The sequence below is a fragment of the Anopheles ziemanni genome, chromosome 2, assembly GCF_943734765.1.
Source record: "Anopheles ziemanni chromosome 2, idAnoZiCoDA_A2_x.2, whole genome shotgun sequence".
NCBI classification, from domain to species: domain Eukaryota; kingdom Metazoa; phylum Arthropoda; class Insecta; order Diptera; family Culicidae; genus Anopheles; species Anopheles ziemanni.
Genome location: NC_080705.1, coordinates 20,689,239 through 20,829,488, shown reverse-complemented (window position 1 = coordinate 20,829,488; position 140,250 = coordinate 20,689,239). Strand labels below are relative to the sequence as shown.

The following is a 140,250-nucleotide window of genomic DNA, read 5'->3' as shown; positions in this document are numbered from 1 at the left end:
GGGACAACTAACAACACAATTTACACGCCTATATGTTTAAGCACCCTCCGACGATCCAAAATATTTCGCTTATTTAATGTTCACACGTAAAGACATTTCCATTGACTTACGCACAATTCTATGCTGTCCTACAAACCGCCAATCACTAACATTTATACACGGTCTTCTGTTACTCGAAAGTCTTGTTTTTATTCTAATCGGCAAATCACGATGGCATTCCTATTTGTTTTTGGTTCGTCCCTCGACTAAGTTCCACGACTTGTTATCTTATGCTCTGTCTATTGCACTTCTCCTGCTAAATTCCTCAGCACCAGAACTTTGCATTTTCGCAAAGATGGTCGAGGGAAAAGGTGACCTACGGCGACACGGTGGAAGCAACAGCCGTCACGGTGATCGCCGTCGCCGTCACTTGTGGCACTCCTTGCGGGAACCCGCCGAAGCTTGCGCCCGTCTGCTGGTAGTACTTCTGTCAGAACACCTTGCCGATGAAGGGACCATCGGGGACGGATCCACCGCCCGCCGTCAACCGTTGATGGCGTCCGGAGGGCATCAGGAAGGGACTCGAGTAGTCCCCGGTTCCTCCGTTGCGAATGGCTGCCGCCGCAACGGCTGTGTGGTGAAGGGCAGCGAGGGAGGAAGCACTGGACCAGGGCACGGGGGAGCTACGGTTGGACTGCACGGTTGGATGTGGATGGCCATGCCCGTGGGGACTACCGTGCAGGTGCGAACCACCATGAAGAGGGTGATGGAGATGGACCGGATGGTGAAGGGCAGCTGGTGAGGGACCGTTGGACGAACCCGTTGGACTTCCTAATCCTCCGGACGACGAAGTTGGTGGTGGTGGAGGTGGTGGAGGAAGCTGATGTCTGCCAGGAGACGAGGACGAAGTTCTGCCGTTCAGACTCCCACCTTCCGACGAAGTGAGTCTGTGATGGTGTTGTGAAGCTCCACCGACACCTCCACGCGATCGCTTGTGTCCACTCCCTCCAAGACTAACGTCGTGCAGCTTGCGCATATGCTTCTTCAGGTCAAAGTTCCTACAAAACCCCTTCGCGCAGATCTTGCACGTGAACGGTTTCTTATCGTTGTGCGTGTGCATGTGAAACGTCAGGTTGTAGATCTGATGGAACGCCTTGTTGCAGATGTTACACTTGTACGCCTTATCGCCGCTATGTGTCAGCTTGTGGTTCTTGTAGTTGCCCTTCTGATGGAAACCCTTGCCACAGTACTCGCAGATATACGGTTTGTAGCCGGCATGGATGCGCGTGTGCGTGTTCAACGTGGACGATCGGTTAAACGCTTTGCCACAAGTTTGACACTTGTGTGGTTTCTCCGACGTGTGGATGATCTTATGCCGGCAGAGAGTAGACGCCTGGCGGAAACCCTTGCCGCAGATTTTGCAGATAAACGGACGCGCTCCGGTGTGAACGGGCATGTGGCGCGTAAGGTTGTAGTGCGCATTGAACACCTTCCCGCACTCGGGGCAAGCGAAAGTTTTCTGCTTAGCAGCGAGAGCTGCCGCTGCCGCCGAACTTGGTGATCCATCACCACCGGGAACTAGCGGGGATTGCCCATGGTCAGCGCTTCCTCCTGGAGAACCTCCCATGGAGCTGGCACCACTCGAAGAACTCACCGACGAGCAGGTACTACTGGTGGAAAGATTCAAATTGGGTCGTTTTCCTGCCACTGACGGGTGTTTGCCTTGGCCGGAGGAGGCAGCAGCGGCTGCGGCTGCCGCTGCCGCTGCAGCTGCTGCCGAGAGTAGCTGATGATGTCCATGTGGGTGTGCGTGGAGGTGATGACCGTGCATGTGGGAAGCTGCTTGCGAAGGAACTGGTGCTTGCAGAACTCCCGTCGGTGGTGGAGACAACGTCGGACTTCCTAGCCTTCCTGCTCCCGAACCTCCGTACGGATGTAGAGCTGCCACAGCCGCCGCATGGTGATGGTGATGATGTTGGTGATGGTGCTGCTGTTGTTGAGTCAATGCGGCATACTGAGCCGCTGCGGCGGCACACATCAACTGACCCGGGTAGTACAGCAGCGGATACTGACTCAACAGTTCGTGATGTCTATTGTTGGCCACGAATTGGTGCATCGAGTTGGGAACGTACTTCTTGAAGGCGGAATCGTACGCCTCAGCCACCGAAACAGCCGACGGTGACTCATAGCAAGGACTAGACCCGGCCGCCGACAGTGGACTCATCGACTTCTCCTGACTATAACGTCGCTTCCGACTACTCACAGAGTTCAGCTCGATCGTGTCATCCTCGCTGGCGACGTCAACTACCGCGTCCTCATCATCATCCTCTTCGTCGATGTGCTCTTCCTCTTCCATCTCCTCCCGTTTCTGCATCTGATACGGTTGCTGATGAACCTGACGTCTCTCGTCACGATCCTCGTCCCGGCCCATAATGTTGGCGATGGAAAATTTCAATGTTCCCCCGTTGGTTGGCCGCTGGATTTTATTTGCCATGGCCGTTGTGGTTGCGGAGGTTGTGGTTGTGGCCTGGTGCGGGCTGGAAACGTTCCGCCTCTCCGTTTCGGTGGCCACCTCCACGTCCGAATGTGAAATCATATCAGAACGAACGGCTCCTTCCATCGTGGGACTCTTCGCTGCGAGCGGCATTCCTGGTGGGCTACACGGTTCCTGCATGCCGCGGGGACTCTATAACGAGAAGGAACGAAATAATTTTCCCATTAGATATGATTTTCTATGCTTAAAATTATATTTCAAAAACAACACCATTACGCTACAGGAGATCGACGAATGATTGACGGACAATCGAAAAATCAACCGCACGAAGTTAACCAGATCAAATGAGATCCTTATTAAGGCTGCATACAAACATTGTCCACCGACCGCATGGGGTGTTTGCAGGCGAGATTGTTTTAGACAGAACAATCCAACAGCAGACACACGCCCATCGGAATGAAAATTACGAGCCGCACGTGAAAGAAAAAACCCTGGTCCTTTCACCCCTTCCCCATCTTTCTTTTAACCACAAATTAATTTTGTTTTATCAACAACGGCACAAACAATGGGCAAAACTGTTTACCACAATTGCACAAACCGAAAAAAAAAATAATGCTGTAGTTATTTCAATTGTTTGAACATGCAAAAAACGAATGGGAAGGTAAGTTTAAACAGAGAACTTCACCACAAACAAATAATTATTAATTCTGTAAGGGTAAAACTGGAAAAAAATATCCATTGCATTCTATTATACATTGTTCTGTAGCAAATTTTAAAGTACCCAAAACAACGAAAAAGTTGTTGATGTTTTTTAAATAGTGCCATAAATTGTTGGACTAACATTCTCATGATAAATAACATTGAAAAATTGTTGTTGAAAACGATTTCAAAGTTGTATTACATAGCTTTCGAAGTTGATTGAAGGAAAAGTGTTTTTTCTTTGTTATCAATCCTTATTTTAGACAGATATGATTAATTTAGGAAAGGGAAAACTAAGTTGTATTACTTATGGTAAGTAAATCAATTAATTTTTGGATTCTCTGAGAAGTAAAAAGTTGAACAAAAAAGACTGTGACAAAAGGCAATCAAAGGTTTAAAAATCAATAGTATTGAGTGTACAGCTTATAGTTGTTAAATAAAAATTTTTTACTAATAATACGTACGAAATAAACCATGTTGCTGCGCGCGTAGAAAATGTTTGGCGAAAACCCGGCTGCTTCCGTTGTTCGCTTTCGTTCCACGGGTTCAATTTTCCTCACTTGATCGACACAATATCGCACATCCGGATCACTCCTTAATCCAGACAATTGTTTCCCACTCGCAGTAAGTGTTCGTTTAATACACTCCCTTCAACGAAATTAAATGATCAACCTACACAACGGTTGGCGATGGTAAGTTTACTATCCAGTACCAGCACACCAGCGTGTTCTTGCGCTTCCGACGATCGAAGTTGGCTGCGGGTTTTTAATTTTCTCTAGCCCACTCGACCGATTGTTTTCACTTAACCGCCCAACACCCCGCACACAAACACACACTTGACACTCGAACTACTTGAGCCCTTCTGCTTAGTGTTGCTCGCTCGACACCTTCATCCCTTTCGTCGGAGTTCGTTCTTCTTCCACAATCCAACGGCTATCTAGCAGAACGCACAAGATGTGCTCGTCACCACCACACGTGAGCACTCACGCAAGGGAAGTGAAAACTCAATTAAGGAAATTAATTCAATTGATCGAAGAAGTGGTCCTTGAAGGAGCTGGTTCCGTATTAGCGCAACGCCTTCGCAACGATGTGCTCCACATTCGATCTTAATTTATCCAAGCCACTTCTTATCACATGAGTGAGGTGAGTTTTCTTCGAACTTGAATGTTTTTTGAGAAAATTTTCTACACTGGTAGGCAATAGCTTTTGAAAGTACAGTTCACTGGAAAAGTGTTGTTAGAAGCTTGCCACTTGCAACAACTTGCTCGTCCTGCTACACACTTGCTCAATCAATGTCCAATTTCCAACGAGCGTATCCTTTTTCCTGTTCGCATCAAACGTTCAAATGCCACAAGAGAGCGCACCGATAACCGACCGGTTCGGCAGCTGAAACTGGTCTGCTTGGAAGCGACCCAACAAATCGCACCGCCAGCTCGCGGCTCAGAGTGCGAGGTCTTCCTCTGCGTCCTCAGGCAAGGACCGCCCGTCCAGCCGCTCGAAATCCCACCCCTCTCCCAGGGCCCAGGGAGACAAAGGACCCTTTTCCCTGCTCAAATCACAGCCAAATCAACCACTCGCAGACATTTGCAGCTTGCGCAGACGATCCATGTCGGTACATCCCTTCCGTACACACACACACAAATATACATTCAAAGCTGTGTGGAAGGATGCTCGCACACCATGAAAACGCTCGACCGGCAAACCGAGCAGCGAAAGCGCAGAGCGAGCTGCCAAAGGACACCAAAGGGTCGCCGGGAAAGCCAAAGCCTACGTATGTTGCTCTGCCCGCTGCCGTCAGGAGAAAAGGACAGTCAGCACATACACGCACACAAAGAAGGAGTAGGACTCCGGATGGAGTGAGTGAAGGAGAGGCATACTACGCGAGAAGGAGACGCACAGCCCACTCAAGGTATGTACAAAACCGTCATTTTTTCCACTTTCCTTTTCCCAGTTTACAGGAGAACTACCACCGATCACAGGAGGCTTTATGTTTCTAGGGAAAGGACATCCGTGGGTCTTCTGTGCTTTGGTTTCGTTTGGATGGGAGATTAGTTGATATATTTTTTTGCTCCTTCATCCCTGCTACTCCTACAACAAACTGTTGCCCTGCTTTTCCTCTCTTGCTGCTTCGTTCGTATTGAGTTGTCCTTTTTCATCCAATTTCCCTCGTTCACGGTTGCCTTTTCCGCCCTCGACTCATCATCTCATAATCATCATCATCATCGTCGTGGCGTCCGGGTGATGAGCAATCCGGTGGTGCTTTTTTCGATGCCACCGCGCACAGAAACGTCGAAGGACGACGTCAGCAAGGACCTCGTTTTCACTGGTGACGCCCCGTTATTTTGTCCAGCTCTGCTTTTCCAGGCACCGCGGAACGGTGGAAGAGCATTGGTTGGCCTCTTCTGACGGTGTGTAATTCAAGCGCACGCGCCCATCCGCCCATCCGCTCACCCAAAAAGGACACGCATACAACACACACACACATCCACGAAGGCGGTGTACAAAAAAGGGACATCAATCTCCTGTCGCTGGCGAAGCGCTGCGTGGTGAAAACAGGACAACCACGGGCAACGTCCCTGTCCCGATCTCTGAGTGGATGAGCAAACAGACGGCCGGGCAGCGAAAGATCCGCTCTTCGCGTTCGCCTCACAAAGGCCGTCAAGGAGGATCGAGGACGACGGTCTAGGTGGCGTGTAGCCGTACGTTTGCGACGGACTTTGTTGCCATATTCTTGTTAGCTCATTATCGTACACTTGAGCAGAGCGAAAGGACGGTTCCTGGTGCGGGCTGGTTGCAGTGGAATGGGCAGCGGGGGACTCTCCCCGGGGGCAGTGCCGAACGAAATGACAGCCGCCGCTGAACGAGCTTTATCCAGTGCAGCATTCCACGCTGAAAAGGGAGCAAATTTCGGTTTCACTGGAAAGCTGCCCCTTTGTGTTACTTTCTCGTTTTCTTTTCTCCCCTATGAAAAGACTCCCGGCAGGTTGACAAATCCGGGAAATGGCACCGTCTCCGTGCCTCACCTTACCTTACCATCCGCTCCGTAGGATAATTCATGCGGAGGAATGTGGTGGAATTACGGTAAATAGAATCAAACTAGTAAAGAACAAGTTTTAAGTGTTAAGCGGAAAACCCAACACACCCGGGTTTCGAAAAGTCTTTTTTCTGTTGAAATATACACATTTGAAAGGACTATCACTTTCCACTTGCAGTAAAACCAGGAAGAGAGACAGAAGAAAAATATTTTGTGAGGAATTATAAAAGTATTCCATGGACGTTGTGAGTCAACATTAATCTTTTTAGAAATTAAAGTAACAGTAAATACATGTTGTTGCATTTAATTAATGAAAACTATTATTATTTCAATGTAGAAAAAGTAAGTTGTTTGTTTTTCTTTTGTTTAACCGCCTTTCATAATATTAGGAAAGACAACATGTTGCATTTTTGTATTTGCATCTGTAGCAAATTGTTATTACTCGTAATAATTATGAAAAAAAAACTGTAAAAAAAGACTTAACCCAATTTAATTAGCTAATATTATACATACATTAATATTATGTACACTATACATAACATTTGAGAAAATAAGTATCTTATTTTCATAAATTTTAACAACTATATCTTTTTCCCTGATTGAAAAGCTCGAAACCATTAATTTTATCCGTTTTATAATTTCTTTTTCTTTTTCTTCTTATTTTCATAGATAGAAACACTTTATGTAATTGTGCGAATATTTCATTATTGTACGGAATATTTCATTATTTTGGAAACATCAAAAATAAATACAAAATGAAGCACAGCACAGTGCAAAGACCTCAAACAGTAAGAGGCGTTAGGAAAAGCATAAAATAGTCACACAATAAATTGATATGAATTTGACGATAACGATAAGAAACATAATTTGCTTAGATAACGGCTAGTAGATTAAATAAACCTCACACCCTTTATTATTGGCTTCGGTCACCTGATGCAATTGCAAACCAGACACCACTAGATCGTGATTCTTCTTCAACTATGTTTATGTAAACCACTTCATTGTAATGTAACTCTCCCTTCCCTTTTCCCATCTTCGCTTCTGTTGTTTACCATCACATATCTGTGCCATCCCCCACCAGCGGAGGCTGACCAGTTAATCCAAAAATAGTCACCGACCATACGGTTCGGCCGTCACTCAAGGGTGTCTTCCAGTTAGCAGTTCACAGCGAGCGCGGGCAAGAAATACGATAATTTCACAATCCCATGCAACGATGCGGTCTACGGTCGCGCGCGGTACGATGGGCTCGAATTGGATGTGCGAAATGCTGCTGCGCGGGAAGCAAAAATCACATACACACACACACACACACACGGGGTCGGATCGTGTGGATTGTTCTGGTTGGCAACTGTTCGTACAATAGTGTCTCTCTACCAACAACGGCCGTGTGGCCTAATGGAGAAGGCGTCGGACTTCGGATCCGAAGATTGCAGGTTCGAGTCCTGTCACGGTCGAGCACACTTTCTTTTTTAATTAGAGAAAGATATAGATTTATGTTAAACAACTATGCTTAGTAGATGAGTAATTTAACTAGAAATTAAAACATTACTCTTAATTGATGAGTAATAATAGGATTAGCAGTGGTTCAAAATTGCTTGGTGATTATTGAAAATTCATAAATACCCAGTTTTGAGAAGGGTAAACGACAAAATTTACGTTTGTTCGTAACAAGGAAAACTTTTTTTTTTAATAAAGGAAGCAATCAATTAAAGTAAAATAAACATAGCATGTAAAGTAACTGAGAGAGGAGAAAAAATTGTTTCTTGATTTTGTGTCATTTTTAAAACTAGTATTTTTAATAATGCAAATGACAAAATGGTTTCTGTCAGTCCTAGTTTCCTAACAGTTTGTTTAATACTATAAAATATAAAAATAGCTTTTCTTACTTCAAGGTTCAATTGAAATTGTTTTTCTACGTTACACAAACAACAAACATTTTTATGTTTAAAGTTTTCGGCAAAAGGTCCTACAATTAAAGGTTTGTTCCCTGACCCTGACCTCACCCTTGAGCATAAATAATGCAACGATCAATCTAACGATTGCTATCATCAACCCGTGGTTTCACTACGGAATAATAAGCAGAACGTAAACACCTGGCGTGTGCCACGCTTACTACCAAACAGTCCCCGGCTCGTGTGCTGTATGGGCGAGCGACCAAAGTCGGTAGCACCTGTCCTTTTATTGTTCCGTACCTTTTAATGAAGCAATCTTGAGGCCGCTCCGTTCCGGAACTTGATGCCCGAAAAACGGAAAAGACAGAGACGTTCCTTTGAGCAACAACAATGGTACACACGATTGCTCAATTCAAACTCTATCAACACACACACAACACACATAACAAGTCCTGTCACTTCATCGGTTTCACGTTCATGGCCCTCCGTCGTCCTTCGAACGCCCCCGAGCGAACATGCCCGGAAAAGGGAAGCCGCTGCGGCGGGGAAAAGGGAATAAAAGATCGCAAGGGCAATCGGTTGGATCGCATTGGAGGAAAAAAGGAAAAAAAATGGGATAGAATTACACGGCGTCTGGCGGAAGTCGGAACACACCGACCACCCGGTCACTCCCCCGTTCGAGCGCGTACAAAAGATGGATGGAAGGCTGCAGACACGCACTGAACAAGACGCCGCTTGGCGTAGGTCGACGCACACACCACACTCTTTCGGATGCACCGGGCCATCAACCGGGGCTGCAACCTTTGACATTCTTCCGAGAAAATGCCAGCCGGGGACACGGCACATGCACAAGGACATCTCCGTGGCTGCCAAAAGGGCTCAGCATCCCCGCGTGCAGACGAACGATGGAGCGAAGGACGGGGGCTGGGGAGTGAAGGTTTGTTGACCAGCTAAAACAATGGAGCATCGGTGCAAAATTAATGAAGAATTCACCGAAGACCATGGGGCACACCGTCTGAGGGAACACGCCACTTGTTGAAGTGGAAGTTTTCCTTTGCCTCCGGAAGAGAGTCTTGCTGGGGCACGGAAAAGGAGCGTAGTTGTTTCTCCGGTCGTTCGAAATGTCAGCGTCGAGATGTGTCGAGAATTGTGCATTTGTACGAAATTCTTCAACTTCAACTGCTCAAGTGTGCCTGCTAGAAACCGTACCACCAGGCGAGACACTGAGACGTGCCTAAGTTGTTGCCAACCATGCCGGTTCGGGGAACCCCGGGCACATTTCCAGAACCAGTCAACAGTTATACTCTTCTAGCGTCGGAAGTGTTTCTTGCCCTCGGGATGCAATTCAAACGACACAACAAAGGCCTTTTGGTCACAGACCAGGCGGGTGGACCAAAATTCAATTGCACTCTTGCACATCTGAATATGACCGTGTGTGTGTGTGTGTTGATGAGCTTTTGAACCACCACCCGATAAAGGCAAAAAGTGCAATTGTAGTTTGTTGTTGAGCTTCGTTCACCAAGCCACACCTCATCGAAGCCTAATCCTTCTTGCCAGACACCTAACGTCTGGAGCTGATGGCGTCATACGGGACAATCAGAATTGCAAACATAAATTCTGTGAAGCAGTGAAGGTTGCTCGTGTACGAACAGGATCTTGTCCTCTTGCAAGTTTAGTTCTTTGAAGAACTAAAATCACGACAATGAGATAGTGTGTTTTTCAATGAACAGTTCTTACGTTGCTATATATTAAAATTAATATCAAATTCAAATCAAATTATGCTATTATCTTTTTTGGAAAAATGGGGTTAGTTTTAGAAGAGATACGTAAGAGCTATACGGGTGCTAAATTTCTTTATTCGAACGAACTTCAATAAAACTGTAATGCATTTAATAGAATCTATTGTTGATGGTTAATCCCTAAATATCGAAACTAATTATAAAATAAGGAAAAACTATTATTAGAAAATAGACACATTACTTGATCCTTTAGGTATGAAAATCCATATCAGTCAGTTATACCTTTCAGCAAAGGCCTAAAGAAGTCTGTAAATCTCCTTCCAAACGGTTTCAAGATAAATAAAATAAAACATTGATTTTATGAATACTCAAAGGTGGTCGCTTTTCAAACAGCGTTTTTCAGACTGTGTATAAACTTTCATTGTAAAAATTTAGCACCATGATCATATATGTTATTTGATGATTTACTATGATCATATATGTTGTTTAATAGTTGTGAGTGAAGTCATAGAAACAGAAAAAGTTACTAAATCCTGAATGTATTTACTCCTAGAAAATATTCTATGTCAAAGCTGTTGGCCAAAATTTGAACTGACAGTTAGAATATGGCTGGTAGTCCGCTTTTCGTCTGAAAGTCAGTTATTTTCCGTCACGCGTCTCCTCCGACTTTCCCGAACGATCACTTAACGCTTGTCAACTTGCATCACTGTCAACTGCAGTGGCATTCTGATCGTCGCTCACTCCCGACAAAAGGCAGAAAATAAAAGAACCACCCCAACCCGCAAACGCGACGACAGCATGAAACGTGCCATACGTCTCGAGGAAACAATCATTTGATATTTTAATAAGAGAGTGTAGCGCTCGGAAATTCGCTCGCGCCAGGATAGCTTGAGTTTTGGTTGAGGCGAATTTGTCGGTTGCACTTTTTTTTTCGTCCCGTTTATTCCTTCTGCCATCCTCAACCCAACGTCATGCAGCATGACGCCGGCGCAACCGAATGCACCTTCGAGGGGTTTGTCCCTGGTGAGGACTCATTTTTCCTTCGAAATTCCAGTCCTCTATTCTCCCCGGTCTCCTGGTGGAACAAACCGAAGCTGGACGTGCTCGAGGTCCTTTTGTGAACGCGACGCGGTCGTACCGCTTCCACCGCACCGGAAGTAACCCGGCTCGTGTGTTCACCGGTCGCACCGCGCCCCTCAGGACAAAAAGTAGAACTTGCCCGCCCAACCCAGGTGCTATTGTGCCTTCCGCTCGGGGACCGCAGGGGCATGTGCTGGCGTGCAGCGGGCGAAACAGAAGCCGACCAGAGGAAGGTAATCGACGCAAGATCCTGGCTTCAAGAAAGCGCTCAAGAAAGAGGCGGACGGCGACGACTTTTCCTTCCTCAGACGGTTCGGGCAGCTGAAGCTGAAGCCGAAGCTCGAGCGGACGCGTGTTGTGATTTCCGGTTAATTATTCTCCTTGCTCTACAAAAGAATGTTACGGCTGCCGTACACGGTGCTGGTGTATTACTGGTTTATTTTTTGTTTCGCGCATGCCAATTCGACGACAGTTGGCTCGTGCCGATGACGTCTGTGGAAGGATGTAAAATGATCCACATCCACCCATGAGATGGTCGAGTGTATTTCCTAGACATGATTATCATTCTATGACACTGAACAAAACACACTCTCACTCTTAATCTGCCATCTTCACGAATATGAATTTATTCAAAAGGCAATGTACAAAATTTACCACGCATTTAAAATAAGTGGCACTGCAAACATGTGAACAATTTATTTCAGCATACATTAACGAAAAGGATTACTTATTTTACAGTAAAAAATGAACATTCCACCTATCACGCGCATATAAACATCTCATATATTTCTCCAACATTAACACATGTTCCGCCATTGAGATAAAGCATTCCAACACTTACTTTCAAGTACACTTTTATTACCCATTAACATTCGCTGTTCGAAGTTGTGTAATTTATGCCGCAAAAAAGAAGAGCTGATAAAAAAAAATCCAAGAAATATCCACCCGGAGAGGCACTTCCATAAATTGGTCCTCCCGGCGACAGCGATTCATCGAGTGTCATCTCACTGCGGGACAAGTTGGGACACGTGTTCCGTCGAAAGTCGCGTCCTGCCCACATGTGTCTGGGCTGGCGGGCCGAGTGTTTGACAGTCTTTCCCTATCGTTTCTTCAAATTATTTTCCTCCTGCAAAAAAAAAGAAAAGGAAAACGGGTTCGTCCTTTCGGAAGGATACCTTTCGTCGAAAGAAACAAAACCCCCCCAGTCTATGCTAATGTGGTGCTCGAAACGATGCGACGCTTGCCGAAACTTCCGGTCCGGGGTCCTTGTTGGGTGTGCGAGAAATTCCATCACCCCACCAGGGCGGAACCAGTTTTTGCCGAGCTGGACGCGATGCACGTGTGCGCCCGGCGTACATCTGGCCAGAAGATGGTCCTTCCGGCGGTCTCCACGCACAGCTGTGGTGGTGGAAAACTCGCACGTGTTCTTTTGAACTTTTCATACCAACGGAACAGGAACAAAAAAAGTTAAAACAAACGATGATCGGAATAATTCGACAACGCTTCAGTTCGCTGGCTGGAGGCGAGTTGATTAAGAAATTATACGCTCGTTATCGCTCGTAATCATTCTATTAAAATGTCACGACTTATCACCCGCATGGTAACGGCGCGACTCGAACCAACGCCAGTGTTCCAAATAACCTCGTTGTCTTTCTTCCAGCTCCCTATTCGAGTGTAGGTAGCAGAAGCGAAAAGTCCTCCCCCTTGGCCTGCCTAAACAACACACTGGAACCAGCAAAGCCAACCCCTACCAACCATAAACCCCGGCCAGATTCAGTTGTCCCGCGACGACGCACCAAACGGAACGCCAGCTAATCGCGTGATCCAATCTCCTATGCAAATTATCATCATCGGCGTGAGCATCGAGGAACAGATGCAGAGGCAAGGGCGATAGAAGGTGCCCCATCCACACCGCTTCCCGTTGGAAAACGAAAGGAGCCAATGGATGGAAAAGGGCATCACCAGCACCAGGACAGGATCTTCCCTCGGGCAGGATTCGCTTTGAAGCCTTTCAAGTGGCTGTAAGTAGGACGACGATATGCTCAGCTCAACTCGCACGATACGCCGGTATCATACACCCCCTTCGGTTTGCTAGTAGGGAAAATAATCTCCTGCCATCCCCGCCAAAAGCGGAGTGACAACCCCCCGTCTGATCGTTATGCAGAACGTCGCGATAAGAACGTGACAGTGCGCATTTCACGCGCGCGCATTTTCCGTTTCCACACATTTCAACGACTTACTGTGAAGCTCCGTGCTGGGGTCAGATCCTTGAAGGCCGATAAGCGACTGCAAGCTACGTGATCGGGACCCGGCTCGCGTGACTTATCTTTCGAGCCATCACCCACTTCTCCTGCTCCACCACGAGCTCGAACTGACAAACAAGTGCCTCCTTTGGCCATAAAACGGCGAACAATAAAGACAACAACCTCGGTGGAAAAAAGGGCGACCCATTTCCGGGGCCCCGATCCGATGGTTGGGAAATGGGAAACTCCACGCGCGGAGGCGGTGGTGAAAAATAGCCGTTGAAAGTCGACCGGACGTGCGCCCGATTGCGCCCCGCCTGAAGGAGGTTTCCGCGAGATAAGTCAGCCTTTCCGAAGCAGGATTTTGTGGGCTAAAATGGGCCGACAATGCACGGCACAATAAGCGACCTGGGGAAAGTGAGACGTCTTCGCCGACAAGAGAGATTGAGCGCAATTTGTTCTTTTCACTTTCCTGCCCGATTTGGGGAGCGATCTGTGAAGGGTACTAATTTTGTAATTTATCGCCCTCGACCACGGCATGCTGGCTCGGGGAGGTAGGGGGAGGAAATAAGATAAGCTGGACGGCGAGGAAAATAAACTTTTCCAACGAAACGGTCAGGTGCTGACAGTCGGTAGGGAAATGTTTAATTTTATTTTGCTTCCATGGAAGTATTACGTTTTTCTTTATTTTATTTTATTTAGTAATTTTAGGCTTTAGTTCGCAACTGTTTTCATCAGCTCTTGTACTATTCCTCTTTACGCTATCATAATAGAAATGTTTTCGAACAACGATCACCCCTTGGTAAACACCGCAGTTTTCCTCGTGTATTCATTCACAACTTTTACTTGTTTTGGAAACGAAGCCCTGTACAAACATATCATTCAACTTAATCTGCAATCCTTCAACCGACATACATTCCAGCACGCGCTTCATGAAACAATACAGAACCGTTTGTTTTTCGCATTTACCACGGAAAAACTGCTTCCTTACGCCGCTTGGCGGAGAATAAAAGATTTTCAATTGTTTTCCCACTCCGGCACGGCACAACAATAACCATCCGAGGGTCCGCTTCGTGCCATTGTTTCTGCTCAATGGTCCCGGAATGGGAAAGCCATCGTCGTGCGTTGAGGTTTTAGAACTTCAGAATGAAAGCACAGGCGGAGGCTCGAAGGATGAAGAAGGTGTGCGAGTGAGTGTGTGCATTGTCTTGAGCCGGGCATACGAGCATGTGCTCGAATGTAGCTGTTCGAAACACAACAGCGAACCGTCCCGGTAGCTCGCCACAATATTTGCCAATATTTACCATAAATTATCGGGCATTTGTCTTTCAGTAGTGGTAAATATTTTCACCACGACCGCATGCAGGGTGCATGCGGGAAAAAAGGGATCCTTTCTAGCGACTACTTTCTCCCGCGTGAGGGCTCGGGGGAGGAACGCTTTGCCAGACCTAATCCCGATGTTGGTGAAGCGTGCGAGATTCGACCTCCTATTAGGCCCGTTAATGAGTGCAACATCTGCGTGCATTATCCCTACGCGTTCGTTTGTCGGCATGCCACGCCAAGGATGGGTTCAACAATGAAACACGCTGCGGTACCTGTTCCCGTTGGTCAAGGATGCTTTCCAAGCGTGCCACGCCGAAGCGGGAAGCCGTCAAAACTGAACCGCTCGGATGCGAGCCGAGAACGCTCTCCCGGGAGTAATCCCGTAATGAGGTTATTATCCGATTGGTTTAGCCGCATCCATTGATGATCTTTGAGCAGCTCAGGCCAGCAGTTCTGGAGGATCAGCATCCCTTTCGGGGCCCCGTAGCATCGCTGGGAGGTCGATACTTGGTCCACTCTTCGACGCGATTTTTGATTGTGGGAGATTCGAGTCGACCAAAACGGTGGCGATCTTTGATAATTCTGTGGGAATATCGATTTCACAAAGTCAGACCGACTCCTGTGCGATATCGTTCATCGCATTAGCGAGACCTCAAAAAAAGCCGCACCAGATGAAAGTGCCGATAAAGATTTTGATTTTCATAACCAACTAAGGTATGGAAATTTATTTTAATAATTTAAAATGTTGATCTCTTGTATGATGGGGTTTACGGCTCAAGCTTGTTTGAATAATATTCAGTTCAACGTATGCTCTTAAAAATTAATAAAATTTATTAAAATTCGCGTAGAAATCAAGTAATTGTTGTGACAAGAACAATTTTGAAGGCATTTTCCCTTTAATAGAATCCACAATGACGAAAACCACAACCGATTGATGCTTCATATTTTGGATGTTGCTACAAACTTTGTCCTCATTTTATTTATACGATCTGGAATATACATACACTTATGACATCACTCTGCAAATCTGGTCCTAGAGGTCCGAAAGTGCTGTAAGGTTTGGAAAGTATATTATAAACTAATGCAAAATGCGTAATTAGCTTAATCCATTAACAAAGTCAAACAAATAATTTTGAAAACTTATTTAGTTGCGTAATGAAGAGATGACAAATATGAAAATCGTTAAGAAAACTTAACTAACTTAACTTATGCATCACTTCTTACTTCTCAATGTTAAATTTTCGCAAAAATAAAAATTTGTGTGACAATTTTGTCCTGTTCCGTATGTATTTTTTTTTTCATTTATTTAGATTCTGCAAAAGAGCAGAATGTTTTGAAAACCTACGCGGTTGAATGGTTGAACAATTTAAAAATTTCATAATGCAGTTATCTCGTCACAAAATCGCTAGTAAATTGAAAATCGCTGAATATTAATTTCTTTATAGACTATACTGCAATGAACAGATCGTCATATTTATGCTGATCATATGGATAATACATTGCGTGTTTATTCAGTCCATTAGAAAACTTATACAACCTGTAAACCATGAGGGTATGCTTAAAAAACATGGTGAGCCTTTCGAACGACACGTCTAATTGACTTCCAAAACGACTTTCCCCAAATGGGAACGTTTAATCGCTCCCAGGTGAGTAAAACTAACCCGTTGCACGATGAAAAGGCCCATCATCGTCCAAACCCGTCGTGGTTTGCCTTCCCGTTTACATTTTTCCACCATCGCTGCTGCATCGAGACCACACAAAGGCCCGTTGCAATTCCACCAAAATGCACGTACACCGCACGCGATGCACCGCTCGCTCACTCGTCGCTCGTTGCACACGGTCACCGAATTTTCCCGGGTTTTGATTACTCCTGGCTGCTGGCAGACGGACCACATCACGGTTTCGGGCCTGGGGTTTTCATTTTCTTTAAGCCCCCGAGGGTGGCCGCGCACGTTCCACGCGTCGAGTCGCGCTTTTCGTCACCATTGTTTCGCGCTCGGTGCAATTGTCGTCGGGCGTGTTCTTTCGGCGTGCACCGATGCACCGAGCCATTGTTCGCGAGGGTAAATTTGTTTTGTTTCTCATTAATTGTCGCGCTGGGACTGGCGCCGATGAATGAGCCTGCTGGAGCTTCACGATTCAGGCCCGGCGTGGGCCACCCAGCACGTGAGCCACACACAACGTGGCGTGGAAATAAATTTTAAAGACGCCTACCACGTGGGAAAGTGGAATATTTTTCCACTAGAAATATTACGCCAACCTGAGGCTGGCAGGAAGTCAGTTGTGTACGTGTCGTTCGGTTGATTCGTATAGTTCTTCAAAAAGGGGGAAATCGATGCATAAACCGTGCTTAATAAGGACAACTCGGAAGGTTTTTGTTTTGTTCTAATGTAAAAGATCTTGGTTTTTCGTTATGAGAGCGAATCAAACTGTCTGATAATAAAAAAGATGCCACTTTTAGAAATAAACTAGAAACCGCACATCCACGCAATATATTTCATGTCTTATTACTAGTAGTAATAGTATATGATTTATTTTGTATTAACGATTAAGCGACTTACTTCAATTATAACATGGGTTAACCATTTGTTTTCCTCATTATTTTAACATACTGTTGGCGTTGCCATTGTGAATATGTGAAGGGCATTGAAATTCTATTGTGGGAAATTTTTTTTTAAAAACCCTCTGCCAAAAAGCAAACATTTATTTCAGTTCCTAAACCTAGGACCTAACCTATTCTCACTTACCTAATAGTATAGCTCCTATGCAAGACACGTTGGTTTATAAAGTTCATGTTATTTATTTCACATTTGTTATAATAGTTGTATGTCTTTTCTTTACGCTGCATTTATTGCACATGAAGAACCATTTACCATTGTGTACGTTTCCCACGCAGGATCAGATCTGTTTGTGCCAAGGTAGTCCAAGGAAGAATGGCTCAGAAATCCTGGTTCAAACATCAACCAGTATCCTTTTACTTTATCTGCTTTCCTCCACTAAACTCATCCAACCCGTACGATCCGACCCAGCAAAATCATCCAATCCCATAATACTTCGTCGTCCTACTTCGTCAAGCTGGCTCGCAAACTTTTCTAATTGCTCTAATTACTTAAACTAACAATACCCAATTAAATAAGAAGATCCCGTCGAAGCGTCTTAGCCTTTCGAAAGGCTGTCCCACGTTCATCTCATTTTTCAATTTGCTTCAATTTGCCTCCACGACCACCACAGGGTTGCTTGTGTGCATGGTAAACCGAACAGGTAGCTGTATGATCCATTTGCCACTCTTGTCGGGAAACCACAAAGAAGGACCCGAGAAGGAACATCATGCATTGCACCCACCGTCCGCGCAGGCGGGCTCCCTGCTGCAAGGATTAAGGATGTTTTCCATCGGATTAGCCTAGTTTCGTCGATGTTCGACCAGGCCGTCGGTGCCTTTCTTTCTTCTCATCTCGTCCTCCTTCACCTCGTTTTGGCCGATGATCTCGAAACCGACCCGTATCCTCCTCCTTAAAAAGATTATCGTCCCACATCGATTTACTTTTGATTATTTCGTTATATGGTCGGTCCAGCATCATCTTCATCGCCCTTCGGACGCGCTCGGAAGGATAAGCCTTGGGAGCCGATGGAGGGTTTCTGTAGGACCGCACGGTCACCTTTGGTCGACCTAATGCCGCTAATGAAAAGTAATGGTCAGATTGTTTTATTCCCTTAAAAGTTTAGTAGAGAGCGGGGCCGGCCGAGAACGATCGAGCTCTCGGGTTCCACGCCTCGGGATTGTACGGCTCCGTGCACATGTATGGACGTGACACCCGAAGCCCGGGCGGAGTTTGCAAATATTGGCCCGTTTGTTGGGGGGCAAATATTTTCCAAACACCACCACCATGCATCCTTCTGCTTCCAGGGACGATCGGTGAACAATGTGGTCACCGTAAGTCGGATCAATCGGACATAATTCGTTGCCGTTTGAGGGTGCAAAACCAAACTAAAGGCGATTGCTGCCGGTGATAACAAGACAGAGCTGTCGTACTGTCGTCGTTAGGAAGGATCGACGGATGATCCCACTTAAATATCAACATGTTTTCCCGAACACATCATACCAACTGAGTGCTTTGCTTCGTCCCTCTGTTTTTGTCTTAAATGTGTATGGCTAAATCAAACGAAAGAAGAGACAAATATTCCCGCTAGATGCCGTCTCGCAATCTCAGCAGATTGATACCGCTCTTCCAACGGTCGATAAACTAAAACACAACTCCATCGGGAGTAGAGAACGAACATAAAACAACCTTAAAACACTTCGGGAGGGCGACGGCGGCTCCTTTATCACAGCCACACTCCATCCCTCGGGGATTTTCCGGCCAGATAATACTGAAATCGGTGTTTGGTTTTAATTTGGAACAACAAACATATTGCCTGCGCTCGAGCCCTCGAGTGACAAAGGGGACAAATCCACCCGCACGGGGGTGAGTTTTCCGCATTTCCGGCAGCGAGGAGAAACTGCCGAGGGATGTGTTTGTAATACACATCGCTTATGCTAATGGTTTACCACCGACAGGAACGATTATTTTCCTTGTGTAGGAGATTCCCGTTTATGCAAACGCACATTGTTGTGTTGCTTATTGTTTTATACGGTTTGTTCATACTCCTTTTTGATGAAAATGTCTTTTGTTCATATTTTGCTTAGAACCTTTCAACATACAAATCTTACTGTTGTATGGATGCCGAAATATTTTACTGAATATTATTTAATTCGTATAAAACCATTCTAACCAACATAGGTAATGGACATTATGCCTTATTTTATGTAATACAAAATAACATAAAACTTTCCAGCGTCTTAAGAACTTGTTTGGCACCGGAAAATCTTTTCTCTATTTCATTCCTACCCTACATTTCAATGTGTGATTTTCATCACTCCCCTCTAGTGAAGGCTCACCGGAAACCTCACCCCAACAATGACACTACGGAGTAAATTTCGCACAACAAACATTACCCGTACGTCGTCACGGTTTGTTTCCTTGTCTTCGGCTGCGGTTAAACAACGTTAGGGGGGGCGAACTTGCCACACCACACAAAAGGCGTCGACGTCAATGCCAACGAGTATTTCCCACCGCTCAGATCGGCATCTTCTCCCCGAGGAAAATGAGACGCCGTGCTGCGGGAAAGTGGGCAATCCAATCGTACACCCCCACCCACCTTTGAACCAACCATTTTCCGGCCCCTGGGGGAACACACAAACACACACACAGGAAGGCGAAAATTGGTGACAGGAAGCAAAATAATTACCAACCAACCCGACCACCATGGGAAAGTGCGTAGAAATAACAATCAACTCAATTCCCCGAACCGGGAAATATCTCACCAACGCCGCACAACTCCGAGAGTAAATCGTGGAAAATCGGAAGCCAAACGATTACGGAATCAGCACACCGGGAATGCTGGTCGTTTTTGATGTCATTTTCATTCGTAATCTATCCTCCCCCCATTCGAGAGCGGGAAAATTTGAACTCCTAGACGGGAGGAGGAAAAACAATCGGATTAGGAAGCTGTGGCGGAAAATCACCATTTCCGGTGCTGGTAATAGCATCCGTTGGGACCATATGAAAACATCCGTTCAGCTTATTTTTTTAATACTTTTGCATCTGATTTTATTTCCTTATTATTCCGTCTGATCAAGTTAATATTAAATGTTGCCAATATTGTTTCTTAGGATTTTTTCTAATCAAATCATTCTGTTGATTTCGATGAGCACAAATTTTTGAAAGTCAGGATAATATCATAAGTCGTTTTAAAATGTGTTCTAAATACTATTCTGAACTTTAGTTATTCATTACCATTCATGTGTTTATCAGTAAAATGTTATTCTTCCGTTTTCATTATCGTTATGCTCGTTAAATATAAGTAACCAAAATGTTATCTCATTTGAGTTATTCGAAAACGTTGAACCACAGCGAGCGTACACCAGGTTAACAACGGTTTTTATTAGATATGTATTTGGCGTACTTCATATATTGTTAATAAAGTTCTGTTGATTAAGGACCAAATATATTTATTTTTATTATTGCCAGCGGCCAGGATACAGTAAATATTCAACGAATCCACTCAAATTTTGATGAATTTGAACCGTCGGTAGCAACTCGAACATTAATCATCTCCAGCGATATTACATTCCTTTACCGGACCAACACACAGTAACAAACCCTCGCGATGGTTACGGACATCCAAATAACAAACCCTTGAACCCCATCAAAACACCGGAGCGAAGGGCTCGAAAGTCAAACGTTACAATTAACTCATCAGCTTTCCGGCTGCCGTTGCCGTAAGGAAAATAATAAACCAACTCACTCGAAGATACCGGAAACACGTGCCATCGATTCGCCCACCGCGTCGTCGTGGCGGAAACAATTTAAACTGTATTACAAACAAATCAATCGCCAATGATAATAAGCAGCGTGCGGGTAGTAGACTCTCTTCCGGGCGGCGAAGGGTTTTCCGCCCTGATTAGGTGGCGTACCGGCGACGCCTTTCCGGAAGCATCGATCAACCCCAACGAGAAGATACAAATGTACAACACCGGAAAAGGAAAAATATCGCCACCGTGGGTTGGCCGGGGCCGTGTGTGCGAACGTCGCTCCAGTTCAATCTTCCACTTGAGTGGGAAAGCGCAAAGGAAAAACGCAGGGCCCGGGAAACCCGTAGCCTCATTCGAGGGGTGCACGAAACGTGCACACGCCCGACATGTAGGATTATTAACTGCCGGACGGCTTGTAAAATTGGCTTGTAAAACTCAATCGGATGTTCCGACGATGGCTAACCGCCGGCGCACGCTTTGCCGGGCAGGGCTTGGCTTCCGGTGCGACCGAAACGTGCGCCACCGTTTGGTTTGGTTTTAGTTTCCGCCTCCGGGATTGCGGCTCTTTTCTGGGAGTCGTGTTTTCCCTCTTCCGGGGTCTGTTCTGAAGGAGAAGCTAATCGGTTCATACGTCCATACGTCCTGTACGATTTATGTCAAAATTGATGCCGGTCGGTGCTGCTGCTACCGACGGCCGAACAACGGAGGCGGTATTTTTCTTTCTATTGATGGCGATGGGAGCGTAGAAGTGTAGGTGACAATTACCATTAGGATGTATGAGGATGTTTTTCGCGCCTTCCGGTAGGTGTTGACCATGGTTGCCGGAGGACATTTGGACGGATAACGATCCTATTAGATCGAATGTTGGGAAGTGGATTGGTGAGTATGTGAAGAACACAGTTAAACTATATTTTAATGACATTTCTTACCAGTGTAAATAAATAAGTAGGAAAAAAGCCACATCAAGTCGTTTTGATTAACGTAAGAAATCAACCATCAGTATTTAATCACTCTAGAATTAAAACAAAACATTCTTTACTAGTTATAAAGTGAAGGATCCAAACCAACCCAAACAACTCTTCAACTGTTTTCTACGGATGGCGATGAACCCGTGAAAATCCTATCAGAAACTTCTCAACAATCATTCGTCACCAAGAACGATTCTAAAGAGAAATTTTGAGGTTCTAATTTGATCCTTTCCCCGCCCTCGCTATCAAGTTGTCAACCAAACCGAAAGGATTAGAAGCACGGGTTCCCACTTTCTGTCTAGTCTATCGCGCATCGTGTCCTGTTTTTGGCAACAAAGCCCAACCATTGGAGGTGGTGGAGAAGGAGACGGGTTGACCTGTGTGAGCATTTCAGCCTCTTCCCACAAGGACTTCGGAAACGCGAGGGAAGGGCATCTTTAAGTTCAATCCTATTAACAAAAGAACATTGGTGAGAAAGTGTGTCGCGGGAGGGAAAGGACCGGGTGGGTTTAAATCGGTCCCACAATTCATACATCCTTCCACCTAGTTGGAAGGTGGGGAGGTTTTTAATCCCTTTCCGGTCGCGTGATCTGGCTGCCAAAGTGTTGTCGTCATCGTCGCCACGGCTGTCAGTGGCACACAACCCTCCGTCACACTCGTGACGTAAAACTTCCCGCCGTCCTCCGGGGAAGAAAAACCGGGTATTGGAAAATGGTTGATTTTTTTAAACTGCTCGTACAAAACCTCCCCCGTTGCTGACCAGGTTGAGGCGAACTTCCACATATCACCATTTATAGGACACATTTAAATGGACGTGATGATTTAAAAACCCTGTGGGAGGTTTGGTGGTGTGAAAAATCACCCCGACTGTGTGTGAAAAGTGATTAAAGTAATGGGCCTTTCCGAGCACCGGACGGTTGACCATAATCACCTTCAAAATGGCTCAATCAAAGCTGACCTGGCCGAACCGAACGCTGGGGCCGTGGTATGGTGTATGAAAGGATGTTCATTGGAATGGGTCAGTCAGCTATCATCAAAGTAAGCTATTTAATGTTGCCGAGGTGATCATGGAAAGCGAGTACACCCCATGGAAACGGTCATTCGGTAATGTGTCCCTCCCTGGATATTCTGCTTATAAAATCTGATACTGGGACTTTTTTGAAGCGAAATCACATTGGGTTCGGTTACTTCGAACTACATTAAACTGATAAGCAAAACAAGCAGAGAATAATGAATGGGTTGATGTTATTTTACACCATCGCCGTAAAAACGGAAACCCAAGGGTGGAATTGGGTAACACCTTTCTGGTATGTTTCTTGTTAACGAAGGGGATCTTTTTTCCAGCTGCCTTTGTTGTGATTGCATGAAGTTTTACAATAGTTAATGGCACCATGCACTGTCGAGATAATTATCGTAAGCCAAATTCCACCTGTGTAAAAACCTATATTTAAATCAGGGTTTTCATAAGTTTTTGATTGTGTGATTTATACCTAACTAGCTGATTAACCCGATTTCATCCGGTTAGAAAGAAATTCCAAACGAAATTTTCATTCAGTATCTTGAGTTTTGAGGGGGTCAGGGTAGGAGGGCATTAGAAAGAACAAAAATTAGCTACACACCAGCCAAGTTTGGCACAGATACACTTAGTAGATTTTGCGTTGCATACATGTGATAAGAATTAACACTTTTCGTTTTGAGCTATGCTATTGATTTGCTGAAGATGAGGAGGGCAGAGGGAATCTGGGGTAATATTGAACATTAACAGTAAGGCCATTCGATTTAGAGACCACAAATACCTCGAAATTGATACCCATATTGTATTTTTACCATTTTTGAGGTATGGGGTAGTGTGAGAAGCCCCCTTCCCCTTTCCCTAGATGGATGAAATTTTAACCCATGCTATGTCCCTACGTAAGCAGCATGTGTATTAATTTTTGTGAAAATTCGATCAATAATGGTTGAGCTATAATTGTTTTTCATTAATTTTAGAGGGTAGGTGTTCGGGAGGGGTAGGGAGGTATGCGGATATCAACAAACGAAGTTCAGATTATTCAATCCTGGAAAATTAGCTACCTTCCTGCCAAGTTTGGTGTAAATCGGCCCGGTAGATTTTGCGTGATGCGATCACATACATATATATATAGGGTAAGTGCACCCATAGTGGAGCTAGTACCAATAGTGGTTGTAGTGGAATAAAATCCTAGCTCTACGCCGATATATATACAATGGAGTTATTTGTTCTTCTATGAAATGTTCTTTGATCTTCTGCGGAGTGTTAAAAAGATGAACCATCTCATTCCGTAATATAGAAGCTCCAAAATTCATGTTTTCAAAACAGGTTGTCCCAACATGCTGCATTCCTTAAGAATCTATAACAAATATCATGATATCCTTAAGACTATAAATCACTGCAAAATCATTAAAACTATATGATTTCGCTACTGACATACCCCAATATAATTGATTTATACGAACTTAGTGCAATTTAGCATAATTTTATTATATTTTCATAGTTTTTACTATAGTGCCACTATAGGCACAAAAACCCAAGTTGTTCCTATAGTAGCCATAGATTTTTTCACAAGTATATTTTAGTTTTATTCCGGTTTTGGCCAATATAATCAGGTAAATTTAGTGATTTTATTCTGTTTCTACAAAATAAACAAAGCGGAACTGGAGTGAAGGCTCAGCAGAAGAAGCAGAGGAAAGAAAACATAAAGCGGGCGAAGGATACGCTATAAAGCATATACTTTAGTTTTAGCTGTAATATTCAAAGGATTTTTTGAACTAAAATTGGACATATTTCGGTAAAACAATACAGTCTTTTCAATGACAACGCATTGGTCAAGAAGTATTTTACCGTTCTGTTTGAAATATGCTTCAAAAATAAGTAATAGTCAAAATATATTCAAGTTTTTCGTACTACCACCACTATAGGAACACGATACCACAACTATAGGAACCATACCACCATAATAGGAGCAACCGGCTAGGAAGAAAAATACGCTTTTTTTCGTGTATTTTGTATGGTTTCCGGTGAAAATAGATGTTTTTCAGAAGAAAAGTCATGTTTCGATAATAATCGATTCAAATATGTAGAATATTGTGTTCTTAACACTCATAAATTACACCTAATTGGTATTTACATTACTAAGTGCACCACTATTGGTACAGTTACCCTATATACAGACAACGGTGACTTTTATATATTAGATCATATTACAAGTTTTTTATAGCATCATAGAGTATATTACGGAGTTATGTAATTTGATTTACTTCTGGATGCACAGTTATCAAACAATTGTACGCTCTTATTTATATTGTGTCTTCAACAGAAATCATGATATTTTAAATATTTCCTCATTTATCGTTTCTAAAAAAACTCCAAAAACATCTCATTTGAAGTACAATTAGCTTCGTTTGTTAGAGTCCTTTAGTTGAAATACCCCGCTGCAAATGAGCATTGGTTTTCAATTGTTCCTTCAAGCATATGCCCTGAATCCATCGTATCTATATGCGCGTCTGACGTTCCTATACGATCGCCGATTTTCCCGGCACGATACCATCGTTTAGATGTTTTATTTCGCAGGGTACATTTTTTAACTTTGACAAAGGAAAAATCCGTTACCATGAGACTTTTAGAACACGCGAGACCTCCTGTGGTCATGAACATTCTCTCGAGGCTACTCGCGTGTGCGCGATTTTCCACTTTCCCTTCCGCTGCGGGTCTTTGTCCTGCAAAAGTGTCACACCAGCACTCTGGCCGAACAACAATTCTTTCCACCAAAATGCACAACGACCATTTTTTTTTCATGTTGTTCAGCCCTCTCCGGGCAGCAAACGGCGCGAAATGTTTTGTAGTTCCTCGTTGGTGGTACCGATTGGAAAATAGGACCCCCACAAGGCGGGCCCGAGAGTGTGGCGGTGAGCTTGACTGGCATCCCACCGGGAGCTCCTGCGATGGCCATTTGTGCCACCGAGGTTCCCATTTTCCGGCAAAGAACTCGATGCGACCCTAAACGACGCAACGTTCCGATATGAGGCTCACCGGAACCGCATCTTGTCGAATCCGGCCCACATATGGCGCCCTTCCCGGGCGTTGGCAGCTGCCGCCGGCAAATGTTTGTTCGTGTACAAAATTTTCCGTTCGCGCTCTTTTCCACTGTAAGATCCCGTTGGATTTCGGTTGTCTCTTTCGCTCACTAACGCCCGCTCGCCCAGAAAGTCCGTTGAAGGACCGCGCGGTGTAACTTGGTAAGCCCTCGAGCATATTTTTTGTCGTTGAGCGTCCTGTTTGCCTTTTTCCGGTTCTTTAGCGATCTCTAATTGTCGATAAAATAATTATAATGTGTAGAAAGTGTACACACGCAAGCAGACGTGAATACTTGCGAAGGGAGATGGAATTCTGTATGATGAGGAAACAGTATTCTGGCAGCACAATAATGGTGCAAACAAGTAACTTAGGAGGGCGGAACAAATACGGGATGATTGGGAAAGGTCAGGAAGCTGCCAAATTGGGAGGTGACGAGCGGCTCAAAACAAGAAGGAAGGTTGGAAGAGATTTTTCGAAATGTTTATTTTTGTTTAATCGGATCTCAAAAATGGCTTTCCACAAAATCACGAACGAGAACAAAACCAAGCTTAATATTTTCATAAACTAAAACAGGCTAACATAGGACTTATTTAAACAAATGGAGTCATCAGCATATTGGTTCCCTTCCCGGAATAAGATATTATACTACGCAGTTATAACTACAATATTCCAGACCCATTACGGGGCATCTTTTATGCAACACACACTCACCTATCATGATTGCTCAATTGCTGCACGCCGGGCAAGCAACGGGTAAAAAGCCAACGCTCCGTTTGCCATTTGCTGCAAACATCGCTTCGCCAGAAAGGCCGCAAAATGGCGGCCATTTTACCATCATTACATTGCTTAAACTATACGGCTCACAGCACACAGTACGAAAGTAAGTATATGGAAGAGGAAAAAAAAGGCAACAGTGTACACCACCATCGCAGCTGACTGACCCTAGTTCCACCTCTCGTTGTCCCTTCTCATCCTGGCATTCCTCCCTTTGCCGGGCCTCTCGACCAACGGCAGACAAACGGTGCAGGCAACGTGAGGTTCTTTTTAGCTGTTTTTGCCTTTCGCATTCTCGCGGAACTCCAATGGCGGAACAATGGGCAACTGTTACGCAGAGAGAGTCCCGACCATTCGGCCCAACGCAATAATAAGCGCAATAAGCTAAAATTGCAGAAGCAGCAATGCACACGAGGGAATGCAGCTGAAACCCGATTGATGCGCCGGCTTTGTGGCGCATCCAACATCCATTCACCCTCTTCGTTACCGGCTTTCTGTATTGGTTCGGGGTAGAATTTGTGAGAAAAAAATGTGTATTTTACATACAGCATACCATATGGTGGGGCACAAAAATCGTTCGAGCATATCAGATTTATTTGATGATTGATTGTTTAATACACACACTAGTTTGGGTATGTTAAAGATAGTCCGAAACTGTGAGTCCGGAGTCGCTTTAACAGTATCTTTTGTGAAAAAAAAAGTGAAAAAATGGACAAAATACTATAAAATGTATTACAATCTAATGCGACTGTCAAAAAGGTTTCCGTCGTTTAATGTTTGCCTGTTTTCAATCGTTAATCGTTAATTTTGGTTCTATGCATCATATCGGTTTAAGCTGAAAAATTGTTTCTAAAATCGCTATTCCCTATTTTATATCAACATTTGAAAATTCAAACTAGACAATTAACTTCGTTGATACTTACCATCGATTCGACACCGCTTGAATCCATGTCCATTCCTAAAGGTCCCAATTCACCGTCGGCATTAGTTTTTCTCTGCGCATTGACGTGAATGTGTGTGAATAAAGACTCGACGTTCATAAATCAAACCATGACGAGCTCCATCGCTTCAAAGTTGAAAAACTCATTGTTGTCTCATCAATAATTCACTACTTTCTGCTCGATTGGTGACGCACAGGATATCGATTATTACTTCTGGCGTGAAGGTACACCCTCGACGGTTTCTTTGTGAAAACCGATTGAATTGTAAATGCATCTCACTGTTATGCTAATGCTTGTACCGTTTCTATTTTAGAAAACTGTTTCGGACAATTTGATTCAACACTAAAGCATTCCATAATTTCTATTAACTTTTATTAAACACATTTCTGTACATCAATTCCTGCAGGACTCTGCTAGTTTTCATACTGTTGCACTGATCAAAATCACAATTACACGTTTCGCTTACTTCGATCCACTGAACGGTGCGTTTTCTTCCTTAATTTGCACCACACTGCACATCCTTCGATCGGTGCATGTTTTCTGTTCCTGAAACACACCGCCAACGCACACACTTTACCACAGAGCTGAAAGGCCAACAGGCAGCAGACGTACGAAACAAAAAACCACGTCCTCGACCGTCAAAAGCTAGCGCGCGAAAAAAGACGCGCATTCGTTGTGTGGCGTTTCTGCTCCGCGGATAGACGACTCGGCTCGTCGGACGTTACGGGGGGCGGTATGGCAACGGTATGGGGAAAGGGGACGGCCAATATCCCGGACCGATCGTCACAAGTACACACCGAGAGGGAGAGGGCTATTCGAACAACCTTAACCTCACATCTACCAAAAAGGACGCAAAAGGTTACGCTGCCACTGATCATCGATGGTGAAGCTGCGAGCTCATTTGAGCGTCCACCATCATGATTGAGGGACCGCGTGCGCAACTGTTTGCTGTTTTCGCTGGAAATCCACTTCTGGTCCCGGGGAAGAGTGCGAAGAGCAGCGACACCGATGGCGCAACGCAACGGGAGACAAGAAGGCGCACCAGGGGCCAGGGTCGAGGGACCTAGACGCACAGAGTTTGGTAGAAAAAGGAAAGGATCGAGGTTGACATAGAAAATACATACCACAATGATGGAGAGAAAGCAAGAGAGAGTGAGACAGGGTCCTTAAAAAGAGACAGACAGAATGTGAAAGTGAGATAGCCGATGGTAAGTTACTGTGTATTTATTAACACACTCCGTTGAATTGCACAGTCGGGACGATTGCAGCAGGAGGGAATGTAAAGGGTCGCTGTGTGGCATCGATCCACCACCAAATTTCCACCCCAATGTATGGGGGGACGTAGAGGGACGTTAATGAGCCGAACCAACCAACGCCGAACCAACGTTGTCCCGGAAATTCATTTGTGGAAGATCCAGTAATGTCTGGTGTACCGAGACGTTGTAGGTAAATAAAAGACCGACGTCGTCTTACATCTATTATATCAGGCAAAAAATAAATGGAAAATTTAAAAAACATCGTCTATCACGCTTTTGTGTGTGTGCGTCCTCCCATGGAATATCGATCGGATGGAGGCGGATGGTGATTTGTTTGCTCTAAATTTGTCGTTCGTAAAAGGCAAATGTATCAAATTATTGTTTTTCATCAATGTCGTATGGTAAAGTTTCAGGGTCATTTCGAAGCTGCTTATTATTTGATTACATTAACTAATGAAGTAAATGATAACACCAATTTATATTACTTCTTAGTGAATTTTTATTATGTCAAAGTCTTCTGCATACATATTTCATAAAACTTGTCTACATAAACGGTTTGTCGTAAGTCTTTCATTGCAAACATTGTCGCAAAATTTATACAATTTGCATTTTTGCAAAGTTACAGATAACCCAGAATCATCGAAGGTGTAAAACATACTGGTATGCACTGACAAAAAGCGCATACATTTTTATTTACCATCGGGGCAAAAACTTTAGCGAAATTTTGTCTAGCCATATGATTTTTGCTACTACCTTACATAAACACATATCATCGATCCGCCATTTACAAAATACAAAGAAAAACATCGCACTACAACAGGCCACGCCCCTAATATCATGGCGACTACGCTTTTCCCAAACATCGCAAAGTTTAAAACATCGCGAAACTTTTATTAGCTTTTTGAGCTTCCTTCGGCTGGAAGTAGTGATGGAGAAACTGAATCCCTACATGGATTCGAATCTTTCGATTCAAATCCATTCTGAGATTCGGATCTTCGAATCCGAATCCCAATCCGTCATATCATACATGCTCATCTAATGCCGATTTTATGTATAGTTGACATTTTCTTCTAATTGTATTCAAACAACACGAACAATCTAGTCCTTTTGGGAATATGCAGACTAAGCCAGCGCTCTGTGAACCGTCCAACAAACCAGACAAACACGACACTGTTCGAAGGGTGCTCTGCGAATTGTCGTGAAGAACTGTCAGCAAGGTAGCAGAATACACAAGGTATAACAGTTTCACAGTGGGATACAGCCCTGCACGACAAAATCAAACTGTTTTGTTCTGTGTCGTGTTTGTCCGACATGTTCGATGCAGGTTGACAGAGCACCTCCATATAATTGCATGAGTTTGATCGTTTTTTTGTCGTGTTTGTTGTGTTAGTCTTGTTCGATAGCTGACAGAGCGCTGCCTAACTGATTTACCCGAGTTTATTCCAAGAAGAGTAGCATTTATTATGTTTCAAAAACAATTACGACAGCGTTATCATTCAAATTGAATCCATCGTGGGTCACTGAAACAGTGAAGCAAGTCTTTTTGATATTTTTCCGCACATTCCCGGCGGGGACTTTATCGCGGAACGAACATGTTTGAGGTTCTGATAACATTCTTCGCGCCCCAGAGCGCCTCAGACATGGCTGATATAATGTTTTTAAAGCTAGATTGCAGCGACAGGTAAGTAAACTGGTGCTTTGCATCCATTACAATATATCTAACGTATTTGAGATATTTTTATTTAATTTTTATTTATTTCACTTTAAAATATCAACCAAGGTTCCTGTACATTTGTCCCATTCAAATATTTATTTCAATTTGAGAAAGACTGCAAACGTCAGTCTGACGTGTCATCGTAAACAATACTGTCGCGGCGAAAGAGGTTTGTTAATTGCTGGATATTTAAAATAATAATCGCTTTTTAGTATGTTGCTTAACATGTAGAAATACCTTTTTCTTGTAGAAAGCTGAATCCCTTTGCTGGAACAAGTTAGCTTCACCAATTTCTGGATAAATTGTTCTATCCTCAGGACCACGTCAGTGATAGCTTCTTTTGACACTGCGAAGATCAAAACAAAAGCAACACGGAGAAAAACGGAGTAGTCATTTCGATTCGTTATTTCTGATGAAACTATTGTAATTTGTGAGAGAAAACGTAAGTGCGCCTTTCCAAACTGTGTTTCTTAATTGAAAAGCTAACACTCTTCTCAAACTGACATTTCAGTGTGATCATACCGTCCTAGCAAAAGATTCCATCATGAGTGATATCCAAACATGGTACAAACAAGTACCACCTTTTACCAGAATTTGGCTTTCTGCGACTGTCGGCATTTCCTTGCTGGCCAAGATCGGTATCCTGCCTGTGGGATATCTCATCCTTCAACAATATCCCCTGTTCTACCAGTTTCAGGTAAGATTCGTTTACTCCGCTGTATCTTTCTAACAGTATTAGTAACATTTTATTTTCATTATCTTTCTAGTTATGGAGGCCGATGACTGCAGTACTATTTTATCCTTTGAATCCAGGAACAGGATTCCATTTTATGATGAACTGCTATTTCCTGTACACTTACTCATTGAGATTAGAGTCGGATCATTACAAGCAGAAGCCCGGTGATTATTTCTATATGCTCTTCTTCAACTGGTTCCTGTGTGTCATCATTGGGCTTGTGGTAGGTTTTGGTGATAGTAGTACCATCGATTTCCACTACTCATTATGATTTTTTTTTGTATACTCCAGATTGATCTCCCAATCTTGATGGACCCCATGGTTCTATCGGTACTGTATGTGTGGTGTAAACTAAACAAGGACGTTATCGTCAATTTCTGGTTTGGCACACGCTTCAAGGCAATGTACCTACCCTGGGTGCTGCTGGGAATGAATATGATTCTTTCTTCGGGGTATGTAGCTGGATCATATTGTTTCATTTTGAACACTCGAACCTAATAAGTTATTTCTCTGCTCTTACAGAAGCATATTTTCTCTTCTGGGCATCTTCGTCGGACACGCGTACTATTTCCTCAAGTTTATCTACCCCGGAGAGCTCGGTGGACCAAATCTCATCGAAACTCCATTCTTCATCAAACGCTACTTTCCGGATGTGCAAGGTGGTACCCATGGATTTGGCGTTCCTCCCATGGGACAGCGCCCAGTGCAGCAACCAGCACAAGGACAAATGCCCGGCTTCCGTCATGCATGGGGCCGCGGTCAGACATTGGGACGTGAATAATCAGAGGGGGCATTTAGTTTATTGTAAATAAGGCTACTAGACATCCATAAATGGTTGGATAAATTTAAACTCATGTTTGATGTTGCCTCATACAAAGAACAAGAAGGTTGTCGTCAGTGATAACATCTTCACACAATGCTGGTATTGTCGTTCCCACTGTCGGTCTACAATGTTTCCTCGTCATCTTTGTTTGCTGTTATGTGTGTATTGAAGGAATTCAAATGTAAACAACGAAAGTCGATAGGTTTTCAAATAAAATAAATATTTAACATCTTGGGTAAACGTGTTCACCTTTTGAAAAGCACAATTGATTATTTTATAATTTCAAACCTCAAATTCATAGTGCATTTTGTTGCACTAGAAGGATGCAGTTAACGTCAGCTGTCATGATAGAATCAAAACAAACCTGGAAGGAAGCAAGTGGCGGAAGATCTACTAAGTGAATAGTTTAGCTGAAACAATGTTTTCTAGTGTAATAAGACCCACGAGTAGAAGAATAAGTTATTCTCTACGCAATTTCCACATCAGCAATGTGCGGCAAACAAGACTTGTACCTGTACAGCTCGCTTTTACTCGATATGAAAACAACAGCACCACTGACGATGCCCCACCGGTACTTGTGTTACATGGTTTATTTGGATCGAAATCTAACTGGAACAGTTTAGCAAAAGCTTTCCACAAAAACACCAAACCCATTCGTAAGGTAACTGAGTGTATAAGAATGTATGATCATTTGTAAGTGAATTGCATTTTTAATTTGCTTCAGATTTACGCCATCGACGCCCGTAACCATGGTGATAGTCCGCACACCGGAGAACATTCTTACGAACACATGGTTGAGGATCTCGTAGCAGTTTACAAGACACTGGGAATTCAGCAAGCCTCTATAGTTGGACATAGCATGGGCGGTCGGGCAATGATGCTGTTGGCCTTGAAATATGTACGAAAATCGAATTTGTTTGAAAATCAAACCCTCAGTACTGAGACATAGCATTTTCGTTTTAGCCTCATTTGGTGGAAAAGGCAATCATCGTCGATATCTCGCCCTCTCCGGGACTAGGGACTAGCAATACCAATATACCGCTTTTCCTACAATCTATGAAAATGATTCAAATAACGCCGGATAAAACCATCCACCAAGCGCGCAAGATAGCAGACGACCAGTTGAGCCGTATTATTGCTGAAAAACCCCTTCGCGATTTCCTAATTACCAATCTCGTGAAAAACGACGAGGACAGTGGAAGATTTCAATGGCGAATCAATCTGGAATCTTTGGAAAGGAATTTCCATACCGGAGTAGCGCAGTTTCCCACACTCTCAGGTGTGAAGTTCGACGGACCGACGCTCTTTATCGCTGGAGGACGATCAGATTATGTGAAGTAAGGATAACGATCATATTTCTCCGTGTAAAGTAAATTTTAACTGTTGATTGATTCCTACTCTTCTTATCTGTTCTCTAGGCCTAAGGATGTACCATTGATAAAGACACTATTTCCAAACTCCGATATTAAGTACGTAAAGGACGCCGGACATTGGGTACACAGTGAAAAATCAGCAGAGTTTTCCAAATTAGTTTTGGATTTCCTGAATGGATAGCATGCGTACATCTCAGGTTCAACAGCAGCTGTGCCGACTTACGAATTTACATAGTATCCTTTGAAGGGTAATAAATGTTGTTATTGGTTTTTGACGATTATGCCTCAGCTTTACGTAAGAAAACTAATTAATGAGAAACCACCAACAATATTCTAACGGCAGCTTCATTCCAACGTTACCAAGGAGATGGTATTTCAGGTCGCTTTAGGATTGCTGTATTCGATTAGATTACGAACTAAGTTTTGCGATCGATGACTGAAACTGGTCACTATTTAAAAATCACAGCAATGAAGATTATAGTTTGATCACCAAACCCATATCTGAATACTAATTATAAGGCGATGAAGCTTTTATTTTTCAAAATCTTGCAGAACATTACATCACTGACATCACCTACTTTACATCTTTTTTGCCAATCTTTACCACGACTCATCCACTGAATGTTAAGCATTTAACCAACTAAAGCTGAGATATTCTACAGATGTGCATTAGTTAAGGTGTTTCAGAAAGATGTACTCCTAAACATTTCAATAATGAAAGTAAACGGTATGTGAAATGTAAAATGTGCAGTGGTAACGTGGAGCACTTGGAGTACCCACTGTAAACGAGTGTACAGATCCCAGGTCCTCCATCAACCGGAGTTTTAAAAAGAGTGATGACGCTCGTGTCTACACCAGGTGTGTGTGGTTGTGTGTGTTTTGAGCGTGTGTCTGTAGTTCGCCATTTTCCAAATTTCGAACTGAGAGAAGAATCACAAAAGAGTCTCGTTCGGAAAACGGGACACGGACGTCGAACTTTCCGCAAAAAACAGTGAAAAACGCTCGTGATCGTGGGAAATTTGTGATTCACGATGAAGCACAGCATCCATACTGGACCGAAGTGATGTTATGTTTCGTTCGCCGTAGCTTATTTGCGTGTATTTTCGCGTGTGCAGGAGCAGTATCATCATCATCGTCAGCCTCATAATCATCACTTTCATCATCGCCATCAGCAGCAGCAGCAGAGTCAGTGGCAGAAACAACGGTATCTAGTTATCGGTCAAAGCAAGCAACGCTTTGCGGGTCATCTCGCGTCTGGAAATACAGATTCTGGTGTAGATTTTCATCACACGCAGGTTGTGCCGTTCGCAACAAAGTAGCGAAGCGGGATGCTTTCCTGCCTCCGTAGCCAACGAGACGATTCTCATTTCCATGCGATTGACAGTTACCTCTGTGGAGTGTGGTAGACGACGCGCGTACCTCGAAGCGTCTACCTTTCGGAGCAAAAAAATGAATTAAAAACCCTTGCGGCTTATGAAACAGTAATATTTTCGAGATGCCAGATCGTAATCCGAATGGGGGAAAGTGAATGCCGGGGCGTTTAGTGTGCTTCCAACCCAAACCATCCCGTTACCGAAACCAATATTTTGGTTCACCGACCCCCTCGGGCAGAAGTACCCCAAAGTGTGTTGATCATTCAGTAACATTCAGTGGAAACAAAGCCACCCTTGGTGTAGCGTGAATGGTCAAGTTTATTATTTGAGATGCAGTGAAGATGCTTTACTGAATCCGGAAATCGGATCACCTGGTGCTGGTGGTCCCTTCAGCCTCCGAGCGAAACCACCGTCTCTGAGGTCACCGTCTTCGCGACAGCAACAAAAAAAAGTAGTGAAAAAGAATTCCCTGCCCAGTAATGACGGACGGAAAGCGCGAGGGTCGTGTTGGTGAAACGAAGTGTCCCGCTGGTGGTGGTGCGTGAGGTGCGTGGAAAGCTCAAATTCCGAGGACAGTTTTTTTTGTCCATTTCTCCTGTGCACTCTTCCTCCGCGCTTTCCCTGTGCACCACTTTCTTCGTCCGCGACAAGCGAATCCCGTGGTGTGCGTGTTTCGGTGCATTGTCGACGGTGATGTGGAGATTGTATCGTTTCGGTCGTTGTGTGGTTGTGTGACCGTTCCTCTGAACGACCGCGTCCGCTTTACACACGGGTAAATTACAACCGTGCGGGGACGACTTTGGCGGTGTAAGGTGAATTACAACAGTTTTCAATCGCATCGAAACAAACCCCTAAAGAAGCGCGCGTCTCCACGAGCGGCCGTGTTGTTTTGTGGAAAAAATGGGTGGGAAAGTGCTCATGATTGTGATAAGAGTGGGGTTTTTCTGTTGTTGAACGTTCCTTCAATATCTTCCAGCATACGACCATCATAGCATACTTTAATCTCCGCCGCTGGCGGATTTTCCCCGATACGTTCGATATAAACATTCGAAATCTGCTAACCACATCCGCACAATAATAGTATGCAGATCGGTAAGGTTCTTTCAGTGCGTGTATTATCTTATTAAAGTGCACATTCTTGGTTTTGTGTTCTTAGCTCCAAAGCCCCTCCGCCTTTCAACATTAGTTTATAGAGGAGACAGAAAAAATGTAGTGATTTTTCAAATAATTTTCCCATTTGCAAATTAAAATGCCTTTCATCTCTCGCAACAATCGATAATTGTGTAAAGTTTACTAGTTTACTTTTTTCGCGCGACTCCCCATTTTGACAGGTCGCTGGAAAGCCTGCGGAGTCGGAGTTTGGTCGAAGGTTTCTTTGTTTTGCCTTGGCGCTCGCGTCTGGTCAAATTTCTCCGATCTGGCGGGGAGAATTGTTCGATGAATGGAAAATTACTTTGGAGTGCACGACAAAAAAAACCGCGAAGGACTGAGAGTAAAGGATATTACTATTATGCTCCCCCATCGGGGTTGATGGTTTTGAGTTCACATTTAGTGAGACCACCGCCTCTCTCTCGTGTATGCTGTAACGCTTCCGTGATTAATTATTTGCCCTTCCACAAGCCCTGCCATGCACACGGAAAGTTACTGCAACTTGTTTGTGTCCTTTTTATTCGTCCTGAAAGCGCCAAACGATACGACGCCGAGAGCAGCGAACGGTGCGTCTCTTTCTCTAGTTTCGCCGCAGACACGAATCCGTCGTCGACACGCCGTTGCTACTGCGTACTGTAAACACACAGCCCACGGTGGTTCCCTTATGTTGTACGGCGGATGATCGGCCAAGCTGTTTCCCTTTTTTCACGGAGACTTTTAAATGCACTACCTCAGCAGCAGCAGCAGCAGCATCATCACTAACACACTTGGGCAGCCCTGTGCTCTCGTTTATTTGGCGCTGCCGCGACGCGGAATCTCTTCCGTTGTGTCTGGGTGTGCGTGAAACAAGACGTTCAAAACAAAACGCGAAGGAAAACAATTTCCCGCGATCCAGTTAGCCAGAAGATTTTCTTCTGTGTTGCCGGTTCTTTGAGACGTTGTTGAGGACAAGATTTTATTTTAGTAATTCCATCTGTAATACTTAAAATAAGATTTTAAAACTTGTGTGTTCCCAAATTCTGAATTTTTCATTAAGTTAACTCGTTCTGGGATGAGGGATTAATGCATTACCATGGTAACTAAAGACAATCGTGCCTAAGATTCTATGTTATGAAAAAGTTTCATTAGCTTTTTTTTTTAGCACAAAAATGAGGCCATTATTTAGAAAACCCATTGCTGCAATTGAATTAGTCCGCTTAGTAGGCCTAGCGTTTTTACTGCTGCAAACTTATTGCTGCATGCGGTGTCCAAATATGCTGAACTGTATCAAATTCAGCCTTCAATATCAAAGACAGTATATTTCAAAATTGCTATGTGTTTTTAAAAGGTTAATAATTTATGTTTTCTTTTCTTCATAGGTCCTATATATAGTTCTCATCATATACTTAGTGCACATTGAATTAAAGTTTTATAAAGAAAAATAATTCGGTAGTGGAAAAGAAGAAACATTTTCTTCCATTATTCCTACTGAAAGCAGTGTAGAAGTGTCAGGACTAGTGATGACCGGAATCATGACTGTAGTGTAACAGTAAATCACAGCTGGAGTACAGTCTAAATTTCAATTGGTTCAGTTGGTTGGTGGCTACGTTATTGTTGATGCTGTAATAGATTGTAGCAGAAATGAGCGATGTTCCAATAACTACACTCGCAGGTCTTACCAGCCTCTCGGATCGTGAGTATCAAAAAGTGCACCTTAACAAGTCGACAGGTTTACTAACAATGTATTATAATTTTCTATCCATCTTGTAGTGCTGAGTGAGCTTCCAATATCGGATTCACTGTCGGTGTCTGCATCACTAAACCGCTCGCTACTGTTCCATCCCCGAGTGGCCGAGGAAGCGAATAATTTACTCGCCACCCGCGACGACGCCCTGACGGCCCAGCTCGTTACCGCGATCGAGCAAACGAATTCCGATACGATCGAGCTGAAGGATCAGTATCCGCAACCGTCCGCTAATGGCCCCGCGAACGATGGACCTTCACTGTTACAGGCGATACATGCCTGCCGGCCGAACGTCTTCAAAAGTCCCTACAATTCGCAGTTACACCAAATGTTCAGCAGTGCCGTTGCGCTTGGTGCCGGGAATCAGCAGCAGCTGGTGGCGCAACAACAGAAACTAAGTAAGTATCGGAGCACTTGAAGCAAATAAGCAGCTAGAAATACTAGTTTATCGGTTAAATCCCTTCATCGATCCCAAACTAATCCTAGCGTTATCCTTCCAACTAACTACGGCGCGTTGTACATAATCGCATTTCGCATTAGGCGTTCTAACTTTCGCTGGTAATCTGTAATTTAAAGTGAATGTTTTTAAAACCGAAACGCTAACTACAGTTTAACTCTTTTGTATATAAAATCCATTCCATTTCGGCGATTCTTTTTCAGTAGCACGGAGTAGTAAAAGTCAAAGCATGAATCGGATGCAATACTGAATGTTAAACGTAGCATTGTGAAATAATTACAGCAAACGATGTGACAACAAATTCATAATTATGGTATAAGAATAAACGAACTAATACTTAGAACTAAGTTCATTGCACATAGCAAATTTCTTATGCATTGATTGCATAAAACAAAAGTATGAAATAGTTGTATATTAAAAGCTAGGAGGATTTTAATTTACTTGTTGCTCAATTCCACTTTTGGAGGAAGTTAATTTTATTGTTTGTTTTATTTCCTTTTTTGTCATGATTTCGTTACGCCTGCGTGCGCAGCTCCAACATCACAGACACAGTTTTACAACCTTCCCAATGAGAGTTACACCAATTCAGTTCAGCCACAACAGACGTATACGCAGCAACAACAAGCGCCAGTCGAGCAATTGCAATCCGTGTTTCAAAATCAACATGACATTCAGCATACGCAGTACCATGCTTCACAACAAGCGTTTCAACTAGTGCAGCAGCAACAACAGCAGCCCCAGTTGTTGCCACAGCAAACGCAGCTGATTCAGCAACAATTCCTCTTTACAACCGATCCAAATCAATCGATCCCTCCATCCTCCCAGCAAACCGTTATCCGGCAACAACAGCAACCGAACGTTGTAGCCGCCTTCTCCGCCTCCACCCTTCCCACACAAGATGGCTCCCAGACCCTAGTGATGGGACACCTACCGATCGCCGGCATCTCTCAGCAACAAGTCATTAATGTTCAAAATGTTCCGTACTCGTCCAATCCTGCAGAGCATAATCAACTGCAGCAACAACAGCAGCAACAGCTCTTCCAACAGCAGCAGCAGCAGCAGCAGCAGATACAACAGCAGCAGCAACAACAAAACAATCAAAATGTGATCGTTTCTCACTCGTCAGCAGTAGTGCAGAGTCAGCATGTTCAGTCCTTACCATCTTTGGTCGATTCGCAGCAAAGTGTGATCCAACAGTCGGCATCGTTTTCGTCGTTGAATGCTAGTGGAGGACCGTTGACGGTTTCAGCGAACAACAGCCAGGCAACGATGCTGCAGCAAAATCATTTAAACCCACAGCAACAGGTAGGACAACAGGAAATCATTTGTAACACAAATTGGTTTAATTTGTATATCCTATTTTAATCTTCTTCTCTTCGTCTTTGCAGCATCCAAATGTGATAAATCAAACGAATAATAATATACATAGTGCCTCAACCCAGCAGCACCAATATCAGCCAGAACAGCAGCATCTGTCTAATCACACTTTGATCGCGCAAGTCCAGCAAACATCGCAATCTCAGCAGCAGCAGCAGCAGGTTCAGCAATCTCATCTAAATAATGGTAATCCGGTCGTCCCTCTCAGTATGAACCATCAGTCGTACCAACAACCAGCCCTGCAGCAGCAACAACAACAATCGCAGCAGCAGCAGCAGTTTAACATGGCTAGCAATCTTGCCAAACTCCCCGAAACCGCGCCGCGGAACAACGAGTATTTACAGCAGCAACAAAGCAAGAATTTGGATGCACGGGGGCGACCATCACCGGCTCAGGGCAGTACCGCACCCGAAACGGTCCCGGTGGCACCGCAGCAGTCGCCAACGTCGACTTCGATCAACTTGCATCACCAGGCGGGCACCACCGCCATGAAAGGTCCACCGCAGCAGGCGCAGACGGCTGGCGGGCATCGTTATCCGATGCCACTGCTAACGCCGAACAAACCGCGTCCACCCGGACCTGGTGGTGGAGGAGGAGTAAATGTCGGTCAAGCAGCGAGCACCAGTCCCGCCGTCATTCGTCCCATCGGCGTCAGTGGAGCGTTAATTAGTAGTGCCGTCGTAGCTGCACCGAACCGGCCGATGGGAGCAGCACAAACCACGATGGGGCCTGCGGTCAGTGCAATCAAAGCACCACCAACGCCGCCGATCGATCCGAAGGTCCTGTTCCGGATGGTACCGATCAGCGAAGTGAACAGCGTCAAGTTGTGCAAACTGAACGTCTGCCTCGATCGGTTGACCGACAAGCAGCTCAGTTTGCTGCAGACCGATTTGAAGCAGTTCGTGAACGATGAGCCCAAGCTAGCCGTGCGGATGGGGCTTGTGAAGAAATCGTATGATCAAATCTTCACGAAGATGAAGGAGGAAACACGCGGCACCGGCTGGTGGTCGAACAAGCGGAAGGCCCTGGATCGGGCCGAGGAAAATCCGGAGGACTACCTGAGCAAACCGAAGGTGCGGCGTGTGGAGCGACCGATGATGGCGCCGGTCGTGAAAAAGCTCAGCAAAGAGGAATTGATGGCCACCAGCACCTACCAGCGGTTCGTGGCGTTGATGAACAAAATTTTCGATCAGCTCGATGAAACCGAAGCCCCGTCGGCGGACGATGGCGATGGGGAGCAGTACGAATGTATCCCGACCGGGCTGCTAAACAGCGTGAGCAGTGAGGCGGCCAAGCTGAAAGTTCGTAATGCGATCGACGCGATACCGGAGAACAAACTTACCCTACTCATTTCGTACGCGATGCGATCGGTCCATTCGGCCAAGAACCTCAACGGGTGCGAGCTGCAGGACGACATGGTCGGCGATGAGTGCTTCGAAAAGATCCTGAACGCGGTCGAAGCGTCGCTGCTGATCTGCTGTCTGTACACGAGCAAGAGCACAAAATTTCTGCAGGAGGACAACATTGACGCCATTATCAAATTTGTGCAGTTTCAGCTTCGCGAAACCCTCTTTCCCTCCTACGATCCGGTGTACTCGGTGGAAACGAAGCGGAAGGGCGGTGGTGATGGAAAGCGGAAGAAGGCGGTTACGTACCAGCAGAAAGGAATCTCCACGCTCTACTCGAAGATCGTTGAGCTGTCGAAGCAGCTGGTGACGATGTTCGAGCAGTTCCACTTCGTCGATACGATCGTGATCCACGCGTCCTCACTCGGCGTGGAACCGTTCTTCGTGGACAACATCGAGACACTGCAGTTCGTGTGTCTCGATCTGGTGACGACGATCTTCCAGAACGAAAAGTATGCACACCACCGGCGAAATATCGTGTCGGACATACTGACGTCGTTCGATCGGTTACCGCACTCCAAGCGAAATCTGCGCCCGTACAAGCTGGTGAACAATGGAGGCAACATTCAGATGATGACGGCGCTCGTGCTGCAGTTGATTCAATCTTCCGTGATTCTTCCGGATACGCTCGGTGTCGATGGCAGTGCCGGAGGGAAGCAGCGAGCAAACAACAACTCGGCAAACCCGGCCGATCCATCGCAACAGCCTGGAGGCGGTGGAGGCGGTGCAAAAAGTACTGATCTTTTCATCTTCGGCAAGTATAACACGGCGCTGAGCATAGGGGGGAACTTCCTGACGACGTTCCTGGACAAATGCAAGAGTCGATCGAACGAAACCGACTTCCGTCCACTGTTTGAAAATTTCATTCACGATCTACTGACGACCGTGAACAAACCGGAGTGGCCGGCGGCCGAGCTACTGCTCAGCCTGCTCGGCACGATGCTAGTGAAGAAGATGTCGGACAAGAGCGTGGAGCAGTCGATACGGGTTGTTTCGCTCGAGTATCTCGGCATCGTGGCGGCCCGGTTGCGCAAGGACACGGTCGAGTCGCGCTGCAAGGTGAAGACGATGGACACGCTGATCCGGTACATCAAAATCGAACAGGAGAAGGAGGGCGACGAACCGCTGAGCAACAGTAAGTTTCAGCTCGACGAGGAGGAAGAGCGGACCGAGTTCCTGCAGAAGATTCTGCTGGACTTTCTCGCGGTGAACGCGCATGAGGGCAACGTGGTGTGGAACCACGCGCGCCATTTCTACATCACCCAGTGGTACCGTGACCTGATGCAGCGCAAGAAAAAGATCGCCGAAGGTGAGAAGGGTTACGCGTCGCGTAAAAAGGCGGCCTCGCTGAAGAAGCGGAAAAAGTACGCAAGCGACTCGGAAGGCTCGGATGGCGGCGGGGACGATTCGGACGGCGGTGGTGACGACACGAACCGCGAGCTGCGCGAGGGCCAGGTGGACCAGGAGCTGAACAGTGAAATATTCCGGATGCTGGACACCCGGAAGCAGTACTATCTCAGCCAGGTCGCACCGTTCCAGCGGCACGGCGGCGGCGCTCGAATGGGTGCTGGTGGGGCTGGAAGCTACGAAATAAAAACCTACATCGACTATAGCAACGCGAACCTGATAGCGCAGTACTTAGCGAGTAAGCGGTCTTTCTCGCAGAGCTACGACAAGTATTTGCAGAAGATCATTCTGGTGGTACGGGAGCCGGTCGTTGCGATACGGACGCGAGCGATGAAGTGTCTGGCCAACATCGTCGAGGTCGACCAGCTTGTGCTGGCGCGCAAGGACATGCAGATGGGCGTACAACAGAAGCTGCTGGATACGGCCATCTCGGTGCGGGAAGCGGCCGTCGATCTGGTGGGAAAGTACATCCTTTCCGATCCGGATCTTATCGATCAGTATTACGAAATGATATCGCAGCGGATACTGGTGAGTAGAATGGACCCCACATTTTTTATATCGAATATACAAGATTAAATAGGGATGCTAAGATACTCTATTTCTCTAGAAGATTTCAAAATGTAGTAATTAAATTTTAAGAATCCCGCGATCCTAAAAGTCAACAGTTTGATCAATCGTCGAACTATTCAGCTTTTTACATCTCAGTTATGTGTTCCAAGTGTTGAGACTATCTGTATAAATTCCCCAACCACACTTTATACACAACTTACTCACTTTAATTGTACTCTCACACTTTTTTACAGGATACTGGTGTTTCGGTGCGCAAACGGGTAATAAAAATCCTCCGGGACATCTGCATGGAATATCCGGCCCACGAAAAGATACCGGACATTTGCGTGAAGATGATAAGGCGCGTGAACGACGAAGAAGGTATCCAGAAGCTGGTGATGGATGTGTTTATGACGATGTGGTTCACGCCGTGCAATGATAATGATAAGGTATTCCGTGGCGAAACAATCTTCGAGGGAGTGTGTGTTGCTAATGATTGTTATCTATTTCGCAGGCTGCAATGCTTAGGAAAATTACTCAAATTATAGATGTCGTTTGTTCGTCGCACGAAACTGGAACACAAGGATTCGATGCTCTGTTGAAAACGGTACTTGTTAATCTATCCTAGCTTGGCATACGACCCGATGATTACTAATCCGTTATTTTTCGAACAGATTTTCGAACCAAAAGAAAACAAAGAGGATTCGAAGATGAAAAAAGAAATTCCGAAAACGCTCATCAAGGCGTGCCAGCAAATTGTTGACGGGCTGGTCGAGGCAACCTTGCGCCTGGAGGGTGCCGAGAATCCGCGACTCGTCGGCTGCATAACCGCGCTGCATCTGTTCGCCAAAATACAGCCCCAGCTGCTAGTGAACCATGCCATCACGTTGGAACCATATCTCAATATGCGTTGTCAGAATTCCATCATTTCGAAATTCATCAGCTCGATAGCGGAAATTCTGGAACAGGTATGGAGGAGTGAACAGCAAGTGCACGATGAACGATGACACTTGATTTTAATGTTGCATTATGCTTCTTTCCAGGTCGTTCCACTGATGGACCATCCCAGTGAAGTATTTCTGGCAGATCTCGAATCCCATCTAATGATGCTCATCGTGACACAAAGTCGTACGATTGTGCTCAGCTGCGTTTCCTGCTTGTCGACGGTTGTAAACAAAATTACGAAGAATTACAAACTGATCCGGGATTGTTTTTCAAAGTAAGTTCAAAGGGAACGGTACAGTTGACGTATTGAGTAAACATTAATCATTTCCCTCCGCAACTTCCGCAGACTGTACTACAAAGGTTTGGTGTGCATCAAGGAAAAGCTCACATCGTCCAAAAACTCTATACCAATCGAACAATTCTTTCGACCACAGTTCCGGCGTAGTATATTCACGGTGGGTTTGATCATGCGATACTTTGATTTCAAACTGCCGGAAGTGTACGGCGCACAGGATAGCAGTCAAGACGCTGGCAGTCAAGGTAGGTCATTTTTCTTGTCTAGGTAAATTCTAGCTCTCTAGGTAATATTTACTAATCGTTTCATAATTTGTGTCTTTCAACTAGGTTCGACACTACCAGCCAACATTTGCGAGGATGTGTTCGATACGCTGGCCTTTTTTCTCTCCTGTGCCCATAGCGAAATCTGCAAGGAAGCTCTCACGTCCATGGGGAACTTTTGTGTTAAGAACTACGAGTATCTCATGAAGGCGGAGCTGCGGGACTATTACAACTACTTGCTGACGCAGGATACCGTCTTGACGAACATGAAAATCACAGTACTGAAAAACATTCTGATGTATCTAACGGAGGAGGAGAACAAAATGGTGCGAAATGATAAAGAATGTAAGTATAGGACTTTAGCAAAATGAGGTATAAAATCTGAATGAAAAACTAACGTCTTTGTTTCCCTTTATATTCGTCGCGCAGGGTCGAAGCAGTCGCAAACGGAAGATCTGAAGGAAATGGGCGACGTATCGTCCGGCATGGCAAGTCGTGTGATACAGATTTACCTGAAGGAGATCTTGCGGAGCTTCCTCCATCGCGACAGTGGTGTGCGCATGTGGGCAATGCGAGTCATCGAGATCGTATTGCGGCAGGGCTTGGTCCATCCAGTACAAATAGTTCCTTATCTTATATGCTTAAGTACAGACCCAGAGAAGGAGGTGCGTAAGGCGTTATAGCCACTGGGTACACTGTGGCGCGATGAACGAATACTGATCATTTTTATTTCCACCAATAGGTGGCACACAGTGCCGATCGGCATTTGCAGGAGATCGACAAGCAGTATCCGGGCTTTGTAAATATGAAGTCGCACGCCGGCATGCAACTTTCGTACGAGCTGCAGGAGCTGCTACAGCGGCGCGATGAGGCCAGCCTTGTGCGGGGCTATCGGGTGAGGGATCCGCAGGAACCGCCGTCGGCAATGAACAGCTTCCTGTATACGCTGCTTCGCGGTACGAAACCTCAGCGACGTGCGCTTATCCAGTCGATTACGAAGCAGTTCGACGATGGTAAAATTAGCCTGCGACAGATGTTGTATCTGGCGGACAATCTGGCCTACTTCCCGTACGTGGTGCAGGATGAACCGCTGTACATTATCCATCACGTGGATGTGCTCATCTCTGTGACCGGTACGAACCTGTTGGCTTCGTTCCGTGAGGGACTGAAACCGTTGCCTGGAGCTGAGTCAAACACTGTTCAAGGTAAGTGCAATTGAATACCGCACTATTAAAAGAATGATAACGAACATACGCTCTTATTTCGCGCTGATGCAGCTCCAAACCCCTTGGAAGACGATGACGACGATGACCAAGAAGCAATATTAAATCGCCTACCCGAGGATACTTCCGACCTAGATAACTGCATTCGATCAGCCCAAGGCTGTATGCTTCTCCTCATACTCAAACAACACCTGAAGGACATTTACGGCATCACCGATAGGTAAGGTTACAACAAACTGAAGTTCTTCATTTATTTGGGACCGAATGGCTAAACCGATTATGTTAAATTTATTTGCAGCAAAATTTCACGCTACTCTCCTTCGGAAACCGGTAAAATCTACGATAAAGCCATGCAACGAAGAACGAATTCAATGTTTGACCCGAAGGCGACGATAACGCTGCTGAAGGAGAACCGTACAACGGGTGATGCCAAGACTGATCAAGACCGGGTCGAGTTGGTACAACGATACTTGGACGTAAGTGATTCGCATTCGGAAAATAAAGAATTGCTATTGGTCTGTTATCTTGATGAATCGTTCAAATCATTCTCACATTTGCCCTCTACAGTTCAAACAGCTTATGCTGAAGCTAGATCCGGATGATCCGGATCTCCTGGATGACGACGAGAAACCGAACTCCGCGGCTGGAACGCCAGTGAAACAAAATCCTGCTGCATCTGGTAATATGCCGTCGCAGGATGTGACCAAGGTCGCCGCACAATATAACCACACAGCAGATGGAACAAGCAATAACGTTCACGTGAACAACGTGAACGTCGCCAGCGTTCCGGCAACGCAGCAAAATGTAAGTGTTTCGATGAAATAGGCCAACGGGAAACTTGCCGCAAACCAATGTACACTGTATTTATTGTAGGATGTTACGAATCGACCGTCGGCGGCGTATCTTGGAGTCGGTAGTGTCACGCCAAAAACGCCAAAGTCAACGTCGAACCGACAGGCGTCGACAGGAGCGCGTAGATCCGCGGCCGTGCCGACACGTGGTACGAAGAAGAAAAAACGAAAACTGTCCAGTTCCGAAGAGGATGACAGTGATGCCAGCGAAGGTGATTACGATTAGAGAGTCACAAAAGATTCTGAAAATCCAATCTTGTGTAGCTCTATCGGCCGAAACGGAGATAGGGCGACAAACCATACAAGTACCTCATGTATGCACCATTTTATCACGCTTCATTTAGTTTATTTGGACGTTACTGAATGGCTTGCTGCTTATTAGCTGAACATAAGCTTGCATTCTGATTGCTTCCCCCCCATTCCATTCAATTTGTTTTTGTTCGTTTTTCCTGTTCACCTATATTTTGCACTGTAGTCACTAGTAGTCCCTATCAAAAAACTGTTCAACAGCATTAATCGAATCAAATGGAATAATTTCAACTACCGTTAGAAATACGGTTGCATTTTAATCAGATCTTTCAATTGCATATCTACCTTTTATTGAAATAAATGTAACATTTTCTTTGCTTTAACCATAGACCAAGCTTCTACCGCCCAAAGGAATGATTTAAAATAATGAACCGCACGAGTTTAACAATGTTACAGATAACGTGTTTGGATCTTTTTATTTTTCCAATCGAATTAAAAACAAACACACACAAACAAAAAACCCGATATAAAATTAACCGAACATGAAATGTGAAACCTTTTTGCTGTGAAACGTTGGGACAAACAAACAGAGAAAAAAAACTAGAAACAAAAACCCGAGAGTAGATGCAGAAACCGGAAAATGAAGATTAAAAAGCGCTCCTTTGCGGTTACAAGGAGATGGACAAACATATTGAAAAAAGAGAGAGATGGTTTTTTAAAAATTTATCGGAATATTTATAAACTGTTTGAAAGCTTTGGTAGAACTCGTGAAGGCGGAGGGTGGGAAATCGATCCGCCAGAACAAATTGGATGAAATGATATTAATTAAAAGATATAAAAAAGAAACAATGACGTAGGGGAGTGCGAGCGAACAACAAATTAATTACGATGGTAACACAACAAAGACTTGAGAGGACATTAAACTTATATATACAGGTGGGGATGTGAGATAAAGAAATATGGGATCGTGCGTACGGTAACCGTGCTCCTAGAGGATGCGAAATGGTGTATAATTTGCGAGCAAAGTTTCGTACCACATAGATTTAAATGCCACTCTGCTCGTCCCGGTTCTCCGTTCACGGCGAGGATGGTCATGATTGGTGTGTTTCTTACAAAAAGAATCTGTACCGGTCAGTTTGAAGCAGCAACAGAACTTAGGGGCGTAGCGCTACATTACAAGAAAAGCAAAAAAAAAACCATCGATAGAAGTTTGTGCGAAGAAGTAGTGCGAATCCTTTGAGATGAAAGAAATAATTTATCTTACATAGAAATATTTGGCATCGAAAAATTGTATAAATGTTAATTCAGGGACACGAATCACACAAAAAAAACCGAGTCCCTGCACATCATCGGATCCGTTACCAGGATCTCCAGCAATCGTGTGATGTCCTTTAGGTGTAGTCGTAGGTTGTACATAGTAGAATCGTAGGGTTTGTTTGGTCTTCTACACACTTCTGCTAAAGACGGACTAGAGACAGGAAAAAATGACTGAGGTATGCGGTGTGTGAAGGACAGCGCGCAATAGTAGTACGTGGAGTAAGGAATCGGTATCATCCGGGACATCGCATTCATGTATATGTACTAATAATTTTAAAGCAAATATTTAAAACAAAAAGCGGTGGTAGATTTAATGCAAATACATTATAATAAAACAGAAGTAGGATGTATAACTCTGGTACACGAATATTGAATGGGGGCTGAAATGTCACGAGGGTGGGACGGGTTTGTAATTTGAGTGTTTAATAATTCGGCAAACAAAAAATCGTGAGCGTGTTTGTCGTATGCTCCGTTGGTCACACGAGGGCAATGGACAACAGATTAATTGTGTATGTGAATTTAGTGAGCAATGCTAGAATCTAGGACCTGTACGCTCCTGTGTGATTGATTGATTGATGTGTTATGTGAATGTAGGCAGTTTGTTTCATGTAAATATTTGAACACGAAATGAATGAAGCAAATGTGAAATTGTAAGGTGGGAGAAAGTTTAGAAGTCGAATCACAAAAAGCGAAAAAAATGGGGAAGAAAATATATTTTCTCGTGAAAAAGTAATATTGAGTCGTGTTTATTATATGTACGAATATCACTTATGTATCTACATTTTTCCTCGTTTTGATTGGTATTTTTGAAAATCGTTTAAATTTCTAGATTTTATAATTATTTTGTTTACTTCACATGGACTAATATGGCCTTTTGGCAACACTGCTTGAAAGATTAGTGAGTTCTCATCCCGCCGGTCTGCTCACAAATTCAGCTAACATAACTTGTTCTTTTTTACAAATATGGTACCCTTTTGGTGGAGGGAAACCGTGCTAACGATGGTATTTGCTCTAATTACTCAGATAAACAAGAACGTCATAGAATAAAAGTTTATTAAAACAATTCCAGCTGAGCTAGCTCGGAGTAGGACTCACGCGTGAGTCAGATGAGTCGCTTGACCATCCCTCTCCTCATTTAACGACTGCGTGAAATAAGCCATCTTCTCGGGAAAGACTGTCAAGTCGATCATTGTGACTAGTGATGGGGAAACTTTTCTAGAGCCTAACTTGCAAATCGCGCAAAAAACTCAATCTATGTCCAATGGACATTCTACCCAGCGTTCGATTTGAGTAAACTTAAATCAATTACATTGTCTCTAGATCGACTAGTAATGTGACTAATTCGACTCAAATCATTGTGAGTCGATTCAAACAGTTTAGGATCAAGTCAGAATCGAATCAAATCGAGTCCCAAACCAATCAAATCAGATTCGAATCTTTAGAATCCGTTTAGGGATCGAATCTTCGAATCTTCCGAATCCCGATTCTGCCAACACCAATTGTGACGTGGTGAAAATTCGGAAAGAAAAGTACGTCTGTAGTGCATCGGTTGTCCGAGAAAATTACCGTAAAATCGTAGCAAAATCCAGCACGACACGGTGGACATTGTGCTGCAACCGACTGTTTTGTTGTGAGGCAGCAAACAGACATCCGAGAACATCAGGATGAGCTCATTCAAGCGAGATAACAAGGAGGACGATGATGGTACGTATGTGGGGTGGTTGTTTGCAGCGAGCTTAAATCACCAGTGTGTCAACGAAGCAGCCACAAAACTACATCGTACAGCTCCGTGGTCTACATTTTTCATTATCATCTTTTCGGATTTTCGTTTTCCGCTACCCGGTGCACCATGGGCCGAATGAAACGACAACGCACTGCTGCAGGAGGAATTCCACTGCAAAATTTGGAGAAAACGGCGGTGCTGCAAGAGACACGAATGTTCAACGAAACACCGGTGAACGCCCGAAAATGTACACACATTCTTACCAAGATTCTGTATCTCATCAATCAGGTAAGTGGTGCAAACGGTGCCAACCCGCCGGAGTGTGTTCAGTAGCCGTGTTTGTGTTTTGACGATATCCCTCCGCTTCTCCTCCTTCCCCGTCGTCCTTAGGGCGAGGTGCTAGGAACACGAGAGGCAACAGAATGCTTCTTCGCGATGACGAAACTGTTCCAATCGAAAGATGTCGTCATGCGCCGGATGGTGTATCTGGGCATCAAAGAGCTCAGCTCCATCGCGGACGACGTAATCATCGTGACGAGCTCGCTGACAAAGGATATGACCGGCAAGGAGGATTTGTACCGTGCTCCAGCTATCCGGGCGCTGTGCAGCATCACCGATACCACGATGCTGCAGGCCGTGGAGCGCTACATGAAGCAGTGCATCGTGGACCGGAATCCATCCGTTTCGAGCGCCGCCCTGGTCAGCTCACTGCATCTAGCAAGCACGGCCGGCGATGTGGTGAAGCGCTGGGCCAACGAAGCGCAGGAGGCGCTGAACAGTGACAACATTATGGTGCAATATCACGGGCTCGGCCTACTGTATCACATCCGCAAGGCAGACCGGCTCGCAGTGACCAAGCTGGTGAACAAGCTGACACGCCAGAACCTGAGGAGCCCGTACGCGACCTGCTTCCTGATTCGCATCGCGTGCAAAATCATGGAGGATGAAGCTGCGTCCGGTAATACCACCGAAGAATCGCCGCTGTTCCACTTTGTCGAGTGCTGTCTGCGCAATAAGTCGGAAATGGTGGTGTACGAAGCGGCCCACGCTGTTGTCAATCTGAAGCGCACCAATCCACGGGAGCTGTCCACGGCCGTGAGCATCCTGCAGCTGTTCTGTGGCTCCTCGAAGGCTACGCTACGTTTCGCAGCCGTGCGCACGATGAACAAAGTGGCTACGCTGCATCCGCCGGCCGTTAATGTGTGCAATCTCGATTTGGAAAACTTGATTTCGGACTCCAACCGCTCGGTGGCGACGCTCGCCATCACCACGCTACTCAAGACCGGTGCTGAGAGCTCGGTCGAGCGTCTCATGAAGCAGATCGCAACGTTTGTGGCGGAAATTTCGGATGAGTTTAAGCTGGTCGTGGTGCAGGCGATACGAGCCCTGTGCACCAAGTTCCCCCGCAAGCACGCCGTTACGATGAACTTCCTCAGCGGTATGCTTCGTGAGGAAGGTGGCCTCGAGTATAAGACGGCCATCGTCGATACGATTATTCTGATCATCGAAGAAAATCCGGACGCCAAAGAGTCAGGTTTGGCGCATCTGTGCGAGTTCATTGAGGACTGTGAGCACACATCGCTCGGCGTGCGGATTCTACACCTGCTCGGTAAGGAGGGTCCTTACTCAAAGTGTCCCTCGCGCTACATTCGCTTCATCTACAACCGCGTCATTCTGGAGAACGCAACGGTGCGGGCAGCCGCCGTGGCTGCGATCGCCCAATTCGGTGCAATTTGTCCCGACCTTCTCCCGAACGTGCTGGTGCTGTTGAACCGTTGCCAGATGGATTGCGACGATGAGGTGCGCGATCGTGCCACGTACTACCATTCCATACTGACGCGCACGAACGCGGACCTCAACAAGCGATTCATTTCGGACCGTGAGATCGTATCGTTGCCGCTGTTGGAAAAATCGCTCAACGATCATCTGAAGGGTCCACTGACGGAACGGTTCGATCTGGCCGTCGTTCCCAAGTCGCAGGTGGTTCAACCGGAAGTCAACGAGGAAGTGATCATGAACAAGGGTACGCTCTCCAGTCATGGATCCTTACGGGACCAATTAATTATTCATGTTCATGTTTTTATTTTTCTAGCAGCACCGAAAATTGTGCGCGTTAACCGCGAAGAGGTTAACACGGAGAAACTGCTCGCGATTCCGGGCATTCATCAAGCCGGCACTCTGCACAAATCATGCGCCCCGGTGCAGCTTACCGAGAGCGAAACGGAGTACACGGTGTCCTGCATTAAGCACTGCTTTGCGCAACATGTCGTGTTTCAGGTGGGGAAAACCATCCATCGAACAAAGAGAAATCGATTTTAACCGTTTGTCCGTATCGCATTTGCTTCCAGTTTGATTGCGTTAACACATTGTCGGATCAGTTGCTTGAAAATGTACGCGTAGATCTGGAGCTGCCCGAAGGGTTCGTCTCGCGAGCGGTCATACCGTGCGCGAAGCTGCCTTATGGCGAAAAGGAATCCACCTACGTTATCGTACAGTTCCCGGAAGATGTGCCCAGTTCAATTGGTAAGGAGGAATGAAAACCGTGTGCCCTAAGAGCACAGTCATCGCTAACGTATTTCTCGCGTGCCCTCCCTCTTCTCTTCAGCTACATTGGGCGCAACGTTGCGCTTTATGGTGAAGGATTGTGATCCGACCACCGGGCAACCAGATTCGGACGAAGGCTACAACGACGAGTACATCCTCGAAGACATCGAAATCACCGTGGCGGATCAGATACAAAAGTCGAAAAAACAAAACTTCCTTGCCGCCTGGGAGAGTGCCGATACGGAAGGTAAGCAGCCGAGCTTTGCACAGTGGGATAAGGTAGAACAATCACAGCAGACATTTCAATTTTTGATGAGTTTGTGGACGATTTCGACTGATTTTAACCAAAACTGATTTAAAACAAGACAACGAAAAAAGATAATTTTTCTTTTGGAAGTCCTGACGGCACCACTATGATATGAAAAAGGTTAATTTATTTTTTTTTTTAAATGTCCCTGTTGCATGTTGAAACTATTGCAAGTTTGAAAACTTTATTTTTACTTAATTTTCCAACAGATACATATTATTTCAAAGTTGTTGAAAATTGTATCGACATTTTCAAAATATATCTTTCAACATGCTAAAAGAAAAGTTGACTAAAATTGAGTATGCATAAAAATTGATACTGTTTTCGCTTTTTAAAATTTGACATAGCACAGCTAGATCATTGAGCAATGTTTTTAATTGATACCCGGGCTTTTTCTTAGTTGACCCTGACAATCATTTAAGCTTTTACCATTTGCATACAAACATTTGGACTTTTTCCGAAATGTCCGCTTCTTATCCCACCGTACGTTGGATTAACAGTTTGTGGTTCGCTTTCTTCATTTACAATAATTGATTCCACAGAATGGGTCGAAGCGGAAGACACGTTCGAGCTGTCGTCGGTGAGCAGTCTGCAGGAAGCGGTCAATACCATCCTCAAGTTCCTCGGGCTGGCACCAGCAAACCTGTCGGAAAATGTGCCGGACGGTGCCCACACTCACACGTTACTATGTTCCGGTGCGTTACCCTACCCAAGTTTTGCATTTCGCAACGATTCGACTAATCATCCTCTTTTTTCTTTACTTTCGGCCTACACAGGCACTTTCCGAGGAAATGTCGAGGTGTTGGTCCGTTCGAAGTTGGCCGTTTCCGATGGTGTCACGATGCAGCTGACGGTGCGATCGACGGACATGGAAGTAGCGGAATTGATCACCTCAGCCGTAGGTTAGGCCGTACTAAAAACTGAGAAAGCGACGATAGAGCTTGTTGGCTTGTGGGTGGACGGTTCGTGTGTCACTTGTTGTGTCCTTTCCGTGCACTAGGAGGGACGTTCCATTAGCAACACATTAACACATAGACACACACACGGTTAAACCCATACGCAACATATAGAAACACAACACTAGCGGGCAGAATGTTGATGCTGTTATCAGTTAAGGAGAATTATGTAAAAGCGGGTCATATGCAGCCCGTTCCATTCCGCGCGTCTTCTCCACATCTCTTCACAACCCTTGAAACACGCTTGTAAAGCACGGAGGAAGCATTCATCACTTGCCGCTGTTGCCCCATTTTTGTTTCCGAACGTTGGTGTGCGTACCGTTACCTTCCCAGCGATTCTGGATGGGGAGTTTATTTTGCACCTTCTATTAGAAAAAAAAAACAAAACAAATCGAACAGCCGGTTTGGGGGATAGCGAATGCCTTCCATTGTTCCATTGCCTTGGGGTGTTAGCCTTGGCCAGCCCGTTAAAGGGGAACCCCGCGGAATATATCTATTATATATCTTTACGTTACTTATAGCGACCATACACACATTATATGGAAGGGATCGTTTTAGCGGGTTTCGCAGTAGCTTATAGCAGTTTATCCTTCCCTTCTCTCTCTGGGCACCCTCAAACCCTCTACAGCTCAATATTTCCAGCCGTTCCTGCAACTACTATTCCAACATGCAATTCAAAACTTGGTAGAGCAAAGTAAAGCAAACGTGTTACAAGATAAACGGCAGATAAGCACTTTTTAAAAATTTCAGTTCTTTATTCACTGCATGTTCTGGAAGAGTCCTAGCGAAAAAAAAACCTTTTCACCACTTTGCTCGCCCTCTCCAAAAAACAACAACAAAAAAACCGTCCCTTCCGGGAACCATAACGTATGTGAATATGTATTAATTAGAGAGTAACAGAAGTAAACAGTTAGAACAATAAAGAAGCTCGTTTAATTTTTTCTTTCTTTACACCGGTTCGCCTAGAACTTAAGAGACCGTATAAACATGAATAAAAAGGCTAATACGAAACGAAACACAAGTGATGTTCATTTGCTACAAAGATGATGGTTGAATATATCATTTGAAATAGGCTAAAAAATATGCTTTCGCCAATGCTCCGTACCTTCCACCCAATCAGTGTCCGGTGCACGGGAAATTTCAGAGACGTGTAACGAATTTCGAGGTGCTCGCTTCCATGATTACATGTTGCAGTTCGCTTCGGTGCAGCCAACCATGTCGTCCAGCAGGCCGGCGTTATCTTCGGATACGCTGAACGTGCGCCAGATGTTCGGTTTCTCCTGCATGATGCCCAGGAACACCTTAAACCCATTGAAGGTCGCATCTCCGGCCACGTATGTTAAGGTTTCACGCGTGTCCGGAACCAACCGAACCCGCTCCGCCGAGCTCCTTCTTCGGCCATCCCCAGTGGTCGGTCTTTCGGACGAGCCGTTATTCCGACGCGAGCAGATGTAGGCGAGTGCCTCGTCGACCAGCTGCTTGGTGGCGGGATGGCGTAGGATCGGCTGGAGCTCACCGCACTCGTGGAAGACACAGAGCCGGGCCAGATCGCCAGTGTGCATCGACTTGAAGCGCACCAGGCACATCACGTCCTCGATCAGCTCCTTCCGGTCGGGCCAATCGTACAGCAGCCACTGGCAGCCGGCGTACAGGACGTCCGTTTCGTCGAAGATGGCGATTATGTTGGACGAGAATAGCACGCCGACATCGGCCAGGCTCAGCTCGCAGAACTCGGGCGAACTGACGAGGGCGAGGAAGTAGCGACAGATCCGGCGGAGCATCATCGTCTGCAGCTCGTTGCTCGTCGCGAACTGTTGCGCCTGCATGTACACGTAGAACGCCACGTTCTCCACCACGCGCGGATTGTCCAGGTGGAGCCAGCAGCGTTCGATAAGGGCCGGCATCTGCAGAAACTCGGCGGCCGAAAGCACCGCAACGAAGTGCTGCCATTCGAGCGGTCGGTGTGAATCCAGAATCCACTCGTAGACGATACGGAAGGCGGCCGGACGGACTTCTTGCTCGGGTAGCTCGACTACGGCCTGGCCCGGCGTCACCTGCCGTTCGAAGTACTCGCTGAAGCACTGCAACGGCAGCAGATGGCAGTGGATCAGCTCCTCGCCGATGTGCACTTGGAGGTCGGTGTTTTCGCGAGCCTTTATACGCCGCTCCATCAGCGGCCACAGGGCGGGTCGGTTGCTGGTTCGGACCGGCTGGAGGGCCTGCTCGAGCTCCATTTCATCAATGTGCCGCAGAAAGGAGTCGGTTGAAGGAGCACCAAAAGGCTCTTCATCGCAGGTGGTTTCGTTCATTGTTGCTCCGCTGAAAACTGTGGGAATATCGGCCAACTTTTCAACCTGCAGAGTACTGAGATCGCTATGATTACTGCGATGTTAGTTTTATTTAAAAACATATAAAATTACCAATGCCAGTGCACATAGTGTTTTGATAATTCTTAGCCTCTCCTAATAGATAGTTTATATAGTGATTAAAACGAAATACAATTTATAAAAACTCTGTTTAGGAAAAAAGATGTTCGAACATCTCTAGAATCTTAATTAATTGTAGCAGGTGTACGATTCACTCGGTTACCATTTCTATAACAGCATGCTTTGTTCTTAATTCATATGATTCAATTCTGTGTTTAACGTTAGAAAAATCAATTAGTCGAATGAAAGCAATAGGCTGTTTGCGGTTTCATTCATTGGTCAATCAAAAATATCTTTAATTAAAGCTGTGTTAGTCGGGACAAGCTGACTAAATAGTCGGTCCCCATCACCATCTACATCACCAGATTAGCTTATGAAGGTCCTGGAACCTGGATTCAATATTCGGACTGGAGTAAAGCCTTACAGACACAAAAAAGAAGAAGAAGAAGCTGTATAAGTAGTATGCTTTCAAGTGGTTGCATGTTACCTAAAATAAATCTTAGAAACAAAAGGATAAAGAATCGCATTCACTTGGCAAAATAACCGAAATTCCAATACTCTGATACTATGTTGATATGCGTACTGCTGGTTCTTCACCACAGATAAACTATTCAGCTGGACACAAGAGAACCAGAAAAAGAACAATTTGTTTGAATTACGGATTTTTCAGTAATGGAAAGTAATTTCATAACAATATATTAGACTTTGCTTTTGAATCAATAAATTTTACTGGGGCAGTAGTATGTTAAAATAATTTCAAACTTTTTCAACCTTTTTTGCTTGGATTTCAACTCTGAATAAGGTTACAGTTGTGTGTAGCAGAGAGCAATAACATCGAGCAATAACCAACATAACATCGTTAAAAATGAAACGTTTGGATTTTTTCAACAGAAACCAGCTGAGTTAATCATCCAATTGCAATAAAATACAACTTTGATTCTACAGCATTCTTTCATCAGTTCGACTGCATGAAGAATTAGCTATAAAAATTAAAATACTAAATCATTTATCAATACCTGGAACGACATCGAACGATTCTCGACGATTTTGATGTACTTTGAAACGGTCTAAAATATCCTATCGCGTGCTTTTTAATGGCAAGAGAAAACAACCAACCGACGAAGCGTTCGACCGTGCGGATAATCTAAAATTATTCCTTCGATTTGCCTGCAACATTTTAATTCGATTGAATGCTCCTGCCGGCGAGGCGGATCGACCACATTATGCTCTCATCATAAAAGCACCAATGTTGCACGTCGGCCTTTCCAGCGCCGAAAGAGCGCGACACTTATGCTGCTCGCCAGCCATAAACAGCCCAAAGGAGCCGCGAATGTGGCCGAATAATTGCAAGAAAAATACTACTATTAAACGAGAGACTGAGGGACAGGGGTCATTCGTACGTGTGTGTGTGTTGTACGTGTGCATTTAATCAAGTTTCCCGGATTCGACCCCAGGCGGATGGCGCTGGCCTTTTTCGGCTGGCCCGGAAACTCGACACAAGGCTCGGCCTAATTTATGGTAATTCTCTCGGTACATTTTAATCCTTAGTCGTATGCAAATTACGGCACCAAAAAGTCGCCATTCGCGTTCGGCTTGGGGTTGTTCTAAGCGTGTGGCATCGGAAGGCCGGAGGGGCCATTTTGCAACCCATGATGCAAGGCGACTTTCCGCTGGGAAGCATATAGGACACATGGCGAAAGAACGTGCCCGGCAAGTGAGCGAATTTATTTCGGTACATTAAACAATTTGGTGGCGGTTTGGTGAATTTTAACGTAATTGTTGTTTATAGCGGTTTTGGCAACCAACACGACAAGAGCTAGAAATTAGGAGCGAAGAAGCGTACGAGTATGTTTGTGGCTAAAATGGGGCTCAAAGCAAAGATGCCCTGTGTTTCAAATGTTCTAAAGTGATAATTTTAATAACATAAGTTCGGTTTCGTAGCAAACATTTTTAAGAATGTGAAAAATGACTTTTATACTACTTTGTAATCGGAGTTTAGAACAATTTAGTTTTTGTGTTATTTTTAAAATGAAAATAACAAAAGAATAAGTCCTCTTTAATTTATGTTAGTAATTTATTCAATATTGATTGCTAGAAAACATTGAAGGGATCTCAAATCAATTGAAGAGAAGTCAATAAAATATCCTGTACGTAAAACAAACCTGGCATGGGACTGCTAACCATTCAAAAACTGTGAAAATCCAAATCCGGATGTACGAGAAGTTTTTCTCTCTTTCGAAAACAAAATCCAAAGAAAAATCCCCTGCTCTTCCCCAACACCCATAATAATATCAATAATCATAAAAGGCATTTGAAATCCATTAGGGACAAATCTTTTACATTTTATTTGCCCCACACCAGTTCGGGTGTCCTTCTTACAGTTCCGTTTTTTACGCTCGTCATTTGGAGTATTTCTTGTCCCGCAAAAGGTGGATGGCGGTGGATCTTGGGGTGAGGTAATTGAGTGAGCAAGGCGCACGCACGCACGGGCAAATTGCTATCGCTTTGTCATTGACACTCGAAAGGAGTCGAAGCCGAGTCAGACGAACCAAAGAAAAGAAAAACAAACCGAAATCCCCATTTAACCTCACACCGCAAACCTCTAACCTTAATTCTACGACGGATACGCAAGTGATGTGAACGGAGGGTGGGATGGGACAGAGAGACATTGGCAAACATTTGACGATTATTATCACTGTTATCACTGGCATTTGGCCAGGTTCGAGGAAACGCAGGGATATAAGAGACGTGTACGCCATCTCGCCAGCAACCTATTAACCTGATGGGATGAAATCGACGGGAACGGTGAAACGTTTCAAATTCGTTTCATTTCACACGAAAAGAGCATAACAGAGAACAGGTTGTCTCACTCGTTGTTCACGCGCAGGTGGATTGAGTGAGATGGGTGATCGTACTAGCTCCACCCTCACCGGATTGAACCAATGGCGAGAACGGCGAGTGAGAACGAACAATCCACACTCACTGGAGAGAATGAAAACGAAAGCGAAGCGAATGGTCGTAATGGCGTCAATTTCATAGAAGCGATTGCGCAGAATAGCATAACTTTCTGAAGGAACAAACATTGCCATCATTTTACTCCGCACATCGATGCTGGCAAGGATGCTGAAAATATTCCTCCAGAAAATCATGTTTAGTTTCGATTGGCATGTTTCGTATTGTACAAATCATTCCGATAAGTAAGCAGAATTTCGATTTGTTTTCGAAATGCGAGTTACAATATGCCCAGCAAATGGCAATTATTTTTCTTTTTAATCTCTGACAATGCTTAGAAAGCTTTTGTTGATATGCTAACCGTCCAATTAAGTAAAAATAAGTGAAATTCTTTACATAAACTTATACAACATATGAATAAAATAGTAACACAATATGTTAATTAAGAGATCAACCACCGAGAAGGTTCGTCAAATTAAGACTGATTTGTGCCAGGAGAAAATGAACCCATCATTGGTGATTAAATTTACCACTAACTCAATCTATCCACCAACATGATTCGACACTGAAAGGGTTCCGAAAAACATTCCGCCCCAAACCTTCCCCTCCAATTCAGGTGCATCTCAATCCAATCGTCGCCCTTTATCGATGGAATATCGCTCTATTAAGACGAAAAACGACTGTCTCTGCGTTAAGAATGGGAATCGACGGCGTGTTCAAGGGCTACGAGCTCCCGAAACACGTTGTTTCCATTACTTCCGCCTGCGTACCTCGATGATGGAGCGCACGCAAGGAACGCCGAAACGAGCAAAAGCTGTTCATGGGCCATTTGCAGCATATTTCAACTGTCAGAAAGGAAGCCGATGCTCAGGACGGCGGGGTTACGGCGACTTCCAGCGGCCACGGGGTGACGACACCGCACTCAATTTGATTACTTTTTATTATTACGACGATAATCTTTGCACAAACATGCAATCGGGTGAACGTGTTAAAAGGATGCACGACGCACTCCGACACAGCCTGTCGACCTGCTCGCACATACTCGTGCCTGGGCTTCACCTGCTGCTCACTCACACACCCAGCGCAGGACCTTCCTGGGAGGGTGTGACGACGTTCGCAAAGGACATTTCAGCGCTCCCGCCCGGAGATGCATCCGGTGGACTTTGGGATGGAGTTTATTGTCAGTTCGCGGGTCGTCCCGATTGGACCTGTTCCGGTTGTGCTTCCGCCAGTGCCATTTGAGAACATTCGCTGCAATTGCGTAAAACGTTGTGATTAAACATTCTGGTATACAAATCGAGGATAGAAAAATTTTACCGAAATCGAAAGAGTTCGCTACGGTCAATGCGAAAAACCTGCGGAAAACTATCAACAATTCAACGAAAAGTGCAAAGGTGGGCGAAACGAACGCAACTTTTCCGGCCAATATTTCCACCGTAGAAAACCTGGCACACGGTCAGCTGTCAGCAATAGTGCAGTGACAAACTAGAGCCATTTTTGTGCAACCATAAGGATAATGATTTAGCGCAGTGCATGGGGAAAGTTTTCTAAACGATCGTTGTGAAAAATGACCCTCTGTTTTTGTGAAAAGTGATAAGAAAGAAAGAAGATAAGTTGTTAACGATGGGTTTGGAACTGCATGCGTGTTGGAAAAATAAATGTTTTGAATCATAAAACAGTTGTGGTCGGATATTTATTACAACCAAGACACCAAATATGCTTGTAAGTATGATTATTAAAATAAGTGCTATCGGGCATAAAAAATAGTACTTAAAGCAACAAAAAGGACAAAATTTTAACTACGATGCTTTTAAAATGATTGCAAATTTGATCTGAGAAACGTTGGAAAGGAAAATTTTAAAATACGAAATCAACATTTGAAATGATATTCTTTGTATCCAAACTAAAAATAAGTTTCATACCTGTTCAACATGTTTTGGGTTGTGTATCGTTATTCCGATGAAAAATAAGTAAGACATTGAAATGTACTCTATGATCAGATCAATAAAAAGACCATAACCTAAGAAACACTTTTTCCTCTGCCAAATCATACCTCATGATGGATTGAGCTAAGCGAAATCAAACGAAAATCGATTCCCTAAAACCTGTCCGGCCTTCCAATGCCAATTCCCCAGTCGACACTTGGTCAGTGGCGGACGCCCGTTGTCCAAAGTTCGTGGCCCCTTTGCCTTTTTCCGTACCAGTCGAGCAGTCGGCAGACGTTATTGCGCGGGCGATAATTTAATTTGGTTCGATTTTTCTATTTCCAGAACAATCTACTTGGCGGGCGAAGTAGATTTTTTAGATACGAGTGTTTGTTTGAATGTCGGAGAAGGTTGTGGCACTCCGAATTCGATTTAGGGATCATTGTTTATGGCAGTTCTTTATTTAGTTTCTTTACGTAAGTAATCGATCGGATTGATTCTTTTATCGTCTTTGACTTTCAGGCCCTGGATCGAGCTGTCGTATCGAAAGCAGTGATGCTGAAGTGAACACACGAACTCAAACAAACAGAAATCAGCGAAAATCCTTCGCAACGACTTGGAGGACTTTAGTTTCGGATTACCTTTAATGTCACTCGCAACCACGATGGAACAGTTGGCTCATTTCGTGACGAAATCGTTCGACTTCAACAACAGCCGCGTGTTGGATTTGCTCAACATGACGGCAACGGCCGGTCCTACACCTACCCACCACCACCCCAGCTCCCACGAATACGGTGGACGAAGTCTAGGGGTTGGTTCCGACTCGGATGCCCTCTCCAACACCAGCAGCAGCCTGGGTGGCGACCTGGAGGACGAAATCCACTCCCATTCGCTCGAAGTGTCCCACCGGAGGGTCTCAGAACACCATCAGACTGCCGGTCAGGGAAGACCTCCTTCCGTTGATCACGAACAGCCTCGGAACGTTCCGGATGAGGACGAGGAAACGATCGATATCGAGATCACGGACCTTTCGTACAGCAACGGGGTGTCGGGTGTGAGTGAGAGCGTGGTGCAAAGTGTGGATGTGGTCGGTGTTCCGTCGGAACTGTCGCACACGTCGATAGCGGCGGCAATGGCGGCCAACCAGTCCCTGCTCGGAATCGAACCGCCCGCGTCCTTTGTGACAAGTGTCAGTGGAAGTGGCAGCAACAGTAATAGCAGTGTTAGTGTAAATCCGGCCCCGGTGGAAACGTCCTCCAGTGAGCCTTCTAGTGAACAGGTGTCGGTGGTTGGACCTTCGCTTCTTTTGCTCACCGGTTCGTCCACCGCCACCACCACCAACAACAATGAAAGTAGCGCCGCGAATCGAAACGAAATCAGTGTTATCCGTAAGTTTGACAATAATAAAAATCCTACGCACGACGAACGGTGCGTTGTGTCGTGCGATCCTGGAAGTGGTACTAACGGAACCAAACGCAACACCGGCAGTGGCCACAACAACACGCACACAAAAACTACCACCAAAAGACACGTGCCGAGAAATTGGCTCATTGCCGATCTGGTGGATGAGAAAACGGATGGTAAGTGGTTGAGTGTACTTCTAGAGGGTGGAAGACAATCTTAGGGGACTTGTTCAGTCGAGTTAAAATTTGTATTTGTATCTGTTGTTTTGACTCAAGTTATTTGATTCAAACGTGTTGTACTAAATTGTTCTATTTTCGTAGAAAAATATATAGTTTTGTGAAAACAAAACGGCTAGTAATGATTTTGTTTTGACAATTTGGCGTATCCAATGGCAATAATAGAATCTCCAGAAATTGAATTAGAACACCATATATTGTAATTCAATTGTTTATGAAAAGATTATTTCAAACCAATATAATTTTCTGATAAACTAACAAAACATATGCAGATTTGAAATATACACAATTTATTGAACATTTCCTTTGTATTTCAAATCTATGAAATCAATTAAATAAAGCCTTTGTATATTTTAGTGTACTGAATCTATCAAATTAGACACTCTTTACATAAAAAAGTGTCTAATCATTGCATTTTTTGTAGTCTCATGTTTTTTTTTAAATTTATGTTAAACCTTTGTTTTTGGTTCGTAGTTAATATGGGTCATTGCATCCAGAAATATCATTCTTAAGTGCTAATAGTTTTTCCACTCTCCAACTACAATAATAAAAAAACTCTTCAACCTTTTCAACTACAAACCTCTTCTGCCAAAACTGTTGTAATTACTAATACGAGCTCGGAGTTGTTGTAAAATATGTTTTGTCAAATAACAATTATAATCTTATGTAAAAAACCAATTAATTGATATGACACTGTAAAAACCAAATATAAACAGAAAACAAAACACGTTCGCATTACTTAACATTCCAGAGAATCCAAAAGAAGACGTTGCCTTAAATCTGGTGCGTGCGGAAAGTGACCCAAAGCAGACGAAGATTTCCAACGGACTCGATGGCCACGCCGGCCAGCAAGTCGTCCGCCCCAAACCCGCCTCGGAGCTGCTCAAACAAAGTGTCGATCTCGTCAACGGGCATCACTATTCGAATCCATCCTCCGTGACGAGCCACCCGGGAGTATTAGCCGACGGTGAATCCGATACAGGTAATTTAGCCATCTTTTGTCCCTTTTATTTATCCGTTATGGGACGCATTAGAAAGTAATCAAACAAATTAACCCCACCAAAACAGGAGCATTTTTTTTAAAGAAAGGGTAAAATAGGTCTGCTGGTGTTGATCCCACCATCATGCTTGCATTGGGAGTAATAAATATTGCCTTTTTGGTAATCCCGGATTGGGAAGGTCTATCAATTAGTTTTCGACGACTTAAAACTTGAACCAGGCGAAGGAACGAGGAGTCAGAAGGAAAAAAGGCATGAAACAAAAGCGGAAAACGTTCTTTCGCTAAATGTTAAGCTGTCAATTTATTTAACTTTACACCATCAATTGTCGTTCGCTTGAGGCACTCAGGCTGAGGTGCTTGGGAAGAAAACATGGCGTCAATAGCCGGGATCCCAAAGGAAGCCTCCTTTTTCGCCGGAAGCGGTAAACGATTCCAAGCAGGCGAGGTTAATCAAACTGATACCGAACATAGGCGAGACGGAGCGAGCGATAGCTGGCGTCCCTTTTCCTATCGCCATGGAAATACCACCCGGCACCCTTTATTAGTCGGCTTCCACAAGTTTCCTATTTACATTTCATTATCCTCCACGAGCAGGGTTTGCAAGCTCAAAGCTGGAAAGCGGAGGACGGGACCGGATTAAGAAAGGGGTTGAGTGAATGATCATTTATTTGTCGGAACGTCGTAAGCCGCCTTTTAATGGCGAAACCGGGAATGTGTAAGCGTTTATCCTTTTGCCCTCCGGCAGATCCGGGCAAAGGAGGTACGCGCGATACTTTTGCACGACTTTGGCGCACAAAGCGGGCCCGTTTGTGTTAATTAATTAATTGGTTGTACCGTAAGGACGACGATGACTTAATTAAATGGCTGTTTCTTGAAGATTTCCTTCCCCAATTTCCCTTCGGTCTGGGGAAGAAATCTCACCGTGGATTATGAGCAAACTCTCTGCTGCGTCGAGCAACTAATTGGAGAGCAATTTCTTCGACAGAAAGCTTACAGAAATGGGCGAAGTAAACGTCGTCAACGAGGTGTTTTTGCGCTGATGAATGTTGTAAGTTTCTGGTGATGGTGCAAAAGCAATCAGTTGACAAAAAAGAACATCAGTTCTGAGGACTAATGTTGTTTGCTTTAATTAACTATAAACTGTTTCACAAGTAGGTTTTTGTTTAACCATTTACCGCTCGTTAGCAGAAAGAGTAAGAAGAAAGCCTTACTTAAGCTATGTCACATTAAACTATGCCAAATTAATTTTTACTTTCAATAGGGAATATAATTATGTTAATGTTTACAATAAAATAAAATTATTTATATGTTTTTACGAAATTCTTCTGGTTCGCGCTGCGTTCTGATCCATTCACCTCAACTATATATAGCTTAGATATGAAATCCAATCAGTTCAAAATATTTCATTTCGTCAGGGAACAGTATGAATTGTCAAATAAACATTTTTTTAAACTCTTTTAAATGTTTATTTTAAAAAAACGGTTTCCTTTGCATTGTCAAATGGGTTTCATTTGATATTTAACATCATTAAAACACTTCGTTGTAAAATTTTAGTCGCGCTCCGCATGTAGTGACGTTTAATTTCATCGCTCGACAATAAAATATGTCCTGCACTACTTTATCATTTTAAAATTAAAAAACAACACACAATTCAAGTGCTTCCGAAACGCATAATTCATCCCGACAAAGCGTGATCATGCTGCAGCAAGAGGCTGGCGCAGCATAAACAATTGGCGCCGCACGATTTTCCCGATGCAGCAAAACTCATTACGCCCAGTTTCACGAACTGTAGGAAGGAAAAGCGGTTGGCCAGATGAACACCACGACGGTTTGTCTGCGACCCCGTAGTGTTCTATTTTCAATCGAGCTTCCACACGCTGATTTGCATCTTAATCTTAAGTGCCGGAAAATACCGAAACAACCGTGGGGATTGCTTTTTTCCAATCCGAGGTAATATAACCTGGTTGAGTTTTCGCGGGTGAACGTAAAAAGGAAACCCAGTCAGTCGTATAGTTTCCCACCCAAAAGGGCGCTACGAGCGGTTTCTTTTTTCTCACTCACTTTTTTCAAAGCAATCTCGCTCCGTTTTGCTTGATTCTTTTTTCCCTCCCTCCTTTGACTGGTAAACATACAAAACACATAACAATAAAAGTAAGTGGAAAAAGATAACGCGAAACTGCCTCTCGCAAGTGGCGGAAAATACACGTGGAAAACCTCGATAGAAACGGGGGTGGAAAATCGCACGGAAGAACCTTCGCCTTCGTACCTTTCGGCGCACACTTGAACGACGCGCCGAAGTTCTGTTATTAAGTTCTGCGTAAAATAACCGTACTTCATCGCCAGTGGTCGACGGAAGTTCATCTTCGCACCCCCTCGGGGGAAGTTTTCCTCCCGCCGTCCAACGAAAAGCGAGCCCTCCACTACTACCAGTGTTGTTACGTGTTTGGCGGGTGGTAAAAACTTTAGACTATTATTGTGTTAAATTGATATAAATTGCATTACAAATAATCATGAATAAAAGATTGCGCTGCCCTTCGGTTCGTCCTTTTTTGCGTCCGGATCTGGAAGAGAGAGAGAGTGCTAAAAAAGGGGAAAAGGGATGTCGAGCACGCGTTGTCGGAGTTTAATCTTCCACCCCTCCCGGGGTGGCTTTAGTATTTTCTTCCTTCTTCCGGTTTCTATATCACCCCGCGCTCTCTGGGGTGAGTGAGGTGAGGTGATTGAGGTGATTGAGGTGCCCTCGAGAACGAGGAAGTTGAAAGGTTAGATTAAATTCCGCACCAGTTTATATATGAACCAAAGTGAGTGATAAGGAAGCTTTGAACGAATTTGGATGTAACAGGTCGAGGAAAAATTTGTTTTGCTGAAATTTTGTTAAAGCTGAAAGATTTTTATGTTGTGAAAGTATTTGATATGAATCGAAGTCCTTAAGTTCTTGTGGATGTGTTCCCTCTTCTGATTGATTATAGTAAAGGAACAGCGGAGAATTAAAGTGAAAAATGATGTTACTCATTCTTGTCGAAACATGGCCATAAGAAAGCCGATCATTTGTGGACAGGGTTAGGATAGTTGACATCATTAATCATTTTTACAGTAGGGAAAATGTTCTTCCAGTGCGACAATTACTTTCCCGTATTACTAAGGGTGATTATCGCGCTCATCGCTTTTCTATTTCGGCACAGAAACGCCACGGCCAACACCACGAGAGACGCTAACCCCCGACCAGGACGACTCGAGCGCGGACCGACCGGGAACGACGGGTCCGCCGGCGGCCGACGAACGGATAAAGGTCCCACCGGAACCGGGTCACGGCGCCAACGGCCACGGACCGCTGTCGGCGCTCAGCAACAACAAGCAGCGCCGCTCGCGGACCAACTTCACGCTGGAGCAGCTGAACGAACTCGAGCGGCTCTTCGAGGAAACGCACTATCCGGACGCGTTCATGCGGGAAGAGCTGAGCCAGCGGTTGGGACTGAGTGAGGCCCGGGTGCAGGTAAGCCCGTGTCCGCGTTGACGCATAAAAATTCATCGGTTTGCGATCGATTTATACAACCTGTTCTACCTCCCTCGAGGGACCGACCGGCCTTTAGCTCCGACGTTGGTGTTCGAAAATCACTTAGGCAAATTGAAAGGATTGCTTATGGCTTTTGGGTCGTTCCTTCTTTTTGGATGATGATTTGAATGCGACCGACATTGATCCCTTCCAAGGCTCTCCTCTAAACGGCAGTAAAGTTAACTGAATTATCGGATTTTCGCGAGCCATGTGTTGGTCAGCTTTTTTTGCCTTTCACTTGGGTGTTTTTTTCGTTCGATTTAAAAGAAAAGAACCTTTCACATGGAGGAAGAGTTTTGATAATCAAATGAGTTAAATTTAGAAATCTATAAACCACTGTATCTTGCATTTCATTTGAGGTGATTGTTCATTGAAAATATTAGAGTTTTTATTATTAAATTCATCTCTAATGAAATACTTCAAATGGAAGCACTAAAATACTTTTCAATGGTGAAGATAGGTTCATCCAATTTAAAACTACATTTTTAAATCAACACACTAGTTAAAGTCTTCAATTTCCGGAACTGACGCAATCAGCCTCGAAGCATGGCTACTCTTAATCTACTACATATTTTAGCTTTTTTTTATGTATGGATTTCTATGTACACCTAAAACTCGACCAATATAGAACCGTCGCTTCTGAAACTTTTCACACATTAAGTTTAAGTACTGCAGATGTTGTTGAAGGTTTGTTTGATCACTATTTTTTGATAAAATCGTCTAAATTTTACAATTTAAACTCAGTTTTACTAACACAAACATAACAAGCATGTAAACAAATGTCAAGGTGTATCTACCATAGTTACACTAAGGTTTATACATCGCGGGGAAATTGATGAAATATCAAAAATTTTAAATATGTCGTTATTGTAACTATTAAATTCAAACATATCTTTCAAGTATTAGTTAAAATCATAATTCTTTTCTCAATTCCTTCTTCACCGCACAACGCCGGGGCGTCAAGCTAGTTACCCATATTTCTACGATCGATCTCAAACAAACATTAATTCTCGGAAAGAAAACAAATAAACAACCCACGGAGCCGATTGCGTCACCCCACATTTTCTTTTGGTCTCGCTTATCATGATCCATCGTTCGCAGATTGAAGGCTAATGCTTAATCGATTAAGATATATCTCCAAGCCACTTGTCTCTTTCCCCTTCTCTCGAGAACTAAAGGCATGCTCCCAGCCTCTTTCCCGGCCGAGAAGAAAAAAAGTCGTGTGTGCGAAAAGTGGCATTTAATTAAATTAATTTGCTCACCATTAGCTGGCGAATTTGCTCGTTGCGTCAATCGGACATTAATTTTCCACTAATTGATTGGATTTCCCTCCACTGTGCAGAGGCTTACTCTGGTGGTTTGTTTCATTCTGCTAGGATTTTGCTTGCCGAGATTGAAGAGGCTTTTGGTATAGTGCTCGTCTCTCTTATCTTCATTTTGGGAAGCGCCGTTTTAAAAACATTATCGAACGGTTATTTATGACCCAGTGATGAAATAGCTAGACTTTGAACATTTTCATGAGTGTTTGTATGTTTTTCTTCATTGTCGTTGCACTAACAACAACCAACGCAGGAACCTCTTGGCCTTACATGGATCTAGTGTTTCTGAGGATTAAGTATGATTTCCTTTCTCTTAAAGTGGATATCAAGAAGCAGTGCGTTAATGCACAGTTTTCCCTCTCTCATTTAAACGGCAAACTCCCAGGCGCAATTCCTTTCCCCGTTTTGTCCCTTCACCATTCGCACCGATTTGTATCAATTTCACTCAAGATGGTCGTTAAATTAGCCGTGAGTTATGGACCGGTGGGAATCATAATTTGTTTCCCCTTCTTGTTTCCTTTCCGTGGAACCTTTGTAGTTACTGTTTGTTTGGATTTTACCCGACATACGACGCTGTCAAGATTTATGTTGACCACCGAAGAAACCGGGAAGGAAACACTCCCGGTAGCCAGGGTGCGGGGTTAATTGAATTTTTTGGCGCAAAAGTCAGTGCGGAAAAGTTTCACATTTTTCTCCTTCTCTTCGTTAATTCAGCAACCGGCTTGGGGAAGAAGAAGTTTGTTGTTTTGACCTCCAAAAAGCAGCATTGCTCGACCAGATGCTAGTAGTCTTTCTTGCTCCTGCTTCCATGGAGTTGGAAGGAAAGTTTCGTCCACTCATCGGAAACTATCTGCCATAATTCATAAACATAACCGTTGTCTAGTCTATGTTACACCTTCTGTAATGTTAGTTTACGACCGTATTTATATAACATTTTGCTTTTCTTTTACACACAAAACCAGGTTTGGTTCCAGAATCGGAGAGCAAAGTGTAGGAAGCACGAAAATCAACTACACAAAGGTAAGTACAAGTTATTATTTTCAAAAGTGGTGGTTCATACAGAGGCGGATCTACCTATGAGCGGACTGAGCGGCCGCGGGGGGCCCCGAGCTTAAGGGGGCCCCGTGATGAAATCCTCAGATCGCAAAAGTAACTACCGATTTTATTCACTCCGATTCTCGCAGTGCTATGCATACTTTGATAAAAGTTATTACAGATGCACTTCGATATTGCTTAACCATTGTTAATTTTCACCTAAAGCCTTGGCAGAATATGTTTTCATGAATCTTCTTTCTCATCTAATAATGTCCCTTTGACTTAAAATGCTCGCAATTTACGGTCCACCAGCAAAATGCACTGTTATCCTTTTAAAATGGTTTCCTCATCGCTGTTAAAATTGATTTTAATTGATTAAAGATTTAATAATTTGAGGTCGATTTTAAATTCCAGATAATGAAGATTTGACGTCTGATTTCTTAAAATAAGCCAATTGTGCGAAAAGGAATGCGAAAATTTATTAATTTTAGATTCTTTGAATTAATATTTACTATAAAATATGTGACGAAGTTATGGGTAGTAACGAAAAGATGTGAAGAATTTTTGCCTATAAAAAATCATGGAGACTATATGCTGAAAATATGTATAAAGGATTGCAAGCTGTTGTAAAATATAAGTCCAATTTTGGCCATAGGTATAGACACATTTTGAGCAATGGAAATGTCTGGAGGGCCCCGATTATCCAACCGCTTGGGGCCCCGGAATGGATTGATCCGCTTCTGGGTTCATAAATCATGGAAGATTTTAAAACATTTGAAATTATTCTCCGATGGAGCGAAATGGCGGCGGTAATAATATAGTAGTATATATGTAGTGTCTTACCAACCTATCGATACCAACTTCGAAACATTAGCTTCTAATTGGCCATTTATCGAGCTCCCGAGAGACATTCGTTCGCTTGACTACACAAACAACACGTTCATAAACGAACTCATAAATTATGCATCCTGACAATGCAATGCCTCACCTCCACACCACAGATGCATAAATGTGCATAAGCCCCTTCAAACGCCCTCTACTTTCCACACCGACCAATGGCAAACGCCTCTGCCATGGCAGTCCAGCTCGTTGATAATATATCGGAAGCTGTATTTTAATTTTCCCTTCCGCCCGATTGGAGATTTATTAAAAACGCAAAACCAACCGGAAATCTATAGCGCCATGATTCAATTTGTGCAAAGGCGTTAGATACGAGCCTCGGGCGATTGGGTGAGTTTTTTTTATTGATTTTTTTACGAGCATAGTTAATGTTTATTGAATAGGAAATGGTACCGATCCGAAGCCGCAGGGAAACGAACGAATCCGGAGGGCGAGAGGAACACGATGCGCTTAAATTTGATCAAATAATTTGTATTGATTTATGTTTATGCCCCTCGATACGGCACATACGGTTCACACGTAGTTCGAATGAAAATGAAAATAAATTCATATTTAAATTTAAAGGAATTTATCAGAGCGTTTTGCAGTGCACATCTCTAGAAACACAAGATCCTCAGTTGAGTATTGATTTTTCCTAGAAATTTTTGCTGCGTCCGGATTTTAAAGATTTTCTTTTGTGCAAAGCAATTTTTAACCCCTTTTCCCTTGTTTTTCCTCCTGCTGTGAAGAAAACTCTCGTGCCATAAACAATCATATTTATGTACGTATAAAGACATCTGTTTCTTTGCCTGCTGAAAGAATCAGCCATGGTCAGCCAAATTTGTGGAAAATGTTCAAACCAAATTGAAAGCTCATACATCTCCCGATATTCTCCGCCACACCATTGAAACAAATTGAGTCTCGATGTGGATATGCTTTATCAAAACTGACACGTTTTGCTACTCTGGAATTTTCGATTGAAATTTCACTTCTCGGACACTCGATTAAAAATAATTTGAAATGAAGTATGATTTATTCACACAGACTATTCGTAATTTCACTGCTCATTAAAATTCAACCTTTGATGAAAAGTGTTCTCAAATTTAATTTATTAATTTTATAATGTAATTTTTCCCTTACCGGTGCGATGAAAAATCCGACAAACCACCGAAAGTACACATTCGCAGCGCAATTGCTTGTAAACCGCCGGCGAACATAAGCCGCTGCGTTATGCGTGAATTTTAATCAGATTGTACAAATTTAATCAAATTATAACCACCCGCTTTCGTAGGAGCAGTTTTCCAAAGGAACCCATCTGACCATTTCCAACACCTCCCGGTTCAGCAGACGACGGCCATGTGATGGATGTGTTTTATCGGGCTGCCCGCTTGTTGTACGCCTAATGCCCCAACATCCCTAAGGGGTGCCAAAGTTTGTGAACCCGCTCCGGTTCGGAATGTGGCCATGAAAATCCGAACGCCACTGTTTGTGCCCACCCCTCCGACCTGGGTTGGTGCTGGGGTGCTAAAGTCAATTAATGTTATTGAATTCGTCGCTTCAATCACAGCATAAACACTCAATTATCGGATAAACATGGCTCGCAACCAAACCCAATACAGAAATACACCCGCTCCTAAAGAAAGGAGGAACAAGTGAAAAAATCCCGCACCCTTTTCTTCGCGCCTGGTGTTCGTTTATTGTTCGGCCCCTATTTTTCTCCGGTTGCATGGAATCGTTTAACCCCTGATTTGTATCCGATTTTCCACCATCAACGGTAAGGCACGCTTGCGCCTCGCTTCGGTCGATGAATTTCCTTATGCTGGGTGTAGCCGGGCAAACGGAATGCCGGAAGGGGATGTGAAGGAGCGAACGGACCACGAGACAATCGAAACAAATCGCACGACACTTGAAACAGTACACACGCACACACAGAGGCACACTGGGGAGGACAGTTTTCCCGGTGCTTTGCCGAAACCGCACCGGAGAAAAGGACAGCCCGGCTTGATTTACTTCCCGAGAGTGGCGTTATTTATTGCTCTGGGAATAAGTGTCCGGGGACCCGTTGCAGGCACACGAAGATGGAATGGAATTGGATAGATTCATTGCGTTCGGGAGTTTTTGTTGTTTCTTTTTTCCAATGTGGCATGTATAAGACGTTATGTATGCAGTGTGCAACGGAAGTGAGGTAAAAGAAGGATAGAAAATATCCCTTACTTTTGGAGCAACAAATTTGCGAAGTTCAGATTTACCCAAACGTAACAAAACGCTCGCGAATTTTTGGATCTTTTGCAAACGTAATGCACTTGGAATGAAACCTTTGTCATTGAATGCAATTCAGTTTAAAAATCCTTTCAGCATCGCAGAAGCATCTGCACCGGAAAATGCTTATTCAAACTCTCTAGAAAATAAAAAGATTTTGATTTAAAATTTAATTTAATTTATGATAGGAAATAGAGGGCGGAAAAATGAAACAAAATTGGAAATCTTCAATATTTTAAAGTATTCGAATGTCGCTTATTTGAAAAAAAACGTACAGTTTTCGATAAATCTAAACTCTTCTTACAATAAATTGAGGCACAGGGAAGAAGCGGTCGACAGCTTGTCTTTGAACTGCATCACAACCGGTGCCGGTATGTTCCTATTTAAACGGTTACCATAATCAAACAACGACGACATCACGTCCGATGAGTCGGCACAGCGGCCTCGGTGTATACCTGGTGTGTGCAGGACACGAGTTTCGAGCCGGAATCGAATCGAATCCAAGGAGCACGTAGCAAAACTGGCACAAATTAGCGTTCGGCTTTGTGATCTCGAGGAAGAAGGGGATCCGGGGATAGAAGTTAACCGCTCCCTTTAGCCCTTTTTTACACTGGAGTACATATGCACACAAACACCGCCTCGCTGGGTGGGAAGGGGCAATCCGAACGTTGGGCACTTGTTTGCGCAGCCAAATTGGCAGACAAACAGAGTGTAAACACCGGGCTTTCCCGGCAGAGGAAATAATACATGCAAATTCAAATTATGCACCACCACCGGAGTTTGATTCCGACCGGGGTTTGTTTCTGTTCTAGGGCTTCCTCTTTCATTGATGTTGTGGAACAGTCGGCTGAACACCGCTTCCGAATAAGTCGGCCACACGTTTGAAAGCCCAAATTGTTTGATTTTACGTTGACAAATTACACCGGCACGTTCTGCAACGAATTCCTGCTCGACATCCCGGCCTTCCTGCTCGACGGAACCACAAGCAACAGCAGTTTTGGTGCTATTTTCCTGCAACCACAGGATAGGTGCACATTTTCCGCGCGGAACTACACGATACACGCGGTGCTTAATTTCGTGCTTCGGATCACGGAAATCCGCGCCATCGAAACATCGTCCTTTGCGGCCATCATCATACGTCAACACGGCAACAACACTAACCGTCCCCGTTGCCAACCTTGTTTTGTTGTACAAATACTGTCGAACGTGACGTGCATAAGACGAGTGAGTAAGGGGGGCGAGAGATTGGAAAAATTCCGTTGCCAGGAAGGATACTTTCACCACTCCGGGGCTCAAAAAAAAAGGATCACGATCATCTCGGCTCGATGTCGAACCGGTACTTTTTTAGAAGGCGATGTTATGTTATGTTATGTTATTATTACCGCTGCTATTCGTCCTTTTGCCACGAGACCGAATGCGAATGATTTTATTTTCAAATCAAGCCACCAACCGGCTCCTTTACCCTCCCCCGTGTGGGAACCGCCCTCCCGCAGCCGAGTCGGCAATAAATACAACACGAAATGATAATTTAATAAACTGTCTGACGACCAAACAGTGCTGAGACTGAGGGAAGGTTTTTTATCATTTCTTCTTTCTCTCTTTATCTCGTTTATGGTTGGTGAGCCTTATCTTCGTATCCTTTTGCACACCGATATCCTGTTGCGTGTTGTTGCGGGCTGGCGTGGCAACGTAGGGGAAACGGAGCACCGAGACAGTCGTAGTCTCGGATTTATGGGATTACATCAACTGTAATCACATAATTGAATTAGCTTGCCGAATCTTCGCCCTGCCCCCTGGCCCACCGCCCTTCCCGGGACCGGTAGATCCAAATCAAGTGGAAAGATAAAGTTAAGGGCGAGATATGATCATAAAACGGAAACGCCGGGCTGGCTTGATGCTGGCGGAAGCGAGGGGTTGGAAGAGACAGTCACTTGTGTTGGTAAAAAACACGATAAAAAAGCCGTGTGCCTCAATCTTGATCACCCTACGAGGAGACACAAGAGTTTTTCTCTAGTATTTACTTGAAAATGGTACCACGAGATAGATTTTTAAATTCATGATACGGTAAATATGTTGGTAATTCCGTAAAAACGACGTTTTTCTCGACGTCTCTTGTCGAAATCAAATATAAACTATTTTTCTAACAACTGAAAAATAAATAAATTATCAAGCAACGCAGTATGTTTATTTTACTTTTTTTTTGCAAATATTTACTTTAAAAATAAAAACGAAGTCTATTTTTACTGCCAAACTATGATGCAGACAGAACACCTCAAATACTAAAAACAAACCAAAATCTCCTAAGATCAGTAAAACCTCTCGTGAAATCGATACGAGAAACATGTTCTCTTTCAATTTGCTGAATCACATTTTTCACCCCCTGGCCTGGGCATATGGCAAAGACGGGAAAGTCATGTGCCCGAATAACAAACAGATCCCCAAATACCAGGCACCGGTCACCGAAATGATCCCAGGAAGTTGAATTTAGTTGGCTATCATTCAAACGGATCCTTCCATAAATCTTACGCCAGCTGACCATTCTCGAGTTTGGCTTACACCTCTTGACCTTCTTTCCCACCCACAGGCATCATCCTATCGAGCCACAGTCCACCCGTCACGACCCCGCTGGAACCGTGCCGAATAGCACCGTACGTGAACGTTCCTTCGCTGCGAGCCAGCTCGGGTGCCCCTCCGGGAGGACACTCGACCGGCCCTGGAGGTCCACCGGCTTCGTCCAACTCTTCCGGAGCGGCAGCAGCAGCGGCGGCAGCGGCGGCGGCGGCTGCAGCTGCCGCTGCGGCCAACCATCCCTTTCCCGGTGCGGCCTTCTCTGCCTTCGATTCGGCGTTCATTTCGGCCGCTGCCCATCAGGTAAGCCGACGGCATTTCCCCCCAGAATCCTTGAATGAGCCTTACAGGGAGGTTCTCAACTGCTTGGTATTGTTTCTCCCGTTGCAGTACGCGGCGGCCCTGAGCTCCGGCAGTGTACCGGCGAGCCTTTTCTCACTTTCCCAGTATCGGCAAGGACTAGCGGCGGCCACCGCCACCCTGCCCGTGTTTACCGTCGCCCACGACAAGAACTCGAGCATCGTCGATCTGCGGCTGAAGGCGGAAAAGCACAAGGAGAATCAGAAGAAAATTGTACATAATGTGCCCTCCTAATGATCGCCGCGCGGATCGTAATTGCTTCGCCCTAAAGGTCGCGGTTTTGCCTCCCGAAACGATGCTGGTGTCATTGCGCTCGAGGAATAACCTTTAAACCCACACACATACACGGGGTCACACAAGCCACATTCGAAGATAGACCAGATTTCACCGGGACTACGCAACACAGCACAATCCCCGTCAGCCATATTGGAACACCCGTGGACGGTGTGGGAGTCGGTTTGCCCGCCATAATCCTGCCGGCCCCCGTGTTCCATGGCCCAAGCGTTCCACATTCCGTTTCGTCGTTGGCGTTCGATTTATGGTCGCTTGCAATGAAATTGTAATTTACAGCCAACGCTCAGCACCCACTCCCACTCACAAACAGTCAACCTTTGGTCGAACCGCACCTCCTGCCGGCGCTGTACTTGGTAGAGTATGAAATTGAGATTAATAAATAATTAAATTCGAATGAATTACGATTTGATTGCATTTGAGTCACGATGAGTTGAGAAATTGCCCGCAAAAGTTAAACAAGCAACCGATAATCCGATTAACGTGTAAGTATTTTTTCAGGGTTTAATAAAACAACGAAAAATCTTGTGCAAAGATGTTTTAAAGTAGATAAATATTGTATGCAGAAGAATGAAAAAACCAAATGTAACCATTAATTTCATCTGCTATTCGGCTGTTATTTGACGCACATCGGTTCTTAAAATTTTAAACTCATTGAACGTTGTTATTTTGAAAAAATTAAACATGGTGTTCGTAAGGACTTACCGAGTTTCTGAACGTTTGGCAACCCGGCGACTCCTTGCGAAACGCACACAATCATGATGCGCCTGTCAGTATTCCCTTTCTTGTTTGCACAGGATTCGTAAACAGCTGTGAACTAGCGTCGGCAACCAATACCACAACGCCTCGTTTTCTTGCTCTTTCTAACACACACAAGCCGTATCCTGGCCTGCGAGAGGAGCAGCTGCAAAGTGTGCGACCGTATACAATACAAAATCGATACACACACAATCCTTGGTCTATCCTTTCGCACGCACCTTATCACACGACGGTTGCGATGCGCTCATTGTCTTCATCATCCTAGCAAACCGTGCTTGGGTGTGAAGAGAAGTAGGCACGGTCACAGCTGTCAGAAACGCGGTCCTTTTCGAGTGTTGCGAAAATGTAACGAAAGTTCGAACCATTTCGTCGCAAGCCACGAGCGAGGGAACAGTGTTTTGCGATGGATTTCCTCTCCACCGTGGCCAACATTTTCGATGGCGACTGCCCAATTGCCATCGATCAGCGAAGGAAGGACTACGCGCCGGACCAGTTCGTGCTGTCGGAGTAAGTGTGTCGGGGGGAGTGGGTGGCGTATCCTTTGTTGGCAACCGATGGTAAATTGATACCTTATTTTTTGCGTTGACAGGTACATCGGTGAAATCGGGCTGTGGCTCGATGAAAAGCTCAGGGACCACGAGTTCCGCACCCCGCAGCGGAACGAACCGATCGAAGGTAGGCTTGGCCCGCGACGCACCGTCTTCGATGCGACCGAGGACGGGTCGATACTCATTTCGAAGGATAAGCTAACGCTACAGTCCCAGAATGCTTTCTCGACGGTGAAGGCGAACTGTTGTGTGTACAGTGGCCGGTGGATGTACGAGGTGAGGGGGAGTGTGCCATTAGCCGATTAACATCGAACGGGATAATTATAAGCTAATCAAGCACCATTTCACCTTCCCTTTGCCAGGTTCAACTTCGCTCGAAAGGCGTTATGCAAATTGGCTGGTGTTCGTCTCATTGCAAGTTCACGCAGGACACGGGCGTCGGTGACACCCGATACAGCTACGGGTTGGACGGGAGCAAGCAACGTATTTGGCATGTTTACACGCAGAAGTATGGCCCGTTCTGGCGATCGGGAGATATTTTCGGCGTATGCGTTGATATGGATGCGGGACACATCGAGTACTACCGGAACGGGGCGCCGCTTGGGGAAGCCTTCAGGGACATTGAACGGGGGCCCGGGTTGGCTTTGTATCCCGCCGTGTCGTTGGCGTTTAACGACAGCCTCACGGCGAATTTCGGTGGATCACCCTTCAAGCATCATGTCGAGCGTTACAGGCCACTCCAGGAGGCCCCGTATATTGCTCTATACCAAGCGGATTGTCTGTTAAAATATCTAGTCAACCTATCCGGGACAATCTCACAGCACGGTCGAACTTCCGCTAGTGGTCAGCAACGTTCCTCCACCAAACCCCAGTGCGTCACAGCGGAGTCGATGTACATGCTTCTGGCTGGATGCCTCATCGAACGGATCGCCCCACTGCTGGCCAACTCGTACGTCGTAGAGGACAAGGTGTTTAGCTACATCCGGGGCATGTGCGTGCTGCGAAGTAACAGCGGGGGCAAGAACGAAGCACCGACGCAACCGGGCGCCCCCGAGTCCACCCTCGGGACGTTTCTCACCCTCCTCTGGACCTACCTGGAGCTGGATGAGATGAAGCTGTTCCTGAAGAAGTTGCTCAATTTCCTCGCCAACACGTACAAGGAAACGCCGGTGGATTTGGAGTACGAAAAGCAGCGTAAGATCATCGTCATCCTCACGTGCATCTGCAATCATCCGGCGACGCGGAAGTACCTGCTCGAGTACAAGTTTTTCAAGAAGAACTGCCTGCCCCTTTTCCTCTACACGAAGCCACCGGATGAATCGACACTGGAACAGCTACTGCCGGACGATCACATCTGGACCGAAGGGCTCGGTGGATCGAAGGAGATATACTTGGCCGCGTGCGAGCGCCTAAAAGCGCACACTTCGGTGCTGTACACCCTGCAGAAGAACCTGATACAAATTCTCATGAACAACGGGGACGGCAATGAGACCAGCTCCCCGAGCAGTCGTCGAATCTTTGTGGCTAAAGTTCGGAAATTCGTCATGGACAATAACGTTGAGATGCGGGTGGGTTAAAAAGATTGCGATGACCTGGAAGCGGGCGTCCTAATACACTTCTCCCCAAATTTATAGGGCTTGTACTCATCAACAACACAGCCAGCCATCGGGTTGTCCTTCCTCTGCACGTTGCTCGATGTTGCCAAAAGCCTCTGGGAGGAAGAGTGCGTACAACGGGGTTCCGGAGTGGATCGTAAAAGCGTACCACCAGCTATCGACTGCCAGTTTTTCTACGATGGAACGTTCAAGTACGCCAATCTAGACCGAATTGGCGGTGTACTATCCTACCTGAGGAAGCATTTTCGGGCACAGCTGGTCGAAAAGCTTGGTGCGGACCATCCCAGTGTCGCCTCTGTCGATCAACCGAGCGATTTGAGGAGTGAAATTGGTGAGTATCGCTTTGATGATAACCCAAATGGTTGTTTTTATTAAACGTTTTGGGATGGCATCATGTTTAGCTGCGTTCAACGTATTTCTCGATTCGGCCATGTTTCTCGTGTCCGGTGGACCCAACACTGCCTACTCGCTAGTCTCCCGTGCGGCCAACAGTGGTCCGGATCGCCATCAGCAGACAAATCAAGCGCATCCAGCATCGATAGGGTTGGATGAAAACTCCTCCGGCATTACTCCGGGAACCTCTGCGGGAAAATGCACATCCGGGGCGATCGGTTGTGGACCGATGGACTCGTACCGAGCCGTCTGTGAACTGCTCGATTGTTGCGTGGTTTTCTACAATGCCATAGCGCACAAGTACGTCGTGATGATAGCGGATTTGCGCGATAACATATCGCACCTTTCGGATATTCTGCTCGAAACGAAGAGCAACTGTGACGAGGTGCTGCACAACTTGGAGGAACTAAAACGATGCGCCCGGACGGATGGAGGGCCGGGCTCGGCCTACAATCGATTGTCGCATGAGGAGCTGCTGCACGAACTGGACGCCCGTTTTGGACAGCGGAAAAGTATCTTTGCGGTTAGTTTACGCCCAGGGAAGATTGTTGTGCTTGTTGATGCTGAAATAATGGTTCTTTTGCAGAAACGATCGATGGAACTCGCCCGCAAACAAGCCTGGTATCGCTCGGTAGCCCTCGGAACGCATCGGAGGGGTCTGTTGTGCTGGCTCCTTGGGATCATCTTCGAGACTTTGCACAACTTCAGCTCGGAGGAGATCCTGTTCGCGTTCCTGCCCGAGACGTACATCAACGTCCTGCCGATCCTGCTCGACACGGTGCTGGACTTTAGCTTCCACGACACTGCCATCCAGCATGACCTCACCGGCGATGCCAAACTGATCGCATCGGCTGCCAACTTTCTTGCCAAACATCTGGCCGATCCGCGCGTCATTCTGGCATCCTGCAAAGACGCCCTCATTCAAGCCCTGGGTTCTCTGACCTGCCACGAGGCGGGCATTCGGGCGCTAGAACAGTCAACGCCGGAAAATCAGCAGGCACTCGTCCGCGCCCTGCTGCGACCGTACGAAAACCGGGCATGGGGTCAGAGCAACTGGTTGCTTCTGAGATTCTGGCTCGGGGATGGGTTTGCCTATCGGGAATCACGCCCACCGTGCGTTTGGCAGACGGGCCGGGATGCGACGGCCGTACGCTCTTTGGGATTGTACCGTAGCCGTTCGAAAAATGGCTCGCACACCGGACTGCTCCACCTGATTGCACCCGCGTGTCCGTCGAAACACTTCCAGCGGCTAATCAGCGAAACGCTCAGCCGGGACGAACCGTACTGTACGACGTTCCTGAACTCGGTACTTTCGCAGCTGAACTGGGCGTTTTCGGAGTTCATTCACATCCTACAGGACGTAAGTGGATCGAGTTGAAGCGTATCACATGATAAAATTGTACAAATTGTTTTCCTTTTGCTCTCTCTTAGATACAAAACATATCGCAACGCGACGAACAGTTGGTGATTGAAACGAAGCAGCTGAAAATCTGTTCCATGTGCTTCGAGCTGACCGTCTCGCTGATGCGTGCGCTGGAAATGATCGTCACCATCACGCCGAGTCTGCTGCAGGACGGTACACGGGCGAACGGCGAAATCATTCTCAGCCGCATCTGCCAGCTGGCCATACAGGTGCTTTCGCGGGTAACCGTTCCGCCCGGGTGCTTCCAGCACGTGATGGACCTCTGTCTGCCCGATCTGAGCAATGTGACACACTTTGCCATCATCAGTGCCGCCATCGGGATGCTACTAGCGTTGATGCGCCACGAGCTGCTGGGTGAGCGGACCGGCGGCGGTTCTTCGGAGTGCATCACGAAGATTCCTCGCATTTCCAAGTTCCTGCTGACAGACACGAGCTTTCACGTCGCTAGCTTGGAGTACGCGCTGGGGGAAGTGAAAACGCCCATCACGAACCAGAACGGCGAGGCACCGAGGGGCAATTTTGATCCGAAAATGCGTGCCCACATTGACCCGCTGACGAACGAGGTGCGAGTTCCGTCGCCTTTCCGTAAAGGTGGTTCCGGTGCCTGTGCTGGTGGTCCGAGTGGAAGCGGAGTTTGTGGTGGTTCCGTTGGCGTAAAGGAGATCATACCTGATCCACCGATCATTAAATTCAATATGGCCGATTGTAAGGACATACACACTGGTTTGCCTACAGGTTTAAGCATTTTCCATTCCATTTGCTTCGTTCCTAGATGTGAGTCACGTTTTGCCGGATGAAGTTGGCCAGATTGCGAGACTAATCGAAACGTTACAGCTGCGCCAGACGTTGCTCTCTGAGATCACGATTCTGTCGGAGGATTCACTGTGTCCCATTTGCTACGCCAAATCCAACTCAGCCGCGTTCGATCCTTGTCAACATCAGTCGTGCGAGTGAGTATTGAGTTGGTTCATTTTTCATTTGCAGTTGAGCTTTAACAGGGAGGTTTTTCGTTGTTTTTTTTAGAACCTGCATCATGCAACATCTGATGAACAGTAAACAGTGTTTCTACTGTAAAATACTCATCACTCGCGTCACGCGGCAAGACGGGGTAACCATCTACGAGGCGTGCAATACGCCACCCGCACCTCCGAACCTGCTTCGCATGGGAACCTCCCCGCTCGTGATCACATCCTCCACCGTACCGATCGACGGTGAATCGTCTGTTGATGCAACCACTACGCCACCTCCTCCTCCCGACGAGGTTGATGAATTCGATGGTCCTGGTGGACCATGAAACAAAATTACATTCCATTCCCATTCCCTCATAACGGTATTAATGTATATGCTTCTAAAGCAATGCAAAGACACAACTCCCATGTTTTTACCTTTTTTTCTGGAAATGCTTACAGCAAATCTCAATCATGAGCTAAAGTTAGGTTGAAGCTTTGAGCTTATGAGCAAAAATTATGAGTCACACGTGAGGGCAAGACAAACCTATCGGACGGACCATGACCTCATGCATTCAATTGTTAGCTAGCGAAATTGTTTGTGTTCTTTCTGAATGTCCCGTAACACTTTACCTCAACTCTACACGTTTGCTCATCTCTAACGAAATACGTAAGATATGTCGCCGGGAGCGGAAATGCTACTGAAAATGTTCACAAACTAGAATATAATCGCTTGATTGCTTGGTGCTACCGTAGACGAGTGTTTGATTAGGAGAAAGAATGGGTTATATTTTTGTTTTTCATACCATAATTACCCACGTAATGGAACTCCAATAGGTTATGCGTGATTTTTTGCTTATCAAACAGAAACATTCCTGTTACTAGTTCTAGATACCCACACACACACATACATCGCGTAGTTTTGTCGGTCGCATAAAAAGTTACCCGCCAAGGTCCATATTTTCGAACCTGTCCTGTTTGTAGAAACCGGCCCGCACCTGTCGGCCACCGAAGAACCGACCGTTCAGGTCAACTACCGCCTTGATCGCACTTTCCATTCGTTTAAATTCGACGAAAATTCGAACCGCTTCCTCGGGAACGACGTTAGGAACTTCGTGTATTATCACCGTGACCACATCACCGTATTTGGTGTTACACTCGTCCTTTACCTCCGGTTCGAGTTCATCGTCCACATCGCCCGGCCCAACCATGTTCTGCGGGTGAGGAGAAAAAGAGTCAACTCCGATTGCGTCCCAAACTAATAAGAGTTTTATCTATACGTACCCGAAGCAATACCACTTTGCTGGGAGATTTCATAATCTCGGTGATGGAAGGTTCCTGTGTTTGGCCGGCATTCGGCGGTGACATGTTGGGTGCCGTCTCTGTTGCACTGGCCGCGACACTGGAGGGTGTCACGGTCAGCGGAATATCCTTTTCGTGCACAATTCTACCGCCACGCTTGGAGGTTTTTTCCACCTGCAGAGCAACCGCCATGCCTTGTTCCTGCTTGCCCAATCCTTGTCCGTCTTTGAAACCGTATTTTGCCATTATTTTTGCCGCTACCGAGCTTCCACCGTATGCCGCGAGCTGGGAAACTCTGAAAAAAAAAACAATTTTCGCAAATAAGAATGACATGCCAAATTGCTGTATCGTCACAAGGGTTGGAATGCTTACTTTGATCCTTCAGGTATAGGGCCACCGGTAGATTCTTGTAAGGACGGTGGTGGGGCAATGGCCGCTCCAGTCGGTCGGCTTTGTCCGGGACGGAATTCTTCCTCATCGTCAGACGATGGTCGGCCGGCAAAGCCACTGTACTTTTTCGCTCCCGGTCCCTCTTCTTCCGGAGCGGCACCCAGCCCAGGCGTAGGTGTATTATTCGTTCTCATGCCAAACGAACGCTTGTATTCGCGCCTGTTTCTGCCGAAGTTACCCTGCAACGGTTTGATAGGCGGTTCCTTGACCTTTCGATCTTTCACCAATTTGTCGTACTCGTTTGGCCACATCGGATCGTACTCGTCCACCACGTCCCAGCTATAGTCATCGGATGCGGCCAAGCTGATGGGATTTGGTATCGGGTTGGTCGTCGTGATCGTAATAGGTTTTGCCTGCTTTATCGTCGTTTCAATCGACACGGAACCTGGAATATCGACACCACTGTTGGTGTTGCCTACGGTGGCCACAAACGATTGTTCCGTGGATGGTTCCTTCCTTGCTTTCAACACAACGGGGGTGAGTATCTACGTGGCGTACACGAAAAGACAAACATCCTTAATATCAATCAAAGATATTGCCATCTAACAACTTCTCCTACCTTGCCAGCCATTGGTTTTCTCATTATTGCTTTCGGTGTGATGGCCGGTTGGTTGACCTTCTTCACCTGCAGCTGAGTCTGCAGTAGTTTTATGCCCGATGACCAGCCAGCCACCTTGTCCGGGCCATGCTTTGTGTCCAAATCGTCGTACAGCGCCATGGTTGGTCAAAAATCTCTGATTATGATTCACTTCTACGGCCCGAAATTGTAAAATCGATACTAGCTTGGGCTTTGTTTTGAAGGCTGTGTGTGTTGACAAACTTTGACGTTTGTCCAAGGTTTGTTGAGCAGTACCGACATTTGCAGGTTGGACTACTCGAAAATGTCAAAGTCAGAAAGTGATCGAATTTTCAAATTGGTCAAAAATGTTCGAGAATTAGTCAGTTAACCTTCAAGGAATTATAAACTATGATGACTTTATAAATCAAAATATCCATTAGATATGCAAAACTCCATTGTAGAAAATAATGCCGTTAAACTGCCTGTTGCACCAAGGTTAAAGATATTTTGCTATTAATGTTTTCATTAAAATTAAACCTATCCTCTTGTTAATTGCTTTTTTGTAACATTTGCTATGTTGCAGTTATGCTCAGAACTGTTCATACGATTTTATTGTCAACTCGAAACCCTTCCTGCAGCTACTAATGGTAAACCAATTCACAAAGTAGTCGGCTTCTTTTCAACGCTAGGCGATTGGGTTAATTACGTCTGACTTTAACTACACTTGGCGTTGGAAGAAGGCTCAACAAAGCAGGCTGCAGCTGGTAAAAAGGACTCTTCATTTATAAATAATCTCCAAAAATTTTGCAACCATGGTGTTTGGAATTACCGGTCAATACTTGTGGTGCGTGGTGCCACTGCTCGGCTTCGGAGTCGGATGGTTTCTAGACAGGAAGGAAACGGAACGGATGACCATATTCCGGGACAAGAGCAAACTGTACGGAAGATTGCTGCAGGACGGAGAAAAACCATCTTGGCCTTAGGAGGCTAACCCGTCGATATGGCAGTACTGTAATTGGCAACCAGATAACTCTTAGTAAAGGAAATATACTTACATTCTTTGTACAGCAGGCACATTTTAAAGAGTTATGTTATACCACCGATTCAAGTCATTTATTTTAAATAAAATCTACAAAATCTTGTTTTGTTCTTTTATCATTCAGTAAAACATTGCTCCCAAAATGGTCTTCAACTTAAAACATGCTTTGGAGTCGCTCCTGACACACGGTTCCATGGTGTAATGGTTAGCACTCAGGACTTTGAATCCTGCGATCCGAGTTCAAATCTCGGTGGAACCTGGTCTCACACGAGCAATTCTTTTTTCGAGCGAGCTACTTCTCGCGTATTATTTAGTTTTCTTTTTTCACGTAAGACAAAACGTTTCTTTTGCATATTTTTAAAGTTTGCCGAACAATACAGTAATGCTTGAGGGATGAAAATGTTTGAATAAGAATTGCCACAGGATTACAGGACTGCCTGCTGTTAAGATTTACTTTAACAGTAGAATAATAAATAAAAATGCATACTTATTTAAAATTTTATGCAACTTTTACAATATTGTAAAAAACCACAACTTGCTAAACCATGTATTGACATAAATAGGTATATCTATTACAATAAATGTGGCGGGATTGGTTTACTATTTGAGCTATGATTCCCAGAATCGCAGGTGGGGGTATAGCTCAGTGGTAGAGCATTCGACTGCAGATCGAGAGGTCCCCGGTTCAAACCCGGGTGCCCCCTCAGCTGATGCTCTTTTTGCTGCATCCCTGATAGATGAATGCATCGGCGTGCAAGCTTCGTAAACAAAGATTTCACACGAAAACAATCAATTCCCCCTCTAAATCCTTTCCCGTGGAATCTCCTTGCTGATCATAATTTATTTGGAATTTATGTTCTCTCTTACGTAATTTTGTACAACATTTATATTTTTACTTTGATTACCAAAGATGAGATGACCAAAGAGAGTATGTACCTTCATTGTTAGGCTGCGAGAGAAAGTAATAGATTTTTTGGAGTATTAACTGTAAAATCAATAATGTATGTTTTTAACTACTTATTGCGAAAGTATTATCATGTAACAAGTCATCTGCATCATGGTATAAGGTTAAAAACAATCTCTAACTATTTACATCAGAACTGTCTGTCGAACCCATGGTCGTAGTCAAATACGGCTGATCTGCCTACCACCATTGCGTGCTCAGTGAGGGCACCGAGCTTGGCATGGTACAGCACGTCCGATATCAACTTTTCGGCAATAATCTTCTGTCGGGGGTTCATGCTTTCCAGTTCCAGCGCAATGTTGGTGGCAAACACCGTCGATCGTACGCCTACTTTGCTTTCATTGCAGAATGCCTTCATACCGTCCATACTTGATCGGGAATTGTTTTGCAACGAGCTTCGTTGATTATTTCCACCGGCCACATTCTTTGTCACCGGAACCTTGGATCCTTTTTGGTACGAAACCAACTCTCCCTTGATCTCTCGGCATGAACTGTTTTTCACAGATCTTGCTAGTTCAAGTACCTAATTAAAAAGGCAGAGTAATTAGTTCGTACCATGGTACTTATAGTAAGAAACATCTCGTTACTCACCTCTTCCCCTGGCTCTTGCAATGAATAATATTCAACAAGTTGCACATTGCTGTCCGTGTCGGCTCTAGAGTTCCCGTCATCCGATAGATACGGATCATCTGGTATAATCTGTTCGATCACTTCAAGGGTACCGCCACCCGAAAGTTCTTGATAATCGACCCCGTTTTCGTTTCCATCGTGGTCACCCTGTCCGTCGTTTGGAGAAATCGTGCCTTGTATCTGTGAGAATGCAAAAGTCTAGTAAGATCATGACGTACGTTTTCTAAAAAGAAAAAAAAACTAAACGTGTTTTCGACATACTTCAATTCGAATTGGCTCCGAGAGGTATGGATTTTTAACGAATTGAACTTCCTTAACGTTCGAGTCATCGTCAGTGGAGGGAAGCGAAGGGTTAAATGACGAAACGAAAGCGCCGGCATCCAGATCTTCCTCGTACAGAATATCCTCAACATTTACGCAGGCATCTTTGGATTGTTCTTTCAGTAAAATAAGCGCATGCTTCCTATACAAGTGCCGCTTGCAGTTTGATGCCGAGCCCTCCGAGTACGAAATAACGTTGTGGCAGTAGTTGCAACGAGCTCTACAGGCTCCGTCTAATTTTAAGAAATGTTTCCAGGTTTCGTCGGATGTCAACCTGAGGTCCCGAGCCATTTTCTAAAAAAGAAACAAAGAAGCTGTTAGCACAACGTTGTAGAGACGGACATTCTTGAACATACTTGGATTTGTCTCTTTTTTGCCTTCCGTTCCCGTATCATTTGTTTTTCGTCGGGATGGTACTCTCCAAAGTTTTTTCCATTGTAAACGGATGGGTGCGCTCTGTACAGATGCTTTTTGCAAACGGTAGCCATGTCCTTCGAGACATCTATGTACACCGTACAATAGTTACAACGGACTCGGGTTTTGCACCGCGACACTTTACTGAAGTGCTTCCTAATTTCTTTAAAAACAGACATGGAAATCTACAATTAAAAAACACAAATGTTGATGTATGAATGTATGGCCCTTATGCATACCTTCTTATATGCTTAAAATCATTATAAACATAATTGTTATCCCCAAAGATAGAAAGCATTTCAAATAATTTACAGTTAACAGAATATTCTCTAATGAATTTGAGGAGCTCTATCGGTCGGTATTGAAGCGATCGGTGCCAGTTCCGATCCGTTCCTAGCCTAACACTTCGCTACAAATAATCCTCCAACACTTTCGGGAGCTCGGAACGGTTATCAACGATGGATTGAACCAATTCACAAACCAACGAAGTTTTCAAATGCAACGGAGGTTAAGCGTTCGGAAAACCACATTCTCAATAATTGCAATAAAACATCAACTTTCCTATATGACTGATTTTTATACGACACTATTTAAAGAAGCACATTATTTTGAGTTTAAAATTTAAATTTAAATAGTTTAGAAATGCTGGCTAGTTCTGCATCGGAATGCGGTTAGGGCTAGTCCATTTCACCAGCATCATGCTCAAAGGTACCAACTCGCACAACAACCATAGAATCTTCGCACAAACTTTCCAGCTTAGCATTATAAATTACATCCGATATCAGCTTTTCCGCTACGATTCTTTGATATTCTGGCAAATTATCGAGCTGCATAGCAACGTTTGTCGCGTAAAGGGTGCCTTGCAAACTTAAATCCGTTTCACTCATTAAACCCCTTAAAAAAGATTCATTTACTTGTTCCGCTTTGGATTCCCGAGAGTCGTCGAGCTCTTCCTTAGCGCCTTGATCGTGGGCGCGCTTAACCGCCCGCGTCATTTCGTTAGATTGTTTGCTCAATCCGGCTTTTTCGAGGGCCTGAAACGAAGCAGAAAATAGAAAATACAAATTTGAACCGTTTTGTAAGTTTTTAATATTCTCATCTTACATCTTTTTTCGACTCCGGACAATCAACAAACTGCATTTCCGTGATGGTATATTCCTCTTCGTTTTGAGACGTCTCATCGTTTATCGAAGGCTCGTAATTGCCGCCGTCGTCGTCCCCATCGTCGAGGGTTTCTTCATCGAGCGGATTAAATTTGATGTATTCCTTTCCGTTATAGAAGTTGGGGTGCTTTCTCGCCAGATGCCTTTTGCAGTTGGACGTTCCGTGCCGGAAGCAAGTGATAGTTTTCTGACAATGAAAGCAGCGGGCTCTGGTTTTGCATGGCAACATTTGGAAGTGGTTCCATATTTGACTGTAAATTTTCGTTCCCTTCTGCATTGCTGGTGTCTAATCTCTGAAGGAGTTGCAAAGTTCCACTTGATGTTCTGATCAAATAAAAAACAAAACGAATGACACAATGTACCACAACTACCATTTATTTTATTCATTTATTTATTGATTAAGGTTTTACGGGCTTTACCCACTACCAATAGAAGACATTTTTATTTTTTTTAAACCAAATTCTCATCAGTAAACCTACTCATAGAGTGTTGCATGGTAGGAAAAATTTCAAAACAAAAACAATCACTGTTGATCGCATCGTATGTTGATTCAACACAATCCAAGATGACGGACTCGTAGTCCGGAACGTCTCATTTTCACCGAACGGATTTCAAGGAACACCTGATAGGTTCGATCCGACTCGAACAACTGCCCGGATTTTCCAATCCGGGCAAAAGTCGCGGGTACCGCATTTCCGTCGGTGCTGGAATTCGTGACACCCGCGAAGTTGTTCTATTTTCGGGCATTAAACGCACCAATTAATGGAGGGCAACGCTAATTTCATCGAAACGTATCGTGGCGGAGGGGAAAGAAGCGTCATCACGCAGCTGTACAGTAGTGAAATATAGATTTCATCACGAAATATGAACACGGTTGGGGATGAAAACAACATCTTCGTACGCTGATCATAATATCCACTCCTCAATCTTACCTAGTGATATTCTTTCGGGCACTAACTCATCGAGTTATTTTCAATTTCACTGAACTATGTCCGCTCTTTACGGTGTCCAAGCTAAAACCTATGATTCTTTCAAAATGGAACAAGCTGCAAGCGAACGGAGGTGCCAACCACTTCACATCATTCTCTATAGTTGTGTTGGTTAATGCGCACGGTTGTCGACGCTATGCCAGCTACGCTAGCCACTATGGGTTTCCGATGATTTTTATACATTCAGCTAGCATTTCTCCCATTTATAATATTGCATTTAATACAGTGTATAAAGAAAAGTAATTAAAAGACTCACAATGGTTTTTTATTGTGGAATTATGATCTCAAAATGTCCGTTCCAATTTATTACATGAAAACCTACAAGCTAATCAACACACGCACACACACATAACCACGTCTGACATTTGTGTTGGTGTGTTTCGGTATAAAACCGTGTATCGGAAAAGGTGTTTCAATGCCTTACACACATTGTTACAAATCTACATTACATTACATCGTCGATGCGTCACGTCGGGTTGAAGGCTTACAACGCCGCGTCCTCAAATGTTCCTACATGCACCAGAACCATCGATTTTTCCGTTAGATTTTTCAATTTGGCATGGTACAAGACATCCGACATTAGCTTCTCTGCGATGATCCTTTGGCGACTATCCAAACTCTGAAGCTGCAGTACAACGTTCGTTGCATGCACTGTTGCTTTGAAATTATCATCGTTCAAGTCGTTGTCACCGAAAAACGTTCGATTTTTCTCAAACTGATCAAACGAGGCCTGATTGCTCTCTCGAGGGCTTCTGCCCGTTGATGAGCGATTCTTGCTAACCCTCACTCGTAATCCCCGTGTCTGTTCTTCATACTGATTTTGTGAGTTCGATAAGGCATTCAAAGGATCGGCCAGATTCTGGAATACGCAAACATAAAGCAATTTGTATGATGGTTTTATTGATGCTATTTGTATGTTTGTACTTACCGAGAAGTTCTTTGGATCTTGAACGCTCACAAAATCTACGTTGGATTCTTCGATCAACTCATCTTTTAGTACCGGCGATCCGGCATCACGCGAATCCGCTTCGTTAGAGGAAAACTCCGCAGCTGACCGTTTCAAACGTGTATTGGGACGCTCGCCACTAGGGAAATAGTCCGAGTCGGAATCTTCAGTTTTTGCATTGCCGTTGTTCTCCGGCGCATCGTTATACACTTCCCCTGGATGTTTGCGAAACAGATGTCTTCTCAAGTTGCTTATCTCACATCCGGAGAACGTGAGCCGATCACCGCAATGCAAACATGAGGCTTTATTTCTCGCCACGTCCCTCGAAAAGTGTTTCCAAAGGATGCTTTTTTTAGGTTTTGGAGTTTTTGTACCACTGTTATTTAGCCTTGCCCTCTTGATTCGTGGCCCCAGGTCGACGCCCGGATGGATACGGACTACATGCCTTCTCATGTTACTCGTGTTTTGGCTCGCTATGACGAGATTGCAGTGCAGGCACTTTTTAAGATTCCCCGATAATTTCTTAAAATGACTCCATATCGCGCTGGAGCGGTAAGGGCCTCTCTTTGCAACGTCATCAGCCGGACGTTCCTGATCGGACTCCTCCTCGAAAACCTGCTCTTCTTCTTTAATTATCCCCGCAAAATCGTTTGCTTCATCATCATCTAAAATATCGTCTCCCATTTGAATATCAGGATGCTTGCTAAGAAAATGCCTTTTCAAGTTGAACGTGGTTCGATTGTACGCCAGAACCTTATTGCAATCGTTACATTGTGCTCGTTTGTCGGATAACAGCGTAAAGTGATCCCACACGGTGCTTGTTCGTCTGTCGGATTTCTCGGGGCTTGTATGGGCGGGTTCTACTTCCAACGTTTCCATTGTGTTCTGCAAGAAGAAGTCAGATTTCGGTTATCAACTGTGAGGTAGTAGCAACAAATTACACATTATTCAACACAAATTGCATGCCAGAACAGTGTCGTATTGAGAATCATCCAGCTCTCGGATCATATTGAGCTCTTCGACTGTTGTTTGCTAACATTATCGAACAGCTTTAACGAATCACTCCAAGAAAGCAAGCAAGCGAGCAAGCAAGATTGGTGGTGGCAACGTAACTCCAGAGCGATTATACGAGGTACGCTCTGTATGGTTACCATTTTAGCGCCACTTTGTTTAACATGTTTTCACTTTAAAACACAATTATCTCACGTTAATTCATCAGGTAAACACTTACTTTTGGCCTTTAGTAGCGAATTAGATGATATTTTCACTTCTCTGGCACAATTCACTTGGAATCATTGGCGTCCGACGCGTGCAAATGGATCTACTGAATCCCAATCCCTGGGAACTGTCAGTTTTTGCCAACACGCACATCATGACGGTTGAAAGTTACCGTGTCATGTATGTGTGCGTTAGATGATGATGATAAAAAGAGATAGTATAGCAAGGCAGTAAAAGCAAAACAGAATTGTGGCCTGCTTTCAACCGACGGTTCCATGGTGTAACGGTTAGCACTCAGGACTTTGAATCCTGCGATCCGAGTTCAAATCTCGGTGGAACCTCTCTTTTTTCTTGGCGATGTTTATTAACTAATAGCTTTCTTAGCAAAGTGTAGAGTTTTGAAAAGTTTCTTGAGAGTTTGATAGAAAAGAAAAAGAGAAAATAACGCCACTACTGTATGGAAAAGCTCTGTTGCTAAAATACAACAAGAAAAAAGTGTCACCTGAGGGGGCACCCGGGTTTGAACCGGGGACCTCTCGATCTGCAGTCGAATGCTCTACCACTGAGCTATACCCCCACGTTGCATAACTGGTACTGCTGCACGTATAAAACCGAGACGGCTGCTTCGATGTTTTCCACCAATATGTACATAACGCATAGCGCGTGTTCTTCTGCACATGCGTGAAAGGACATCTGGTATGGATATCGAAGGTATAGTTTTTCCCCTTATTTATTTACCCCGTATTAAAGGCGTGGCCTGAGCAAGCGTGTTGCGTAGGTTACCTAAAACTCTATATAGATACCCTCGTTTACCCTGTAATTGGTTTTCCTGCCTTAGATCAAGCTGTTTTTTTCTAACAAATTTGTGGCTCGCGACCATATCAATCCCCCGCCCTAACCAACCCTCTGGCAGGCACTCTTATGTGCTCGCGTGTATATAGTACATTTTCACGTTTGGTTGGATTTAATGTGAAAATGAAACATTACGGGTTTCATCTAGTCTCGTTTCTGTACCATTAGACGGGATCTTTGTTGCCCCATCCCTGGGCTGTTGTTTTCCTTCTTTCTCTTCTTGCAGCTACCGAAGCGTGGACCATCGAAATCACGTTCAATGTGAAGAAGCACTTCCGTTTCGTCGCTTGATTGAGGCGGAATTTACCCCCGGTCTCTCCTCTAGTACAAAAGGACCAACCGGTACGCCTGCGGAGCTTCGTTCGTAACAGTTCCTTACATTATGGGTTCGCTTATAACTTTCAATCACTGAACCACTTCACCGAGTGGAACCAAATAGCGGAGGCGGAAGTTAGTAAACAAGTGCATAAAATGAGGACGACCTCGTCAAGCAACCAGCACGGTAAACATGGAAGGAGGACGCTTGTGATAAACAGGTAGTTTGCAGCCATCACCAGCCAAAATTACATTAACTTGAGCAATGTGTTTTAAAATTTCCCCAGCTTCCAGAATGATTCATTCTCACCTTCGCATAGGCACGGGTGTCGGCACGGGCAGAGTTTCAAACGACGGGCCGGGCCAAATGATGCAGTCATTACCTACTTGAATAATTTCATACGTGTAATCCAGTCGTTTAATTTGGGCTAATTTTTGTATAGAGAAAAATAAAGCCCACCATGTTTCAACCTACGATAGAACCTTTCAGTAATTACTGTTTTATTCATGTTTGTAGAAAGCTTTGTTCGAAACCAACATACTCTTTCATTTAACTATCACACTGGTCTAGCTCCTTTTCCATGTTGAATATTGATTCATTTGAGTGTAGCGGTTATATGGCGTTTATTAAAATGTTCCCAGAAGCTTCCTCGGAGCGAACAAACCGCAGACAGATGCGTCCTATCGCGAGAATGCACAATTTTGCAACGGTATGCCGTACATTACCAACCACTAATTGACGAATAATTGTGCCTTGCTACGGCAACCGATTCGACCGTTGGTTTGAGGTTTGGGCCGACCATGTTACCTTTGAATCTCAAGCCTTAAGAATTACATGCACGTTGAATGGAATTTATGAAAATGCACAATGAATCATTACTAAAGGTAAATGTGAAATTTCGGGATTAAAAAAGAAGTTTCGCATTTCGAGCAATTCGAAGGCGATATTGAAACAGTTGAATTTTTATTTGAAAATAGTCATTAACAATTGGCGATTGCAATATTTATAACTATAACCACAAGATTTTACCAAAAATAAGATAGTCAAGCTATAAAAGATTCAAATCCCGTTAAAACTTTAAAAGAGCATCAGCAAAAAAATCCCTGCTCGCCAATGAATGATGTACAGAGACCGGTTAACTAATAAACTTTCTCGACTATAAATTACCGAACCGAGCCTACAGTTAATTGTAATGAGAGGTAATTAATAAAGTTTCAATATTAGCCACCCTGCGTCGGGAAAATCAGGCTGGCGCCCTCGCTCGCTCGCTACCGTAACATATTTGCCACAACCGTAATCAGTATGGCAATAATCTTTGCAAAATTGCGCCAATAAAATGTTGACCTCCGGCGGGCATGCACAATGGTTCGATGCCGCACGCGGCACATTCCGAACTGCCGGCGGGCCTCGGGTTGCCATGGGGGTTGCCGAGAGGTCACCCCATCATTGGACGCTTGCTGGAAGGGAGCCGTTGGATGCCAGGCCCGGGGAGCCCACTAATTGGCAATATGGCCGTTCCCCGGAGAGGAACGGCGAGTGGGAATGATAAAAGATAATTTTGCCACAATTTAGCAGACAATTTGTTCGTCATCGGATTCGAGCTTGATGGTCCACGGTTGGTAGAGGGTGGAAAACGAGCGCGCCGTGGGTATTTCCATTAGGGGAAAATATGTAAAATGGAAGCAAAACATCCGTTCTATGTGAAACAAGTGGATGCTGGGGGAGGGAAAATACGAAACAAGCGACGAGTTGGCTAAGGACTTCCTCCGTTCCGCGCCAAACATACACCGTAGAAATCACTTCGCAAGCGAAGGGGGTTGGTCGGAACCCCTGTTGTACATAATGATGCTACATAGGACACGGACACAATGGAAAGCACTGCTTCCAACATCGTCGCCCTCGACTGTAAGGATCTGTCGTTGCGCCTTCCTGCAGTCGTCAGTCGTCGGTGTGATACGGTCGCAGAAGGATGCACAGTCGAAACGCTGAGAGACTCGGGAACTAGGATCCTTTGGTCAGAATTGTGCTGAAGGTTCATGTGAAAGGTTGACCATGGAATAAGTGTGCTCTCCGCGTGGATAAGGATATTTCAATTGACGGGTTTTCCGTTGGAGCGTGAAAATCGTTTGCTTCCGGAGTGCGGTTTGTGAGTTTGAATGTGTACAACCGACCAACGGATGGCGTCGGTACAGGCCCATCTTCATGCCGGCGGCAACGGCACCACCGGAACCTACGGCCCGAAGGACATTAGTGGTGGGGCCACAATTGTTTCGCAGTGCAAATCGCCCACCGCGACAGCTATCTCCGCCAAGACACCCTTCTCGATCGAGGACATTCTCTTCCAAAATGGTGGCTCGCAGGCGACGCCCGCCCAACCTGATAATCGGTCGGCGAGTTCTTGCTCCCGATCCGGCAAGGAGCGGACCGGAGCGAGTGAAATCGGCGACCGCTCGCCCACATCCAGACCCGGATCCGCAGGGGACGTTTCCGACCGGGAGTCCGGCGGAGGATCGCCCGAACTTGTTCCGGAAGTGGCACGCAATCACTCCAATGACCGGAGCAAGGGCCCGAACGGGATAAACGGTGTAAGTGGTGGTGAGCGTGTGCACGCAAGTGGAAACAATCACAGTAAACATAGCAATTCGAATAGCAGTAACAATAATCCCAACAATATCGGCAGTAGTCATAATCACACTAACAACAACAATAACAGCAAACATTGTGATGCCAATTTGCGAAGTAATGCGATTGGTGATAGTGGTAGTAGCGGTGGTAGTGGTGGTGGGATGAAAATTTCAGATGATGAATACCGGAAGGTGCTGCACGGAGAAAGGTGAGCTCGAAGAAACCATTTTCTTTGACTTTGAATTCCTTCCTTGATAATCTCTTTTTTTTGTTCTATTTTAGTATTTTTGTTTTTAACGTGACTTTATATTTTGCAACGAGCTCATGATTAAATCATTTGTACCGAATGAATTACAGAGTGTGTTTCTAACAACTAACTTGAAACATGTTTAAACTCATTTGAAAGGATAGTTCTTTCGTTTTTATGTTATTTACAGTGCCTTGTAAAATATTACAAGGTGATGTAAAGTTATAATTTAAAAATGAAGATCATTTGTTTATTATCCATGATATGATGTTAAAACAAGTACTTCCCAAAGTAATAGATATGTTTTTAATTTATTAATATCGATCAGCTTTATTGCAAATTTGCTGGTAAAATTATTTTTAAAAATTTGTTAGAAAACTAAATATCTGGTCATTCGTTGCCTCATCTATTGATATCGGAATACAAAATGCTTTTGTGTAACTAAAAGCTTTGAGTGGGTTTTGCATGCTTTTACATTATTTTTTAATTCATTTTGATAAAAAAATGATCTAGAATCATTTTAATTTATCAGTAAATGAAGGAATTTGTGGGGTTTTTTTTTTCAAGAATCCAGTATATCTAATTCATTTAATTTGTTAGAGTTGATGATTTGACGGCTGATCTTATTTCATAAGTTATATTATTGTAATTAGTTTTACTCCTTCTAGAATACGTTTTAAATTCTATTTTCACTATGTTTTACGGTTGATTGATATAATTATATTATTAAAGTTTTATGTTTTCTTATCTTTAAGTTTTGCTGCACAATTAATTATTGCTAAAACGCCGTTTGTTTTCCTTTTTCGTTAGATTTGCAAACAAACTGAGTTTTGCCGGACCGCCGGGGACTGGCGTAGGACCGCCGCCCGGACCACCCCCGTCATTGCCTCCGCACCCACCAACGACCAGCTCGTCCGGGCCGGTACAGTTCACCAGCGGACCGTCGGCCGGCGTCCTCTACACGACCAACCCGTACAGCGATCCGGGCTATCTGCAGATGGCGCTCGGGGCCTACCTGGCACCGTCGGCCAGTGGCTACAAAACGGTCGACCCGTACTTCCTCTCCCAAGGTTGGTAATTGAGTTTCGGGAAAGTTGACCTCGGGGCCCATAAGTGGTGTCGTCCCTTGTTTGAGTGTTGATTGGGAAAAAACACTTTTTATCGTTTAATTTAATCGAACGTTGTGTGTGACGATTTTTTTTTGATACTCTCTTCCCCAAAAACGTGTAGGAATTTTTGCCGGATCTCCCCTCTTCCCCGGCGCCGGATGTCCTGACATTGCCCTCGGACTGGGGATGGGCATGAGCGCCCTGCGGCATTGCCGTCGCCGGAAAGCTCGAACCGTGTTCAGCGATCCCCAACTGACAGGACTGGAAAAGCGGTTCGAGGCGCAACGGTGAGTTTTCCGAAACGCCCCATGATGAGCTTGATGAAATTAGCTCGTAACTTTTCCGATGGTCATTGTTTATGCAACGCTTTCTGTTTCCCTTTCTTCTACTTTCACAATAATCACGCTGACAGCTACTTATCGACGCCGGAACGTGTCGAGTTGGCGTCGGCTCTCGGGCTCAGCGAGACCCAAGTGAAGACCTGGTTCCAGAACCGCCGGATGAAGCACAAGAAGCAGCTACGACGCCGTGAGGTCAACGCTACTGGTGAGTTTGGATCCAACCTAAGAAAATTTGAAACGTTCATTTGGTGAACCTTCCAAAAGGGGCGTGATGCCACTTGAATAGTACTTGTGATTGAATTAATTGGGCGGTCGAAAAAGGCTTCCCATTCCGGTTACGAACTCTGAATACTAAGCATCTCAAGGCAAGAAAACTTCCTTCGCCCGGAAAACCACCGAACCCAAGCAACGCACGAAAAGTAATTTCGAGCCATCTTGGGCAATAAAACGGCACGGACAAGCCTCTATGGTTGCGTGGAAGTGAAAGGCAAGTGAAACCACCATTAAGAAGGGTGGAGATCGGAGCAAACTCAATTACGAACCCCCCGGTAACCCGAACGGTTTTCCGACGGCAGCCATTTTGGAAGCGAAGGACAATTGCAACACCCTTAGATTAGTTCACAAGAAAGAGCGCCGTTTTTTGATCCTCTCTGTTGGGACGGGAAAACCTTTTAAGAAGTTACGAAGTTTCTTGCTTCTTTTGAAGAAGCACGGACAATTTACTTTGTGCGGGTCCGGGGTCCATTTTGCATGTTTTATTAATTCTTCAAACCAACCATTTATCTAGTGAAGGGGAATTTCCACTTTTCCACCCTGAGTGCTTTCAATTTTTCCTTTTATTATTCACGTCGAAGTATGTATTTTCCATTGACGAGTGAAAATTCTACTTCACCATGTTAGGAGGCCATGGGTGGTTGCTGAACTACATTCGGGTCTCTTATGTTATGTGACGTTGCTAAGCTCCACCGGATGTGGGAGCTCTTGAACTAGTTGGATAGCTTTCAAGTGGATTTCGCTGAATGCCAGCAACAATGGGGCTGGTATGCATCTTTTATATCGAAATCTATTGTCTGTATCAAGCATGGACAATCGAATGTGTTGGTGCTTGTCGTGCCCCAAATCCTCGTCATTTTATTAGCGCAATGTGCCGTGGAATTTTGTTATCTTGTGAGTGAAAGAAAGGAATTTTGGATGTCATGTGAACATGGGTTCCGCAAAAGTTAACCTTGGATCTCGTTAGAATGCTATTTATATGATAAAGTAAAGTGTTAATGAAAGACACTTGATAAATGAGTTAACTTAAATAAATCTGGATGGTAAAATTAACGTAGTTGTGCAGAGATGTGTTCATTTGAAACCAAATAACTAAACATTCTATTTTTGCACAATTATCAATTTCGGTCCTCTATAATGTAAACTTTAAAATAAAATTCCTCAACATTCGAAATATATTACTCTTAAGCTTTGATTTTTGTTAAATATATTATTTAATTTCATTATTGACAGAAACGAGCGGATCGAGCGGAATTGGAACCAGCAGCGGCACAGGAAGCAGCAACTCGTCGTCCACCGCATCCAGTCGGCTGCACGGTCCTCCCACTTCCGCTTCGTCTTCCGGCTCATCGTCTTCCTCAACTTCTTCCTCCGCTTCATCGACGTCCTCCGCATCGTCGGCGGGAGGAACCCCATCTACCACGGGGGACAAAAATGGCTTCGCGGCCTACGGTGCCAAGGGCCATCCCAAACCACCCCCTTCAGCCCCGTCGACGTCCGCCGGAAACGCCAACGGTTCGATGCTGAAATCGTTAACCACTGGCGGATCGATGCATTCGTCCTTTAGCCTGGTGAAACGTTCCGCGGCGGCTGCAGCGGCGGCGGCGGCGGCGGCAGCGGCAGCGGCGGCCATGAACGGTGGGGTTCCCCCAATGCCCACCTCGCCACCGAGTGCGGGGGGAGGCTCAATGCCGCATCCTTTCCAACACCAGCAGCATGCGAATCATAATCACCATCATCATCAGGCGCATCATCATCAGCCTCACCATCATCCGTCCCAGCATCCTGGCCATCATCATCTGGGGCATCCTTTTGCACCACCGGGCCTACAGCGCATACCGGGCAACGATGGGTCCTCCGACGATGAGGACGATCTGATGAACGAGAGCGACACCGATTGCAGCGATGTTGACATTGTTGGAGACGATCAAGGCTATCTAACGTGAAGGTTCTCTCTCGGCCGGTTGGATGGTGTGCAATGTCTTGTCAATTGTTTAAAAAAGAGGAGCAAAATAATATCTTAAATTTACGCACACGATAAACCATACAGAGCATATATTCGTAGGGATTTTACGTTTGGTGACGATTCTCCTCACACAAGTTGAAAGTGATTCAATGAATAGGAATATTTATTGCAAATTATATTGAGACCCTTCATTAAGAGTTTCGTTAATGCGGGTCTTCATGCGAGTAGCCAGCAGTGAATACATAGAAAGTAGGAGTGAGCTCTATATTAATTCTAATAATCATCACTTATTTGGCACAAAACATTTTACATCATTTTCCTTACAATGGTTTTCTACATCACAAAACTTGACGCAATGTAAAAACGTAAACTAAGCTCTAGTCAACGGGTGAATACGGGCAAACAATTGACGGAACACTCGTCTCGAGATACTATGTAATAGAGGAATTTGAACGGTATAATCGCAATAAAAACAAAACGTCTTTATCTTGAACCTATTTTTTTCAGTATTTTGTTTAACAATTTCAGTTTAAGCTAATCGCAATTCGAACAAATTCTTTTTTTATCACCCGAAAAAAGGACAATTACTTAAGCTATAAACGACACCACGCAGAAATGCACTCTGCCCGCTCTAACTCACTATTTGATGATTCGATGGGCGGAGCTACGGATGGTCTTGGTACATAATCCGCGCAAGTTACATATTCGGACCGTACATATCAATCACCATCCGATTAACGGAGTAATATGTGCGCACGCGAACCAAATGATTGCGAACGAGCAAAACAGAAAAGAAAGAAAAAAAGCCAAGGCAGCCATGAACAAGCGAAAGATGGACGGCGTGGTTTGGGAGAAATTGATTTTTCTTTCTGCAGTGACTGCAACGCGGTGTCTACTAGGCGTGCGCATCGTTATCCTAGATTCGGCCTGCTGGAGACGGATAAAATTTGTCATCACGTTCTCCATGAAACGACCACTCGCATACATTCACCCATACCAACGTCTGTAGACCGTAAGAAGGTGGGAGAGCGTTCAAAGCGGATAAACGGAAGCCGGGAATCGGCTGTGGGGCAGCGTAGAGTAATGGAGGAGAAAACATTCTGACGCTCATTAGTTCCAATTATATTTGATGAAGATATGGCATGCGACAACCATCAGGGACGATGATGTCGAGGACGAGCGTGATGACGTTTGCCTTGGCACTTTACTGCGCCTTCATTCTGCCTGCCGACCTCTTCATTCCTGGCTATTCCACAGATGTAGCGCGTCGTTCTCAAATTCACGTACGTGTGTGGCAGCTGTTCCACTTACGCGAACGTCCTGGGAGGTGCTTCGATGGCCACGAGGTGGCGGGTAATTCGTTTAAGAGCCTTCCACCACAAATCATCTACTGATTGGGCACATTATTAAACTTTATGGCCACGCGTAGTATCAACTTGGGGAACGAAGCATAGCTAAATTTAAATTTTAACTCACCTAACCACATTTTATTCTGGGTGATGTTAGTAAATCGTTCACAAATCCTAAAACGTGAATCTTTTTCAAAGAACTAAAAAGAAAATCACAAAAAAAACAAATTACAATAACATTTAATTGCATACGTGAATTTTGAAAATTAACTAGAAAACATGCTCATTCCATATTTTTATACCAATATTGTACCCTACACTAGGTATATTTTCATGAGAGCACTACGTCAATTCAACATGAATCGTGTTTTTTAAATTAGCGGGACTAATTTCTATGGCTGCTAAATAGACAGACATATGAAGGTTGATAATACATTTTAAAAAGATCGATTATTTGAAAAGCATTTCTTTCAGTAGTTTTCTTTTTGATGTTATTATTATGATTTATTTTTATTCTAGTAGATAATTAAACTGGAAAGGCTTGGGTTTAAAAAAGGCTTGCTACAAAGAAAACTGCTTTTGTAACAGTTTTGAAAATGAATAGACAAACATTCTTATTTATTATTGAAGTAATCGAGCTACAAAAAGACCTGCTCAAAATCATACACCAGGCGTCTCCATTTACATATCATATCACTATGTTCATACCCTTATCGTTATTAATTTCGTAATAAAACGTTATCTCAATTGAGATATCTTTATTCATAAATAATTACATCTTTTTAGTAGAACTAAGTTAAATTACCAGAAAAGGATCATCATCAAATAGCACGAATTTAGAAAGGCCGCCGGTTCGATACCATTTAGGCTGGTTCGATACCATTTACCAGGCGTCTCCATTTATGGATACGATCACAATATTTCTACACTAATTGTTATAAATTTCAGTATCTACTGTCATCACGATGCAAATGCGAGTTTTTACGACTTTTCCGTTATGAGCCGGTTATTCAGAAACCTTCAGCATAAAGCATAATTTATCATCAACGAAGTGGAAATTTGCATAATTGCAAATCTTCGACGGATAAAGCTTCTGACCTCTGAAATAACCCCTTTTTTCCAAGACTGGTAGAAGTGCTTATCTGTCGACATTTGGTAAAAGCAGACGATAATTTAAAAAAAAAACAGTTAGCCATTCTTTCCGGTTGCTTTTGGAATCCAGTTGAACTAAAGTTGATTTGATTGCATTGAAGAACGAGAAACGCAAGAGTTGAGAAGAAGCGTGATAAAATGATCGAGGCGTGGCAAAATGATGAACAATTAAAAAGCAAACGTGTTACTGTTACACATGTTACATCTCGATCAATCGAATGAACACTGTGAGACGGAACAATGCGTGAACCGAACGATTCTAGTGCCTCTATGCCTTTAAGGCATTGCTATTTCCAGGAGCTATTTAGTTTGTGCACCATGTTTATGGAAGTTAGTACAGCAAATGTTGAGCTCTGTATAGTGGATCCTTTTTGCGGTTTAATGTTATCCAAATACACAAAGAAAACATCGCACTAACAGATTTTTCAAAACAGACCATTTACATTTACTTCAAACAATAGATGCGATCGGTGTTGCCTAGTCATTATTAACGATGACTACCTGTTAGGTGGTTGTAGTCATAGAACACCATTTTGCAAATAGTAATCTAAATATGATGGAACAGGAAAGGATCCAGATCGTCTCAATCCAAAGGTTTGTGGGAAAATAAGATTTTCATTCTCACAAATGAAAACTGCCCCCCTTGGATGGCATTTCCTTGGGTGGCAATATTTGGTAATAAACGAACGATACGTGTTGATGGCCGCGCACTGTGTATGGTATGAAGATATGTGAGTACTGAAAGACTTTAAGTCCCAATAATTGAGATTACTATTTGAGAAAAAAAAGCCAAGAATCTTACGGATCCCTCGTTTTACAGAGCAGACGTGCGAATGGGAGGGTACGGCTTGGAGAAAACAGAAAGCTGTTTCAAATATATTGTGCTTCGCATTGTGCTGCGGAGCCACAGGACATTTCTGCAGAGCGTTACACAATTTACGAGGACTACAATCTCAGCGACAAACATAACGACATCGCTCTGCTACGATTAGTCCAACCAATGAGTATGAATGATTAAATCGTTCACATTTTGTGTCATAAAATCCCAAACAACCTCCAATGACGAAACATTGTGGTGTGTAGTCACTTTTTTGGTGCGTCTTCAGGCATATTTTTGAGCATATCTCGGGAGCCCAAACTCGTATCGCGTCTAAATGTGCATCAAAATGAAGAGGACAGTGTAAAAAACAATTACTCATTTTTACTTTTATTTTAATAACTGTTCTTCACAAAGCAAACTGACTTTGTTTCTGTTTTAGCCTGCTGTGTACTGTCTTTATTGGAGCAGTGTATGTAACACGATGGCAATTATTATCGTTCATAGTGTCTCCAGCTCTCAGTTGAATATGAAATAAAATATCCGTGAGAGTTTAGGAGCTGATTTATTTTAACCAACTAGAAATTCGGTTCTCATCACGTATCCTGGCAGAAAGTCTTTAAGTAATTCATTGGTGTTGATTTTCGACGATATGAGTCACGTACACGAAAACGGACTCGGTAACGATCGTGGAAGGTACAATACATCCTTTAGATGGCAAACACCGCCAGCATGTTTACACATGACTGTATTCAAAGAGGGAAAAGCAAAAAATTAGCACCTCCAAGTGTCCTCAAGTGTTTCTTCTATGGAGGCCATGTTTGGCACGGTCATAGTGCAATACGATGTTGTGGGAAATAAATATCATCAAACAAAAAGTTTGGTGTCAACTTGATGGGTAAAGTAGATAAGAGCATGCAAAATGAAAGAAATAAGCACAGTATCATAACGCAAAAGTACGTAGCAAGATTAATATTTCCAAGAATTATAGAATAATGAGATATACAGTATTGTAAAGTTGGGTTGTTTTTTGTTTCTTGAAGAAAAACGCACTCGTGACAATGAATTGGTGACGACATCCTCAAGAAAAAGCATAAATAAACCACCCTTGCGTCGGCTGATGCCCTTTATCCCTACCAACACGGACTCTCCTCGTCCATGGTTCTTTTGTTTGAAGTACACAAGAGAAAACGAGAACTGGTGGACCAGTTTATTATGCATTTTATTGCACATTTCCTCGAGGAAGAAGCGCTGAAACCTGTGGGTTAGAAATGCAGTAATTACTGGAACGATTTGTACGAGATGGAACCAGCTGGAGAAAGACAGCGGAAAAAGAGGAAGGTCCATAACAACCTACCCCAACACCGGTCAACTACCTTTTGCAAAGACGGCCGCTCCGGCGGTTAGGGCAGAAATGTGAACGGAACAGGGTTGCAGTTTATTATTAAACCCGTCCCATTATAACTGTCAGCACTAAATGTCAACGGCTCGTGCACATTAAACGTGTCGAGGGGTTTCTCAGCGAAAGGATCGTAGCGTAATTACTGAGATTTTAAACAGTATTATCAAAGCAATCGCTAGGTGCATGAAAAAGAAAGGAAAAGGAGGTGATGCTTCAGAATAAAACATTTACTGATGCCGCGTTATCACTCGTTGGAATCAAAAATAATTAAATAGGCAGGCGTGCTGTGCAGCGTGACCTGGCGCGTGAACTTTAGAAGAAAAAAAACAGAAAGTTATTCATTATGTATTTTTTAGCATTTCTGCCTAGATAAATTACACAATGTTACGAATGGTTCTTGAATTCTCCGAATTTGAAATTTTAGCGACTTTTATACTTAATGAATAAATCTGTAATTTATTTTTACTTTAAATATATTTTGATATGAAAATTCGAACTGGAGCCACGCATCACATTTTCGCTTGCATTTCCATAACGAACACTGGTTTCCATTTTCCCACCTTCTGAAACGGGTTCGTACGGGTGCAATCACGCCCTGCGTTAACCATCGATATCTTCAAAAGGACACTTCACTAATGTTTTGGGTGTCCCTTTTCGCAAAAAGGAACCTATCGGAGAACTGACGGGAATCCTCCCTCATCCGCGCACCGTGAGAGATTGTCAATTTAGATAACCTTTTTTTATTCCTACTTTTTCAACTGTTCTCGCTGAATGTGGAAAATGGTAAAGGTCTGAGAGCTGGTAACGGCAAATGCACGTCGGTAGTCGTTTGTACATGTTCAGCAGACAGGTCGACGGGCACGAGCGGAACGGCGGTAAATGCCACCGAATAGAGCGGAAAATTGATTGGATTTATGGTGACGCACTCAGACGCACCGAACGGTGGGTTGTACTGTGACTTTTAGGGGTCGATTTGGAAGGAAAACTGGCTCATGGAAAAACGCCCGACACACGAAGAGGAGGTATGGGATGATGTTGAGTGAAAAGAGAAGAGAGAAAGAGAGAGAAGGAGGGATAAAAACGGTGACAAGAAAATCCAGGAAGTGCTTATTTTTAGGCTCGGTCGCGATTTGACTTTCGGGCGTGAGCCAAAAATTACCGAGATCGTGATAATAAGCAGGATTCTCCCGGAGAGCGGACTACATCGGACCCTGTGGAGAGGGAAGAGCTGATGGGTGTGTGTGACGGCGGGCATAATAATGCCGATCAGGGACCGGAACCGGTTGGACATGTAAATATTGTTATTACTTTCAGATACGATCTATAAAATCGTAATTAAGTGTTTCACATCCGCATCGGATGGATTTGAAACAGGGGACAACAGCGAGGGAAAAATGAGGGGGAAGTGCAATGATACGTTTGAAGAAAAGTGAGTTTCGATTGGAAGGATACAAAGTACAATCAGATGTGATAGTTTTCAAACATGTAGACATCAACATATAGGTGTAATAAAACCAATTAAATAAGAAATACAAATTGGCTCCCATTGTCTTACAAAAGCAATGAAAAACATCTATTTTCCAAGAAGTATATTAAAATCTTATTCGAAGCTTATCGGCCTGACGAATATCTTAATTAAACGATCAATGGTAATTAACCGACAATACTAAAATATTCTCCACTGCTATATCGATTACAAGCATCAAACACATGTACGAAATGTTTTATCGCTGGGGGCTCTTCTTTCCGAGAAAGAATGGCTGGAATGTTTTTACAGAAGTAATGGAACCTACAGTGAAGTGAAAAATGAGTATTACTGCTTAATGTACCAATTGCAGGGAAATTGACCGGCCTCTTAGATGTCTTTTTCCGAGAAACAATACTATCATTCGGATGGTGGTCTTTATTATTGTTGTGTATTTGTGCTGTGCAACAACAAACAGTGGGTTTTGATTTTGATCTCTTTAACCATTCCTTGTGTAAAACCTCCGCATGATTGGTTAAAATGAAAGAAACATACGAAAATAGCATATTGGACAGGATCAACACTAGCACAGGGTGGTTGCCATTGCCATGGGAACACACGACATGATCCAGACCAAGCAAAACCCCGGATGCAACCCTTTCCGGAGTTCGGAATAATCCCTTTAATATTAGTTTTTGTTCCCGCGGCGTTGAATAATAGCCCTCAGACACTTCGCCCGGCAAAGAATTGAATCCCCGCCGTTTTTTCGCACCTTTTTTGCGTGCCATGCTTTTTCTCCGTTTTGCACGACTGTAAAGGTGCCTTAATTCGCCCTCACCTCAGTGCCATGTTCTGTTTATGTCTTTCGGTGGTAGGAGTTGTTCTGTTGTCACTCGAGGAGATCAAAAAGATAGGTATGATGGATGAATTACTCAATGATGCGACCATTTGGATGCTGAACGGGAATGGTTTCATGCGGCGATGATATGATTTTAATTATCTCTTTCGACATCTGGGTGAAAATGGTAAAGAGCATTATTTAAAAGAATCGATGGAATGAAGAATCTTTGAAGTACAAACCAAGAGAACATTTTAAAACACTTTATATTGAACATTATTTTAAACAACTCAATGCTTAGGTACAGATATGAAAACGTGAACCGGATGAGAATCCTTCACACCAATCAATTCCATCAAGGGCCGAGCACAGATTGCCGGAAAAATGGCGCACATTACAAGTTGATCGGATAAGGCACGGCACGGAAGCTGATTTAATAATAACACAACAATAACCCTCTTAATCGCGCGGGAACGGAAGGCAGTTCCACCTAGTTAGCGCTCAGCACAAAAGGCTCTTCCAAAAGGGTGCTTCCTTTTCCTTCATCTCTCTCTTCTCTTTTCCTTCTCCCTTGGTACATTGCCAATATGCCAAGTGGGAAAACCCACTGAGGGGCGAAGGCGTCAAAAACTGAATGGGCAGGAAAAATCAACTCAAAGCGATGCCCTTTGTTCCTTCTTGTGGTTGAGATTTTGGTGTTCGTAAAACATACACTCGAAAAAAAAAACGCGGTATAAGAACGAACGGCCAGGACACACTTTTTAAGAGATATCATCCTCAAAGAAAAGTCACCGAGCAGAAGGATGAGAGTCATCGAGAGTATCTTTCGCTCCATTCCGATCCAACCAAACGAGATGTTCTTTTGTGGTAAGCGGAAATGTATCCGCTGTTGTTGTTTCCATTCGCCATCTTTTACGTTCTTTCGGCTTGCGGAGGAAAACCCGGAGCATCCAATCAATCAAGGGCTTGTTAGTGCGTTTTAATGGAGAATTTAGCAACAGAATGAACTGATAATGGTCCCCGGAGGAATGATGGTCCGTTGCGGTGTTGTGGTGAAATGTAATTATTTCGATACAATACTTTCCCCGGGGAAAGCAGTAGATATAAGAATGCCGGGAGAATGGATAAGTTGTTTTGAACACATGTTTTCGCTTGGCGATGTATGTAGAGGAGTCGAAATGGATCAATTTTTCGACAGCTCATCCTATGCCATCGAAGGGGTCCTATTAAGTGAATAGAAACAAATTAGATGATTGCAATAACACGTGACAAACTTTCAATTTTCTTGATCAACAGTCTCTAATTGGAAATTAAACCCAATTAAGCGTTAAAGAAATTGATTAAGCGACTCCAAATAAATTTCCTTATTTTATTATGCTTCAACTAATAATTTACAAGTTATCAAACGCAAATATCAACTAGATTTTTTCTAAAACCATATTTCCATATCATCAAAGAAATATTGAATTTTTACAATGCATGACCATTAGCATCTTTTCGTATTCAAAGCACGTCGATCAAAAGTTCACATTTTTCCCATTTAACACACCAGCATTCGCTATCAACAAAACTAACTCACATCGCCGGGTTCGATACCGAAAAGTGGAGTGTGAGCGTGAGAGTAAAAAAGTTCTTCGTTTGCAATTGTTGGCAAAACCAACCCCAAAACCCCAGAAGACCTCTCGTTCAACATCGTTCCAATCGAGCATAGGGCACACGTTTTTCAGCAGAAACATGAGGATTGCAAAAACATGCAAACCCCGGCAGTCTACAGGCGCAGGCGGGAAAGAAAAATAAAAATCAACCGAAAATTAGCGCACAATAATCCGCATAATTAACCGACAATGGCGCAACATACGTGTCCGGTTACGGTGCCGTGTGCAAGGGCGGGAAGACGATAAAAAAGCATATTCCCCGGAACGAAAACGGAAACTGTTTCCTCCACTCGAGGAGGTAAAGCCGGGGCCGTAAGTGAGGAAAGAAGAATCCGAAAATCCTTAGCGAATGAAATTTGATCTTAAAAAGCAACCCAACGCGGTTGCACGGCTTACAAAAAAGACGCAACGCACACTTGATGCAACCAACAACGGTGAGGCGACGACTTTTAGTTTCCCGGTGTTGGGAAAGTGGGAAAAAAACTGGAGTGGCAGGAAACCACCGCATCCCCGCAGGAGCGCCGCCGGAAGTTCACCGCCTTTTCCCAGCGGGCAATCGTTCGCTCCATCGACCCGATACCCGACCGATAAACGTCATGTAAACAGACTAATTGATTGAAATTAGGTTCACGTGGCGGCAAGGGAGGACAATAAAAAGAAGGGAAACGGCTCTCCCGAAGTAAGGAAATCAGAGTTACATCTACGTGGGCTGGTGTATGTGTGTGTGTCTTGAAAAAGATTCCCGGTGCCTCGGCTGCTGGGAAACGTCACCGCCTACCGGAGGATGACGCTGGGCCACGTGGCGCTACTTAAGAGCGGATGGAAGGGAAAGAAAAGGACACGAAATGGGGGTGGCAGGTTCATTATTTTGGATGGATGGTGACCGATTAAGGAAGTATAAAATATAATAACAACCTGTCACCCGAGCTGTGGACACGATTGCACCGTTTGAGTGACGGCCGTTTCTGCTGATGAAGAAAGAGAAGAGATTTGACGACCATGTGGATTTTGCGGGGTCGTGCAGGTGATTAGCAAGGATTCATTGTCGTTGAAAAGTGTGAAAATATTACTGCATGGGATGCTTACATTTTTTGAGCAAAACCGCAACCCCAATAGTGCACGTTTTAAATAATATTAAAGGATTTAAGAGAACGGATTAAACAAATCTCTAAATGCTACATTTTCACAGAAAGTGTCACATGATTCTTGTTTTTGAATCCCAAATTTACGAAACAAAGTTTACAATTCTATCTAGTCGAGTCCAATCTTTTGTGGAAATCAGTTTTTTAATTCACTTCCCCATAGCGTATACCAAGAAGTCAATCGGCACGCGTAAATCGCAGCTGCATCCCTTCAGCTCGGGATGGGACACGCTTTTCAAGCACAAAGCCAACGATGATTACGGAAAATAATTGATTTAATCTCCGGCTTGTGCTGGTAGCGCATGAGGAGGGTGCGTGTGTGTGTGCGCGCACGTCGGTCTGTTTATGGAACACACTTTGGATGGAATTTTCTCAAAATCATACAGCATCGAAGAAGCGCGAGGATGTAAAGGGGGAGTTGCGGCAGACGTTACGGTACAAAATGAAACATAATAATATGATTAACCCCCGGGATGGACGACTTTATGTGCGAAAAAGGAGGAAAAACCCATAATTTCGATCGTGCCGCCGGATCATCATCGATAGAGATTTTTCGTCCGGTGAAGGTGCAGGGAAAATGTTTGATGTGCGGGAAGAATAAGGCTGCAAGATCGGGTGGGAGAGGTTTAAATGTATTAAATATCATCTTCCCCAGCGGTGGGTTGGAATGAAATTTAAAAACTTTTACTAAACGCAGTCAACGGTCGGGCTGTGTTTTAAGGCAGGATAAGAATCTTATCGGATCGACCTTTATCGAGTCGCGCGGAGTGGAAGAGGCGTGATGAAATTTAATTGTTACCCTAACAGATGGAGAAGACGATAGAGACTTGTCGTTCATTTTTGGAATGAACGTACGAAAACAGGTAATGAAACTGGATAAGGATCGGTAGACTCATGGCGATGCATCTTAATTAGGTTCCGGTATGAAAATTCGGTGTATATTAATTCAATCATGAACCTAAAAATGGCGAAGTAGAGAAGGGGTTGGAAAGACAATTTTAAACGAACATTTCGGACTGTTGCATAGACGTATTGCAGCAAATTTCAATCAATTTACTTCTTTATTTATAACTCTTGCAAAAGGTGTTTTGTTTGTTGGGCGTACTTTTGAAAATATGCCGCCGAGAAAAAAGCAAACGTTTAACTATTGTTTAATTTCCCAACGTCTTGCCAACTCTCCGTCTGGTTACGCATTCTACGTTTCCGTCCCTGCCTTGGAACACTCTTCTAGGTTTTTACTAATTTTACACCATCCCACTGTTATCAACGTTTCTTTTCGCGAAGTTAGCAAATACTCCATTCTATCATCTATTCCTTTGCCCTGGAAATCGGTTCCGAAGATGATCGATTGCAAAACAATAGTCCTAAGAGAGAGCAGACAAGAACCACGTACGTAAGAGGAGTAGCATAAATCAGCACGAATTGATCGGTGTTAGGGAATGCCACCGTAAGAAACACGATCGTCACACGCACGCGCGTGTGTTATAAATATGTTTTAACTCTCATATTTTCATTTGTCTATATTCTGGGGGGGCTTTTTATTTTAAATATCAGTTCGTTAAAATCAATTAGTGTGTAGCCAAGTGTGTTTGTTTTTCTGCGTTGTTCCATAGCATACTTTCAGTTCCTCAGTGTTGAATAAGATTCTACGCGCTTCTAACGCTATGCAAACATATATGTTCGATTTTATTCAAGCAATTATTCTATTGGATTAGTCTTGTGTTACTTATGTCCGCGGGAATTCAGTAGTTATACTATTAAGGGGCGGGAAAACTATGTTTAATACGTATTCTAAGAAGCACAATGCGTTGTTGGCGCGGTTTGTTTCAATCTGCTATAGCGAATGTTGGACATAAATATCGGGATTAATAAGGGGGGGAAAGGGTTTCCGTAGCGTTTCTATCTTGCAGCATACTGCACATAATATCAGTTCTTCCTCCAGCGACACTTATTTACATTACAAGCGAGAAAGAGAAATTCTATAACCAGTGTGATGTTTAAAGCAGTCGAAGATGAAATCAATGTTAGCGAAAAAGACGGAACTACGTCGGGAAAGAATCGGACTCGGATTTAGAAATGGAAGATAGAGAGAATGGTAGTGCAAAACTGCTGAGACTGTAGCTGGCAATAGGAGCGCGGTTAATGTAGGAAGCTACTGTTTTTTTCGATCTGTAAAATTCTTATACTAATCTTACAAAGCCATTCAACTACAAGCTCACAATCGCCCCCGTTCAATATTGGAACACAGAACGTATCAATGGTCTTACAAAATATCTTTACAAAATTGTGGAACTTCGAACAAATTACAAATTCATTGGAAGAGGATTTAAAAGTCATGAACGAGCTACCGCTCGGAGCAGTTATTTCTGTTCCGCTGGCCGTGCGGAAAATACTCCGATCGATTTATGGATTCGCCTCGCTACTATTTTTCCCTCGTTTTAATGCTTATTGTCTCTCGCAAACTCGCACACCCTCTTACGATTCCGGCTTGCTCCTATATCCCGTCCTTTAACACTTGAAATCTTATATGTTGCTTTTAGTTTTCCTTTTACTTTCTCTCTTATACGAACATTGTAATTCCTACACCTGGATGAAATTGCCTGTGGAACATTTACAAAGAAAATAGCACATCATTTCTAAAAGTAATCGTAACAGAACGCCAACGTAATCATTTAAATTTGCTCTTTTCAACGAAGTAAATTATCGTTTTCCGAATGCAATAATGTTCTAACCGAATTACAAACATGGACTACCAACAATGAAAGTCATTCAAACTAATAACCCTTCTTTTTCTCCCGTCAATAACTATACAAAATTAACGTCGCGCAGCTGTACGTAAATATGTTTCATACCAAACTCAATTTTATAAAAGTCAGTAAAGAAATTCGCAAACGAAAAAGATAAAACAATAAAACCAACACGTCATGTACTTATCTCAATAGAGGAAAAAAAAAACTGCACACATTTTCATTTGCACAAAACAAAAAACATCGATGCTTTCGAAAATGTCGATTATTTTCGAAAATGCTTTGCTTGTTTCTTAGCCGACAAAAAGGCGAACTTATATGCTACGTTCAATGAAATAATGTATCTTGCTGCATGCACGTGGTGTTAATCACTGCACTCACGTGGCATATACGTATAATAAGAATAATATAAAATATATATTTACAGCACACTTTCACTATGTCCATGGGCTCGCATTAACTTAAAGGCAACGCAATCGAGCCACTGCACCACAGAAAGGGGTGCATTTTTTCGTATTAAGCTCCAAGCGTCAATTATCTTTAGCAGTATGACTGTCATTCGTACCGTTCCAGCAAAAGCCACCGTACTATCATATAGGGTTTGAAGTAGTTTTTTGCTCTTCTGGGCGTTATATGTAGTGTAGTAATATAGGACTGATGCAATTTAATTTTATCTAACCTGATCCCAGTACGCCGTTCAAAAAATGTTGGAACAGTATAAGAGTAAAAAGTTTCAAATTCAGTTGGTTTCCTAGTTTTGGCCACTTTCTGGTTGAATTCGGCGAAAAGCACACAAGAGTCTAACATGAAACGGTCGATACGAACTTTTAACTACTCGAATCAATTGCGTAGTTTTCCGATTTTCTCCGATGCACGGCCGATACTGGTGCATAGGACGCCTGAGGTACAGGGGTAGTAGTGGCTGTCCCTTTTACAAATCTCTGTGCAACTTGTAAACACCGGGGAAGTAAGTAGAGTATTGCAATAAATAGTCGATTTGGAATCCGCCCGTCCTGCTCCGCGGGCGAAGGTGTATAATCAGTAGTGCATTATGGGGGCCGCATGCTCGTTGGTCACCCGTTTGTTGCGGTTAAGATTGGTTCTGTTGCGATCGGGATTCGAACATTGCTGCTACGTCCTTGATGGAGATTGGCGGTGAACAGCGATCGCGCCTGCAAAAAACACGCACAGCATGATAAGAGGAAAAAAGTTCTAAGAGAAAGTTCTTCATAACGAGTCGATGTGGGGTAGTTGAGTAAAATATATTTAGAAAACGTGTGCACGCTGTTGAAAAGAAAAACGGTTATTTCAATGATGCAACTGCAATCCAAATCTTGTAAGCTTGAGTGCGATGTATTGCGTGCAATGTTGCTCGCTTGCGTGCGATTGCACAATGTTGTATTCAAACAGGATGTAAATTGCATGCCACAACCCCATATCATTTAGAAAAAAGAAAATAGAATTGTTATTTTGTATTTTGTAAATGGGTTCAGAATTCACTAAATGCGGAAAAGCTTGTTTTTTGATAAACAAATTTAGCAAAAACAGAAATCAAGACAAATGGAAATCAAGACAAATGTATGTAAGAAACAATCTAGATGGATCAAATAGATCTTCTAAGAAGAAGGTGCAAGTGCAAAAAGCGCAAGGAAACAAGACATAACACAGCACACAATAAGATTAAATAACAAATAACAAAAACAGGAACAAGTTAACAAAGAAACACACAAAATAGAAGAAAAATTGTGAGACACATAGAGAGGTCCTACCCTAATGAAGTAATAACACGCTGCTTTACTGGGTGTCATTCCTACATTCACAGCTCTTGAGTAGAGGGGAAAGGAGTAAGATTGTGTGCCGTGCGCGCCAATGTGCTGGTGTGTTGTTAGTGGCCATCGGCGGATGTTGGCCACCATCAGTTAGACAAGGGGGTGGCGACAAGATAGAAAACTGTTGGCTCTACTTACTGTGCGGCGCCGCTAGAGGAATTGCTTCGTGTGACGATCACGCTCTTTCCACCATTGTTGAAGCTGTGTCGCTCCCGCGGTGGTGGCGGTGCGTTGCCGTCCTTCTCCTGTGAGCCCGCCGGATAGTCCATGCTGCTTCGCTTGACGTCAAACTTTTGGCGTGTTTTCAACTCGAATTTATTGTCGCATACTTGCGATATCGAGGCGTCACTAATGGGGCCTGCGGCGGCAGTAGTTCCTGCTACCGTCGGTGTGGTAATGTTGGTGGTGGTGGTCACAGCCGGAATATCGTTTTGATTCTTTTCGTCACTGATACGGCGCGTACGGGAGGTCACGGCCGGACGTAAGCCGGGTTGCTGCTGATTGTTGACTGCCGTAAGGGATACCGAACCGAGCATACCCGCCGTTGGGGTCGCTTCCATTTTGAATGGACCATCGGACGAGAGCAGCTCGGCGCGCGATTTGGAACGGAAACGTAGCGAGTCGTACTTCTTCTCCGCCCGGTCGGCCACCAGGTCACCCTCTTTGAACTCACGGAGTTCAGATTTGGATTTTGATTTTAGCTTACCATTTCCACCCCCACCGTAGTCCCGTTCGCCCTTGAACGACTCCGAGCGATACTTCTCGCTGAGCTGATGCCGTCGCTCTTCCTTGATCTTCTCGATCCGCGAACGATCCAGCTTGCAGCTGCCGAGCATTTTCAGGCCCGAAATACTGTTCCGATCATCATCGGATCCAAGGTCGCCACCTTTCCGACCGAGTGCACGAATCAGTACCGGTGTTCCGGCGGTATTGTTGGAGGCGTTCTCGTTCGGTGAGGAGGCGTCCTGCTGGTTGCCCTGGTTACCGTCCTCGGCGTAGTTGTACTGCACGAGCGATATCCGGTTCTCGGTCGTCGGTGTAATGCGCACGTTGTACGCACGCGCCTCTTTGGTGTCTTCAATTTTCATCGAGAGATCTAACTTCATATGTCCCCCCGCGGGCCCTGTTGCCATGGAACCGATTCCTCCTGGCATTCCCGTCGTTTTCGCACGGCAACATTCGGCCGACGGTTTCCCGACTCCGTCGAGCACACACTCATTGGCACCGTTGACCTCGACATTCTCCACTCCGGTCGGGATTGGGGCACCACCACCACCACCACCACCAACGAGTGGGGGCAATTTCTTTGGTTGATTTAGACTCCGCGGCCGGGCCGCGCCGGACGAAAGTTCCAGTGACTTCCGCCGGTTCGGGTTGTTCTCGTTAAGAATGTTCTTTTCCACCTCCGGGATCTGTTGGATGCTCTTGTTGAATCCGTCTACCGCTATTCCACCACCTCCACCACCACCACCGTCTTCCAACCGACGGCCACTGCCAAACTCCCGTACGAACGCATTCTCATCCAGACTGCGCGTGAAGCTGGCGAAAGCATTTCGATGGTCCTCCTTTCCAGCACCACGACCACTTCCCGGCACACCGGAGGACGCATTGGCGGGCTTGTTTCGGATGGTAACCCGATCGTTCCCATAGTTGCCATTGTTCAGTGACGATCGGAAGTGGTGGTTTTGAGTGCGGTTCGCACCGAAATCGAACGGAGGCGTCACGTCCACCGGACTCGTTTCAAACTTTGTCGCCAGTTGCTTCACACTAACTACGATGTCCTCGTGGGGCCCAACAGAGGGAGACGCTTTGAGTTCGATCTTCGGTGGGATTTCGATCCGATACTCCATCTCATTGTCCAGATCGCTCCGGTCCGCGCACAGCGAAGAAAATTCGTCATCCGTTAGCGTGGACTTCAACGTGTCCATAGGGTTGGTGCAGGTGTTGATGATTGGAGCCGAATGTGTTTCACCATCTTCCGCGATACGCTGCCGACGGCGCTGCTGTTTCTGCTGCTCGATGTTTTCATACACCGGGTAGGAAGGTTTCTTCCGCAGCTCCACATTTTCGTACAGCGATAAGTCCGTGTTGTCGAACTCGAGACTGTCCTCGTTCACGTCCGACATTGGCACGTCGTCGCTTTCCTCCTCGGTTGCAACGGCCATCGGAGCCACTTCCACCAACAAGTCACTGCTGGTGGCACGATCGTGGTTGTTATTAATGCCATCCTCCTCTTCCGTAGAGGCTGCCTCTTTCGGTGCTTTTCGCGGGGAGCCCACATCAGGTACGATGCGCCGTAATGGCGCCGTGTCCTCGTCGGAGGTGGCCGCCGTCGTTTCGCTCTGCACTAGGCTGTTCACTTCCGAAACGACATTTTTGAGGAATTTTACCTGCTCGTACACCATCGTCTCGTCAAAGTTTGTCTCCAGCAGACGCTTTGAGGCGGGCGATATATCCTCTTGCAGCGCTTGCTCCTCTTTTTGCCGCAGCTCACCGTCCGGGGTGATCTCCGGCACGAGCACATTCTCATAGATACTGCGTCGCTCGCGCTGATACTCTTCCTCCGCGATCAACTCCAACGGTGTTTCCGGTTTCTTCTCCGGCGTCGTCGGGGTCGATCGGAATAGATTGCCCTCTTGTTCCTTGCGCACCGGTGAACGCACGTTGTATGTGATGTTTATCGTCGCTTTGATCGGAGTACCCGGTTTGGCTTTCTGGCCGAAGGTGGCCATCTCTACCGGAGCAGTAGCAGGCTCGGTCGTCCCAACACCAACAGCACCGTTCGGTGAGAGGTCCGGGTTTAGGTTCTGGTAGCCGAAGTCACTCGGCGTCAACGACTGACTAGTGTTGGTGGTGTTGGTGGTCGTATTGTCGGAGGTGAAGTTCGTCGATCCGGTCAACTTGGACGTTCCGCTCAGGTCAAGCGAAAGTTCCCGTTTCAGTGCTTTCAAATCGTGCCCAGCCTTCTTGCTTTTGGTGACGGATGGCGGATGGGTGGAAGAATCCTCGACCGACGTGGGGGTATCTTTGGCATTCTGCTGCTGCTTTTCGAGGTGCTCGGCGATTGCGCCTGCAATGTCCATCTCGTCGTATACTGGTGTGTTGGCGTTGCTGGTGCTCGTCGTGTCGGAGCTGGTCGATCCGATCAGCAACGAGTAGCATGGACTCGGAACAGGAGGTGACTGAGGGGTGCCGGCCCCGGTAAGCTTCGTGGATGATGCCGACGATGCCGTCATCTGCTTCGAGCTTTGATGGTGATGATGATGATGGTGATGGGGATGGGTTTGCTGCGGCTGTTGCTGCTGATGATGATGATGGTGATGATGGTGATGGTGGTGAGGATTGGGAAACAGTTCGGGAACCGTTCGGCGAAGTACATTCTCCGAACAGCTACGTGGCACGGATGACGGATCCGTACTGGCAACAGAGAGGCCATCAGCACCTCCACTAGTGCCAACGCCACCACCGGCACCTCCGTTCCGGACTTCGGCCGTTGCGGCAGGCTGGTGGTAGCTGTAACGGCCAGGATATTTCGGAGGTTTCGATTGACCGGAGGAAAGCAGAAAACTGCAAAACAAAAAAGAATGGGGCGGTAGAGTCGAGAGAGGGAATAACGGAAGGGTCAACGTAACGCCACAACTAAGAAAAGTGGAGTAGAGAAATGTAGAAACTTTCAGTCCGGGGATGTCAAACCGTCCGCAATTCAATGGAAATTAAATCTCTCCCAAACGGTTAGTAACTAGATCAACTGTTTTCTTACGTTACGACAGTCTACCGAACTGGCTATGTCTTGAAAGTCACTGCGAGAACACCTAGAAGGAAACTTAATTCCTATAAGAGGGCATCATTAGTACGCAATTTTTAAATGTAGCGATTCATGGTTCAATAAAACCAGGTTTCGTTAGCACAATCGTAGTTCGTTTATAGAGTCTAGTTTGTTTATGTACATAAGTGATTCTAAAAAGAAAACATAAATTATTTTCCATAAATTTTGAGATAAAAATATCGGGACGGCAACAAAATAAGCGATGACAATAGCACACGATCAAAAAGCACACAAAAACCGATAGCCCTGTGTTCTCGTGAAAACTGTAAAAAGCGGTCAGGTGATTTTTTTATGATGCGATTTTTGCCTGTGGCATTTACCCTTCCCTGTGTGTTTGACATCCCTGTACTAAAACGGAATGATTTTTAATAGAAACGGTATAAGAGAGTAAGCTAAACACATGCCAGGATAGAGAGTGATCACTTGTACAGAAAAGATGGAAGGAAACATGGCGTAGAGTATCCCAGAGCACCAAAACCCCGCATGATTTCCAAAGACTTCTCCGCGCCTCTCTTCTTAAAGGTGGATTTTTCTATGTAGCGAATGGTGAATGGCAAAACAACTGCTGTATTGCAGTTCTGCTGCACTATATTTACCTCTCGTATAGCGAACTTTCGTTTTTCTTCAAGACCGATGCTTCCGAGGCCGCCGACTGTTGGGCGTGTTCGTCAACGTTCATCGATTGAACTTTCGTGCCGCCGGTTGTCTTGTCCTTGCCCTTTCCGGCCGACTGGCCGGTACCGGGGTAGCTGAAGCGGGTCTCCCTGATTGGCGACGAATCGTACGTTTTACCGTACGCCGCATACTGAGGTCCAGGATACGAGTTCCTCAAGCCAACCAGTTCAACCGTAGCCGTTTCCTCGCCATCGTGTTCCTGCTCGTCGGCGGAATCGTCCAGTTGCGGTGGTTTGTGCACCTGGGCACTGGTGAAGATGGTGTTTACCATCGTGCTGGACGTGGTTGAACCACTGCCGGCCCCGCCTCCGTTCATCCCACCGGCCGTATGCTCGGGTGTATTGCAGTCGATGAACTGGATGTCGCTTAGCTGGTCCTCCAGTTTGTAGCGTTTGCAGAGGCTTTCGTCGTCCTGCCCAAGAGCATCGATGTTGGACGAGGTGATCATGGTACTATTTTGCCACTGCTTGCCACTGTTCGCTTCCGACTGCTGCGCCGTAGAGTTGGGAATATTGAGCCTTGGCTGTTTCTTCGGGCTAGGATTCACGCTGTTACCGCTACCGATGTAATCTTCCGGCCGGGCTCTTAATGTACGTCGAACGGACTGAGGAAGAAGATAAAACATATATAAATTCCACGAGATCATTCGACAATATACCTTTTTTCTTCAACTACTTACCACCTCCTTGGCAACCTTTGGGCTGCTCACGAGACTCTCGCTTTCGGATAATATTCTCATCTCCGGTTCTTCACGATCAAAATTTAGCCCCAATTCGGACAGCTCGCGCGAAGGGCAGGTTACAACACCACCACCACTGACCGTTCCATTACCAGTACCGGCGCGTATCGGTGATTGTAGTAGATCGAAGTACGAATCGTGCGAAACAGACCGACTGTGGCCCGCAGTCCTTAAGCTATCGACCGAATTCGACCGTACGCAATTGTTGTCAATGGCTAAATTTTTACCATCGAATAGATCAAGACCGGAGGCAAAGATAAGACCTAGAAATAAAAGCATTACATTATTCATTCCACTCTATTCGGGGAGATACACAACGCTTCAGAATCACACTTACTTTTTGCCATCTTGTCCAGCAAACCGCTGGAGCTTTCCTTAATACTGACACTATGGCGATGATCGTCCGCATCTTTCCCGTCCGCTTCTGCCAAGCTCGGGCACGTACCGTTCGAGGGCAGTGGTGGTGGGGCCATCGGGGCACCCTTGTCCGCCGTTGAAGCCATACCTCCCTTGATGTCGCTGTTACTGTTCGACTGTCGTGGCTGTCGGGTGAAGATAGACTTCCACGAGGAATGCGATTTTCGTTTGTTCCAGCTTCTGTAAAAGATAGTGAAAGTAAAGGCACTGGTAATACCTAACTAGTTGATGGGGAGATTCTCTCTGTCTTACCTAGGTACCGGTAGCACCGTGTGATACTTGTCCGGCAGGCTGGACGGGCCACCTCCCACCTCGATGTACGATCCGATGTGCGTCGACGTGTTGTTGCCGATTTGTCCCGGTATCGGAATCTTCTCGCTCTGGTCCATAACGTTCCGTCGAATGCGTGCCTCCTCAAGGCTGAGCAGCTTCGCTCCCCCGACGCTCAAGCTTTTCGGACGTTCCATCGAGAGTGAAAGATCTGACGGTTCGCCGATTCCGGTTCCAATTCCTCCAGCACCATAGTTCTGCACACTGTTGCTATCACTCAGCGAGTTCGGCTGCGACTCCACGTAGTGACTGCCGAAGTCGTCGGCCGTGTCGTCGAAGATTTGCTCGCAGTTGCTGATCAAGTACTCGGTCACGACCGCTTGCACACCGACTCCGCGCAGTGCGGCCACTCCGCCCGATTCCAGCGCCGGGCTGCGGAGCAGATTCGGTGCCCACACGATCGCAATGTTACGCTCCGTCATGCCGGTGTTGGCCGAGTGGCGCGCTATCTTGAACAGATGTGTCGCCAGGTACTTCAGCGTGCGGTAGTGCGGAGGGGGCAGCTTCTGCACCGTCTGCCGGATGAGGCGTAACTTCAGATCGGTCGGTGCTTCCGGACGCGTTTGGATCGCATCGACAAAGTGATCGTACAGTTGGTACGTGCAGAGCGGGTTCGGTAGCTCGCGGAAGTACATCTTTAGCAGCGAGCTGACCGCGTGAATGTCCTGCCGGATGTCCGGATGTGTCAGGTCCGGAATGCGCTCTTCGTCAAACGCGCGACGAAGCTTCTGAATGTTGGAGGTGATACCGGAGAGCCGATAGATACCGTCCACGATGCCATACTCCTCGATGAACTCCGCGCAACACTTCAGCACCATCGGGATATCCTGGCCACTGTTCAGCAGGTGTTCGCCAAGGTCGCACGAGAACACGCGCTCCTTGTAGATGCCGCTCTGCTTCAGCCGGCGCCTCGAAGGTCGCGAAAGGATGAAGCTGCGGAAGAACGCAATCAGCTTGCCGTGCTTCCGCAGGACCGGTTTCGTCGGAGACACTGCCAGTGAACCGACGAGCGGGGCCGGGAAGGGCATATGCCTCGGTACCTTATCACCGATCGTGGCCACGCAGCTCTGCGGGAAGAAGCCCACCTCGTATTGGTTCTTCTGCAGGTGGCTCTTCTTGCCGCGCCACCAAATCGACTCGGCCGGGCTCGGCATGTCGATCACGGAGATCATGTCGCCCACCTCGATGGAAATCTCGTCGCACGCTTGGGCCACGTACCGACGCACCCCATAGGCCGCTCCGACCGCCGGCGTGTTGATGCACCGCATCGTCTGCTCATCGGCAACCGGCAACCGGCGCCCCTTGTTGTCGATCTGCAGCCACGTCAGCACCGGTCCGCAGGTCATCGCATCCGAGGCGATCATCGAGAGGCGCGCCAGGTACGCCCCGACCAGCTTCTCCAGCTGCTGCTGCTCATCCGGCACCCGTTCGCCGCCCTCCGCCAGCAGCGTCGCTACGTCGCGCAGGTTCTCCAGCTCGCTCACACGCCGATCGTACACGCACCGGTGCAGCATCTCGTCCAGGAAGCACATGTTCTCGTACGAGCGCTTGATCATGAACGGGTCCGAGCGGCCGGCGGTCACGCGAATGATAAACCACACATTACTAACACCCCTCGCGCCGAACGGGGCCACCACTAGCGAGTTGGTCTGGGAGGTGCTGAGGTCGGAGGCTAGGCCGAGCTGCGAGTCGCTCCGCTGCTCGTCCCCCTCGAGCTGTACGGACAGATTGCCGAGCTGTACGCGCTCGTAATGGAAGTGGGCGCATTCTTCTAGCTTCGGGAAGCGACAGGACTGGAACGAAAGCGTGAGATGATAACGCAAATGAGATGATTTGATGTCTAGCGAGCTCAATCAACGTGCCGGGTCGTGCCATGGTTTAATCTTAGGGAATAGGGAACTAACTAGGGACGTAAAACTAGGCTAGGATGGGATGGGATGTCGATGGGAAGGTGCACAATTTGTTTTCTAATTCCCTGGGGAACGGCCATTCGGAATATTTAAATTGCCTCCGATAACATGAGCACATTTAAACCTAATATGTCAAGGGATAATCTTCACCGTGGGTAATTTATTCGTTTTTATAGAAATGACTTCATCAATTCATGTGAGCAACAACCTTATTAAGTACATTTCATGGTTTTGTACCAGTGAGTTTATTTGATTGGTAGTATGTTTAAGAATTCGACCAAAGGAAACCATGGTTAACTAAACCAATCATTTCACAAAAATAACTTTAAAAAGTCAGTTTATACAACTCAATACATGGTTCTGTACAAAAGGCTGAGAAGGCCCTTGAAAAGATAATACTCGAGATAATAATCGACCCCTTCACACATCAAAAGTCAATAACGTTTAATGAAAAAATATTAGTATGCACGATTCAACCGAAGCGGAATTGGGAACCTCATCGAAAATCGGTTTTTAAATCATAAATTGTGGGCTTAAAAAAACCACTGCCCGCGGAAAGACGTCCCTCCACATTTACATATTACTGTCAACGATGCGTTGCTTCCTCTCCATTTCCCCCCTCCTCATGGCCTTCCCCTGCGTTCCCTAAAGCGGGACGCAACTCGTTAGAAATCACTTCCAATTGAGATCCGAAACTGGGATAGGGGGTTGAGAACGCTTCATTCAAAGCCCGGGCGAGCAAGGATTTAAGCAAACACGGCGGACACTCTTCGGGCTGGGCAAGTAATTAAAATGGTTTCAACTTGGGTCCGATGGAAAAATCCCTTCGGGCTGTTTAATCAACGGTGCTGCCGCCGCTTTTGCTTTGGATACGGTGCGGGCCATCGAGGGAGGGTACATCGCTTTCAACAGTGCATCATAATTGAATTAAGAGCAGCCGTCGCTGTGATAGTAAATTATGCATGGATTATAACACACATACACCCACACCCACGTTCGGGACGGTAAAAGGACGAGGGCAAAGGATCGAGGGTCGAACAGAAAAAGGGATGCTCTTGGAAAGCAATACTTGTTCAATGATGTAACGAGTAGGGGTGGAAAAGTGTTGCTCGGTGGTCTCTACGGTGGTAATCATTAAACGGATTGTCATGTTTTACAAGGATCTACTGCCCCTCTGTGACGAGGAAATCCCGCTGCTTACCCCGGAACCGTTCTGCGAGCGCATCAGGTTGGCACTCTTGATGTGCGTCGAGTCGGTGGAGGTGTTCGAGATCTGGGACGCGTTCATGATCGCCGACCCGCTGTCCGAGTTAACGCTCGTGTTGAACAGATCGTAGTTGATCTCCGACTCGCTGTCGCTGATGGTGCGTGGCTTCTCAATCATCGGCATACGGCCGGTAATGGGCGGTGCCGAGCGGGGTGGCGGCCCGCTCGGGTTGTTCCGGTGGAGCTCCATGATCGACGACTCGCTTCCGGTACCAGCGCTTCCCGCCCCGATGTCGATCGAACGGTGCCGATGTCCACTCGCGCTCGCACCGATTGACGACTCCTTCCGCATGATCTGACTCATGATGGTTGGCAGTTCTTTTTGGAGGCCTTTAATGCTCGTCTTGTTTTTCCTCACCGGAAAGTGCACTCGCCCCGTGTCAAAGGTTGGCTGGAGTGTGCGTGGAACAAGGGTGGGAGCACAGAAAAGATTCCCGCGCCTGTCGGAGGCGGGAAATGTGAAGGGGCTCAATACAGACGTCTCCAGGGAAGGTGGCCTTTAGCTGCGGGCGATTGCTCTAGCACCGTGTCTGGAGGGAGTCGTGTACTGGAGCGTCTTCCTCGTCGGCTTCGTTCCAGCCGTTTCCGTTGCGCACATCGTCTTCATTTCGTCATCGGCCAAACGAGTAATGTTGTGGCGGAAAACATCCGCTTCAATGTCCGCACTACTGCTGCCAGCGTGTCTGCACCGGTGGCATCTTCCCTTCGCAACCATGCATTCCCGTGTCCATAAGTGCGTACGCTTATTGTTCCTGTGTGTGTGAGAAAGAGAAAAGAAAGGAGAAAAGGAAAACGATGAGAACTACATATAAAAACATACAAAATTCTCGTTTGGAAATCAATCAATCGGCTGTCTACGTCACCCGTAGCCGTGCCATGCATCGTTTGCGTCTCGTTGGTGTATTGTGCACTTGTTCCTTTCCCATCCCGCTACAAAATGGATTCTCCAAAGATTCTCGACGACTTGTCTTTCGGCGTCTAGGGATTTTTCCATTTTTGTTTTGAAACAGGAAATGCTAAATTTAAATGCAATTACTCTCCATCTCCTTCGCTCACGAGCGGCTATAACGACACTCGAGCGTACGATTCTCCGGGAAAATCGGAAACGCTTCGATGCACGTACGTATGCGTTCGTTCCATGCACCAGCAACTCCAGGATAAATCTTGCGTGGAATTGAAACAAAAGACAACAGAAATATCGAACGACTTTGGCTGGAGAATGGAATAAGAACTTTTTCGCTAACCAACCAAAATGCCTTAGAAATGCATCGCCTCGGATCAATGGTCGTAGTGAAAGATGGAACGGAAGTGTAATGGTGCAGAATGCGTGCCACGATCGAACCAAGAGACTCTGAATTGCAGCCGAGAATTTTATGCTAATGCATGTGCATGTGCACGTTATACCCTGCCGATGCGTTGCATATAATGCACAGCATACTCCCGTGCACCATCCAAGGGTACATTTCACCCCCCGGTGCAGCAGGCAATGATTCGCATTTAAAATGATATTGTTATTTGCCGCCATGCCGCGCCGCTGAAAAGACAGGAAGAAGCCACAAATGCTTTTCATTCACCGATGCAACGGCGTTGGAAGGCTTCACGGCAAAGTGCACGAGTGCAGAGGGCAGGATTTTTAATATTCCATTTCAATATCACAATGCGTGCTGCTGTCACCTCATCCGGTTGGTTTTAGCGATGGCCAGAGGGGTGGTGGAACGCTTCTTATCTACCGGCAAAAGAGAACGGATGAGGTTTCCCTTTGGTGTTGGATAATCGGAAGCAACGACAGTCAATGAAATTAAACTCTTCTGGAGCAGAAAAGTTGCCTTCTTTGCAGCACCAATGCAAGCGTTCACTTTTATAGAACGAATGCAAGGATGCTTCCGCATAAAACCGCTCCAAAATAATTGGCAACACCTGGTTGGCGTGAAACACACATCCTTGAAATGCTTTCGATTCGCAATTCCATTCCACGAGTTTTGTTCGAGTGTGCTCTCCTCTCATGTTGGGTGCATAATAAATGCACTGATTTGCATTGCCAATCGATACGAGTTCTCCGATGGCATCCTTCCGGGCTCGGTGGTTCCGTCACCAATTGGATATTTATTGCAAGTTCTTCTGACTCTGAATTTTCTCTCCCTTTCTATCGATTAAATAAATTGACCCAGTTTCACAACCCAATCTTGGGCAGCTTCACACTCTAGTCGGTGGCCGTTGAAAAAGAGGGCGGCTAATTTAATAGTTCTTTGGCTTTGACTACGAACCATAACGACCTACCTCTGTGCTCCCGGCATCTTAAACGTTAAAGTTTTCTCAAAACCCTTCCCTCGAGCGGCGCCGGTAGTACCACCGTCTCTTATGCTCCATGTGTGACGTTGGGGTTCCTACTACACGACCATGCGGCATGGAGTAAGTGAGTCGCCCATTTAAGGGCAATCGGGCCGTCGTTTATGACACAACAATTGGCCATCGGTTGAACAGCCAACATGGAAGCCAGCTCTGGCCCCGCAGGCAGGCAGGCGCGCGTAAACCTATCAGTCATCGTTGAAATTGACCCGTCTTATCCGTCAATCATCATAAATCCGGGCGCGCGCGCGACAGGACGCCGGGGCGGGAAATCGTCGGTCGGGATATGAAAGAATTAGTTCATCCACGTTGCACGGGCTAGTGATGGAACGCAATAGCTTGTACATGGATTGCACACCTGATTGGATAAGCCGTCGAACGGTTCGGGACCGTCGACGTTTGGTAGGAATGTGTGCGGCATTTAAACCTGTGAGTCAACGTGGGAGTGATGGAAAAGCGGTCGCTGATCAAGGGATGCAGTAGACGACTGCAAGCGGGGGTTACAAGTCTAAGCGTCGATTATTATACGGACTACAACCGTGGCGTTGCCTTAATAGCAGCGATGTGTCAGAGAAATATGTCGAATAATTTGTCACCAAGCTGCAGTGAGATCCCGATAGCGCATTTAATAACACTCGGAATGGTTTCGATGTTTTTCTACTCAACTCACCCTCGGCTATACTGAGGCATGACCAATTAGTGATTCTAAACCTGCCACAGCAGACTCCCTAAACGACCATATCCACAACGCACAACTTGACGGACCTACTAGAGCGACTACTGCGAGTCGTCCTAGCCCATCGCACCGTTTTGTGGTGCGCAATATCTGCGGCATCACTGCACGACGAGACGTGATAGGTTTTACAAATGGCGCACACCATCGACCAAATCCAAATATGTCCCCGCGTAAAATGGCGTACATTTCATGCGTTGCTAGCCAGGCTGGCGGCGTGCGGGCAAGACGCACATGCAAAACACATCCATCCGGATCGGTTCCATGCGGCGTGCGAGTGATACGGATCGCGTGACCTACGCTGTTTCGGAAGCGGAGACAGTCTTCCATATTCATTGCAGTGCCAAAGCCAACTGTTGACCACATTTGGGTGAAGATTTTTTAAACTCCAAAGATCAACAAAAAAGGGGTACTGGTTGGTTTTGGCGGAGCAATCAAAACGTTCCAAGTTTGATACTTTGTCAATGCCAAACAGTAAGGCCATGATGCAAGACGAGCTATCAGGAATGGCGATCTGTCAATCTAATTTGGTTACGCAAAGTATAAATTAGATAAGAGATCGATAAACAAGTCCAATTGTGTTGGTGTATCGAATAATATGTTAAACTCTTTTGTTGACTCACAGAAAGATTTCGTTGCTCGTATCTATAAACTTACGATTCCATAAAAAAGATCCGACTCTATAATCCTCGTTCTCGGGCACTTGCGTCAGAGCTCCCAAACGTTCTCGAATTTCATTAATTGATACCACTAATGGTCCACACCTATTGGGACATCCCGGGCCCGAAAATAGTCCACTCCTGCTATAATTCAATTAACTCATTTGCTGACCAACTCCCGAAAGGGAAAATCAAACAAAAACGTCGAACGCTGAAGGGACGCCACACTAAGCCATTGGCCAATGGGCACCCTCCATCAAAAGCACACAGAGACACGTACATGCACACTTAGGCAGCCCTAAATCACAACCGTTGTCGCAGACGTACTGACTTTTTCCAACAAATCTGAGGCGTTCAGAGTGGAGATATTGAGGAGCCGTTCACAAACAACCCACACAGGACAGTAACTTCTAATTCTGCCTGTCTCCGCTCCAGCGGGGGGAGATCTGATTTAGAGGTTAGAGAGCTCCAACCGTAATACTTTTCCCGTATCGATTTTCTCCGCACCGGACCTTGTGAGTAACTGTAGCCGAACTGTGGAATGGTGACTGTGCGAAGAACAGTGCCGTCCTTTCGTGACGCCAGAGATCTGGGGGGTGAGGGAAACCCAACGATTTGGTGGCGCTTTCTTCGGATGGTTTCGGTCTCGGGTCGTGCACCCAAGTGGAACCGAGCCGAAGCCCCCGGGTACATAAAGTATCGTCAAGCGATGGCTGCACGTCGAGTCAGCATAAGGGTGGTGGAAAGGATTGGTAGCTTCTCGCGCGGAGACTACCACCAATGGCAAGGTCGGTGTCGGTAGGAGACGACGCACCACCGACAGGCGGCAGGCATTGATTTCATTTTCATTTCGTTCCCAAGCCCCAGAATGTGTGTCTACCAACTGGAGACATGGGCCGGTTGAAGGTTTCATCGTCGGAATGTCGTCGGACTGGTTCTAATGGTGTGTTGACGAGCTACAGCTCTACGCCCAAGTTTGCCCAAGGTGGGCGCTGAATCCGAATGCATGTGTTAATGGCGATGATTTACTACGACCGACAGTGACGACGTCGATTATTCGATTATTAAAACTCATCTCGATCGGTTCGTCCGCGAGAGGTTGGGTGGTGCTCATCGAAAACCTGTTTCCGATCATCAACCTAACCAAAGGGAAAAGCACACCGTGTCAAGCTAACAAGAACGCTAATTAAATTCAAACAACGCAGCTTCGAAACTAATTATGTGAATTTACGTACCATGATAGCATCTAACAAATTTATCGAAATTAAACATTCTAACGGCAACCTGTGTTCGATAACATCAAGGAGTTCCGGAACACAGAAAAACTTGTCTAAAGTCTTCGGCTCTCTTGCTTAATATTTAAAACAGTAAATCAAAGAAGAATCTCATTTTATTACGCAGGACATGTGCACCGAGAACGCCCGATATCGCTGGAGAGCAGACATTTAATTAATACTTATAAATATGTTAATCCGATTAATACCCTGCTGTTTTGCATGACGTACGCAAACACCGATGATAAACTTGCAAAAGGGGTATGTATAAGATTCCTCGAACGAGAAGCGGCGGCTCGATAAGTTGACGTGCGCCTTAAAATGAAATCGGAAAATTAAAAGAGCAACATCCATGAGGAGCCATGAAACTGGCTTTTAATTTCTCATTCTTATCCTTTCGACTGTGTAGAATGTAAATAAAACGAAGGGCATGTGAAAAAAACATGACTGCTAGCAAAAACAATCGTCTCCCTGGAGTCTCCTTCAGCGGACCCGTCTGTGATGACTTCTGCATCGTTTCAGAAGTGCAAAACTGCTACACAAATCGCAAAGACCTGGCGGCCCCGGTTTAGATAACGGACCGACAGGGGAAAAAGGCCCAGACTTCACAGGGAGCAATTAAGGCGTTTTGCTTTCCGGCAGACATTTTCGGAAGTCCTTCCGCGGGGCGCTTGACTTCATAATGGACCAGAGACCAGCAGACACGCGCACTCACACAGCGTTACATGCGCCACGGCCGCCACGTAACCGCCCGGTTCCACCGCAGGCTACCGGTTGCAAATTGGATCCTATCGTTTGCACAGCAACGACACTTTCGTACACCCTTCTCAGCTTCTTCGGAGTATTCGGAGCTGGGAGCACGAAAAACGGAGTACAGAAAACACAAGGACTCAGCATCATGACGCTCGTTGGTATGATACTCTACTCTTTATGTGGCTGGAAAGATGAAGGACGGGAGGTTTTGTGCTTCAGAGTTACTGCCACCGGAAAGGGTATTTCGGAAGATCCGTTCGAGGCCGCAGCAGTCGTCCGGCACTCGAGGCAGACAGGGTGGCGACTTCCCGCTGGGTGAAGGTTGCCTGACGCCGCCCTCCCGAGGCATTTTTTTCGGGTTTACCCCGTTTTATCTCCGCTTTAATTCTCGTCCCTCTAAGAAAACACGACCGTACGACAGGGAGAAGGCCGTTGCTCTTCCGCGAATAATCGCTGTTCCGCAAAGAAGATCATCCCGACGTTAGCTCCTCCAAGCCGCCTGTATCGAACCCCATATTTGGACGGTGGCATTAAACGGCAACCCGCCTACGGAGCGGTTTCTTGGTACAGAACTGGCTCATGCCAGCACCAGGACTAACCGCCGGATGCCTCCAAGCCACGGAAGGTGGTTTTTTACGTCCCCTTGTGAAACGCGCAGCACGTGAAGTGATTTAATGCATATTTAATCGTTCGTTTGTTTGCACGACTCCAACAAACGCACCCCTCGGTCAGATTACCTTCTGCTGCCCGGGCGATTCGCATCGTGGTGCAGTTTTATTTAAAAGTTTATTCTTCCCTTGCCTCGCAATCACACCGACGGTTGGGTACCTTCTAGGGCTTTATTGGCGCACACAAAGGTGTTTGGCCAACTCCGAGGGTGATTCAGGGAGAGTTTGATTAGAGTGCTTTACCGGGCGTCTTGCAAGAACCGACCAAGAAGAAGTAGGATGTTTACACACTTCAACCACCCACAACGAATAATTCACCACCACTCTAACGAGAGAACTTTACTGTCAATTCGGAGGAAAGACTACCGCTTGGTAGGGTTCTAAAAAAACGATCCACAGACACCAGAACGATTTCCTTGCGTAAAAGTAAACATATTCCCGCAGGATATTTTTTGAGGGAAACCTTTATTTGACAAAGACGTGGCACGGGGGATAAGAACACGTGGCCTAAACAAGTGGCCAAAAGATATCGCATATCCGGAGGGTTGAAAAAGGAAAGTAATCCATTGTGTTTGGAAGTTTTTCAGAATTGCATCGTAATCCTTGCTCAAATCGGATATGCTAAGCTAAAAGGAATAACAATGCATTCCAGCAAGTAGACGAATCAATGAGGGATAATCAAATAAGAAGATAATTTGATTTACTTTTTCTATCAATACACCTTACATAAACAGGAATAGAAAAAACATTGGGATACTCGTTGAATGCCGAAAACGGCTTGAAAAATCCTCTCGAAAGCGGCCACCCGGTATAGGAGGGATTGTCATCTTGTTTTGATTTCTCAGGAACTCATCAATATTCCTGGTTCCATATATATTTTCTTTCTCATGCTCATGAGCAGGTCATGAAGGGTGAACAAAAGTGAAAAAGAAGCACTCAACACACGATTAAGCTTGTTAGCAGCTTTCTTCATGGACTTAAAAAAACGTATGAAATGTGAGAAAAAGGGAACGTACAAAACTTAAAGTCGAAAAAATGGCGACGGCAGGAGGAGGTTTGGCCCAACAAAAGCAAACGGAAGGCAAAAGGAACCTGAATAAAGGGATGCAGCGCGCGAGATGCGGTGAAGCAGAAGAGCACAAATAAATGATAATCATCGCCAAGCAAACATGATGATTATTCATGCTTTGTGCTGCCCCGTATGACACTTTCAGGGAAAAAGAAAATGCTGGCATCTCGAGAGGCAGTGCACGGCCGCATTGTGTGCTGAACTTGACCTCGAGGGTTTATTTTGGTACGATACAACAGGACACTCTTTCACCTCCGCTCGTGCATGGAGAGGATGCAGGTCTCTTGCCTCTTCTGCCCTTGCCCATCCCTTTGTCAAGTTGTGTCCGTTCCCGATCACAAAATGGCCAACTCATGGCTTGAGGCGCACACAACATTGCGCACGTACGTACGGAGGGATGGATGAGTAGAGGCACTTCTATTCACGTGGCTTTCGAGACCGGCCAGGACCAACGACGACGTTGCGCCAGCACGTGGGACACACTCGACAACCTTGGGCAGCGCGAGAAGAGTGCCGGAGTCTCTAATGGCAAACAGTGCTAGAAAAAATACAATCCCTTCAAGTGAGTCAATAACCCATCCACTGACCGGCTCCGAAGGCCAGGTCGAGGGTAATTTTCCCTCAAACCCATCCCCAAAGTTTATCGCATTCATATGTCATACTTTCCCCCTTCCGATAATGAGACATTAATCTCACTTCGCCAGTCGATTTCCGCGGGGCAATAAACAGCGACACAATGAAATGGGTGCATTAAACAGTTTGCTGATAGCTTATCGCTGCCCAATGCCTCCGGGTGTGCTTTCTGAGCAGGTGCAATTTATCATACCGTTGTCGACAAACAGAGTAATAAAGCCGCCATAAAGGGAGAAATAACATTTCAAACTTTGTTTAACTTCACTTTACGACCGTGAATCTTAGCTGGCATTCGTTGAGGTTATTAAACGGAACTCTAAGAATGAAATAAAAATATCATCTTTCACACCTCGACTACCATTTTCCAGGCAAAAGTATTCCTCTCAAACGCGGAACCTAGCGGTTTCCCGCAGTTGCTTGAACAGCATTAGTTTTAGTCGTTTAAGATAATGCCTAGCTCATTGGCTGGTTCGTAAAAACCGATCGATAAACACAGCTATTAAAGATTCCGTGGCGAAAAGGGGTAAAGTAACGGTGGAAAATAAAAAATGAAACCACCGTGACACCAAGTGAGCGTAAAAATTGATCAAATGGCTAGCATTAGACAAACAGGCATAGCGGGGTTGCCAAGCCAGAAACAATTCCCCTTTCCGTAGCGCACTGGATAGTCGCGAATTGCGATGGTATCCATTATTGGAAAAAACAAATTTTGCGGAGAAAGAGAGAGATTGCGCTCGAAAACGGTGAAAGGTAAAGCGGTGAAGCGCACTGGGTAAGATTAGCCGGATTATCGGTGGCACAGGCGCGCGTTCGAGTTAAAAATCGAAAGTACATCATCACCGACAAACAACAGACCACTTGGCCGTCGTTCGCCCGATTCCGTGCGATCGTTTTACGATCAGAGATTCGGCGGCCAATCATCGGCTTATCTCGTGCGGCCGCCGCGTCCGTTGCGGGGTTAAATAGACGATTTGTGCCCGACGGTGTGGTGTCGACGAAAAGGAAAAGTGTTCCCGAAAAGGTGGTAAAGCGAACGGTGGCAATTTGCGCACTTCATCGTCAGGCAAGTTCACTTTCACTCACACTTTTGCTTGTAAGATTGGCTGGAAACCATCCCGATGAGAAATTGAACGACTCGTCGGGCGCGTTGGGGTCAAGGGGGATTGTTTTTTTTTTTAATGTCGAAAGTTTATAAACACCGCCATTTTTTCTAGACGGTCGTTAGCGGAACCAGACTAATGTTATTAACAAGTCATAAATTGGCGCTGCCAATCCGTAAAGCAGAAGTGGATGAACGGCGACATTTGCCTGTGCACGGTAATAAAAATTAATCTTTCGAAAATCCATTTCCCACTTTCGGCACAAGTTTCCGCTTCCGTTTCCACATCCTGCTTTAATTCAATCTACGGTGCAGTCGAACGGAATATCCAATAATGGACCATGGCCGTTTCATTCTCTCCGGCGGAAAGACAAACTAAAACCAGAACGGTTATGCAAAGGAAGAACGAACAGGAATGCTTTGGCATACGTCAGTCACTGTGATGACATAATTTATCAGCCGAACGATGACAACACCAAAGGTAGGGAATAGATTAGAAAGCACTATACAAAAAAAACGTGCGTCCCTCCATAAACCGAATGAATTTTTTCAATGCGAAAGCGTGATTCCATTTCCGACCGGGAGGGGACCGCAATATTAAAATTCTTGCCCATGTCGTTCCGGTTCGTGGTATCCGTGCTGGACTGCGCCAATACGACGTCGCCGTAGGAGCACTGCTGTTTTATCGCGAAAAAGTTCCTTATCCTCACTTGGCTACCGTTGGCCAGCGTTAGGGAAAAGCGTGATGTCGTCCTCATCGTCGTAGTGTAGTGGCCTATCAGCCAACTGTCCGACTCGGTCGAAAGCGGGACAACCGACGTGGCGCCTCGAGTGATAAATTTCGTTAAATGCGTTTATGTTTACCATGGGAAGGATGTGACCATCGTGCTGTTCTAATGGCCAAGCCCAAAAATAAAAGCCTTGAGCATTCGGGCGGAAGTCTCGCGTGGCAGTGGGCACGTTTCTCCAAATTTCCCGCCAGGATGCAAGTGGACAGCAGATTGATATTTCGAGGCCAACTTAACGAGCTCATATAAGAAGAAATGAAAATTAAACCATCAAAACATACCACATCAAGCTACAGTAAAACTTAAACTTCCAATTACAACCCCGTCTAGCTGGACCTGCCTAACTCGGCTTCCGCTTTCGGCAACATTAATTTTTGTGACAAATCCGATGACGACAATGGCTTTCGGTCCACAATTACGAGCGCTCCTGCAAGCAGAGGCGCCTCGCGCCGATGCCATTTATTACATCATCATCATCAACGGCGTAGCGGTTGATACCATCGCCGACTACGTCGCCATCGCCATAGCATTCTTTCGACTCGCCGACTGGAAGGCGACAGAATTATGGAGACGCTACTGCGGGATCGATAGTTTTATTCTTCCACCAGTAGTCCATTGTCAAGTCAAACCCCTTTTTGGCTGCTGAAGACGGAGAAGTTTCCTTCATAAAATAGATACGATCTTAAATGTGTCCCTTGCTTCGTGAGTTCACTGTCTGAAATTACACGATACGAGAATTATAAACAGACAGCGCATTATTGATCCGTCCGAAATTCGTTTCGTAGCTCCGTCATAATATTTCCCTCGTTGAGTCAGGAAGAAACGCAAACAGCAGCATGAAACTCGCAAGGGTAGTTTCCAGTTTACCAAAAGTGCAAGCAAAAAAAAAAACAGCGATCACAACGTTCATTCATCCATATTACAGCCAAGCCATCCCGCAGCCAGTGCAGGTCGTAAAATTGACGACTCTAGACTGTCTGGAAAATCTCCCGTGGCCCGTGGGGGATTATTTTCCGGAGCGTCGACTCGCGTCGCGGAGCATATACACTTTTCGCCACAACGGAAATCGCGCGAAGGGTGGAGTGTTAAATTTATTCTAGATGATAGATTGAGGAAGCGCACGGGCGGCGGTTGGAAAATTGGGTGCCAATGGTTGGTTGACGGAGGGGACGGAAAACGCACATCATCTCGCACGGCCGGGTTTTTTTTTCGGTACGGCTTTCCGTTTACGTTTCCATTATCCTTTCGGCTCCGGTGGGAGATTGATTTGCATCCAGTAATACCGAGGCGTGAATATATTTTTCGGTGTCGACTAAAAGCGCACTCAAAATTACGAATCATTTGAATTTTAAATGTAATTTTTATAAAACGTTCCAATTTATAGAACATTTATGAATATAGTCAATTTAAACGAGCTCCATGTTTATTGCTTCAAAGTGGACGCAGTTTACTTGAGGAAGGCATATACTGCCATGTTCACCTATAAACATTTTCAAATGGGGGTTTTAAGTATACAAGTTTAAGAGGATAATTAATCATTTTCATACTTTCATCACTCAAACAGCGCAGTTTCAAAATCACACCACATTAGTTCACAAGCGTGTGCGAAATTGGAAAACATTTAGCATCGGCAACATTCCAGCAGAAATCCTTCGAAAACACAACTTTCGCACATTCGTTTTCATCAAACGTGAGCGTCTGTGTGTGTTGCCATAAATGTTGATTGTGGTGTTACATTGTTTTCCCCCCCTTTATCATGTACAATGGCCGGTCGGGAGTAAACACGTCAACGTTGAAAAATGCAGCTTCCGTGCTTACCTGGTGGAAAAGGAGAGAAGAATGGAAAAAAACGGTCAAATGAAAATTCCGAAAAATCGTGTGGAAAAAATGCTAGTCTAAATATTTTGAAATTGAAACACTGACTCGAGGATTGCTCTGCGCGAGCAGTGGAAATAAATATGGCATACTTTAGGAGAAACACACACACACAGACTCACACACACGAAACGCTACGGGTTGAGAAGCACGTGGGATCGTGCAACGATAAACACACGTTGTACAAACACTTTAGCTGAGTTGGGAGGCAGAGATTGTAAGAAATGTTTCGCAATGTTAGACCACTATTCGAAACTCGTCTATAAAAGAGAAACATATCACGACCAAAAAGAAATGAACTGGGTTCCACATATCTTACTGAGTATTTTCCCAAATACCAGAATTGAGATTATTGAGAATTGATATGAATTGAGAATTCATACGAGAAAGTGTATGAACGTTTCTTGTGCCCGATGATTCAAATAAGTTGATGTCGATGATGTTTCATCATTTAAGAACTAAACACCGCAGCATGAGTGGCTATCATGGACTCACTTTGTACACATCGTAGACATCTTTGCAGCCGCCCCGTGATACCATTTGAAGTGTTGCCGCGCATCGATTTGAGCGACTATTAAGATAAAGTGGAAAGGCAACACACATCTGAAGAGGTTCCTCGCGGGAGTCCAACGGGCTCGCTCGAACACCAGCAGGGAATACTGGACATCCAAACACAGACACGACTTCTTTTCGCCGACTCCTGCTCGAAACCACCGAAGGTCTTGCCCTTTGATTATTGTTTCAATCGCTTTATTAGGCCAATCGAAACCATGAACCAAACCCGGAGACGGCTCCGGGCGGCCCGACCACTGCCCCAATGGACACAGTGAAAATAATCTAAATTTCCCGACCGACTGCCTCATGCGGGTGTGATGAAGGTGAAGCGAAGAACACCAAACCTAAAGCAACCCGTAGACGTTGCGAACTTGTACGCGCGAACAATTTGACAACCAGGCATTGCCTATGTAAAGGAAAGGAAAGGAAGATATAAGAGGAAATCTTCCTTTCCTTTCTTTAACATAGGCAATGCCAGGTTGTCAAATTGTTCGCACGTACAAGTTCGCAACGTCTACGGGTTGCTTAAGACACACCCGCCTGCTGTTGATGTTACTGACGCGAAGACTGCAACATAGTTCCCTTTGCGTTTATTTTACTTTTGCCAGTTCCAACCACTTTGCTGCAACCTGCTGTTTTCCCGGAGAAAAGCATGGATACAGAACCACCCCCGCTGCGGTTTTCGATGCAGTTGTGCTGTTGCTCTTCAGCCGAGTTTGTTTGGTCCGAAAACCCTTCACTAATCAGGTTAACGTGCGACCTTATTGATTTAACCTAGCATTCATGCCAGCCAGCCAATCCAACGGGGTTATTTACAAAGTTTCGGCACACTTTATTTTATCGATGGTCGAGTGTGAGAGAGCGAACTGATGGTCGATGGGAGGTTTTGTTTGATTGAGCCTAATATCATGCGTTCAAGGACCACTTCGTTAGAAAGAAGAGATGAAGTTTGTATCACCAAACAGTGAATAAATGGTATGAATAAGCAATCAAGTTTCTCTACCGAGATTTTCGGAAAATCAAGCAATTTGTTTGCAAGTTTAAAAGTTTTAGAACATTTCCGAATGCGAATGCATAACATGTTTTACACTAAATAAGTTAATGTTCAACGTTTCATCGTTTTGTACTTAGGCAAATTATTGTGCTTGTAGTGTATGTATAATGTACAAAATAATATGATAGTGTAAGGGTATTTGTATTTAGAATCTAAGTATTTTCGTACGAATAAAGTAGTCTTAACCAAGCCCTCAAAGCATGAGCACGCATCCACAAAAGACAGAACAAATTGGCGACGAGGAAAAAGTAAAAAAGTTCGAGTTTAAAAAAGAAGTAAAAATGAGTTTTACAATCGGAAGCATAGAGCCTTACGTACTAGGCGACAGTTTCACTGAATATGTCCATCGTATAGAAATGTTCTTTTCGGCAAATGATGTACCGAACGAGAAAAAGGTTCCTATCTTTGTGACAATGGCGGGAGCGTCATTATATTCGGTAGCCGTCAAGTTGTGCGCTCCAGACGATGCCAGAGAAAAGACATTTGATGAATTAGTGAAACTGTTAGAAAATCACTTCAAGCCAAGTGTGAATATTGTGGCAGAACGATATCAGTTCCGGAAGTGCAAGCAGACAGCAGAACAATCAGTAGCAGAGTACATCATTGGGCTAAAATCGTCGGCGCAGTCATGTGAATTTGGCGATTTTTTAAACGACGCACTACGAGACCAGTTTGTAGCGGGAATCAACGACCAGGAGCTACGTAAAAGGCTGTTAACGGAGCCTAAAATGAAATTTGTAGAAGTGTGCGAAGTAGCGCGATCGTGGGAGACAGCAAAAGCAGAAAATGCCAAGATGAGTGAGTCTGCAAATACAGTGGCGAGCCTCAATACAAAAGGCGCATCGGGCTCATCGGCAAAGCAGCGCCAAGTGTATCAGCATCGAAGCCAACGGTCAGCCTGTTATCGGTGCGGTAAGGATCACGACCCCGAAAGTTGTCCAGCGCGCATGTGGAAGTGTTTCACCTGTGGCAAAACTGGGCACGTGTCGACAGTTTGTCGAAGAGCGAAAGATAAAAAATACGACAATGGTCGTAAAGGTTATGTACGAAAAATGGAGATTAAGAACTTAACCATGGGTAATTCGTCGGAGGTAATTCAGTTGAATTACGAAAGTAAAAAACTAATGTTTGAAATCGATTGCGGTGCGTGCGTTAGCGTCATTAGTGAGAAAACGTATAACAAAGTATTTAGTAGCGTAAAGCTAGACCAAGTAAAGGAGTCATTTATATCAGCTTCAGGCCAGTCAGTGAAGCCTTTAGGAAGCATAAAGGTTGATGTATCAATTCCTATCTCAGGGAAAAAGTGTAAATTGGTATTAGTAGTAATATCAACTGAGAGAGATGTGTGTCCCTTGTTGGGAAGAGATGGTTTAGACATTATATTTCCAAAATGGAGAGAGGTATTCAGAATCAATAGCATCAAATCAGATGCAGAAAAGGAAATTGAGGCAAGGTTTGCGAAAATTATGACCGGAGCCGGAAATGAAACAATAAGTGGTTATGAGGCGAATTTAGTGTTGAAAAATGGTGTCGTACCTATTTTTCACAAAGCGTATTCAGTACCCTACTCAGTACAGGACAAAGTAGAAGAAGCTTTGGAAAGCTTAGTCAAAACCGGTGTGTTAGTACCAACGCGTTTCTCACTGTGGGCAAGTCCTATAGTGGTGGTACACAAAAAAGATGGCAGCGTCAGAATTTGCTTAGACGGAAAAGCGGTTTTAAATAAAAGTTTATCCATTGAACATTACCCCTTGCCGAGCGTGGACGATATTTTTGCCAAGATATCGCAATGGAAAATATTTTGTAAGATAGATTTATCAGGTGCATACTTACAAGTGTCATTATCAGAAGCGTCGCAAGAAATTTGTACTATAAACACACACAAAGGTCTTTATAAGTACACGAGAATGCCATTTGGTATTCATTCGGCTCCAGCAATATTTCAAGGAATAATTGATCAAATACTATGTGGAACGCCAGGGCTCGCGTACATAGATGATATTTTGGTAGGAGGAAATAATGCGCCTGAATGTCAAAACAATATAAACGCGGTATTGTGTCAATTAGAAAAGCACAATGTGCACATAAATATGAGCAAGTCATGCTTTTATAAAAACAGTATCGAATACTTAGGGCATACGATATCGGGTAGCGGCATACATCCCGATTCAAAGAAGATTCAAGCGATTATAAATGCATCAGTACCAAAAGATGTAACACAATTACAAGCATACATAGGATTATTGAACTACTACGGGCGGTTCATACATGATTTTCCATGAAAATTAAACAACATGAAAACCACACTTCGTTTGCACATTCTGACCAGAACCGAATGGCGAGAACGAGCTAAGTGAAACAAAATTCTTTATATTCGCCACGGCCCACGAGCAAGCGGATAATTCGCCCGGCTATGCCCCCTTGGGGAGGCTAGGTTGAAGATACCCACCGTAGCTTTCGCCAAGAATCGTCGGTCCGACCATTAGGAAACCCATGGATGTACGATACCGCTGAATTAACGCTAATTTGTGCCTTTCATCGCGAGCAACATTAGTGTGCGCGGTTCTATCTTCGAAAGCCGGGCGGAAGTTTCGATTCGGCGCCAGAGACCCATAAACCATTCGGCAAAGATTATTGTTCTTGTGAAAAACTATCCACTCTAGTGCATGCAACCATTTTGCCCTTGTGTCGAAATCAGATAGCAAAGAGTGAAGAAAAGTTACGCTTCCTCGTTTTTTTTCACTGCTTGGTGGCTTTGCGTTTCCCGAGGCACTGGAAACATGTTGCTGCTGAGGCAAGGACTAAGGCAAACAAACCGAAACAACATATTGGAATCGCCTTTCAACAAACATACGTATGCCTCATTGCGTGGTACATCATCTGGGCATACCACACCGAACCGGAGGGAAGTACCAGTACACTTTCGCTTAAAGGCATGCGTATTTATTGCACGAGCCGGAACACAGTAGAATTCTCGACGGCGAAGGCTGAATAATGTGCGTGTGTGTATCGAGCAAACACGGCGTGCTATTTTAATTGCAACAGCCGTCAGTCATCGCGATGGGCAGATGGGGCCGGGTGAAGTGAAAACAAATTATGTATCCACTCGGATCGGAACATAATTTCGCCTATCCGACCAGCATCGAATCCGCGCACGCACCGTCCTGCCGGTGGAAATCGAGCCAATCAAGTTGGTGGCGTAAAATTGATGAAGCTAAGGCTAATGATGGCAAGGGGTTCGATGAAATCGAAATGGGCTTGATAATTCCCCGCAGCAAGTGCGACGGAGTATCAAGAACAAGCATCTTGATAAGCATAGAAAAGGAAACGTCGATTGTGGTAAAAAAGTCAGAATGTGTTTTCGATGAAAACTCTCCTTTCTGCAAATGGAAAAATCAATAAAACCTAATCAAAGAAAGTAAATTTAATCTATAATAGATTGATTGTGGATTAAACATTTATAAAAGAGCTTTGAAGCTACAAAGTGAAATTTCACCATTCGCCGACTTCTACCACATCCCGAAAATGTAATGCCTTCGAAAAGGAACGGAATGGAAAAATTGAAGAAAAAAACCCGTTAGTCGTGACTCGAGTGTAAAACATGATCGCTTCGATGTTTAATAAAACTCAATCGGAATACCCAACCGGCGAGTGGCACAAACCGTGGCGCATCTCGCCACTTAATTGAACTTTCTACATTTTCTAATTACTTTTCCACTTGTCTAAACGACGACACACCGACCGACCGACCGGTGGCAGCGGGAAAAACTTTCGATTGTTTGGTCACCTTTCGCCACCAATTGACGGGGTACGGATGGGGTGGAGGAAACGAGGGAAAGGAAACCACCGATAAAAAGGTGAGGTTTTATCACCTCCTCCCGCAAACACACACACACCACTTTTGCACGCTGATTTGCTCCCAAACCGCGTTGTTGTTCCTC

At 45.0% G+C, this 140,250-nt stretch overlaps 14 protein-coding genes and 5 non-coding genes across 19 annotated transcripts; 12 read left to right on the top strand and 7 right to left on the bottom strand.

Moving 5' to 3' along the window:
- Positions 1-469: 469 nt before the first annotated feature.
- Positions 470-3,648, bottom strand: LOC131281115 (fez family zinc finger protein erm). Its single transcript, XM_058310367.1, has 2 exons — positions 3,637-3,648; positions 470-2,665 (listed from the first exon to the last, which is right to left on the bottom strand). Exons 1-2 carry the CDS (start codon positions 3,646-3,648, stop codon positions 470-472), a joined length of 2,208 nt encoding a protein of 735 aa, XP_058166350.1.
- Positions 3,649-7,587: 3,939 nt separating this feature from the next.
- Positions 7,588-7,660, top strand: Trnar-ucg (transfer RNA arginine (anticodon UCG)). The gene has a single exon. It is a non-coding gene; the product is annotated as a tRNA-Arg (tRNA).
- A 23,438-nt stretch (positions 7,661-31,098) lies between these two features.
- LOC131291178 (derlin-1) lies at positions 31,099-32,382 on the top strand. Its single transcript, XM_058320372.1, has 4 exons — positions 31,099-31,278; positions 31,349-31,540; positions 31,609-31,769; positions 31,843-32,382. The coding sequence occupies exons 1-4, from the start codon at positions 31,126-31,128 to the stop codon at positions 32,096-32,098; spliced, it is 762 nt and encodes a 253-aa protein (XP_058176355.1). The 5' UTR covers positions 31,099-31,125; the 3' UTR covers positions 32,099-32,382.
- Positions 32,383-32,522: 140 nt separating this feature from the next.
- On the top strand, positions 32,523-33,765 carry LOC131294895 (protein ABHD11-like). The gene is made up of 4 exons (XM_058322947.1): positions 32,523-32,801; positions 32,865-33,038; positions 33,104-33,477; positions 33,559-33,765. Exons 1-4 carry the CDS (start codon positions 32,559-32,561, stop codon positions 33,692-33,694), a joined length of 927 nt encoding a protein of 308 aa, XP_058178930.1. The 5' UTR covers positions 32,523-32,558; the 3' UTR covers positions 33,695-33,765.
- Positions 33,766-37,655: 3,890 nt separating this feature from the next.
- LOC131293157 (nipped-B protein) lies at positions 37,656-47,015 on the top strand. The gene is made up of 16 exons (XM_058321236.1): positions 37,656-37,707; positions 37,785-38,156; positions 38,748-39,520; positions 39,604-42,933; positions 43,209-43,403; positions 43,469-43,561; positions 43,629-43,922; positions 43,998-44,173; positions 44,246-44,439; positions 44,524-44,802; positions 44,887-45,122; positions 45,200-45,662; positions 45,735-45,900; positions 45,979-46,156; positions 46,248-46,484; positions 46,554-47,015. The coding sequence occupies exons 1-16, from the start codon at positions 37,656-37,658 to the stop codon at positions 46,755-46,757; spliced, it is 7,242 nt and encodes a 2,413-aa protein (XP_058177219.1). The 3' UTR covers positions 46,758-47,015.
- Positions 47,016-49,761: 2,746 nt separating this feature from the next.
- Positions 49,762-53,707, top strand: LOC131294815 (coatomer subunit gamma). The gene is made up of 8 exons (XM_058322864.1): positions 49,762-49,801; positions 49,981-50,108; positions 50,211-51,843; positions 51,913-52,097; positions 52,169-52,343; positions 52,426-52,611; positions 53,214-53,366; positions 53,448-53,707. The coding sequence occupies exons 1-8, from the start codon at positions 49,762-49,764 to the stop codon at positions 53,576-53,578; spliced, it is 2,631 nt and encodes an 876-aa protein (XP_058178847.1). The 3' UTR covers positions 53,579-53,707.
- Positions 53,708-54,808: 1,101 nt separating this feature from the next.
- Positions 54,809-55,936, bottom strand: LOC131293156 (uncharacterized). Its single transcript, XM_058321235.1, has one exon. It carries the CDS (start codon positions 55,934-55,936, stop codon positions 54,809-54,811), a length of 1,128 nt encoding a protein of 375 aa, XP_058177218.1.
- A 5,658-nt stretch (positions 55,937-61,594) lies between these two features.
- LOC131293155 (uncharacterized) lies at positions 61,595-75,777 on the top strand. The gene is made up of 6 exons (XM_058321234.1): positions 61,595-62,510; positions 63,322-63,552; positions 66,753-67,063; positions 69,405-69,462; positions 75,200-75,486; positions 75,574-75,777. Exons 1-6 carry the CDS (start codon positions 61,595-61,597, stop codon positions 75,775-75,777), a joined length of 2,007 nt encoding a protein of 668 aa, XP_058177217.1.
- A 1,106-nt stretch (positions 75,778-76,883) lies between these two features.
- LOC131290859 (E3 ubiquitin-protein ligase RNF123) lies at positions 76,884-81,934 on the top strand. Its single transcript, XM_058320047.1, has 9 exons — positions 76,884-77,100; positions 77,183-77,417; positions 77,504-78,709; positions 78,776-79,088; positions 79,159-79,673; positions 79,737-80,510; positions 80,582-81,278; positions 81,346-81,523; positions 81,597-81,934. Exons 1-9 carry the CDS (start codon positions 76,997-76,999, stop codon positions 81,865-81,867), a joined length of 4,293 nt encoding a protein of 1,430 aa, XP_058176030.1. The 5' UTR covers positions 76,884-76,996; the 3' UTR covers positions 81,868-81,934.
- A 488-nt stretch (positions 81,935-82,422) lies between these two features.
- LOC131287359 (splicing factor 45) lies at positions 82,423-84,048 on the bottom strand. Its single transcript, XM_058316405.1, has 4 exons — positions 83,832-84,048; positions 83,195-83,757; positions 82,805-83,117; positions 82,423-82,734 (listed from the first exon to the last, which is right to left on the bottom strand). The coding sequence occupies exons 1-4, from the start codon at positions 83,988-83,990 to the stop codon at positions 82,462-82,464; spliced, it is 1,308 nt and encodes a 435-aa protein (XP_058172388.1). The 5' UTR covers positions 83,991-84,048; the 3' UTR covers positions 82,423-82,461.
- Positions 84,049-84,643: 595 nt separating this feature from the next.
- LOC131281634 (NADH dehydrogenase [ubiquinone] 1 beta subcomplex subunit 1-like) lies at positions 84,644-84,814 on the top strand. The gene has a single exon (XM_058310977.1). It carries the CDS (start codon positions 84,644-84,646, stop codon positions 84,812-84,814), a length of 171 nt encoding a protein of 56 aa, XP_058166960.1.
- A 243-nt stretch (positions 84,815-85,057) lies between these two features.
- Trnaq-uug (transfer RNA glutamine (anticodon UUG)) lies at positions 85,058-85,129 on the top strand. The gene has a single exon. It is a non-coding gene; the product is annotated as a tRNA-Gln (tRNA).
- Positions 85,130-85,502: 373 nt separating this feature from the next.
- On the top strand, positions 85,503-85,574 carry Trnac-gca (transfer RNA cysteine (anticodon GCA)). Its single transcript has one exon. It is a non-coding gene; the product is annotated as a tRNA-Cys (tRNA).
- Positions 85,575-85,911: 337 nt separating this feature from the next.
- LOC131293154 (uncharacterized) lies at positions 85,912-89,398 on the bottom strand. Its single transcript, XM_058321233.1, has 6 exons — positions 89,295-89,398; positions 88,304-88,686; positions 87,878-88,233; positions 87,782-87,785; positions 86,426-86,644; positions 85,912-86,357 (listed from the first exon to the last, which is right to left on the bottom strand). Exons 2-6 carry the CDS (start codon positions 88,637-88,639, stop codon positions 85,965-85,967), a joined length of 1,308 nt encoding a protein of 435 aa, XP_058177216.1. The 5' UTR covers positions 88,640-88,686; positions 89,295-89,398; the 3' UTR covers positions 85,912-85,964.
- A 208-nt stretch (positions 89,399-89,606) lies between these two features.
- On the bottom strand, positions 89,607-91,176 carry LOC131293153 (uncharacterized). Its single transcript, XM_058321230.1, has 2 exons — positions 90,280-91,176; positions 89,607-90,210 (listed from the first exon to the last, which is right to left on the bottom strand). Exons 1-2 carry the CDS (start codon positions 91,174-91,176, stop codon positions 89,836-89,838), a joined length of 1,272 nt encoding a protein of 423 aa, XP_058177213.1. The 3' UTR covers positions 89,607-89,835.
- Positions 91,177-91,784: 608 nt separating this feature from the next.
- On the top strand, positions 91,785-91,856 carry Trnaq-uug (transfer RNA glutamine (anticodon UUG)). The gene has a single exon. It is a non-coding gene; the product is annotated as a tRNA-Gln (tRNA).
- Positions 91,857-92,020: 164 nt separating this feature from the next.
- Trnac-gca (transfer RNA cysteine (anticodon GCA)) lies at positions 92,021-92,092 on the bottom strand. The gene has a single exon. It is a non-coding gene; the product is annotated as a tRNA-Cys (tRNA).
- Positions 92,093-94,839: 2,747 nt separating this feature from the next.
- LOC131293152 (motor neuron and pancreas homeobox 1) lies at positions 94,840-99,224 on the top strand. Its single transcript, XM_058321229.1, has 5 exons — positions 94,840-95,516; positions 96,366-96,625; positions 96,786-96,951; positions 97,077-97,210; positions 98,512-99,224. Exons 1-5 carry the CDS (start codon positions 94,840-94,842, stop codon positions 99,222-99,224), a joined length of 1,950 nt encoding a protein of 649 aa, XP_058177212.1.
- Positions 99,225-111,913: 12,689 nt separating this feature from the next.
- LOC131283104 (GTPase-activating protein CdGAPr) lies at positions 111,914-123,107 on the bottom strand. The gene is made up of 7 exons (XM_058312671.1): positions 122,739-123,107; positions 119,550-121,420; positions 119,218-119,477; positions 118,824-119,143; positions 118,063-118,745; positions 113,779-117,207; positions 111,914-112,983 (listed from the first exon to the last, which is right to left on the bottom strand). Exons 1-7 carry the CDS (start codon positions 123,105-123,107, stop codon positions 112,902-112,904), a joined length of 7,014 nt encoding a protein of 2,337 aa, XP_058168654.1. The 3' UTR covers positions 111,914-112,901.
- Positions 123,108-140,250: the final 17,143 nt, after the last annotated feature.

Excerpts from the sequence above, each read along its gene's own strand:
- LOC131294895 (XM_058322947.1), top strand. The coding sequence starts at position 32,559 with ATGTTTTCTAGTGTAATAAGACCCACGAGTAGAAGAATAAGTTATTCT. Across the intron at positions 32,802-32,864 it reads ACACCAAACCCATTCGTAAG|ATTTACGCCATCGACGCCCG; the intron begins GTAACTGAGTGT and ends AATTTGCTTCAG. Across the intron at positions 33,478-33,558 it reads GGACGATCAGATTATGTGAA|GCCTAAGGATGTACCATTGA; the intron begins GTAAGGATAACG and ends TCTGTTCTCTAG.
- LOC131293156 (XM_058321235.1), bottom strand. The coding sequence starts at position 55,936 with ATGAACGAAACCACCTGCGATGAAGAGCCTTTTGGTGCTCCTTCAACC.
- LOC131293155 (XM_058321234.1), top strand. The coding sequence starts at position 61,595 with ATGGAACAGTTGGCTCATTTCGTGACGAAATCGTTCGACTTCAACAAC. Across the intron at positions 62,511-63,321 it reads GGTGGATGAGAAAACGGATG|AGAATCCAAAAGAAGACGTT; the intron begins GTAAGTGGTTGA and ends TTAACATTCCAG. Across the intron at positions 63,553-66,752 it reads CGACGGTGAATCCGATACAG|AAACGCCACGGCCAACACCA; the intron begins GTAATTTAGCCA and ends ATTTCGGCACAG.
- LOC131287359 (XM_058316405.1), bottom strand. The coding sequence starts at position 83,990 with ATGGCGCTGTACGACGATTTGGACACAAAGCATGGCCCGGACAAGGTG. Across the intron at positions 83,118-83,194 it reads CCTATACCTGAAGGATCAAA|AGTTTCCCAGCTCGCGGCAT; the intron begins GTAAGCATTCCA and ends TTTTTTTTTCAG. Across the intron at positions 82,735-82,804 it reads GCAAAGTGGTATTGCTTCGG|AACATGGTTGGGCCGGGCGA; the intron begins GTACGTATAGAT and ends CCTCACCCGCAG.
- LOC131293152 (XM_058321229.1), top strand. The coding sequence starts at position 94,840 with ATGTGTACAACCGACCAACGGATGGCGTCGGTACAGGCCCATCTTCAT. Across the intron at positions 96,952-97,076 it reads AAGCGGTTCGAGGCGCAACG|CTACTTATCGACGCCGGAAC; the intron begins GTGAGTTTTCCG and ends TCACGCTGACAG. Across the intron at positions 97,211-98,511 it reads CCGTGAGGTCAACGCTACTG|AAACGAGCGGATCGAGCGGA; the intron begins GTGAGTTTGGAT and ends CATTATTGACAG.
- LOC131293154 (XM_058321233.1), bottom strand. The coding sequence starts at position 88,639 with ATGCAGAAGGGAACGAAAATTTACAGTCAAATATGGAACCACTTCCAA. Across the intron at positions 88,234-88,303 it reads GTCCGGAGTCGAAAAAAGAT|GCCCTCGAAAAAGCCGGATT; the intron begins GTAAGATGAGAA and ends GCTTCGTTTCAG. Across the intron at positions 86,358-86,425 it reads TGCAAGAGCCAGGGGAAGAG|GTACTTGAACTAGCAAGATC; the intron begins GTGAGTAACGAG and ends CTTTTTAATTAG.
- LOC131291178 (XM_058320372.1), top strand. The coding sequence starts at position 31,126 with ATGAGTGATATCCAAACATGGTACAAACAAGTACCACCTTTTACCAGA. Across the intron at positions 31,279-31,348 it reads CCCTGTTCTACCAGTTTCAG|TTATGGAGGCCGATGACTGC; the intron begins GTAAGATTCGTT and ends TTATCTTTCTAG. Across the intron at positions 31,541-31,608 it reads GTGTCATCATTGGGCTTGTG|ATTGATCTCCCAATCTTGAT; the intron begins GTAGGTTTTGGT and ends TGTATACTCCAG.
- LOC131293153 (XM_058321230.1), bottom strand. The coding sequence starts at position 91,176 with ATGGAAACGTTGGAAGTAGAACCCGCCCATACAAGCCCCGAGAAATCC. Across the intron at positions 90,211-90,279 it reads AAGATCCAAAGAACTTCTCG|AATCTGGCCGATCCTTTGAA; the intron begins GTAAGTACAAAC and ends TGCGTATTCCAG.
- LOC131294815 (XM_058322864.1), top strand. The coding sequence starts at position 49,762 with ATGAGCTCATTCAAGCGAGATAACAAGGAGGACGATGATG. Across the intron at positions 50,109-50,210 it reads TTCTGTATCTCATCAATCAG|GGCGAGGTGCTAGGAACACG; the intron begins GTAAGTGGTGCA and ends CGTCGTCCTTAG. Across the intron at positions 52,612-53,213 it reads GGAGAGTGCCGATACGGAAG|AATGGGTCGAAGCGGAAGAC; the intron begins GTAAGCAGCCGA and ends TTGATTCCACAG.
- LOC131293157 (XM_058321236.1), top strand. The coding sequence starts at position 37,656 with ATGAGCGATGTTCCAATAACTACACTCGCAGGTCTTACCAGCCTCTCG. Across the intron at positions 42,934-43,208 it reads TGATATCGCAGCGGATACTG|GATACTGGTGTTTCGGTGCG; the intron begins GTGAGTAGAATG and ends ACTTTTTTACAG. Across the intron at positions 44,174-44,245 it reads ATCCGGGATTGTTTTTCAAA|ACTGTACTACAAAGGTTTGG; the intron begins GTAAGTTCAAAG and ends CAACTTCCGCAG.
- LOC131281634 (XM_058310977.1), top strand. The coding sequence starts at position 84,644 with ATGGTGTTTGGAATTACCGGTCAATACTTGTGGTGCGTGGTGCCACTG.
- LOC131283104 (XM_058312671.1), bottom strand. The coding sequence starts at position 123,107 with ATGAGTCAGATCATGCGGAAGGAGTCGTCAATCGGTGCGAGCGCGAGT. Across the intron at positions 121,421-122,738 it reads GCTCGCAGAACGGTTCCGGG|TCCTGTCGCTTCCCGAAGCT; the intron begins GTAAGCAGCGGG and ends CTTTCGTTCCAG. Across the intron at positions 117,208-118,062 it reads GAAAGTTCGCTATACGAGAG|TTTTCTGCTTTCCTCCGGTC; the intron begins GTAAATATAGTG and ends TTTGTTTTGCAG.
- LOC131290859 (XM_058320047.1), top strand. The coding sequence starts at position 76,997 with ATGGATTTCCTCTCCACCGTGGCCAACATTTTCGATGGCGACTGCCCA. Across the intron at positions 77,418-77,503 it reads GTGGCCGGTGGATGTACGAG|GTTCAACTTCGCTCGAAAGG; the intron begins GTGAGGGGGAGT and ends TCCCTTTGCCAG. Across the intron at positions 79,089-79,158 it reads CGATTTGAGGAGTGAAATTG|CTGCGTTCAACGTATTTCTC; the intron begins GTGAGTATCGCT and ends CATCATGTTTAG.